The following is a 144,179-nucleotide window of genomic DNA, read 5'->3' as shown; positions in this document are numbered from 1 at the left end:
TTTTGTAAGTCATTCTGCCCATGTTCTCTTGTCAGGACTCAAATGAAATTTCTTCTTGCCTCCACTCAAATTTGTAGTGCGCTCCCAATGCATTTGTGATTGTTTTTTAAATAATCACAAATTTAAAAAGAGTCAGGTTTGTGCCAAAGGATTAGGTCTCCTTAAACCACTGCATCATGCCATATATTTCTGTTTATACCTAATTCTCATCCATGAGGGTTAGCACTTGTACAAAACGGCAGACCTACACATTACACTTTATGCCTTTTATTTGTCTTTTGGTTATCATGTACTCGGTAACTTTGTGTTTTATTCCTTATGTCTTTACATTTACACTTAAGAATGAATATTTGGCAATGCATTCTTTTCCTACTGACAGTTTGGTCTCTTTTACTCTTCTGTTCTGGGTTACACTTAATTTCACACATCAGTGCCCTAAAAGTATAAAACAGAGGACACGACTTAAAGCCAAATTTATTAAGCAGCCTGGTGATGTCTGAGTGTCAGTTTTGAATGAAGAAAAGGCAGGTTTAACTGGCAAGGAATGCTGGAGACAGAGAGACACACAGAGTATTACAATGGTATTAAATAATTATTATAATTGGTATTAAATTCCTAATCTGGTAGTCCTAGAACAGTTCATTATGTGGCTGCTCTCTCTCGCTCTCTCTCTCTCTCTCTCTCTCTTTTTTTTTTTTTTTTTTTTTAACAAACTGAGTATATTTCTCTCATTTATGTTTACTGCCAAATAATTAACAATGTCCACAGAATGGTGATTTAATTATAAACAGTGCCCTGGTGTCTGACTGTTACACAGTACAGTATATTGTATATGTTAATTTACTGGTCTTTTCAGTAACCTCAAATATCTATGTGAAATTGGGATATTATTAATTCTTTGAAATGAGTCTTTTTGTTCAGTTTTATAGCTACATTTCCAAACCGTGGTGCAAATCAATTATTATTTTTTTATATGATTCAGGAAAGAACATTGATTAATGCAGAATTGGTTTGGAATATTTTCAGCGTTATAATGAACTTAATGCACCTCCTAAACCACGGGTATAACAGAGCGTAAATAATGGGGTTTAGGGTGGAATTCAGACAAAACACAATCAAGACTTTTGGAAATATGTCTTCTGGTGTTTGAATAATATCACCTAAAAGACTATAAAGAAAATATGGAAGTAAACAAGCAAGAAAAACAGATATTAATATGCCGAGGACTTTGGCTGCTTTTCTCTCAGATTTCATGGAGACTGTTTGTGTTCGAGGTCGTGTGTGATTATTACGCTCTCTGATAGCAGTCGCATGTTTCTTAGCAATTAGAAAAACCAGAGTATAAAATATGATTATGACAGAAAATGGAAATATAAATGAATATACAAGATCTATTATAAACCAAAGTTTGTTTAACATGATAAAACACTGTCCTGGACAGATTAGATAACCCTTAAAGTTTCCATTGAAATACAAAAGAGCAAAGTTATAAGCCACAACAACACACTGATCAAAAACAATTACAACAGAAATAATCCTAACAGACACGCTGGTCATGTAGAGAAGTGGGTTTGAGAGAGCCAAATACCGGTCAATAGCGATTAAAACAATATTATATATAGAGGAGCTCATAAGAAAGCAGGCAGTTATCATAACAAACATGCACAAACCAGTCCCTAATAACCAGCATGACTTGATTATCCAGATGAACACCGAAGGCATGACAAAAGCTCCAATAAGGAAATCCGTCACAGCCAGAGAGAGCACGAGCATGTTGGTCGGTGTGTGAAGCTGCTTAAAATGAAAAACAGAGATGATGACGAGCAGATTTCCACACAATGTTAGCAGAACTACAGCAGCTGAACACACGTACAGTAAGATATAAACTGCAGGAAATACAGATCTCTCTGGACAGGAGAAATGCTCACAGCGTTCAGATAGGTTCATGAATGCATAAAAAATGTTGCCTTGAGAAATAGTACCGTTTGAATGAAATAAATTCTAATAATTCTAGCACAGGTCTGCTCCGATATTTTTATAGCAGAGAAATTGATCACACCCCCAAGTTTGACTGGAAGTTTGATAAATATTATGTCATAACTTGATCTGGAAAAGAAGGCTTATGTATATTCATTACTCACATGAATGTTACATACAACAAATAATTTAAACACACACACACACACACACACACACACACACACACACATATATTCAGACCCTTTTTACTTTTTTTTTATTTTTATATTTTTTTCTCATTAATCTATGCTTAGTATTTCATAATGACAAAATAAAAACAGAATTCTAAAAGGTCTGTGAATTTAAAAAAGGGAAAAACATAAAATGTAAATATTAGGGGCAGATGAGAAGAACCCTCAAAAAAAACCAAGACACCAGGAAGTAAAATAAAGATGCTAAAAATAGTCCAAATATACAAACATTCAACAAACAATGCACAGAAACAAACCAAGGAGCAGGCTGGGACAAGTTTAGGACGGGAGATGTCAAATCAAATCAAATCAATATTTTATTCATCACATACACATACATACAGGGTACGACATGCAGTGAAATGCTTTATACGAAGGTCCGGCAAGAGAGGAATAGGGTGGGGGGAAAGAAAAAAAAAAGCAGATAAATAAAGTATAAAAACTATATATATAAAATAAGATATAAAAGGATATATAAAGATATGTATGTAAACAAAGAGAAAAATTTATATACAAAGAAAATCCTTATGGCAGTAGACAGTGAAACAGTAAACAATGTGTACCAAAGTGTAAACAACAGACAATTTTAGTGGTGGGTTGTCCACAAAGTGTCCGTGTGCGGTATGGTGTGGTGTAAGGGTCCGTAAGTGTCAATGTGCGGTATAGAGTGTCCATAAAGTGTCCGTGTGCAGAATGGTGTGGTATAAAATAAATAAATATAAAGTGCACTTAGCTGTGCAAGTCCAGAGTTTAAAGTGTTGTGGTGCGAAAGGTGAGATCTGAACAGAGAAGAAGTGTGATGATGGAGAGAGTGGACCAGCTTTTAGATCCTGGGTGTTTCCTGGTTTAAACACCGGATGGCCTGCGGGAAGAAGCTCCTCCTCATTCTCTCTGTGTTCGCTTTCAGGGAGCGGAAGCGTTTCCCTGAACGCAACAAAGAGAACAGTCCATTGTTGGGATGGCTGAGGTCCTTCACAATCTTCCTGGCTCTGGTCCTGTACAGCGTGCTGTTGATGTCCTGCAGGTCAGGAAGCTCGGTGTGGATGGTACGTTCAGCTGAACGCACCACCCTCTGGAGGGCTCGTCTGTCCTGCATGGTGCTGTTCCCAAACCAGGAAGTGATGCTACCCGTCAGAACGCTCTCAATGGTGCAGGTGTAGAAAGTCTTAAACACCTGAGAGGACTTTCTATTGGAGTCCCGCAGATGTTTAGCGGTTGGTATGACCGCTCCCACTTTGTGATGAAGTCCACGATCAACCCCTTAGTTTTGCTGACGTTCAGGAGAAGGTTGTTCTCCTGGCACCATCTCTCCAGGTTTTTAACCTCCTGTAGGTAGGCCGTCTCGTCGTTGTTGTTGATCAGGCCCACCACAACAGTGTCGTCAGTAAACTTGATGATGGTGGTGGAGTTGGATGTGGCCACACAGTCATATGTGTACAGCGAGTACAGCAGGGGGCTCAGAACACAACCCTGGGGAGCTTCAGTGCTGAGGGTGAGGGTGGATGAGGTGTGTTTTCCCACCCGTACGGCTTGTGGTCTGTCTGTCAGGAAGTTAGAGATCCATTGACACAGCGGCTGGCTGAGTCCCAGGACTTCCAACTTAGAGGTGAGTGTGGAGGGAATTATGGTGTTAAATGTGGGTGTGGGTGGATCCAGAGGACTCTGAGGAACTTGAGGCAAACCGCTACCCGGTTGACCTTGGAAATAGAAAAGGGTTCCAAGAAGCACTAGGCTAATTCCCTGCAGATGGCCCTAAGTGGCAGGTCTTGGGTGAAAATCCATATCCTTTGACCTAAACAATAGTGGAGTGCAGGATGGCAACTGCAATTCACCTAGTGGTCATCACTGCAGGTGGATTTGAGGAGAGCAGATTGGGCCTTCTTTCAACTGTGTTGACAGTACTGGGCATGGGCCAATTGAATGGGTACCACTAAAAATGTGACAGTTGGTAGCTGTAGGTGGCCTGGAAGGGTGAGAGACCTGTGAGGTAATAAGTCATGGGCAAACTGCACCCACATCAGCTTAGAAGCCCAGGATGCGGCATGTTCAGCGCAGAGGATGCGAAATCCAGTTTTCCAGTCTTTGGTTGAACCTTTCCGTCTGACCATTGGTCTGAGGGTGAAAACCTAAGGACAGACTGATTGAGATCCCCAGAAGCTGACAGAACAGAACAGTAATTAGCTGTGAACTGAGGGCCCATGGTTTGACCATGTAGACAGAATTGAAGAGATCCTTAAGTTTGGAGAAAGCCTAATTGGCCTTAGAATCCCACAAGTAGTGGATGGAGCTCAAATGGTGGGGGGGTGGCACAACAGGCCATTTTTCACGTACCGATTAGTCTTATATTACATTGTTCCCACTTTTGCTTCCAAAACAGCCCTGACCCATGGAATCCACTTGACCGCTGAATGTGTGCTGGTATCTGGAATCTGTGGTATCTATGGTTTTTAAGATGTAAGCAGAAGATCCTATAAGTGTTGTAAGTGTGAGGTGGGACCTCCAGGAATCTAACATGTTTGTCCAGCACATCCCACAAATGCTCGAATTTGACTGAGATTTTTGTAGACCAACCCAACACCTCAAACTCGTTGTTGTGTTTCTCGAACCATTTCTAAACTATTTGTGCTTCGTGGACGGGTGCATTACCCTGCTAAAAGAGGTCAAGCCATCAGGGAATTTAATTTCCATGAAAGGGTGTACATAGTCTGCAACAATGAGTAGGTAGGTGAAACCATCACACCGCCTCAGTCAGCTTACCTTTTTCCTATAGGGCAGCCTGGTGCAATGTGTTCCCCAGGTAAGAGATGCACATGCACATGCCATCCATGTAAAAGTAAATGTGATTCTTCAGACCAGGCCATTTTTCCATCGTTGCATAGTCCAGTTCTGATGCTCACATGCCTATTTATAAAACTTTCGGTGTTGCACAGGGTTAGCATGAGCACCCTGACTGGTCTGTTAATACACAGCCCTATATGCAACATACTGTGATGCACTGACACCTGTGTATGACTGTGTATTCTGACACCTTTCTATCAGAACCACCATTGACTTCTTTAGCAATTTTAGCTACAGGAACTCGTCTGTTGGATCAGACCACACGGACCAGCTTTCACTCCCTACGTGCATTAATGTTATGCCGGTTCACCACTGTTCCTCCCTTGGACTACATTTAATATAGATACTGACCACTGCAGACTGGGAACATCCAGAGACATCCAGAGCTGCAGTTTTAGAATCTCTTTGACCCAGTCGTCTAGACATCACAATTTGTCAAACTCGCTTTCCTGCTTTTAACATCAACTTTAAGAACAAATTGTTTACTTGGGAATGTGCAGAACAATGACCATCGTCCCAGTAACAAAAAAGTTTACAGTCTTTTCACACAGTCGTCCCTCAGCACCTGATTGAGAAGCGTGGGTCTGTGGTGGGTCTCATCAGCAAGAACGATGTACTTCCTGAGAAGGCTGAGGAAAACCCATCTCCCTTCCCCCATCCTGACCATTTTCTACAGAGGGACCATCAAGAGCATCATAAGCAGCTGCATCACTGCCTGGTTTGGGAACTGCATCGCCTTGAATTGCAGGACCACAGAGGATAGTGAGGACAGCTGAGGAGATCATCTGAATCTCTCGCCCCTCTATCATAGACATTTACACCTCATGCTGCATCCGCAAAGCCAACAGCATTGTGGATGACCGATTGTGCATTGTGTTGTCTGTTTGCACTGTTTTTGTCTCGCACTATTTGCATTAGGTTGCACATAATGCATTCTATGTGGCAAGGACACATGTAGCTGTGTGATGCTTTTATGTGGAAAGAAGTTCTGGAGGAACGTTGTCTCATTTCACTGTGTACTGTGTCAGATATATACAGTATGGTAGAAATGACCATGAAAGCTTCTTGACTTGACTTGATAAATACTGTATGTCCACCCACTAACAGGTGCCCTTGATGAAGAGATATTCAGTGTTATTTACTTCACCTGTCAGAGAGAGAGAGAGAGAGAGAGAGAGAGAGAGAGAGAGAGAGAGAGTAGTATCTTCCCTTTCAAATGCTTAAATTAAATAAAATCTTTATCATCCTGTAGATGTGCAGATTTGCAATAATGAGTCTCTACATCCAGCATTATTCAATTTTAAATAATTTAAATATTTTATAGTTTTCAAAATTAAATGTATAATGTTTTATAAAGAGGTCTATAGCAGAGATACATGTTCAAAATCTAAGCATTTACAGTCAGCCTTAAACGTTCAAATAATCCTTTTTGTTTTTTTTTTTTGTTTTTTTTGCAATTTTGATATTTGGAAAATATTCGTATATTTGTACCATTTGTAATATTTACCAAAAATCGATTTCTGTATTACAATTCTCTTTTCAATCTTCTGTAACCAATCAAGATCCATAAGATACAGTGTATATTGTAAATATATGCTCAGATTTTGAACTATGATTTTTTTTTAAATAGGATTCAAGTTGGATGTGATTTTTTCATGCATATAAACAATGCTTTTGAATTATTTGTGTAAGTGTATACATTTGAATAGCTAAGCTTGGTAAGTTGGTAAATGATATTATTATGTTTTGTTCAATTTCATACAGAACCTTATTTCATATTTAATACAGCAGCAATATTTGGGCACATTATAAAAATAGGTTTATGAAATCACATTGATTAAAGCTGAATCTATGTGGAATATTTGAAGAGTTATAATTAATTTAATGCACCTCCTAAACCACGGATAAAACAGAGCGTAAATAACCGGATTAATGGTGGAATTCAGATAAAAAATGATGATGATTTTATGAATAGTTTCTGCCTGAACTTCAATAACGTCACCTAATAAACTGTAAATAAAATACGGAAGTAAACACACTATAAACACAGACACTAAAATGCCGAGGACTTTGGCTGCTTTTCTCTCAGATTTCATGGAGTGGGAGGTGATTTTCTGTGTTTGAGGTCGTGTGTGATTATTAAGCTCTCTGATAGCAGTGGCGTGTTTCTTAGCGATCAGAAAAACACGACTGTACAATATGATTATGACAGAAAGTGGAAATATAAATGATACAACAAAATCTATTACAGTCCAAACCTCATTCATAAAATAAACACACTCTCCAGGACACAACACAAAATCCATGACTTTTCCAGTAAAATAAAAGATTGTTATGGCATACGCCAGACACATACACCAGTTAGAATAAACCACGATGCTCATAGTCCTCCTAGAGATGGAGTTTGTGTAGAGAAATGGGTTTGAGAGAGCCAAATAGCGATCCACAGCTATAAGGGCAATATTATATAAGGACAGGGTTATAAGGACACCACCTACTAACAAAAAAAAGGTGCAGAATCCTCTTCCGAATATCCAACATGACTCGATCGTCCAGATTAACATAAATGGCATTATTAAAGCACCAACAAGGAAATCCGTCACGGCCAGAGAGAGCACGAGCATGTTGGTCGGTGTGTGAAGCTGCTTGAAGTGAAGAACAGAGATGATGACGAGCAGATTTCCACACACTGTTAGAAGAACCACAGCAGCTGAACACACGTACAGTAAGATATAAACTGCAGGAGATACAGATCTCTCTGGACAGGAGAAATGCTCACAGAGATCAGAGAGATTCAACTCCGTCACGTTCATGAATAAATGTAAAGGAACAATGAAATGTCTTATGGCTCATTGTGGTTTGGTGCTTTTATACTTTAGGAATTGTTCATGCCCCTTTGTTTTAATGATCACATGATACATATGACATCATGTCTCACACTAAAAACTGTTGCCTTGTGGATTAAAACATTAATAATTAAATAATAATAAACAAATAATAATAAACAATACAAATACTCCATTTCCATAAAACATTTAGGTTGTTTATAACGTGTCTTTCTATTACAGTTGTATGTATAATTTGAGTCATAAATATGTGTATATGTAATATATGTGGACTCTGTATTTACTAAAACAATAACTGGTGCATCAACACCACAATAGTCGCTACCCACTGCTCACCACAGCTGGAGTTTTTAGTGGTGAAATGCCAGCCGTATTAGCTTCTCTGGGAATTCACCGCTGCGTGAGCTTCCCAACACAATCAGTGAGCAACAAACGTCCCACCCGAACACATTTTACATTATTACCACGTAATAACGACGGGATTTCAACCACGTAAAACTAGGAACTATTGCACTGAAGTTTTACCTTCACATCAACCTTGCCACAAAAGAAGACCACATACTGGACTTGTTTTACACAAACACCAGGATTAACACAAAGCTATCCCTCGACCCCACCTAGGGCAATCAGTCCACCTCGTGTTGCTACTCCCAGAATACAGGCCACTGATGAGGTGCTCCAGGCCAGTAAAAAGAACCATTAAAGTATGGCCGTAAGAAGCCACTTCAATCATACAGAACTTTTTGAGTGCACGCACTATAACATGTTTAAGCAAGATGCCACCTATGGCACGTTTGTCTAGACAAATACACTGACTCTGTGACTGGGTACATAAAGAAATGCATTGAGGATGTTTACTGTATAAAAAAAGAAAAAAAAAACATGCATGCTAAACAGAAGCCATGGATGACTGGTGAGGTACTTCATAGTTCCCAAAATGGGTGAGGGGTTGCATCCCATTCTGGATCTATGTCAGCTGAAATGCTCACTAGTAAGGCTCAGGCTCAAGATGCTGACCCTCAAGCAGGTCAAGTCTCAAATCAGATCTAAGGACTGGTTTGTCACGATAGATCCACAAATCCATTTTTCCTTCGCACAGAAGTTCCTGAGGTTTGATTTCGTGGCCGAAGCTTACCATTATTGGGTCCTTCCGTGGGCCTTGCATTCTTACCCTGCACCTTCAAAAAGTGTATGACCATTCGACAGTTATGCAGGCACAACTGTCTCCTGCTCGGATCGAGCCCATCCTTATAGTCATCAATAGTGTGAGAGAAGGGCAGTCACTCACTGTGAAGCAGTTTCAAAGACTGCTGGGCCTGATGGCAGCCATGTCCAATGTGGTTCTGCTTGGCGTCCAGCACATTAGACCCCTCCAGTGGGGGGGCTCAGAGACAGCAGGTTCTCTCCCAGAAGGGCAACTCACTCCGCTCTATCAAGGTGATGCGGCAAGCCCTACGGTCCTTAGAAGTGTGGAGAGAACCTGGGATCCTGTCACAGGGCCCTGTTTTGGGAGATCCTTGAAATTGCGTAATGCTAACAATGGATGCCACGTAAAGTGGGGGGGTGGGGGGCATGAGTGGTCACTCCGGCCAAGGTCTGTGAAGCGGGCAATATCTTACCTGGCACATCAACTGACTGGAGATGCAAGCCCTGCTTCTGGCTCTGAAGCAATTTTTCCAGACTTGAGAGGCCACCATGGGTTGATCCATATGGGCAACACATCAGTGGTCTCCTACATCAATCCTCAGGGAGTCTGCAATCTCGCCTTCTATACAGGCTGGCACGTGAACATCTGCCTGTTGGCCCAAGGGAAGCTGCTCTCTATAAGGTCAGCATATATATTCCATGGTACATAAACCAGGGAGCATCATATACGGAGGAAGATTTACAGAGCACAAGTGGACTTGTTTGTGATTCAAGAGACATCGCACGGCCTGTTCTGGTTTTCTCTCACTCACCCAATCCGATTGGGTACAGTCTTGGCCAAGGTTGTGCCTGAATTATTCTCTTCTTGTCATGCTGCTCCCAGGGGTTCTGAAGAGAGTCAGTCATCCCTTTGGTGGCCCCTCGGTGGCCGAGCAGACCATAGTTTGCAGTCCTGGAAGCCCTCCTTGGGAGATTTCTTCCAGGAGGGATTTTCTCTCTAAGGCAGGTGGCACCTTGGTTCACCCATGCCCAGAGTTATGGAGGCCGTGTCTATGGCCTCTGAGAGGGGACAGCTCTTAGCCACTGGTCTCTCTGCCGAGGTAGCAGAAGCCATGCTCCAAACAAGGGCTCTCTCGACGAGGAGGTCATATGCTACAAAATGGTGCCTGTTCACTGGTGGTGCTATCTAAAATTATTTGTTTGTTTATAGGCGATTGTTTGATCCTCCTTCTCCTCCCTTCTGACAGGTGCTACCGAACTTTGTTCACCAAAATTGCCAGGCGCAGAAACAGTTTCTTTCCTCAGGCTCGTGAACAACTGACCTTAATTATAGACCCTGCTTCATATTTATAAGTACTGCATTATCAGAGCAGTCAGTCATCACTTCATCCCCATATGTTTCACACACTATTGATGCTTTATATTGTACAAACGTTCTAAAGTACCTCTTTATCAGACGTGATGCACAATACTGCTATTTGCACTACTATGCTGTCTCACACTTTGTACATTACTGATCTGTCTATACTCTGTATATTGTGTTCTATTTAATACTCATATTGTGGTCTAGTGGTTAGGATGCGGCGCTCTCCCCGCTGCGGCCCGGGTTTGATCCCCGGTCAGGGAACCAACCCCACCCATTAGGGTTGCACAAGCCTAAGTGCTGGTCCCAAGCTGGATAAACGGGGAGGGTTGCGTTAGGAAGGGCATCCAGTGTAAAAACGTGCCAAATCGAACAAGCGGATGGTCCGCTGTGGTGATACCTAATGGGAGAAGCCGAAAGAAAAAATGTCAGTATTGTCTCATATCATCTGTTTTGCTTTGCAAAGTCTAAGCTGAATGTATGTGTTACTTATGTCTGTATTTTTGAGAGTCACCAACAGCTGCAACCAAATTATACTTTATGCAATAAGCCTGATTTTGTTGATTTTGATCAGATCAATAAGAAGAGTGTGCTCAATTGTCTGATGATTGTATAACACGAATGTATAGGTGGGAAATCCAAAATATTTGCATGTCAAATTGAAGTGAATATATACCAAGAAAATATTTAATAATAAAAAAACTATATTAATGCAATAAATACTAACAAAATGTTTTTACTTACTATTAATAAAGACAAACTTAACATGCAATTAAATTTGTAAAAAATTTGTATTATACAATTTCTATCATTTAAACTGTTACAGATGCTTTTTTATATACATTATTATAGCAATCATCAGAAAGTGTTAAAATACGTTGATTAATGCAGAGTCTTTAAAAAATATTTGCAGAGTTATAATTAATTTAACGCACCTCCTAAACCACCGGTAAAACAGAGCGTAAATAAATGGATTAATAATGGAATTCAGACAAACTAAGATGTGTCTGTCTGCAGTTCAATAACGTCACCTAATGAACTGTAAATAAAATAAGGAAGTAAACACGCCAGAAACACAGACACTAAAATCCCGAGGACTTTGGCTGCTTTTCTCTCAGATTTCATGGAGTGGGAGGTGATTTTCTGTGTTTGAGGTCGTGTGTGATTATTAAGCTCTCTGATAGCAGTGGCGTGTTTCTTAGCGATCAGAAAAACCAGACTGTACAATATGATTATGACAGAAAGTGGAAATATAAATGTTATTACAAGATCAATTACAAACCCAACCTCATTCAGAATGAGAAAACACTCTCCAGGACACATTACAAAATCCATGAAGTTTCCATTGAAATAAAAGAATGCTATGACATACCCCAGACATATACACCAGTTACAATAAATCACCCCGTTCATGGTCTTCCTAGAGATTTTTTTAATGTAGAGAATTGGGTTTGAGAGCGCCAAATAGCGATCCACAGCAATCAAAGCAACATTATAGATGGACAGGCTGAAGAGGACACTACCAGTCCACAAAAAAAAAAGGTGCAGAATCCTCGTCCTAAAATCCAACATGACTCAATTATCCAGATGAACATAAACGGCAAGAATAAAGCACCGACGAGGAAATCCGACACGGCCAGTGAGAACACGAGGATGTTAGATGGTGTTTGAAGCTGCTTGAAGTGAAGAACAGAGATGATGATGAGCAGATTTCCACACACTGATAGAAGAACCACAGCAGCTCCACACACATACAGTAAGATATAAACTGCAGGAGATACAGATCTCTCTGGACAGGAGAAATGCTCACAGCGATCCGAGAGATTCAACTCCGTCACGTTCATGAACACAGCATTTCTGTACTGTATTTTCAAACTGCACAATCAAATGACTTGTGCCCCGAAGAGGTTATTTGCTTTTATAGTGTAGAAAATGTCCGTGCCCCTTTGTCTGAATGACAACATGATTCAATGGAGGTCATTTCTTATGGGAACAGCAAGCGAGGTCTGTACTTACTTTTATTCATCATGATTTCAATGCAAATTGTATACTTCGGCTTCAGGTGTAAATCTCAATCTACCATACTAACCTATAAAAAGTCCCCCAACTACAATAAAATCTAAATAAAATGAGGGTCCTAGCGTTTTTATAGCTGCTAAAAAAAAAAAATAAGGATGGTTTTGTAATAAGCAAGTCAACTGCTGTGGAGTCTCGAGTCCTCAGCAAGTAAAAAATTTGTCATTAAAGTTTTAAGTAAATCTGACAAATTGTAACGTCTAGACTACTGGGTCAGAGCATCTCTAAAACTGCAGCTCTTGTGGGCTGTTACTGGTCTGCAGTGGTCAGTATTAAAAGTGGTCCAAGAAAAGAACAGTGGTGAACCAGCAACAGGGTCATGGGAGGCCGAGACTCACTGATGCATGTGTGGTCCGATCCAACAGACGAGCTCCTGTAGCTCAATTCGCTGAAGAAGCTCATGCTGTTGATTGTCACACCTGTTGATTAGCATGTTTGTCATGACTGTTTGCATCCAAAAGGGGACCAACACAATATTAGGCAGGTGGTCATAATGTTATGCCTGATCAGTGGCCATTATTGAATGCCTGAATAGCTTAAAAATGAAATAAAGGTGTGAGAATTACTTAGTCAGACTCAAGGCCTCAACCCCATTGAGATGCTGTGGAGGGATCTTGAAAGAGCTGCGCATATGCGCATATGCATCTGCGTATGTTACACACACTATTGCTGCTTTATATTGTACAAAAGTTCTAAAGTAACCTCTTTATCAGACGTGATGCACAATACTGCTATTTGCACTACTATGCTGTCTCACACTTTATGTACATTACTGATCTGTCTATACTCTGTATATTGTGTTCTATTTCATACTCATATTGTCAGTATTGTCTCATATAATCTGTTTTGTCTTGTAAAGTCTAAGCTGAATGTGTGTTATTTATGTATGTATTTTTGAGAGTCACAAGCAGCTGCAACCAAATTCTTTTTTGGGCAATAAACCTGATTTTGATCAGATAAAAAAAGAAGAGTGTGCTCAATTGTCTGATGATTGTATACCACAAATGTAAAGGTTGCAATTCCAAAATATTTGCATGTAAAATTTAAGTGAATATATACCAAGAAAATATTTAATAAAAAAAAAAAAAAAAAAAATATATATATATATATATATATATATATATATATATATATATATATATATATATTAATGGAGTAAATACTAACAAAATGTTTTTACTTAATATGCAGTTAAATTAATATAATATTTGTACAATTTCTATCATTTAAATTGTTATGAAAGCTTTTTTTATATACATTATAATAGCAATCTTTACAAATCATTAAAATATGGTTATGAAAGAACATTGATTTTTGCAGAGTCTTTTTGAAATATTTGCAGAGTTATAATAAATTTAATGCACCTCCTAAACCACGGATAAAACAGAGCGTAAATAAATGGATTAATGGTGGAATTCAGACAAACTAAGATTGTGAGTTTCTGAACAGTTTCTGCCGGTAGTTTAACACCACTTTCAAAAAAACTGTAAATAAAATACGGAAGTAAACACGCCAGAAACACAGACACTAAAATCCCGAGGACTTTGGCTGCTTTTCTCTCAGATTTCATGGAGTGGGAGGTGATTTTCTGTGTTTGAGGTCGTGTGTGATTATTAAGCTCTCTGATAGCAGTGGCGTGTTTCTTAGCGATCAGAAAAACCCGACTGTACAATATGATTATGACAGAAAGTGGAAATATAAATGATACAACAAGATCGATTACAGACCAAAACTCATTCAGAATGAAAAAACACTCTCCAGGACACACTACAAAACCCATGAAGTTTCCATTAAAATAAAAATATGATATGACATACCCCAGACATATACACCAGTTAGCATAAATCACAATGCTTATAGTCCTCCTAGAGATTTTGTTAATGTGGAGAAATGGGTTTGAGAGCGCCAAATAGCGATCCACAGCGATCAGAGCGATATTATAGATGGACAGGCTGAAGAGGACACTACCAGTCCACAGAAAAAAGCTGCAGAATCCTCGTCCTAAAATCCAACATGACTCAATTATCCAGATGAACATAAACGGCAAGAATAAAGCACCGATAAAGAAATCCGTCACAGCCAGAGAGAGAACGAGCATGTTGGTCGGTGTGTGAAGCTGCTTGAAGTGAAGAACAGAGATGATGACGAGCAGATTTCCACACACTGTTAGAAGAACCACAGCAGCTGAACACACGTACAGTAAGATATAAACTGCAGGAGATACAGATCTCTCTGGACAGGAGAAATGCTCACAGAGATCAGAGAGATTCAACTCCGTCACGTTCATGAACACAGTATTCTGTACTGTATCAGTATCACTAAACAATTTACAAACAAATGACTTATGGTCTGAACAGTTTTGGTGCTTATATACTTCAGGAATCGTTCATGCCTCTTCATTTGAATGACAGCATGATGTATATGAGGTCATGTCTTATGGGAACAGCATAGTAACTTAGTAGTTACAGGCAATTCATTCCAATTTTAACCAAATAATATACATAGTGACTACAACTATGACAACATTTATACAATAAAACAAATAGTTACAAGTACACAAATGAACCACTTTATAGAAACTGTGTCTATTCCTCATGTAGTAAAATGAAGAAATAAAAACACAAGACTCTTATTGCAGTTAAAACTGAAAAATGCCAGATAAGCAAACACAAAATAGTTTGGTCTTCTAAACATTAGATCACTTGCACCCAAAGCCCTCATTGTAAATAAGATCACAGATAATAATCTGTCAGCACTCTGGATTTACACTGACATAAACACTGGATTTACCCAGATGATTATATGCGTCTAATCGAGTTGACATCGTCAGGATATGGTTTTAAGCATGAGCCCTGTCAGACTGGTCGTAGAGGAGGTGTAGCAACCATTTATAGTTCATTCATGTAAAAAAATTGAAAGTATTTGAAACACAATTGTGGAGGTTTGTCAGGCGTCATCCTGCCACGCCCCCTTTGCGGCTCTCTCTCAGCTGCTCCCGGTGCTAATCACCGACATCTGGTTGCTCCGCTCCAGACCTCCACCAAGGGGGTTCACTCAGTTTCTGACCTCCACCAAGGGTGTCGCTTGACCTCTGACCTCCGCAGAGAGCGTCGCTCCGTTCCAGACCTCCACCGGAGGCTTCACTCAGTCTCTGATCTCAGCCAAGGGTGTCACTTTGCCTCAGAACTCCACCGAGGGCGTCCCTCAGCCTCTGATCTCCGCTGAGGGCGTCGTTCGGCCTTTGCTCTCTGCCAAAAGCGTTGCTTGGCCTCTGCTCTCTGCCGAAAGCGTAGCTCAGTCTCTGATCTCCACAGAGGGTGTCGCTTTGCCCCAGACCTCCGCAAAGGGCGTCGCCCCACTCCAGACCTCCGCAGGGGGCGTCGCTCTGCTCCAGACCTCCGCAGAAGGCATTGCTCCGCTTCTGGCCTCCACGGTGGGCGTCGCTCTGCCACTGATCCTTTCTGTCCTTTCCCTGATCCTTGACGATGCGGTCCTGTCCAAGTCTTCCCTCTTCTGTGCTTCCTCCTTCGACCCTAGATGGATGGCAATACCCTCCTCGGAGTGCCCTGGCCCACCTGGAGAGGGTGGGTTTGGGGGTGCCAGGAGCCGCCCCAGAAGGGGTAGATACTGTCAGTGATCCTCCTGCCACGCCTCCTCTGCGGCTCTCTCTCAGCTGCTCCTGGTGCTAATCGCCAACACCTGTTTTACAATACCTGGCCCCTTTATAAGTTCCCGTTCTGACTTCACTCACTAATTCCTCTCTACTGCTTCTCTTTCTCTACTCATCTCGAGGCATCCTAAAGTTGCTCTAGCTTCAGTCACGTCCCACCTCATGAAGATTGTGGACCTTTAAAGAAGCAGATGCCCTCAAACATCCCAAACCATCTAGAGACATAAAAGCATCATTTGGATTCCACTTTGTGTGGAGTTTAGACATTGGACCTCTTTGTGTGTTTAAAGACTATGGCATGGAGAAGCTGGTGTTGGATCTATAATAATTTCAAATGTTGAGATGGTCAGTAGCTCCTGGTTCCATTATCTCAAATGACTGTAGAAGACTGTTGAAAGGAAATCACTCATACTCACACACTTCAGTGCTCATGTTAGTTCTCACTCTCCAGTGTTCTGTAGTGTTTAAAGACTATAATCACACTCTTGATGTCACCCAAATGAGGATGAGGTTCTGCTTTTGAGTCTGGTTCCTCTCAAGGTTTCTTCCTCATAACATCTAAGGGTGTTTTTCCTTTACCACAGTCTCCATGGCTGCTCATCAGGGATAAATACACATTGTTCACCTAAACTCTTGAATTCTGTAAAGCTGCTTTGAGACATTTGCATTTACATTTGCAGCATTTGGCAGACGCCCTTATCCAGAGCGACTTACAACTGAGGGTTTTTTTTTAGGGCTTTTTATAGGGCTTTTTGGTCAAGGGCCCAGCAGTGGCAGCTTGGTGGTGGTGGGATTTGAACCTGTAATCTTCTGATCCAAAGCCCAATGCCTTAACCCCTGAGCTACCACCTCCCTGAGACAGTGTCCGATGTGAACTTGACTTGACATTGTTGAAAAAGTCAATGCTGTTGATGGTCGATGGGTCGCGACTGTTTTAGCAAAAGAAGGCTGACACAATATTAAGCAGGTGGTCATAATGTTATGCCTGATCAGAGGCCATGAAGTAATGCCTGGTCAGTGAATAGTTTAAATATAAATAAAGGTGTGGGAATGACTCAGTCAGACTTAAAGCCTTAACCCTATTGAGATGCTGTGGAGGGATATTGAAGGAGCTGCGCATGCTCTCAAATGCAATTGTGCAAAAATAATATTGGGCCAAAATTCCTCTAAGACTAATAAATTCCTACATTTGCTTCGAATTATCGTTCCTTTAGGTGATTCTACATATCATTAAATTATTTAGGGGAAACAGTGACTACATATTAAAATCGTGAATTTTAGTTTTGTTGTTGCCACCCATTTTTTGTTATCTGAAAATATGTGTTTGTTTATAGGCAATTGTTTATTATGCCTTGACACTTCCTCCTCCTCCCTTCTGGCAGGATTTTGTTCACCAATACTGCCAGGCACAGGACCAGTTTATTTCCTTAGGCTCATTAACAACTGAACTTAATTATATGCCCTGTTTTATATTTATTAGTACTGCATTATCAGAACAGTCAGTCATCACTTCATCCCCATATGTTACACACACTATTGCTGCTTTATTTTATGTAATACTCATATTGTCAGTATTGTCTCATATTATCTGTTTTGTCTTGTATAGTCTAAGCTGAATGTATAGTTTTATTTATGTCTGCACTTTTGAGAGTCACCAACAGCTGCAAACAAATTCCTTGTGTGTGTCAACAAATTTGGCCAATAAACCTGATTTTGAACAAATAAAAAATGTCTTGATACATTGATTGTATATCACGAATGTAAAGTTTGCAAATAAAAAATATTTGAATGCTAAAATTGAAGTGAATATATGCCAAGAAAATATTTAATAAAAAGAAATTTGGAATAAATACAAAAAAATTCCAGAAAGTGGAAATATAAACGATAAAACAAGATCAATTACAGACCAAACCTCATTCACAACAAAAATGCACTCTCCAGGACACATTACAAAACCCATGAAATTTCCACTCAAATAAAACATTGTTATAACAAACACCAGACACAAACAACAGTTAGAATAAACCACATTGCTTATGGTCCTTCTAGAGATAATGTTTGTGTAGAGAAATAGATGTGAGAGCGCCAAATAGCGATCCACAGCGATCAGAGCGATATTATAGATGGACAAGATCATGAGGAGACCACCAAATAATGTAAAAACAGTGCAGAAAACTCTCCCAAAAATCCAACACAACTCGATCGTCCAGATAAACATAAACGGCATGAGAAAAGCACCGATGAGGAAATCCGTCACAGCCAGTGAGAACACGAGCATGTTGGTCGGCGTGTGAAGCTGCTTGAAGTGAAGAACAGAGATGATGACGAGCAGATTTCCACACACTGTTAGAAGAACCAAAGCAGCTGAACACACATACAGTAAGATATAAACTGCAGGAGATAAAGATCTCTCTGGACAGGAGAAATGCTCACAGAGATCCGAGAGATTCAACTCCGTCACATTCATGAACACAGCATTCTGTAAAAACAGAAAAAAATGACTTATGGTCCAAACAGTTCTGGTGCTTTTATAGGTTATGAATATGACCATGCCCCTTTGTTTGAATGACGGCATGATACATACTGTATGAGGTCATGTCTTGTAGGACCAACACAATCCTAGTTGTTTTTGCCAACTCATCAATTTACTAGCATATGAGTGAGTTCAGTGCCAGCATCCAGTGTCATTGGATCAGGTAGTTCAGCTGGCCATAAACCATCTGGCAGCATATCAGATGTTCATATGAAAGCTTGGATGGGCCTTGCATTAGTATTAAGTGATGTGGGATGTGTGTTGCGATGGCTGGGGAGGTGTTGCTGGGGATGATCTGATTTCAGCTCCATGTCAGGCAGACATGGATTTTTCTCCAGTGCAGACACGAAATGAAACCCTCGGACAAGCCTTCAACTATATACGAGTAATCAGTGGTTAATAAAACCAATCGGTAATTTCACATGGTGTGCTTAACATCATCCATGAAACCTGGGAGTTGTGACATTCTAATAGTAAACACAAATTTTTATTTCAATATGGACTTAAGAAAACAGTCCTGGCTATAAAATAGTGTCAAGGGCCCTTTGAGATCACAAAGTGGGTTGGGAAAGTCGAAAATGAGTTGCATGGATAGAAATACGGCACTCTAAATAGACCTTAACTCAAACTTCTGTAACCATGGAGTCATACAGTGTTTGTGTCACCTGCAATGATGGTTTGAACACCATCTAACATATACATACATTCTAAAAATATTTTGGCTGAAAATACAGTGTGCACTGAACATACTATATATTAAATAACACAAATATTATATTAAAAGAAAACCACACAATTTTCCTTCCATATATTTCAGTATAATTGATAGACTTTGTTACAAAACAGCATTTCATATCCAGTACAAAAGAAATATGTTGGTATTCATCAAACAAATATCTTCATGAAAGAACATTAATTAATGCAGAATCTGCATTAATTAATCCGATTCAACTCCGTCACGTTCATGAACACAGCATTCTGTACTGTATTTTCCTTTTTGCTAGGAAATGTCACCCACTCATCGCTTTGTGGAGCATGTTGTGTCAGAGAGAATAATGGCCCCTTATTTTTTCCTGATGAAAAATATCACTTTAACCTCTGGACATGTAAAGAGTATCACTTCCATCTGCTCATTGCTTCATTACAGCGTTTTCATGGGAAGAAGGCGATCTGGGGTGCCTTTTTCATCAACAAGGAAAGACTTGATTTCTCTTGTGGTCATTACCTGTGGATTTTAGAACAATGCGGAACGTAAATTCTATTTGCACCGCGCTGGTGGTTTCACTTTTTAAAATAATCAACCTGGAAAACGTCAACTACAGGTATGATTCAGTCTCCACTTTACATCATGAATTCCCTGCTGTTTTTAGAATTGACAAACTTGACAAGTATAGGTGTGTACACATATGTATATTTTGCATGGGATCACCAACTGAAGTTATTGCTTTAAAATTTTGTGTTTTGATGATTTTATGCCTTTTCAAGCACAATCTGAATATTGCATTGTGAATTACTCCACTTTTTTAAACTCATCTGCTAGAAGTGTAAGTAAGACGGTGAGACGACGGAGTTTTATAATTCTTATGTTACTTATATCTGGAAATGTTTCTCCAAACCCTGGTCAATTTAATGATTGTGATCCTACTTTTAAAGTTCCGGCTGATTTTAGATCTAGATCAGGCCTGGGTTTTATTCATATGAATGTGAGAAGTCTGCTCCCCAAGTTGGATATGGTGCGTATTTGGGCAATGAATACAAGCCCTAATGTATTGGTAATATCTGAAACCTGGCTCAATAGGACGGTTTCAGATAAAATCATAGGTAAAGATGGTTATACTGTTTATAGGGCTGATAGACCAAAGAGGGGAGGGGGGGGTGGCAGTTTATGTTAAGGATAGATTTGAAGTCTCACTGTTACACTCTGAGTCAGTAGTAAACAAATACGAATTTTTTGCTTTAAATCTTATTGTTTCTAAAACCTTGCATCTTACTATAGTTGGATGTTATAGACCTCCATTAGCTAGTAATGATGCTATTTCCTCCTTAATGCATACATTGGCCTCTTTGAATTATAAGGAGTTAGTACTTATGGGTGATTTTAATGTGAACTGGTTACAGCCAGCATCTGATAGTTTCAAAACAATCTGTGATACTTTGAATCTCTTTCAGTTAGTAGGGACCAGACCAAATGTGAAGGATCCTAAAAAGTCCACAATAATTGATCTAATTTTTAGCAACACTCCCCATAAGTACTCTTCAGCCTCAGTATTTGCTAATGATGTTAGTAACCATTGCGTCATATACCGAAGTATAAGCCTCGTATTATTACAAGGCGATGTTTGCGGCATTTTACTGAGCAAGGTTTTCTCTTTGATATCGCACTGTATGACTGGGACAGGATTTTCCTTATTCCCGATGTTGAGTCTGCTTGGAATTTTTTTTATGAAGGTTTAATATCATCTATCAATAAGCACGCCCCGTTTAAAAAATTCAGAGTTAAAGGTAGAAATAACCCTTGGTTTTCTGAAACTCTATCTGCTCTTATTCGTGAGCGTGATGTTGCGTGGGCAATAGCTAGACAATCCAACTCATGCTCAGATTGGATCTGTTTCAAGCAGCTTTGAAATCGATGTACAGCTGCTATTAGAAAGGCTAAGGCTGATTATTTTATTGCAAATACTGCTAACTCAAATAATCCGAAGAAATTTTGGGAGAATATAAAACAGGTAAGAGGAAGTAAGATTAGCTCTAGTTTTCCTTCATGTATAAATATGGATTCCTCTAGTATTTCAGATAAAGAGCAGATGCTCAATTGTTTTAACAATCATTTTGTTGCATCTGGCACTTTGTTTGACACTCAAAATAATACATGTCTGGACTGTAACTCAGACTTTATGAATGCAGAAAGTCATTTAAAAAAGGAGGGGTTCAGGTTTAAACAAATCAAGAACTCAGATGTTTATAAAGCACTCAGATCACTAGACACAAAAAGTCACCAGGCCCTGATCATGAGGATTTCATTTTATTTGTAAAATTAATAGCCAGTGGAAAAAGTTTATTTTGGTATTTAAATCAGAAGGCTGCAATTAGAAAAGAGGCATACAATTTTTATTTAAATTTTATTTATTTAATAAATGAATGCCATTGATGTGTTTTTTCATTTGAAATTCGATTTTGCATGTCTCCACTATTAAATTATATATTGTATGGTAATAAGCGATGCTTGTTCCATATTCAATGTTAAAGCAAAACTTGTTTGGGTCCATATTAAAAGGTTAATTTGTTTAATGTTGGCCTGCGACTTTGTTCAGGTTTTACATTTTGGCTCACTGGGTATTTGAGTTTGAGTTTACTGAGTAAACTTTTCAATAAATACTGAGTTTGGCCTGCGATTTCGTCCCAGTTTTTAATTTTGGCCCACTGTGAATTTGATTTTGACACCCCTGACATACATTATATAAGGTAACTTGTACCGTATGTAAATCCATATAACATGGCATTACCTTTATACGTTTTAAGTTTTTTTTAGCATTTAAATCTTTAATTTCTACTTCTGTAAAAAAAAAAAGGAAATGCCTACCATCAATATAATACATATTTGTATTCCATTTTATACAACAGCAAATGTTTAAACAAATATAGTACAGTCCTAAATTATTCTAGTTTCAGAAACTTCAAGAAATTGTGGTTACATCTTTAGTGAACAAAATTTAAAGCAAATTGATTATTGCAGAATCTGTTTGGAATATTTGCAGAGTTATAATTAATTTAATGCACCTCCTAAACCATGGATAAAACAGAGCGTAAATAACCGGATTAATGGTGGAATTCAGACAAAACCCAAGCAAGAATTTTTGAAAGGTTTCTGTCTGCAGTTCAATAACGTCACCTAATAAACTGTAAATAAAATATGGAAGTAAACACGCCAGAAACACAGACACTAAAATCCCGAGGACTTTGGCTGCTTTTCTCTCAGATTTCATGGAGTGGGAGGTGATTTTCTGTGTTTGAGGTCGTGTGTGATTATTAAGCTCTCTGATAGCAGTGGCGTGTTTCTTAGCAATCAGAAAAACCCGACTGTACAATATGATTATGACAGAAAGTGGGAAGATAAATGTTATAATAAGATCAATTAGAGATGAAATATCTTTCAAGGAAAAAAAACACTCTCCAGGACATATGACATAATTCATGAAGGTTCCATTGAAATAACAGAATGCTGTGTTATACACCAGACACACACACCAGTTAGAAAAAACTACAGTGTACATAGTCCTATTACAAATGATATTTGTGTAGAAATAGGGGTGTGAGAGAGCAAAATAGCGATCCACTGCGATCAGAGCGACATTATAGACGGATAAGCTTGTGAGAAAACCACCAATCAACAAAAAACTTGTGTAGAAAATTCTCCCAAAAATCCAGCATGACTCAATAATCCAGATTAACATTGACGGCATCACTAAAATGCCAACGAGGAAATCCGTCACGGCCAGTGAGAGCACGAGCATGTTGGTTGGTGTGTGAAGCTGCTTGAAGTGAAGAACAGAAATGATGACGAGCAGATTTCCACACACTGTTAGAAGAACCACAGCAGCTGAACACACGTACAGTAAGATATAAACTGCAGGAGATACAGATCTCTCTGGACAGGAGAAATGCTCACAGAGATCCGAGAGATTCAACTCCGTCACGTTCATGAATTAAAACGTATTTAATATTTACACAGTTTAAAAAAATAACTGATATACTGTAAAAGGTCACAATGAATAACTTAAGCATCAAGCAGCTCGATTGCTTTTATAGTATAGTAGGTGGTCACACCCCCTGATTTTGAGGGACAGCACAATACAGGTGATGTCATACCTTGTTTCACAAAAAAGATATAGTAGGTTTAGAGAATTTTATTTGGATATTTATTCACATTTGTGTATACATTTTGCTCAGGTTTTGTGTCTTCTGAGGCAGAGGGCAAATTGAGATCCTGAGGTTTACCGGTCGAGCTTGTGGAAGTCATTCTCGTGTTTTTTCTTCCAGGCTCAGAAGTTCACTCCTTGATTCCTTTTGACCTGAATGTGAATTTCTCTCTTGCTGTTCTGATTATCGAGAATTAAAGAGCTGATTGTTCATGCATGGCGTGAAAAAGCTTTCTTCTATCTAAACCATGCAGTGACTTTTAGCTCAGTAGGTAAAGTGTATATTTCAGATGGCCAGGAGAGGGCAGTGCTGTCTGAAACAAGAGGAGCAGAAGCACAGCACTGTGACTATCCACAGACAATGTTATCACACATCTCCTTCACAACTTAGAGCACATACTGTATCTTAGGAGCCACTGTACACTTCATCTTATGTGTGCACAGATCACATCAGGGCTTGAGCTAGATTTGAAAACCAAAAAAAAATAAATATTGTTAAAAAAAACATCCTTACAATCTTTAATGCATGCAAATATACACTTAAATTTTTTTTTCCCGATAAATGGCGATGTATCTTTATTGCATGTGGACATTAGCTCACCTGTGGATTAGAGTTTTGTGTTTGCACGGTCTTATGATGAGACCTAGAGCAGTGGTCCCCAACCCCTGGGCCATGGACCGGAACCGGTCCGTGGGTCATTTGGTTATACATAACTTACATTAATTCCGTTTTATTTATTATCTGATTCTGAACGATGTTTTATTTTGGAAAATTCCTGGATTTTCTTCTTCACATCTGTCTATGACTCACTCTTGATGCAGGTCATGATGCCTCTGTCTCACCTCCATCCGCTACCTTCTTAAAGGGTCTCCAGCCGCTAACACATAATACATTACCGCTAAATTTAAACCCCCAAATGAGCAAAATGAACAAACAACAACAAAGTGGATTTACGTTTTTTATTATCATATTAAGAAAATACCAGTTTTTATGGTCATATCATTTTATTTTGTTGTATTTATCCTCCACACATTAAAGGCCGGTCCGTAAAAAAATATTGTCCGACATTAAACCGGTCCGTGGCGCAAAAAAGGTTGGGGACCTTTGACTTAAGGTTGACTTAAAGAACATAACAAAAACTGAATGGCTTTCTCCAGAGGTTCTTGACCTATAACAGGCGAATAATGATCTTGAATGCATGTATACTAAATGAAACCAAGTAAAATCATCCCAATTGTGATTCTGTAAGTAATATTCTGTATATCAAAAAATATTGCCACATGTCCAGCTCTATTCCTGCACCCTCAGTTTATCAGTGTGCGGGACTTGTTTAACTGCCAGTTCTACAGATGGGGTTGCAATTATTATGTTTCCCTGTTCATTAATCTTAGTTATAATACAAGGGATTTCAAATAATGATTCAAAAACGCTTCAGTATTCTTAGATATCTGTGGAACAGTGTAGACTCAAAAATGATGTTGGTCATTCATTTCTCTTAAAAGTTCTTCAAATTTGTTTATTAGTTCACCTTGAATTTGAGATTTCCTCATTAATATGATGTGTATTTTGATTATATTGTTTAATATACAATAATAAATGAAATATTCCTCTTTTTTGATATATTACTGTATATTTTGGGTCATATCGATGGCTCGACTTGTTACAGAAGCTGAAAACGTATTATGAAGGAGAAAATGCGATTAAGTAAGAACGTTGATTAATGCAGAGTCTCTTTGTAATATCTGCAGAGTTATAATTAATTTAATGCACCTCCTAAACCACGGATAAAACAGAGCGTAAATAAATGGATTAATGGAGGAGTTTAGATAAATCACAAGGATCACTTTACGAACAGTGTCTGCCTGCAGGTCAATAACACCGCCTAATAAACTGTAAATAAAATACGGAAGTAAACACGCCAGAAACACAGACACTAAAATGCCGAGGACTTTGGCTGCTTTTCTCTCAGATTTCATGGAGTGGGAGGTGATTTTCTGTGTTTGAGGTCGTGTGTGATTATTAAGCTCTCTGATAGCAGTGGCGTGTTTCTTAGCGATCAGAAAAACCCGACTGTACAATATGATTATGACAGAAAGTGGAAATATAAATGTTATTATGAGATCAATTAAAGTCCAAACCTCGTCCACCATATAAATGCACTCTCCAGGACACAGTACGGAACTTAACAAGGTTCTGTTAAAAGAATAAAATGTTGTGATATACGTCAGGCTCACACAGCAGTTAGAAGACACTACAATGATCATAGTCCTTGTGGAGATTGTGTTTGTGTAGAAAAAGGGGTGTGAGAGCGCCAAATAGCGATCCACAGCGATCAGAGAAACGTTATAGATGGAAAAGATCATGATGAAACTAGTAATGAATAAAAAGGTGATGCAGAAAAATTCCCCAAAAATCCAGCATGACTCGATCGTCCAGATAAACATTGGAGGCATCAATAAAGCACCGACGAGGAAATCCGACACGGCCAGTGAGAGCACGAGCATGTTGGTCAGTGTGTGAAGCTGCTTGAAGTGAAGAACAGAGATGATGACGAGCAGATTTCCACACACTGTTAGAAGAACCACAGCAGCTGAACACACGTACAGTAAGATATAAACTGCAGGAGATACAGATCTCTCTGGACAGGAGAAATGCTCACAGGGATCAGAGAGATTCAACTCCGTCACGTTCATGAATAAAACATTTAATTGATGTTAAACGATTAAAAAACACACCTTATATTGTTAACCCTAAACTGTAAAAGGTCACCATTAAATGACCAATGTTTCGAAGAGCTCTGGTGCTTTTATAATGTAAAAAATTGTTCACACCCCTTGATTTTGAGTGACAGTATAATACATATGATGTCATACATTGTTTTGAAAAAAGAATGTCATCCACTGTTTGACTGTAAATACATTTTGTCTTAGGGTTTGCTATTGCTAGTGCCTGTCTAACATCTGACTACATGTGCCTAAAAGTAAATTCCTGTCACATCAAATCAAGTCACAACACATCAACAAACCAACAAAAACTGACACAAAAGGGGAACTTAATTAAATTCAGTGCTAATGAGATTAACAAAGAAGAGAAAAAAAGGTTAAGAAACTTGACAAGAGCCCCCTCAAATCCTGACACAGCCTGGATGTTATCAGCTCCTTACATTCTGCATCCTGTCCTGACATTTTTTGTCTTATGAAAATGACATAGGTGTGTTTCAGGGCAGCCAGCCCCTGCTACCTAGGCATTGCAACGCCCTGACCAATGCCCCACAGCATCTTCGGCCCAAGACAGCATGCTTGATCATGGCTACCAGCCTGTACTTCTCTTCCACCACCTGGCAGTGTGACAACTTCTTCCAGGTTTCTCCTTTTGAATTGAGTCATTTAGAGTTCTTCTCTCCGATTAAGCCTTGTGACCTCAGGCCTGTATAAGGTGAATGGAGACAGCCCTGGCTCTGTTGCAACTTTAACCACGTGCTAAAATACTTAATAACTGGCTAGTTGTAGAGCACCAAGACATTATTGTCACCCAACTGAACCCTGTGGACTCATGCTCAACCCACAAAGAAGTGCCGAGGCGAAAGCCAGTGATTACAGGGATAGAATGGGATTTGTGAGCAATGCAAGATTTTTCAGGCTTCTAGGTCTGATATGGATGACACACAAGTCAACATCTCTGGGGTGCTCAATGTAGAAATAGACTTATTTTTTGAGACAGGGGCTGAGGCCCAATGAGTGGAGACTGCACCCAAAGTCAGGTCAGGAACACCTGTTTGAAAACTTTGGGTATGGCCGCTGAACAGGCCAAAGTCTAGATCCTGGTCTTCCAATATAGGTTTTGAACACCCTTCTTAACACTAGGCCTCCTTATCTTGGTGCTCACAGTGGTGGCTAAATCCAGTCTACTGATTAGATGGCAGGCCCTATATTGCTTAAGGTTGCATCAAAATTTCCATTGAATATGCACCTCCTACCTTCTTTTTTATGGGCAGGTCCAGGTATCTAATGGCTGGTGCCTTTCTGTCCAGCAAGAGTTCCATCCTGGGACTTGTTTATAGTTTTAGTTAACAGGCTCCCTATTTGAACAGCGAAACATAGGTATAATTTACTAATACCTTTTTATTGTCTCATAAATGTGTCTACAACAGGTATTCCACTTATAATGCATTAAAAAGGTGAACTACATTGAAATTATATCATCATATGTATAAGAAATGACAAGTAAAAAATGTCTTTATTGTGAACCAAGTTGCATTTGATACTCAGATGTGAATTTGTTACTGGCATAAGATGTATTAGAATGTGATTTATTATTTACTTACCAATTTAACCATCCCTCATCAGCATAATGCATATTAGATTGTATCTTCTTCTTCTTTTGGCTGCTCCTATTATGCGTCTCCACAGCGGATCATTCTGTACATCTGCCTCTTTTAAACTACCTGCATGTCTTCCCTCACCACATCCATAAACCTCCTCCTTGGTCTTCCTCTTTTCCTCCTTCCTGGTGGCTCCATCCTCAGCATTCTCCTACTGATATACCCCATGTCCCTCCTCTGCACATGTCCAAACCATCTAAATCGGGCCTCTCTCACTTTGTCCCTAAAATGTCCTACATGCACTGTCCATCATTTCTAATCCTGTCCATCGTCGTCACTCCCAATGAACATCTTAATATCCTCAGCTCTGCTACCTCCAGCTCCACCTCCTGTCTTTTAGTTAATGCCACTGTCTCTAAACTATACAACATTGCAGGTCCACAGAGACTCCTGTCTGACCTCGTCCGTCAACCTGTCCATCACAACTGCAAACAGGAAAGGGCTCAGAGACGATTCCTAATGCAGTCCAACCTCCACCTTAAACCAGGCTGTCGTTCCTACTGCACACTTCACTGCTGCCACACTGTCCTCATACATGTCCTGCACCACCCTCACATACTTCTCTGACACACCAGACTTCCTCATACAATACCATTATATTAGATTGTATAATATATAATAATCTATGACATATTACTTATCTGATATTACAGTATAGTATGGGTCATATTGTTGGTTTGACTTGTACAGAGGTTTAAGTTATAATATAATTGTAATACAGTGGAACCTCGATACTCGTGAACTTGACACTCCTGAACTTAATAGTTTGCAACTTTTCATTTAAAACCAGACAAAGAGTAACTCGTAAAAAATCTGATAGTGGCGAGAAGCCGCGAATGGCTCGAAAGTTCAGAGTAACATTTCAAAACAGTTTGTACTAATAAATTACATAAAAATGTTTGCAAAACTATTTCACTATTGGATTATTTTTTTAAAGTAGTAAATAAAACATTTAAGACAAGTAATTAACAATTTTTGTTGAGTTTACAGTACAGTACTCAAATTCCCTTTGAAAAATTAACCATCAAAAGGACGTTTTTTTGTTACTTGCAAGGGGGTCATCAAACATAACCTCCGCGAGTATTGATATTTTTAAATATCGGAGAAAAGAGTAAAAAAATGCTATTTATGAAATAACATTGATTAATGCAGAGTCCGTTTGGAATATTTGCAGAGTTATAATTATTTTACAGCACCTCCTAAACCACGGGTAAAACAGAGCGTAAATAAATGGATTAATGGTGGAATTAAGAAAGAACACAATCATTACTTCATGAACAGTTTCCTCCTGTATTTCAGTAACACCACCTATTAAACTGTAAATGTAACAAGGAAGTAAACACACTATAAACACAGACACTAAAATGCAGAGGACTTTGGCTGCTTTTCTCTCAGATTTCATGGAGTGGGAGGTGATTTTCTGTGTTTGAGGTCGTGTGTGATTATTAAGCTCTCTGATAGCAGTGGCGTGTTTCTTAGCGATCAGAAAAACCCGACTGTACAATATGATTATGACAGAAAGTGGAAATATAAATGATACAACAAGATCAATTACAGACCAAACCTCATTCATAAAGGAAATACATCAAACTCATGCACCAGTTAAAAGACACTACAATGATCATAGTCCTTGTGGAGATGGTGTTTGTGTAGAGAAAGGGGTGCGAGAGCGCCAAAAAGCGATCCACAGAGTTCAGAGTGATATTATAGATAGAACGGTTCATTAAGAAACCAGTAATTAAAAAAAGCTGATGCAGAAAACTTGGTCAAAAATCCAGCAGGACTCAATAATCCAGATTAACATTGGAAGCATCACTAAAGTGCCGATTAAGAAATCCGACACGGCCAGTGAGAACACGAGGATGTTGGTTGGTGTGTGAAGCTGCTTGAAGCGAAGAACAGAGATGATGACGAGCAGATTTCCACACACTGTTAGAAGAACCACAGCAGCTGAACACACGTACAGTAAGATATAAACTGCAGGAGATCCAGATCTCTCTGGACAGGAGAAATGCTCACAGCGATCAGAGAGATTAAACTCCATCACATTCATGAACACAGCAATTTAATTGATGTTGAAATACTTTAAAGAAACACTTTATATTGTTAACCGTTAACTGTAAAAGGTCACCAATAAATGACCAAAGAATCAAACAGCTCGGTGCTTTTATAGTATAAATTAAACACACCCCTTAATTTGAGTGACAGAATAATACTTATGTCATCTACTTTGAAAAAAAAAGAATAAGACACACACCATATCGTTGTAAATCTACAAATCTCAAGGTTTGTTCTTCTTAATAACTGTCTACCATCTGTCAAATTCATTTTTTAACTGCATCATACACAAAACACAGAATCAAGAAACATTTTCTTCCATTTCTATATGAAAGGCATCTCTACAGATGTAGAATAAAAGAAGATTTAAAGGAAGATTCAATAGAAAAGATTCCTTTGAACTTATTAATTTATTGGCCCACAGAAAATTCTCTCAGGGTCCAAAAGAAAAAAATCACAGATATGGCTAAACCAGAGGTCCTGCATGGATTTTTTATGTACAAGCCCAAATAAAGTCTTGTTCTAATGCGTATATCGTGGGTATAGTGGCACCCAGGTTTCCAATAGTTAAAATGTATGCATTTACATTTTCAGTTTTTGGCAAACAACTTTATCCAGAGCATATTTGTTTATAATTTATGCACCTGAGCAGTTATGGGGCTAAGGGCCTTGCTCAGCAGCCCACAAATGGCAGTTTGGAACCTTTGGATCCAAAGTTTAATATCTTAACCAGTAAGATACTGCCACCCCCATACCTATTTCATTCATGAATCTTCCCAGCAAACATGCCCCTTTGCTACAAATGTGGGGCCACTTCTCACAGCCTGTGGGTTGTGGACTTCGCTACCAAAGTGAAATATGGGACAAGTGAGGGCCCCACACTATATCCTTTTTAGCATAATATGGTCCATTTATGTCTTTTGATATATTGTGGTCAGGCCCTTCCGGGTCGCAAGCGCTTTGCAAGCCCTTCATCTATGTCGGTGGCCTTGCCATGTCTTGGTGCTTACTCTTTCAGTTTATTGTAATTTTCCGTTCCACCAGCCATTTACGAACGCCGCAAGCACACGTTTACTGCTGAATAATCTGCTCTGTTACCCCCATGTTCCCGACAGTAATCTCACCTGTTTCCCGCATGGTTTGCTGGTGGCCTACTCTGCCAGTTTCCACTCCCAATTTTCTGCCCAGCCCCACGTTCCTCTGCCAGAATTGAGACCCAGGACTTCTTTTGTAACTCCTGCCTCACTGTGTTTACTGGTATATGGTGTGGAACTGTTTTTCGAACTCTGTGTATGTTATTTCCTGCATTGCTCTGTACTCTGTGCTTGGATTACTGGACTGAGTTTCGAACTGTGTTTTGCTCTGCCCTCTGTGATTTGGTCTGACAGTGTTTGGAACCAAGATTGTTTTTTTATTGTGCTTTTGCCTGCCCCATATTGCTTTGGTGCTGTGCCTGACTGTTGGTACTGTTTTGGATATGATTCTGTCTGCCACTTATTATTTCAGTTTGTTGGTGTTTAGACACTGTACTGTTTAGTGGTTTTTCAACCTGCCTTTCCTGTTGCCGGTGTTTCTAAGTTTTCAGACAGTCTGTGTTGTTTTTTTTTTTTTTGCTAGTTTTCTTCTTTATTATATTTCAGTGTTCGTCCTGACTTCGCGTCCTAGTGCTCGGCTCTGAAACTCATCCCTATAATTGATTGCTGGGTTAGTAAGGAGCTATCTATTTGTTTTATCTAATCATTTAATCAGCAAGTACCCTTGTAGCCACTCTGTAGTAATAATTTATAATTATGTGAAATTCATACATCATACAAAAACAACTGCACAATGTTTTCCTAATGGTCAAAAACCACACCCACACATCAAATTTATTAAACCTCAGGTGCCATTTGGAAGACCACACATGGTCCTAAAGACAAAGTCAAAGATTTTTTTGACTGTGAGATTTTTGAGATACAAGTACTACATGATCATTTGTTCATACTGTACACATTTAAGATATAATGTGAAATGTTTACATTCTATAAACCTGAATATATTTTCTATATACTATAATATATTTATTGCATATGATTAAAATAAAAGATTTAAACAGTAAACTTTCAATGAATATAATGATGTACATTTTTTTAACATCAAATAAAATACCCCTTTGGACTCAATGGTGAGAATGTGACTGACATTACTTATGATGTGAATCTGTATAAATATATTATTTAATTATATAGAATGTATCTTATACTGTAAAATATAAAATAAGAATAAACTCTTTCCCCTAAATGATAGGTTTCAATACAATGTGTTTCATTGATGGTTTGATAATAAATATCTAAATTCAGAAATATCAGGTGAAAAAGAGAAAAACATCTATTTATGAAATCACACTGATTAATGAAGAGTCTGTTTGGAATATTTGCAGAGTTATTATTATTTTAAAGCACCTTCTAAACCAGGGGTAAAACAGAGCGTAAATAAATGGATTAATGGTGGAATTAAGACACAACACAATATATAAATTATTACGAGTTTCCTCCTGTATTTCAATAACACCGCCTAAGAAATTGTAAATGTAACATGGAAGTAAACACGCCAGAAACACAGACACTAAAATGCCGAGGACTTTGGCTGCTTTTCTCTCAGATTTCATGGAGTGGGAGGTGATTTTCTGTGTTTGAGGTCGTGTGTGATTATTAAGCTCTCTGATAGCAGTGGCGTGTTTCTTAGCGATCAGAAAAACCAGACTGTACAATATGATTATGACAGAAAGTGGAAATATAAATGATGCAACAAGATCAATTATAAAACAAACCTCATTTATAAGGGAAATACACTCTCCAGGACACGTTACAGAATCATTGAATTGTCCAATAAAGTAAAAGAACATTGTGCTATACATCAGACTCATGCACCAGTTAAAAGACACTACAATGATCATAGTCCTTGTGGAGATTGTGTTTGTGTAGAGAAAGGGGTGCAAGAGCGCCAAATAGCGATCCACAGAGATCAAAGTGATATTATAGACGGAACAGTTCGTGATGAATCCACTAATTAAAAAATAGCTGTTGCAGAAAACTTGGTCAAAAATCCAGCAGGACTCAATAATCCAGATTAACATTGGAAGCATCACTAAAGCACCGATAAAGAAATCCGACAAGGCCAGTGAGAACACGAGCATGTTAGATGGCGTGTGAAGCTGCTTGAAGTGAAGAACAGAGATGATGACGAGCAGATTTCCACACACTGTTAGAAGAACCACAGCAGCTGAACACACGTACAGTAAGATATAAACTGCAGGAGATCCAGATCTCTCTGGACAGGAGAAATGCTCACAGAGATCCGAGAGATTCAACTCCATCACATTCATGAACACAGCAATTTAATTGATGTTGAAAAATACTTTAAAGAAACACTTTATATTGTTAACCGTTAACTGTAAAAGGTCACCAATAAATGACCAAAGAATCAAACAGCTCGGTGCTTTTATAGTATAAATTGAACACACCCCTTATTTCGAGTGACAGAATAATACTTATGTCATCTACTTTGAAAGAAAAAGAATAAGACACACACCATATCGTTGTAAATCTACAAATCTCAAGGTTTGTTCTTCTTAATAACTGTCTACCATCTGTCAAATTCACTTTTTAACTGCATCATACACAAAACACCGAATCAAGAAACATTTTCTTCCATTTCTATATGAAAGGCATCTCTACAGATGTAGAATAAAAGAAGATTTAAAGGAAGATTTAATAGAAAAGATTCCTTTGAACTTGTTATTAATTTATTGGCCCACAGAAAATTCTCTCAGGGTCCAAAAGGAAAAAAATCACAGATATGGCTAAACCAGAGGTCCTGCATGGATTTTTTATGGACAAGCCCAAATAAAGTCTTGTTCTAATGCTTATATCTTGGGTATAGTGGCACCCAGGTTTCCAATAGTTAAAATGTATGCATTTACATTTTTAGTTTTTGGCAAACAACCTAATCCAGAGCTTATTTGTATATAATGTATGCATCTGAGCAGGTACGGGGCTAAGGGCTTTGCTCAGCATTCCACAAGTGGCAGCTTGGTTTGGCTGGGATTTGAGCTCATGACCTTTGAAACCAAAGTTTAATATCTTAACCACTAAGCTATTCCCTCCCCATGCCTATTTTATTCATGAATCTTCCCAGCAAACATGCCCTTTTGCTACATATGTGGGGCCACTTCTCACAGCCCGTGGGTTGTGGGCTTTGTTACCAAAGTGAAATCTGGGACAAGTGAGGGCCCCACACTATATCCTTTTTAGCATGGTATGGTTCTTTATGTCTTTTGATATCTCGTGGTCAGGCCCTTCCGGGTCGCAAGCGCTTTGCCAGGTTGGCGGTTTTCTGGCACTCACTCTTTCAGATCATTGCCATGATACTGCCCACCAGGTATTCAAGGATGCCGCTCGCATGTGCTTATAGCCAGATGATCTGCTCTGTTACCCCAAGTTCCTGACAGTAATCTCACCTGTTTTCCGCATGGTTTGCTGGTGGCCTACTCTGCCAGTTCCCACTCCCAGTTTTCTGCCCAGCCCCACGTTCCTCTGCCAGAATTCCGACTGAGGACTTTTTTGTAACTCCTGCCTCACTGTGGTTACTGGTATATGTTGTGGAACTGTTTTTCATGTTATTTCCTGCATTGCTCTGTACTCTGTGTTTGGATTACTGGACTGAGTTTCGGACCGTGTTTTGCTCTGCCCTCTGTGATTTGGTCTGACAGTGTTTGGAACCAAGACTGGTTTTTTTTTTGGATTGTGCTTTTGCCTGCCCCATATTGCTTTGTTGCTGTGCCTGACTTTTGGTACTGTTTTGGATATGATTCTGTCTGCCACTTATTATTTCAGTTTGTTAGTGTTTAGACATTGGCCTGTTTGGTGGTTTTTTAACCTGCCTTTCCTTTCCTGTCGGTGCTTTTAAGTTTTCAGACAGACTGTGTTTTTTTCTGCCCGTTTTCATTTTATTATATTTCAGTCTGCGTCTTTTTTTTTCGTTGGGAGTGACGAGGATGGACAGGATTCCAAATGAGTTTATTAGAGGGACAGCCCATGTAGGATGTTTTGGTGACAAGGTGAGGGAGGCGAGATTGAGATGGTTTGGACATGTGCAGAGGAGGGACATGAGTTATATTGGTAGAAGAATGCTGAGGATGGAGCCACCAGGAAGGAGGAAAAGAGGAAGGCCAAGGAGGAGGTTCATAGATGTGGTGAGGAAAGACATGCAGGTAGTGGGTGTAAAAGAGGCAGATGTAGAGGACAGGGTGGTATGGAGACGGATGATCCGCTGTGGAGACCCCTAATGGGAGCAGCTGAAAGAAGAAGAAGAAGAAGTCTGCGTCCTGACTTCGGGTCCTAGTGCTCGGCTCTGAAACTCCTCCCTATAATTGATTGCTGGTTTAGTAAGGAGCTATCTTTTTGTTTTATCTAATCATTTAATCAGCAAGTACCCTTGTAGCGACTCTGTAGTCATAATTTATAATTATGTGAAATTCATACATCATACAAACTGTCACGACAGTGACCACGCAAGGGAAACGGGAGTAACTCAATCACTGTTTATTCACGTGCGGAAACAAAACAGGAGTTCAGAAGTCTTACAAACCGTTATGCGGGGTAAATCCTGAAAGCGGGTATATTCTACAAAGCGGGTAGAATTCACAAAGCGGGTATATATATTTCACAGAGCAGGTAATCCGTAATGCGAGTGCAATCCGTAAAGTGATTATAATCCGTACGATCCGAAAAGGGAGTTGGAACCAGAAGGAGTTCTGGCAGTCAGGAGTCCAGTAGATCACTGGAGTAACCATGTAGATCCGACGGCGAGTGAGGTGGAAACAGTAACTTATAAAGGGGCATGGAAATGAGGAACAGGTGCCAGTGATTAGCGCCAGGAGAGGCTGAGAGAGAGGCTCGGAGGGAGGTGTGGCAGGAGGATCCCGGAGACAAACACAACTGCACAATGTTTTCCTAATGGTCAAAAACCAAACCCACACATCAAATTTATTAAACCTCAGGTGCCATTTGGAAGACCACACATGGTCCTAAAGAGAAAATCAAAGATCTTTTTGACTGTGAGATTTTTGAGATACAAGTACTACATGATCATTTGTTCATACTGTACACATTTAAGATATAATATGAAATGTTTACTTTATATTAACTTGAATATATTTTCTATATACTATAATATATTTAATGCATACGATTAAAAAAGAAAGATTTAAACAGTCAACTTTCAATGAATATTATGATGTACATTTTTTACATCAAATAAAAAACCCCTTTGAACTCAATGGTGAGAATGTGACTGTCATTACTTATGATGTGAATCTGTATAAATATATTATTTAATTCTCAATCTTTAGCTATAGCATGTATCTTATACTGTAAAATATAAAATAAGAATAAACTCTTTCCCCTAAATGATAGGTTTCAATACAATGTGTTTCATTGATGGCTTGATAATAAATATCTAAATTCAGAAATATCAGGTGAAAAAGAGAAAAACATCTATTTATGAAATCACACTGATTAATGAAGAGTCTGTTTGGAATATTTGCAGAGTTATTATTATTTTAAAGCACCTTCTAAACCAGGGGTAAAACAGAGCGTAAATAAATGGATTAATGGTGGAATTAAGACACAACACAATATATAAATTATTACCAGTTTCCTCCTGTATTTCAATAACACCGCCTAATAAACTGTAAATGTAACATGGAATTAAACACGCCAGAAACACAGACACTAAAATGCCGAGGACTTTGGCTGCTTTTCTCTCAGATTTCATGGAGGTGATTTTCTGTGTTTGAGGTCGTGTGTGATTATTAAGCTCTCTGATAGCAGTGGCGTGTTTCTTAGCGATCAGAAAAACCAGACTGTACAATATGATTATGACAGAAAGAGGAAATATAAATGATGCAACAAGATCAATTATAAAACAAACCTCATTTATAAGGGAAATACACTCTCCAGGACACGTTACAGAATCACTGAATTGTCCATTAAAGTAAAAGAACATTGTGCTATAAATCAGACTCATGCACCAGTTAAAAGACACTACAATGATCATAGTCCTTGTGGAGATGGTGTTTGTGTAGAGAAAGGGGTGCAAGAGCGCCAAATAGCGATCCACAGAGATCAAAGTGATATTATAGACGGAACAGTTCGTGATGAAACTACTAATTAAAAAATAGCTGATGCAGAAAACTTGTTTAAAAATCCAGCAGGACTCAATAATCCAGATTAACATTGGAAGCATCACTAAAGCACCGATGAGGAAATCCGACACGGCCAGTGAGAACACGAGGATGTTGGTCGGTGTGTGAAGCTGCTTGAAGTGAAGAACAGAGATGATGACGAGCAGATTTCCACACACTGTTAGAAGAACCACAGCAGCTGAACACACGTACAGTAAGATATAAACTGCAGGAGATCCAGATCTCTCTGGACAGGAGAAATGCTCACAGAGATCCGAGAGATTCAACTCCATCACATTCATGAACACAGCAATTTAATTGATGTTGAAATACTTTAAAGAAACACTTTATATTGTTAACCGTTAACTGTAAAAGGTCACCAATAAATGACCAAAGAATCAAACAGCTCGGTGCTTTTATAGTATAAATTAAACACACCCCTTAATTTGAGTGACAGAATAATACTTATGTCATCTACTTTGAAAGAAAAGAATAAGACACACACCATATCGTTGTAAATCTACAAATCTCAAGGTTTGTTCTTCTTAATAACTGTCTACCATCTGTCAAATTCACTTTTTAACTGCATCATACACAAAACACAGAATCAAGTAACATTTTCTTCCATTTCTATATGAAAGGCATCTCTACAGATGTAGAATAAAAGAAGATTTAAAGGAAGATTTAATAGAAAAGATTCCATTAAACTTGTTATTAATTTATTGGCCCACAGAAAATTCTCTCAGGGTCCAAAAGGAAAAAAATCACAGATATGGCTAAACCAGAGGTCCTGCATGGATTTTCAATGGACAAGCCCAAATGAAGTCTTGTTCTAATGCTTATATCTTGGGTATAGTGGCACCCAGGTTTCCAATAGTTAAAATGTATGCATTTACATTTTCAGTTTTTGGCAAACAACCTAATCCAGAGCTTATTTGTATATAATGTTTGCATCTGAGCAGGAACGGGGCTAAGGGCTTTGCTCAGCATCCCACAAGTGGCAGCTTGGTTTGGCTGGGATTTGAGCTCATGACCTTTGAAACCAAAGTTTAATATCTTAACCACTAAGCTATTCCCTCCCCATGCCTATTTTATTCATGAATCTTCCCAGCAAACATGCCCTTTTGCTACATATGTGGGGCCACTTCTCACAGCCCGTGGGTTGTGGGCTTTGTTACCAAAGTGAAATCTGGGACAAGTGAGGGCCACACACTATATCCTTTTTAGCATGGTATGGTTCTTTATGTCTTTTGATATCTCGTGGTCAGGCCCTTCCGGGTCGCAAGCGCTTTGCCAGGTTGGCGGTTTTCTGGCACTCACTCTTTCAGATTATTGCCATGATTCGGCCCACCAGGTATTCAAGAATGCCACTCGCATGTGCTTATAGCCAGATGATCTGCTCTGTTACCCCAAGTTCCTGACAGTTTTCTCACCTGTTTCCCGCATGGTTTGCTGGTGGCCTACTCTGCCAGTTCCCACTCCCAGTTTTCTGCCCAGCCCCACGTTCCTCTGCCAGAATTCCGACTGAGGACTTTTTTGTAACTCCTGCCTCACTGTGGTTACTGGTATATGTTGTGGAACTGTTTTTCATGTTATTTCCTGCATTGCTCTGTACTCTGTGTTTGGATTACTGGACTGAGTTTCGGACCGTGTTTTGCTCTGCCCTCTGTGATTTGGTCTGACAGTGTTTGGAACCAAGACTGTTTTTTTTTTTTGGATTGTGCTTTTGCCTGCCCCATATTGCTTTGTTGCTGTGCCTGACTTTTGGTACTGTTTTGGATATGATTCTGTCTGCCACTTATTATTTCAGTTTGTTAGTGTTTAGACATTGGCCTGTTTGGTGGTTTTTTAACCTGCCTTTCCTTTCCTGTCGGTGCTTTTACGTTTTCAGACAGACTGTGTTTTTTACTGCCGGTTTTCACTTTATTATATTTCAGTCTGCGTCTTTGTTTTCGTTGGGAGTGACGAGGATGGACAGGATTCCAAATGAGTTTATTAGAGGGACAGCCCACGTAGGATGTTTTGGTGACAAGGTGAGGGAGGTGAGATTGAGATGGTTTGGACATGTGCAGAGGAGGGACATGAGTTATATTGGTAGAAGAATGCTGAGGATGGAGCCACCAGGTAGGAGGAAAAGAGGAAGGCCAAGGAGGAGGTTCATAGATGTGGTGAGGAAAGACATGCATGTAGTTGGTGTAAAAGAGGCAGATGTAGAGGACAGGGTGGTATCGAGAAGGATGATCCGCTGTGGAGACCCCTAATGGGAGCAGCTGAAAGAAGAAGAAGAAGAAGAAGTCTGCGTCCTGACTTCGGGTCCTAGTGCTCGGCTCTGAATCTCATCCCAATAATTGATTTGCTGGTTTAGTAAGGAGCTATCTATTTGTTTTATCAAATCATTTAATCAGCAAGTACCCTTGTAGCGACTCTGTAGTCATAATTTATAATTATGTGAAATTCATACATCATACAAACTGTCACAACAGTGACCACGCAAGGGAAACGGGAGTAACTCAATCACTGTTTATTCACGTGCGGAAACAAAACAGGAGTTCAGAAGTCTTACAAACCGTTATGCGGGGTAAATCCAGAAAGCGTGTATATTCTACAAAGCGGGTAGAATTCACAAAGCGGGTATATATTTCACAGAGCAGGTAATCCGTAATGCGAGTGCAATCCGTAAAGTGATTATAATCCGTACGATCGGAAAAGGGAGCAGGAACCAGAAGGGAATGCTGGCAGTCAGGAGTCCGGTAGATCACTGGAGTAACCATGTAGATCCGACGGCGAGTGAGGTGGAAACAGTAACTTATAAAGGGGCATGGAAATGAGGAACAGGTGCCAGTGATTAGCGCCAGGAGAGGCTGAGAGAGAGGCTCGGAGGGAGGTGTGGCAGGAGGATCCCGGAGACAAACACAACTGCACAATGTTTTCCTAATGGTCAAAAACCAAACCCACACATCAAATTTATTAAACCTCAGGTGCCATTTGGAAGACCACACATGGTCCTAAAGAGAAAATCAAAGATCTTTTTGACTGTGAGATTTTTGAGATACAAGTACTACATGATCATTTGTTCATACTGTACACATTTAAGATATAATATGAAATGTTTACTTTATATTAACTTGAATATATTTTCTATATACTATAATATATTTAATGCATACGATTAAAAAAGAAAGATTTAAACAGTCAACTTTCAATGAATATTATGATGTACATTTTTTACATCAAATAAAAAACCCCTTTGAACTCAATGGTGAGAATGTGACTGTCATTACTTATGATGTGAATCTGTATAAATATATTATTTAATTCTCAATCTTTAGCTATAGCATGTATCTTATACTGTAAAATATAAAATAAGAATAAACTCTTTCCCCTAAATGATAGGTTTCAATACAATGTGTTTCATTGATGGCTTGATAATAAATATTTAAATTCAGAAATATCAGGTGAAAAAGAGAAAAACATCTATTTATGAAATCACACTGATTAATGAAGAGTCTGTTTGGAATATTTGCAGAGTTATTATTATTTTAAAGCACCTTCTAAACCAGGGGTAAAACAGAGCGTAAATAAATGGATTAATGGTGGAATTAAGACACAACACAATATATAAATTATTACCAGTTTCCACCTGTATTTCAATAACACCGCCTAATAAATTGTAAATGTAACCTGGAAGTAAACATGCCAGAAACACGGCCACTAAAATGCCGAGGACTTTGGCTGCTTTTCTCTCAGATTTCATGGAGGTGATTTTCTGTGTTTGAGGTTGTGTGTGATTATTAAGCTCTCTGATAGCAGTGGCGTGTTTCTTAGCGATCAGAAAAACCAGACTGTACAATATGATTATGACAGAAAGTGGAAATATAAATGATGCAACAAGATCAATTATAAAACTAACCTCATTTATAAGGGAAATACACTCTCCAGGACACGTTACAGAATCATTGAATTGTCCATTAAAGTAAAAGAACATTGTGCTATAAATCAGACTCATGCACCAGTTAAAAGACACTACAATGATCATAGTCCTTGTGGAGATGGTGTTTGTGTAGAGAAAGGGGTGCAAGAGCGCCAAATAGCGATCCACAGAGATCAGAGTGATATTATAGACGGAACAGTTCGTGATGAATCCACTAATTAAAAAATAGCTGATGCAGAAAACTTGTTTAAAAATCCAGCAGGACTCAATAATCCAGATTAACATTGGAAGCATCACTAAAGCACCGATGAGGAAATCCGACACGGCCAGAGAGAGCACGAGCATGTTGGTCGGTGTGTGAAGCTGCTTGAAGTGAAGAACAGAGATGATGACGAGCAGATTTCCACACACTGTTAGAAGAACCACAGCAGCTGAACACACGTACAGTAAGATATAAACTGCAGGAGATACAGATCTCTCTGGACAGGAGAAATGCTCACAGTGATCCGAGAGATTCAACTCCATCACGTTCATGAACACAGCAATTTAATTGATGTTGAAATACTTTAAAGAAACATTTCATATTGTTAACCGTTAACTGTAAAAGGTCACCAATAAATGACCAAAGAATCAAACAGCTCGGTGCTTTTATAGTATAAATTGAACACACCCCTTAATTTGAGTGACAGATTAATACTTATGTCATCTACTTTGAAAAAAAAAGAAAAAGACACACACCATATCGTTGTAAATCTACAAATCTCAAGGTTTGTTCTTCTTAATAACTGTCTACCATCTGTCAAATTCATTTTTTAACTGCATCATACACAAAACACAGAATCAAGTAACATTTTCTTCCATTTCCATATGAAAGACATCTCTACAGATGTAGAATAAAAGAAGATTTGAAGGAAGACTTAATAGAAAAGATTCCACTAACTTGTTATTAATTTATTGGCCCACAGAAAATTGTCTTAGGATCCAAAAGGAAAAAATCACAGATATGGCTAAACCAGAGGTCCTGCATGGATATTCTATGTTAATTATATATATATAGGAAAAATGGGAAGAATTGTATATACAGGGTATGCTTATGTACAGTAAACAGTAATCACATAAGGTGGTTGCTGTGATTGTCCTTAAAGTGAACGTGTGCGGTATGGTGTGGTATAAAGTGCACTGTGCCATGTCAAGTCAAGTTTATTTCTATAGCGCTTTTCACAACAGACATTGTCTCAAAGCAGCTTTACAGAAATCAACAGTGAAGGTGAATGGTGTGCATTTATCCCTGATGAGCAGCCGTGGCGACGAAAAACTCCCTTTTTGAAAACTTAACATTTCTGATCATCACAGATCCAGCATCAGCTTCTCCATGCCAGAGCCTTTAAACACTCCAGGAGGTCCAATGTCAAAACTCCACACGTGTAGTGGGATCCAATTGCCACTGGTACGTCTCTAGATGGTTCGGGATGTTTGCGAGTTTGGCATCTACTTCTTTAAAGTCCATAATCTTCTTGAGGTGGGACGTGACTGGAGCTGGCCAAACCTCAAAAAGCCTCGGGATGGGGAGAGAAAGAGAAGCAGTGGAGAGGAATTAGCGTAGCTGCTGTTCCTAATATTAACAGCACAAGTTGATAATGTGCATGTGATCAGATTTTCTGGAGCACAAGGTTATGATGTGATGTGTGTTATGTGTAGGCTTTGCTAAAAAGATATGTTTTTAATCTGCACTTAAACTGGGAGAGTATATCTGAACCCCGAACACTGTCAGGAAGACTGTTCCAGAGTTTAGGAGCTAAATGTGAGAATGATCTACCACCTTTAGTGGACTTTGCTATTCTAGGAACTACTAGAAGTCCAGAGTTTTGAGATCTCAGGGAGCGTGACGGATTGTAGCTTGTTAAAAGACTGGAGAGATACATGGAGATAAACCATTTAGTGCTTTATAAGTGAGTAGCAGTAGTTTGTAGTCTATTCCAAACTTAACAGGAAGCCAGTGTAGGGACGATAAGATTGGGGTTATATGATCATATTTTCTTGACCTAGTAAGAACTCTTGCTGCGGCATTCTGAACTAACTGAAGCTTGTTTATTAATGATGCAGGACATCCACCTAGTAATGCATTACAGTAGTCTATTCTGGAGGTCATGAACGCATGGACGAGCTTCTTTGCATCGGATATGGATAACATGTTTCTTAGCTTAGAAATATTTCTAAGGTGAAAGAAGCTGTTTTTGTAATCTGGTTGATATGATTTTTAAAAGATAAGTTGCTGTCTAAAATAACTCCCAGGTCTTTTACCGTTGAACTAGTGGTTACAGAACATCTGTCTAAATGCAGGTTGAGATGCTGGAGCTTCTGTGTACTGATTTTTGGGCTAATGAGCAAAATCTCTGTCTTATCAGAATTTAATAGCAGAAAGTTATGGGTCATCCGATCTCTTATTTCTTTAACACACTCAGTTATGCGAGCTAATAGACCTGTATCGCCTGGTTTAGAGGAGATATATAGCGCGGTATCATCACCATAACAATGGAAGCTAATTCCATGCCTTCTAATAATATTTCCTAACGGAAGCATGTATACTGTTAAAAGCAGGGGTCCTAGAACTGACCCTTGTGGCACACCATAATTTACTAGCATTAGCCTGGATAGCTCTCCAGTTAAATCTACGAAATGGTAACGATCAGACAGGTAGGATTTAAACCAGCTTAATGCCTGTCCCTGAATGCCGCTGTAATTCTGTAGGCGATCGAGGAGGAGATCATGATCTATAGTGTCGAACGCAGCACTAAGATCTAGTAAAACTAATAGGGATCCCACAAGTGGCAGCTTGAAATACTTTAAAGAAACACTTTATATTGTTAACCGTTAACTGTAAAAGGTCACCAATAAATGACCAAAGAATCAAACAGCTCGGTGCTTTTATAGTATAAATTGAACACACCCCTTATTTTGAGTGACAGCATAATACTTATGTCATCTACTTTGAAAAAAAAAAGAATAAGACACACACCATATCGTTGTAAATCTACAAATCATAAGGTTTGTTCTTCTTAATAACTGTCTACCATCTGTCAAATTCATTTTTTAAATGCATCATACACAAAACACAGAATAAAGAAACATTTTCTTCCATTTCTATATAAAAGGCATCTCTACAGATGTAGAATAAAAGAAGATTTAAAGGAAGACTTAATAGAAAAGATTCCATTAACTTGTTATTAATTGATTGGCCCACAGAAAATTCTCTCAGGGTCCAGAAGAAAAAAAAAACTGATATGGCTAAACCAGAGGTCCTGCATGGATATTCAATGGACAAGCCTTGTTCTAATGCTTATATCTTGGGTATAGTGGCACTCAGGTTTCCAATAGTTAAAATGTATGCATTTACATGTTCAGTTTTTGGCAAACAACCTTGTCCAGAGCTTATTTGTATATAATTTATGCACCCGAGCAGGTATGGGGCTAAGGGCTTTGCTCAGCAGCCCACAAGTGTGTGACAGAGTGAACTGTCCCTATGGTCAGCATGACAATACACACTATACTTTCACTTCTCCTCTGTTTCTTGCTGGGCACACAGTTGCTTTGTGTCCTGGCTGTTGACAATAGTAGCACGTGAGTTTCTGTTCTCTGGTGTCTCTGTCCCCCTTGCTGGCTTGAATGTGGCGGCGAGATTCTCCAGCGCTCCATCCACTGGTAGAACTCTTCTGGTAAACTTTCACCAGTTGGAACCGATGACTCTCCTGGTGAGCGTTCCGATACTGCTGGGCAAGTTTGGCAGCAGCTAGCCCAGTTCTTGGCTCCCGTTCCTTTACCCATATCCTGATTTCGTATGGCAGGACACGGAGAAACTGCTCCAGGATGACCATCTCACCAATCTCCTCCTTGGTGTGGTTCCGGTCGCACCCAACGGCGGTACAAATGCCTCAGCAACTGGGGTCGTAGTCACACGAAACCGTTGACGATAGGTTTCTGGAGAAACGTTAAACTTCTCCAAAAGCGCCTTCTTGAGCTCACTGTAGACCACTGCTTGGTCTTCATCCATCGCCAGGTAGGCCTCCAGTGCCTGCCCGCTCAACAGTGGAACCAGCTGGTAGCTCCAATCGTCCTCCGGCCACTTCCAGGTTCTGGCGAGCCACTCGAACCAATGCAGATAGTTTTTAATGTCTTCCCCTTGCTGGAAGCTTGGCAACTTGGGCTCGGTTCTGAGCATTGGCTGACTGGTGGGCGTCGGTGTGCTCTGGACCCTCAGTGCAGTAGCACTTCCACGGGGAGCTGGTGTAGGAAGCTCCAGTTGTGGGCTTCCTGCTGGAGTGTGCGAAACCCTTGGGGACAGGCTAATTCTCCGGGGTGCTGGTGTGGGCAGCTTTATTCATGAGCTCTCCAGGCCCAGCGATGAAGAAGCTGGTTGGATGGCTTGCTGCATGGTCTCCTGCAGAGCCTGCAGCGCTTGGAGGTAGCGTTGCTCTTGCTGCTCCTGTGCTTGCATGAACTGCCGGAACACCTCTGCCATCCCTCCTTCGAATGGTTTAATGGGCAGCCCTGCTCCAGTCCTGGATGCCGTGCCCTTGGGTCGTACAGGAGGCAACCAATCCTCCTCTCTTTCTTCCTCAGTTGAATCCACCGTTCCCCAGGCTCCATCTTCATCAGTGGCTGCCTGGGTCTGGGACCGAAGCACCATCCTGGCCTTGCGTCCTCTTGGCACTGTCCTGGGAGTAGCCATCGCACTTCTGACACCAAATGTCTGAACCTGCGGTTCCTCTCGTACTGGGCAGGATTACTATTGCAACAACACATCATCAGTAGGGTAAAACTAACCACTCGTCCGGCCGCACCCCAGCCCGTTCGCGAACGGCTCTGCTCACCAGGGAGGGTTGAATCCCCCGCCCGGCTACGCCAGAACAACCGAAGATCCGCAGCGCTGCGGTATCGTTACGTTTAGGCGGGATTCTGACTTAGAGGCGTTCAGTCATAATCCCACAGATGGTAGCTTCGCACCAGTGGCTCCTCAGCCAAGCACACGCACCCAATGTCTGAACCTGTGGTTCCTCTCGTACTGAGCAGGATTACTATTGTCAACAGCCAGGACACAAAGCAACCGTGTGCCCAGCAAGAAAGGCCAAGCTGACGGGGTTTTGTTATGTCCCAAGGAAGGAGGACAGAACAGTGAACTGTATGGAGAACCCCCAACTCATTCCAGTGACCGTTAATGGGAAGGAGTTGAAGGCTTTGTTGGACACTGGGAGTTCAATGTCACTGGTGAAAAGATGTCAAGTGACCACTGTGTCTTTCACAAATCACACAAAGTTACAATGTGTGCATGGAGAGGTGAAACAGTACCCACAAACCGAGGTGAATGTGTCCATAAACGGGCAGACCTACCTACTCACTGTGGCTGTTGTGGAAACCCTACCGGCAGATGTTATTTTGGGACAGGATGTACCGGTATTACCCGAACTGGTACAAGCAAACTTGGAGGAAGAACGAGCGAGATCCAACATCCAGCTAGCTTGTCCAGTCGTCACTTGGGCCCAAGCTAAGATGGGACAGCAGCCGTTGCCTGACATGGACAGTAGCTTGTTGCAGGGCGGGACCAAGGGGCCCAGAAAATCACATCGCCAACGTCGGCTGGAGAAAGGACTTGGTACCCCGGTGCCGGAGAGTAAAACCGAAGGACTGGAGGTCAATGGATGGACTGTACCGGTAAACATCGCGGAGCTGCAGCGCGCAGATGAGTCGTCCATCCATCCATCCATCTTCTCCCGCTTATCCGATGCCGGGTCGCGGGGGCAGCAGTCTAAGCAAAGATGCCCAGACTTCCCTCTCCCTAGACACTTCTTCCAGCTCTTCCGGGCGGACACCAAGGCCTTCCCAGGCCGCCGGGAGACATAGTCTTTACAGCGTGTCCTAGGTCTTCCCCGGGGTCTCCTCCCAGTGGGACGCGCCCGGAACACCTTCCCAGGAAGGCGTTCAGGAGGCATCCGGAACAGATGCCCGAGCCACCTCAGCTGACCCCTCTCGATGTGGAGGAGCAGCGGATCTACTCTGAGCTCCTCCCCAGTGACTAAGCTTCTCACCCTATCTCTAAGGGATCGCCCAGCCACCCTGCGGAGGAAGCACATTTCGGCCGCCTGTATCCGGGATCTTGTCCTTTCGGTCATGACCCAGAGCTCATGACCATAGGTGAGAGTAGGAACGTAGATTGACCGGTAATTCGAAAGTTTCGCCTTGCGGCTCAGCTCCTTCTTCACCACGACAGACCGGTACATCGACCGCATTACTGCAGAAGCTGCACCGATCCGTCTGTCAATCTCCCGTTCCACCCTTCCCTCACTCGTGAACAAAACCCCAAGATACTTAAACTCCTCCACTTGCGGCAGGAACTCCCCACCAACCTGAAGTGGGCAAGCCACCCTTTTCCGACTGAGGACCATGGCCTCGGATTTGGAGGTGCTGATTCTCATCCCAGCCGTTTCACACTCGGCTGCAAACCGTCCCAGTGCATGCTGAAGGTCCTGGTCTGATGAAGCCAACACAACAACATCATCTGCAAAGAGCAAAGACGAAATCGTGTCGTCACCAAACCGGACACCCTCCGACCCCTGGCTGCGCCTAGAAATTCTGTCCATAAAAATTATGAACAGAACCGGTGACAAAGGGCAGCCCTGCCGGAGTCCAACATGCACCGGGAACAAGTCTGACTTACTGCCGGCAATGCGAACCAAGCTCCTGCTTCGGTCATACAGGGACCGGACAGCCCTTAGTAAAGGGCCCCCAACCCCATACTCCCGGAGCACCCTCCACAGGCCGCCGCGAGGGACACAGTCGAATGCCTTTTCCAAATCCACAAAGCACATGTGGACTGGTTGGGCAAACTCCCATGAACCCTCCAGCACCCTGTAGAGGGTATAGAGCTGGTCCAGTGTTCCACGGCCTGGACGAAAACCACATTGTTCCTCCTGAATCCGAGGTTCTACTATCGGCCGTATTCTCCTCTCCAGTACCCTGGCATAGACTTTCCCAGGTAGGCTGAGAAGTGTGATCCCCCTATAGTTGGAACACACCCTCCGGTCCCCCTTCTTAAAAAGAGGGACCACCACCCCGGTCTGCCATTCCAGAGGCACTGTCCCCGACCGCCACGCGATGCTGCAGAGGCGTGTCAGCCAAGACAGCCCCACAACATCCAGAGACTTGAGGTACTCAGGGCGGATCTCATCCACCCCCGGTGCCCTGCCACCGAGGAGTTTCTTTACTACCTCGGTGACTTCAGCTTGGGTGATGGACGAGTCCGCCTCTGAGCCCTCAGCCTCTGCTTCCTCAATGGAAGACGTGACGGCGGGATTGAGGAGATCCTCGAAGTATTCCTTCCACCGTCCAACGACATCCCCAGTTGAGGTCAACAGCTCCCCACCTCTACTGTAAACAGCATTGGTGGGGCACTGCTTTCCCCTCCTGAGGCGCCGGACGGTTTGCCAGAATCTCTCCGAGGCCAGCCGATAGTCCTTCTCCATGGCCTCACCGAACTCCTCCCAGGCCCGAGTTTTTGCCTCGATAACCACCCGGGCTGCAGTTCGCTTGGCCTGCCGGTACCCGTCAGCTGCCTCAGGAGTCCCACAAGCGAACCAGGCCAGGTAGGACTCCTTCTTCAGCTTGACGGCATCCCTTACTTCCGGTTTCCACCACCGGGTTCGGGGATTGCCGCCTCGACAGGCACCGGAGACCTTACTGCCACAGCTCCGACAATGGAGGTGGAGAACATGGTCCACTCGGACTCAATATCTCCGGCCTCCCTCGGGATCTGGTCAAAGCTCCGCCGGAGGTGGGAGTTTAAGATCTCTCTGACAGGAGGCTCGGCCAAACGTTCCCAGCAGACCCTCACAGTACGCTTGGGTCTGCCGAGTCTGTCCAGCTTCCTCCCCTGCCATTGGATCCAACTCACCACCAGGTGGTGATCAGTTGACAGCTCCGCCCCTTTCTTTACCCGAGTGTCCAAGACATACGGCCGCAGGTCAGATGAAACGACCACAAAGTCGATCATCGACCTACGGCCTAGGGTGTCCTGGTGCCACGTGTACTGATGGACACCCTTATGCTTGAACATGGTGTTCGTTATGGACAAACTGTAACTAGCACAGAAGTCCAATAACTGAACACCGCTCGGGTTCAGATCAGGGGGGCCGTTCCTCCCAATCACGCCCCTCCAGGTGTCACTGTCGCTGCCCACGTGCGCATTGAAGTCTCCTAGTAGAACGACGGAGTCCCCAGTCGGAGCACTGTCCAGCACCCCTCCCAGAGACCCCAAGAAGGCCGGGTACTCTATACTGCCGTTTGGCCCGTAGGCACACACGACAGTGAGAGACCTATCCCCGACCCGTAGGCGCAGGGAAACGACCCTCTCGTTCACCGGGGTAAACTCCAACACATGGCGGCTGAGCTGGGGGGCTATAAGCAAACCCACACCAGCCTGACGCCTTTCACCATGGGCAGCTCCAGAGTTGTAAAGAGTCCATCCTCTCTCGAGGAGTGTGGTTCCAGAGCCCAGGCCGTGCGTAGAGGTGATCCCGACTATCTCTAGTCGGAACCTCTCAACCTCACGCACAATCTCAGGCTCCTTCCCCGCCAGCGAGGTGACATTCCACGTCCCTAGAGCTAGCTTCCGTGTCCAGGGATCGGGTTGTCGAGGCCTCCACCTTCGACTGCTGCCCGATCCTCTTAGCACCGGCCCCTTACGGTCCCTCCTGCAGGTGGTGAGCCCACTGGAAGGCGGCCCCACGTCGCTTCTTTGGGCTGAGCCTGACCGGACCCTGTGGGGGAAGGCCCGGCCACCAGGCGCTCGCATACGAGCCCCAACCCCGGGCCTGGCTCCAGGGTGGGGCCCCGGCTGCGCCATACCGGGCGACGTCACGGTCCCTGATGTAGTATCTCTCATAAGGGGTTTTGAACCGCTCTTAGTCTGACCCGTCGCCCAGGACCTGTTTGCCTTGGGAGACCCTACCAGGGGCATATAGCCCCGGACAACATAGCTCCTAGGGTCATTCGAGTACTCAAACCCCTCCACCACGTTAAGGTGGCAGTTCAAGGAGAAGCAGATGAGTCGTTAAAACCTTTATTTGAGAAAGCGTTGCAAGGCAAGCAAGCGGACGTGTGTGGGGAGCTGTACGTCATAAACAACGATATACTTTATATGCAAGCATCGGATGTAACCAGGTTGGTGGTGCCGAAATGTTGTCGCCCTGTGGTGCTGCATCTAGCACATACAGTTCCCTGGGCGGGACATCTGGCTCTGCAGAAGACCTACGCACGTATCAGCTCACGATTCGTCTGGCCGGCGTTGTACACGGATGTACAAAAGTACTGCACCACATGCCCCACCTGTCAGCAGACTAGTGCTGTGCGACGACAAGACAGGGCCCCTCTACAACCATTGCCCGTAATCTCCGTCCCATTCCAACGCATCGCTATGGACATAGTAGGGCCACTGGAGAAGAGCAGTACAGGATATCAGTATATCCTTGTCATCAGTGACTACGCCACTAGGTACCCAGAGGCATTTCCTCTCCGCTCCATCACCACCCCTAAGATCATAAATGCTCTAATTCAGCTGTTTTCTCGGGTGGGAATCCCAGAAGAGATCCTCACGGACCAAGGGACTAACTTCACCTCAAAGCTGATGAAACAGTTACACCGACAGCTGGGGATCACCGCTATCAAGACCAGTCCATACCACACTCAGACAGATGGACTGGTGGAGCGCTTCAATAAAACGCTCAAAAGCATGCTGCAGAAGTTTGTGTCAGACACTGGAAGGGACTGGGACAAATGGCTACCTTTCGTGCTATTTGCCTACCGGGAGGTGCCACAAGCATCGGCTGGCTTCTCACCCTTCGAGCTCCTGTATGGTTGGCAGGTCCAAGGACCTCTGGATCTCCTCCGGAGAAACTGGGAGGACCCTTGTTCAGAAAATAAGGCTGAAAAGGGCATAGTCCAGTACATTCTAGAGATGAGGGATTGTCTGGAAAACTACAGGAAGCTGGCAGCGGAGAACCTCCAAAAGGTTTAAAAGTACCAGAAGACGTGGTATGACCAGCAAGCCCGTTCCAGAGAGCTACGACCAGGACAGAAAGTACTGTTGTTGCTGCCAACGTCCACGAGTAAGCTCCTTATGAAGTGGCAGGGGCCCTACAGTGTGGTACGGAGGATGGGGCAGACATCGTACGAGATCTATCATCCTGACAAAGGCAAGGCAAAGCAAACTTACCATATTAACCTGCTGAAGGAGTGGAAAGAGCCTCCCAGCGAAAAGGCAGACCCGGTACTGCTCATTCAGAAGGTGGAGGAAGATCAGGAGGAGGATCATCCGGAACCAAAGGCTAGCGGGCAGACACAGCCAGCAGAGGTAGACCTCGGACACCTGGAGGCACCCAAACAGGCTGAGCTGCAAACGCTCTTTGGACGATACCCGGCGTTGTTTCGTCAGAGGCCTGGACGGACCAACCTGGTACACCACAAGAGCCGCCTGACAAATACAACCCCATCTCGACAGAGGCCGTATCGGGTACCTGAGAGGCTGGTGGCACCACTGAAGGCGGAAGTTAGGACTATGCTGGAGATGGGAGTAATCGAGCCGTCAAGCAGTAAATGGAGTAGTCCGGTGGTCATCGTACCGAAGAAGGACAACACTCTCCGCATCTGCATTGACTTCCGTCGATTAAACTCCCAGTCCCAGTTCGACGCGTACCCGATGCTACGCATTGATGATTTGCTGGAAAAGATCGGGGGAGCCAAGTACGTGACCACCTTGGACCTGTGTAAGGGATATTGGCAGGTGCCTCTGGAAAAGACGTCCCGACCTTACACAGCGTTCAGGACCCCACTTGGACTGTTCGAATTCACGGTTCTTCCCTTCGGCCTACACAGGGCACCAGCAACGTTCCAAAAGTTGATGGACCAAGTGCTGCAAGGCGGGGAAGAATGGCGGCCGCATATCTGGACGATGTGGTTGTCCATAGCGAGACCTGGGCTGATCACCTGAACCACCTCGAGCAGACTCTGAGGAGGATCCAGAAGGCAGGCCTGACACTGAACGTGGCTAAATGTGTGTGGGCCAAGGCTGAGGCAGACTACCTGGGTTACCGATTGGGTGACGGAGAGCTGAGGCCGCAAGTGGACAAGGTGGAAGCCATTCGCAACAGCCCGAGGCCTACAACTAAGAAGGAGGTCAGGTCCTTCTTAGGACTGGTGGGATGGTACCGGCGGTTCATCCTAAATTTCTCCACCACTGTAGGACCGCTAACCGACCTGCTGGGAAAGGCGGTGAAGAACCTTATAAGGTGGACTAATGACTGCGAGACAGCCTTCGTCACCCTGAAGGAAAGAATGTGTGCAGAGCCTGTCCTACGCAGTCCAGACTTCACACAGCGGTTCACCGTCCAGGTTGATGCATCTACGGTGGGCATTGGAGCAGTCTTGACCCAGGGTGAGGAAGGCAACCAGAGACCAGTCGCCTTTCTGAGTCGGTAACTGCTGCCACGTGAAACCCGATACTCCACTATTGAAAAGGAATGCCTGGCAATCAAGTGGGCCCTGGAGAGTCTGAAGTACTATCTGCTTGGAAGAGAATTCACCCTGGAAACAGACCACAGAGCATTAACCTGGATCCACACCATGAAGGACCACAATGCTCGGGTGACCAGGTGGTACCTTTCCTTGCAGCCATACAACTTCAGAATCGTCCAGGGAAACAGAACCTGAATGCTGACTACCTGTCTCGCCACCCGGCAAGCTCGCGGCTTGCAGAGGGGGAAGGTGATGTGACAGAGTGAACTGTCCCTATGGTCAGCATGACAATACACACTATACTTTCACTTCTCCTCTGTTTCTTGCTACAGCGCTGTGGGTGCACACACACGCTGGTAGCACGCCGCTCACACACACACACACACACACACACACACACACACACACACACACACACACACACACACACACTCACTTCATTCTTTCATCTTTCATCCCGGACAATAAGCGCACACACACACACACACACACACACACACACACACACAAACGGAAGGACTTCCTAAAACTTTGTGTACTCACCTGTTTGTTGCGTCGGTCTTCCGGGTTGGGCTTGGATGGCAGCCAACCGGAGCGCTGAATAGCGGCTGGCTTTAAAGCGCCAGCGCTACGTCGCGCATGCGCGGCAAAACCGGAAGTCGGCAAATTTATGTTGATGGGACATTTTTTTTTGTGGGTGATTATTATTATTATTGACATTGTTGTAATTTTCGTTATCATTATTATTGTTATTATTAGTGTTGTTATTGTTATGTTTATTATTTATTATGATATTTATATTGTTATTAAGACCCTTTGGGTGAAATTGGGTGAAACCAAACCCCTTTGGGTGAAATGGAGTCCAAGGGGAGGGGCTAACACTTTATAAACCAGTCTCCCAAGTCAATTGAGGGGAGTTGTAGGAGTGGTGCATTGTGGAGAGAACAAGGTCTGAGAAGCACTGTAGTGAATGCACATGAGCAGGTGCACCTATTTTGTATATAGATTTCTTTACTTTCATCATAAGTGTCTATGTTTTGTTATTTTGCCACTTTTTCTTTCATGGGGTATTGTATATAATTTGGACTTTGCACTTGAGCACGCTGTAAATAAACACCACTTTACACGGAACATCACAGCGAGTATTGCCATCATTTGGGTAGAAGGCGAACCCGTAAGGACGCTCTAGCACAAAGTGGCAGCTTGGTTTGGCTGGGATTTGAGCTCATGATCTTTGGATCCAAAGTTTAATATCTTAACCACTAAGATTCCACATCCCCATGCCTATTTTATTCATGAATTTTCCCAGCAAACATGCCCCTTTGCTACAAATGTGGGGCCACTTCTCATAGACTGTGGGTTGTGGGCTTCGCTACCAAAAAGAAATGTGGGACTAGTGAGGGCGCCACACTATAACCTTTTTAGCATGGTATGGTCCATTTATGTCTTTTGATATCTCGTGGTCAAGCACCCTTCAAGGTTGCAAGGCGCCATTTCCAGGTTGGCAGTTTTCTTGGAATTCACTCTTTCAGATGATTGCCATGATTCTGCCCACCAGGTATTCAAGAATGCTGCTCGCATGTCCTTATAGCCAGATGATCTGCTCTGTTACCCCAAGTTCCTGACAGTAATCCCACTAGTTTACTCGCCGAGGGGGCTGCCCAGCCTCATAGCGCTCCCAAGTCCCACTCACAATGGCGCTCCACTCCCAAGCTCTGCTGTTGATGTTGTTCTTTGCCGAGCTTTTCTGCCATCGCGCCACCCCTGAGCTTCTCTGCTGTCAATCTGCCCCCAAGCTTCGCAGCTGTAGCTCTGCTAATGATGTCGTTCTACCTCAGACTTTCACAAAGGGCATCGCTCCAACTCATAACTCTGCAGAGGTAAACAGGGCCGTCCAGAAATGGCCTTGTGTGGGGGGGTTGGGATGGGTGATATATGGTCATCCAGGTTGCAAGCCATTCATCTATGTCGGTGGCCATCTTGGTGCTTACTCTTCCAGTTTATTGCAATTTCCCGTGCCACCGGCCATTTAGGAATGCCGCAAGAACACGCTCACTGCTGAAAAATCTGCTCTGTTACCCCCATGTTCCTGACAGTAGTCTCACCTGTTTCCTGCATGGAAACAGGTGAGACTGTTACTCTGCCAGTTCCCACTCCCAATTTTCTGCCCAGCCCCACGTTCCTCTGCCAGAATTGCGACCCAGGACTTTTTTTTGTAACTCCTGCCTCACTGTGGTTACTGGTATATGTTGTGGAACTGTTTTTTGAACTCTGTGTATTTTATTTCCTGCATTGCTCTGTACTCTGTGTTTGGATTACTGGACTGAGTTTCGGACCGTGTTTTGCTCTGCCCTCTTTGATTTGGTCTGACAGTGTTTTGGAACCAAGACTGTTTTTTTTTTTGGATTGTGCTTTTGCCTGCCCCATATTGCTTTGTTGCTGTGCCTGACTTTTGGTACTGTTTTGGATATGATTCTGTCTGCCACTTATTATTTCAGTTTGTTAGTGTTTAGACATTGGCCTGTTTAGTGGTTTTTCAACCTGCCTTTCCTTTCCTGTCGGTGCTTTTAAGTTTTCAGACAGACTGTGTTTTTTACTGCCCGTTTTCATTTTATTATATTTCAGTCTGCGTCTTTGTTTTCGTTGGGAGTGACGAGGATGGACAGGATTCGAAATGAGTTTATTAGAGGGACAGCCCACGTAGGATGTTTTAGTGACAAGGTGAGGGAGGTGAGATTGAGATGGTTTGGACATGTGCAGAGGAGGGACATGAGTTATATTGGTAGAAGAATGCTGAGGATGGAGCCACCAGGTAGGAGGAAAAGAGGAAGGCCAAGGAGGAGCTTCATAGATGTGGTGAGGAAAGACATGCAGGTAGTTGGTGTAAAAGAGGCAGATGTAGAGGACAGGGTGGTATGGAGACGGATGTGCTGTGAAGACCCCTAATGGGAGCAGCTGAAAGAAGAAGAAGAAGAAGAAGAAGAAGAGGAAGAAGAAGAAGTCTGCGTCCTGACTTTGGGTCCTAGTGCTCGGCTCTGAAACTCATCCCTATAATTGATTGCTGGGTTAGTAAGGAGTTATCTATCTGTTTTATCTAATCATTTAATCAGCAAGTACCCTTGTAGCCACTCTGCAGTCATAATTTATAATTATGTGAAATTCATACATCATACAAACTCAACTGCACAATGTTTTCCTAATGGTCAAAAACCACACCCACACATCAAATTTATTAAACCTCAGGTGCCATTTGGAAGACCACACATGGTCCTAAAGAGAAAATCAAAGATCTTTTTGACTGTGAGATTCTTGAGATACAAGTACTACATGCTCATTTGTTCATACTGTACACATTTAAAATATAATGTGAAATGTTTACATTCTATTAACTTGAATATATTTTCTATATACTATAATATATTTATTGCATATGAATAAAATGAAAGATTTAAACAGTAAACTTTCAATGAAAATAATGATGTAAATTTTTTTTACATCAAATAAAATACCCCTTTGGACTAATTGGTGAGAATGTGACTGACATTACTTATGATGTGAATCTGTTTAAATATATTATTTAATTATATAAAATGTATCTTATACTGTAAAATATAAAATAAGAATAAACTCTTTCCCCTAAATGATAGGTTTCAATACAATGTGTTTTATTGATGGCTTGATAATAAATATTTAAATTCAGAAATATCAGGTGAAAAAGAGAAAAACATCTATTTATGAAATCACACTGATTAATGAAGAGTCTGTTTGGAATATTTGCAGAGTTATTATTATTTTAAAGCACCTTCTAAACCAGGGGTAAAACAGAGCGTAAATAAATGCATTAATGGTGGAATTAAGACACAACACAATATATAAATTATTACGAGTTTCCTCCTGTATTTCAATAACACCGCCTAATAAATTGTAAATGTAATTTGGAATTAAACACGCCAGAAACACGGCCACAAAAATGCCGAGGACTTTGGCTGCTTTTCTCTCAGATTTCATGGAGTGGGAGGTGATTTTCTGTTTGAGGTCGTGTGTGATTATTAAGCTCTCTGATAGCAGTGGCGTGTTTCTTAGCGATCAGAAAAACCAGACTGTACAATATGATTATGACAGAAAGTGGAAATATAAATGAATATACAAGATCAATTACAGACCAAACCTCATTTAGAAGGGAAATACACTCTCCAGGACACATTACAGAATCAATGAATTGTCCATTAAATTAAAAGAACATTGTGCTATACATCAGACTCATGCAGCAGTTAAAAGACACTACAATGATCATAGTCCTTGTGGAGATGCTAATACTTATGTCATCTACTTTGAAAGAAAAGAATAAGACACACCATATTGTTGTAAATCTACAAATCTTAAGGTTTGTTTTTCTTAATGACTGTTTACTATCTGTCAAATTCATTTTTTAACTACATCATTCATAAAAACCCTATTCACTGTGCACTATTCAAATGTAATCAGTCTATAGGGAGGAATGAATTACTCCAACATGGAAACAGGAGGAGTAGAATCTATTTGTGGTTTAAATAGACAAACAAACCAAAAGCAGAATCATGAAAACAGTCCAGTATACAATCGGTACAGACAAATCCGCTAAACGTGACAAGCAGGAAACAGTCCAAAGAAAAAAATAATTAAGGTCGGTAAATGGTAGAACAATAAAATTGCACAGAGAAACAATGGTTTGGTAGGTATACAATGGAGAAATGACAACGCTTTGCACAAATGTTAACGTGAGGCTGGCTTACAAATAATATAAACAGGAAGTGTCCTACAATTCGGGCAAAGGTTTCCTCCGGTGGAGTGAAAAAGGAATTGCAGCTGGAACCGTTACAGAATCATCCACCCTCTAAGAACACTTCCAGGTGTTTCTCTCCTATGGGGCTATTGCCAGGACCCGAGTCAAATAGAGTGGTTTTTGTGAAATTCTCAATACCCCCACAACTGGAATCTAGGATTGTGGGTACAATATATGCTGCTGAACCATCAATGTTTAATTGTTCTGTACAAACAAACAGTAGGGCATGACTGGGTTCAAAGAGGGAGATATGGAATAAGGAAGAGATGCGATAGTGGGAGGATATTCAGTGGTAAGTGACTGGAACTTTGAATGGCCCAATGAATTGGGGGTCGAATTTCTTACTGGGTTGCTTGAGTTTGAGGTTCTTTGTGGAGAGCCATAACATCTAACATGGTTAGTAGGAATGGTTGGGGTATGTCCCTTCTTTGATGGAACCAGTCATTTAAATGGTATATATACACACTGAAACGGGGTGAGATTGGTGGAGTTGTGCATTAATACAATTGGGGTGTATTTGGCACATATGATGAATTCATTCCAGCATTACTGTCGTCTGTTGCAGTGGGTTTGTAGGAAGTGCCATAGCTTGTGATCGACTCATTTAGATTTCCAGTTTGCTTGGGAGTGTTAGGTGTTATGTGGACGTTAGGCAGTAGATTGCAGAAGTCTTGCCACACATGAGGTGAACTGGGTCCCTCAATCCACACACATATCCGGTAGGCCATAGTACTTGAAGACATGGTCCATTAATACACATTAACAATACACTACCACACACCAACACTTAACAATAACCAACACTAATCAACAATACATTAATTCACATACATACATATAAAAAGGTACACAAGCTCTGCACTTAAACACAACTACACAAGACTATAATTCTTTTGCACTAACACAAACCAACACTACATTAAGGAAAGTCTCAAAGTGACTAAAGCAGCTCCAGGATCTTGCTGACCAAGAATGAGATGTCAGTCAGTTTATGTCTGGACTACACTAATCCAAAACCAACAACACACTTTCACATTGTGAAATTGAATTTGGTTTCCTTGCAACAAACGATGACATCATTCATAAAAAACTGCCAATCAAAATTAGGGGTGAGGTCAAATGAAAAAGTATAAAAAGCTACAGTATATAAGAGCTTCCTCGCACTCATCATGTGCTGGATTATGAATTTAGATGATTTATATTTTTCAAAGACAACAGCCAGTTTTACTGTTTGATTATTTCTTAAAGAATATTTAAATTTGCCGTCTTCATGAACGTGACGGAGTTGAATCTCTCGGATCGCTGTGAGCATTTCTCCTGTCCAGAGAGATCTGTATCTCCTGCAGTTTATATCTTACTGTACGTGTGTTCAGCTGCTGTGGTTCTTCTAACCGTGTGTGGAAATCTGCTCGTCATCATCTCTGTTCTTCACTTCAAGCAGCTTCACACTCCAGCTAACATGCTCGTGCTCTCACTGGCCGTGTCGGATTTCCTCGTCGGTGCTTTATTGATGCCATCTCTGTTTATCTGGATAATGGAGTCGTGCTGGATTTTTGGAAAAGGTTTTTGCATCAGTTATTCTTTCATTTCCAGTTTCCTCCCAATCGTAGCCATGTACAATATCGCTCTGATCGCTGTGGATCGGTATTTCGCTCTCTCTAACCCATTTTTCTACACAAGCAAAATCTCTACAAGGATAATGTGCATTGTGGTTTATTCCAACTGGTGTGTGTGTCTGGCATATAGGATGACATTTTATTATTTCAATATGAGCTCCATGAATTTTCTGTTGTGTCCTGGAGAGTGTTTTCTCATTATGAATGAGGTTTGGACTGTACTAGATTTTGTTGTATCATTTATATTTCCACTTTCTGTCATAATCATATTGTACAGTCGGGTTTTTCTGATCGCTAAGAAACACGCCACTGCTATCAGAGAGCTTAATAATCACACACGACCTCAAACACAGAAAATCACCTCCCACTCCATGAAATCTGAGAGAAAAGCAGCCAAAGTCCTCGGGATTTTAGTGTCTGTGTTTCTGGTGTTTTTACTTCCATATTTTATTTACAGTTTATTAGGTGACGTTATTGAACTACAGGCAGAAACTGTTCATAAATTCATTATTGTTGGATGCCTCAATGCCACCATTAATCCTTTTATTTACGCTCTGTTTTACCCGTGGTTTAGGAGGTGCATTAAATTAATTATAACTCTGCAAATATTCCAGACAGATTCTGCATTAATCAATATCCTTTCATGAAAAGCATTTTTTTACTCCTTCTGATATTGAGCCTGAATATTGCATATCACATTGTTGAACTAAAAAAAAAAAACCCTGTGACAATAATCATTTTTTATAAAAAATACTACTATTAACAATAACAATACTTTCCATCATACCATAAAATTAGATTTAATTATATTTTAATTTGCATTAGTAATAAATATATTTGTTGGTAATGAATATTCCTCTGTAAAATACACAATTTTGTAAAGAAAATTCACATATCATATTTGCAAATCCAAAACATTTGTTTGCCTGCAGTAACGATATAGAATGATAAACTGGAAACTGGGTAAAAACAAGCATTGCCTCAACATCAGTAGAATGGCAATGCAAAACAAATTCAGCACACTGATAAACTGATGGTAATGGAAAGACTAGTCATTTGGAAATATTTTTGAGACATATTCTATGCAAAAAAAAAAAAGAAAATGAATTAAGTCTTAAACACTAAACACCTATGGTAAGGTTGACTTAATTGAAAATGTAAAAGAAAAGCCAGATGATGGTTTGCAGAAAAGAAAAGCCTGCACACGAATTTCAGCATTTAAAGTTTCATTTAAATATATGAAACTAAACCTACTAAGTGGCCCCATGTGGTACATACAGTATGTGTATGAGGTTATAGGAAATAAAGGGTAAATGGGTGTATTTTAGTGGCCATTGGTCAAACCTAAGTACTTGTCTAAACGCCATTTAGGACTTACTGGAGGATGACTCCAGGTAACTTAGGTAACACTTGTTTCCTGAGGGAACGAGACGATGCATCAAAACCGAATCACGTGTGTAATCCATCCAATGGAAAGCACGGTGTCACACACGGGGTGACGTCATGACCAGGAAGCTGTAAAAAGTGCGTAGAGTGAGGCGCTGCAGGGATGCCAGCAGTGGGGCATGTAGACACAGCATTCAGGGAACCAGGGTTACATACGGAACCTGGAGACATTTCCTTTCAAGAATTCAAGCTGCATCAACAATGCTTTGGGAACGAGAATTTAATACCGCCAGACTGACCAGTCCCTGCCTCAATTTCTCACTAAACCCCTAAATGCTAATAATCCTGATGAAATGGCTAACAACATACACTATACTCAGTAGCACATTAGACACCCCATCCGGTTAAAAAAGGTAAGAGAAAAAACACCTGCACCATGGTATAATAGTCATACTCATGCCCTCAAGAAAAACACCCCATAATTTGGAAAGAAAATGGAGGAAAACTAAATTGAATGTATCTAGAATTGCGTATAAAGACAGTATTCTTAGCTACAGACAGGCGCTGAATGCTGCTAGAGCTGAGCACCTGAGCAAACTAATAGAAAACAACAAAAAACAGGCAGTTCTGAGTCATTGCGTCCAGGCCAAAAGGGTCTGGAGGTGTAAGGGAGAACCAGAGGGGACAGTGCGACATCTCTTGAGTCGTGAACAGGTCCACTTTAGCCCTGCCAAATTTCTCCCAGATCTGCTCCACCACATGGGGAACCACCACAGGGCTCCATTCCCCTGGTCTCAGTCCCTGTCCCAAAAGGGTGTCTGCTGCTTCAATAAGACGGCCCAGGATATACGCTGCCCTCAAGGAGAGCAGCTTCCCCTGGACCCACAGGAGGAGCTGGCGTGCACACACGGTAACCTCTGAGGTCTGATAGGAAATGCTTTAATGCTAGAAGCACGTCAGCATCTCTAGGCAATTGATGTGCCACAGCAGATGGAGCCCTCCCTAAAGACCTTGGGTGAAGAGGCCACTAATGACCGCTCCCAAACCCATGAGAGATGCATCCGTCGTAAGCCATTACTGGGAACTCCAAACACAGGGCCCTGAGATAGGACCCTGGGAACACTTCAGACATCTAAGGCACATAGGGCTTGCCTCGTGACCTTGATTGTATGGAGCAGATTGCCCCTCTGAAAGAACCCTCGGGTAATGAGCCATCACTTAAGGGGTCTCATGTGCAGGTGGCCAAGTGGAACCACATTGGACACTGCTGCCATAAGCCCCAGCAGTTTCAGGAATTGCTTGACAGTGAGTGACTGCACTTCTCTGATCCTTCTGATGGCAGTAAGGATGGATGCAACGCGGGCGAGATAGGTGCGCACGCATAAGGGTCGAATCCCATACTTCTCCCTAATGGAGAAAGCACACTGTCTTTGGTGCTCAGTCAAAACCCCAGCTCCTACATAAAAGCGAGAAGGACCTCTCGATGCCGAACCACTAACTGCTCTGATTGAGCTAATATAAACCAATTATCGAAATAGTTTCAGATGCGAATACCCTGAAGTCTCAGAGGGGCCTGAGCCACATCCACACACTTCGGCCCTGAAAGCAAACCTCAGAAACTTCCTGTGAGAAGGGAGGATGGATACATAAAAGTATGCATACTTTAGATCTATCTGGGAAAACCAGTACTTGGATCTGATCTGAGACACGACCTGCTTGAGGGTCAGCATTTTGAACCTAAGTCTCCTTAATGCATGGTTCAGCTGACGTAGATCTAGAATAGGACACAACCCTTCATCCTTTTTAAGAACTATGAAATACCGTCTGTAGAAACCAGACTCTCTGTCTGATGGAGGGACCACCTCGATGGCCTCATTCCTTAGGAGAGCCTCTACCTCTTGTTCCATGACCAGAGCCTGCTCAAGTCCCACCAGGGTGGGACACACCCTGTTTAAACCGGGGCGGACGAGACCCAAACTGAATCTTGTTGCCTCTGTCTACAGTACATAGGACCCACTTAGACACATCTTGCAGAGCTTTCCAGGCTGCCAGGTAGTCTCCTAATGGTATCAGTCTCACAAGACTGACCTCTGGTTCACCTAGAGTGGGGGCTACATCCCGGTGCAGCTCTAGGAGCCTCAAAGGAGGCGGGGAATTCTCCAGGTCTACTACGATGCCGGGAGCAAATCGGGGAGAGTGCTCACTGGAGCTGGCCGTGCCCTGAAGCATTGAACTTAACACTGAAGCACTGAACTGACTTAGCATGCTCCACTCCTACGCAAGCCACACAAGGACCAAAAGGTGTTCTTGTATTTCTTGCTTGCCTTCATGATATATATATTTAGACATTTTTAGACAAATTTAAGACATTCTGCCCTATCTACATGATCTTCTCCAATTACGTTTCACTATATATTTTATTATTTAAACAAAATAACACATTTGACTCTCTACAGCATTTTCTGTTCCATGTAGAAAGTTTTGTTTTTACCTGGGTGTAACCCCACAGGTTTTCTACAAACTTAACTGTCCCTGCCAGTGAAATGGACTCTTGCTGACCAAGGATGAGATGTCAGTCGGTTTATGTCTGGACTACACCAATCCAAAACCAACAACACACTTTCACATTGTGAAATTGAATTTGGTTTCGCTACAACAAACGATGACATCATCCATAAAAAAATACCAATCAAAATTAGGGGTGAGGTCAAATGATAAAGTATAAAAAGCTACAGTATATAAGAGCTTCCTCGCACTCATCATGTGCTGGATTATGAGTTTAGATGATTTATATTTTTCAAAGACAACAGCCAATATACTGTTTTACTGTTTGATTATTTCTTGAAGAATATTTAAATTGCTGTGTTCATGAACGTGACGGATTTGAATCTTTCGGATCGCTGTGAGCATTTCTCCTGTCCAGAGAGATCTGTATCTCCTGCAGTTCATATCTTACTGTACGTGTTTTCAGCTGCTGTGGTTCTTCTAACAGTGTGTGGAAATCTGCTCGTCATCATCTCTGTTCTTCACTTCAAGCAGCTTCACACTCCGGCCAACATGCTCGTGCTCTCACTGGCCGTGTCGGATTTCTTTGTGGGCGTTATACTGATGCCGTCTCTATTAATCTGGACAGTGAAGTCGTGCTGGATTTTTGGAAAAGGTTTTTGCATCAGTTTTTCTTTCATTTCCAGTTTCCTCTCAATCTTAGCCATGTACAATGTCGCTCTGATCGCTGTGGATCGGTATTTCGCTCTCTCTAAACCATTTTTCTACACAAGCAAAATCTCTACAGGGATAATGTGCATTGTGGTTTATTTGAACTGGTGTGTGTGTCTGGCATATAGGATGACATTTCTTTATTTTAATATGAGCTCCATGAATTTTCTAATGTGTCCTGGAGAGTGTTTTCTCATTATAAATGAGGTTTCGACTGTAATAGATTTTGTTGTATCATTTATATTTCCACTTTCTGTCAATCATATTGTACAGTCTGGTTTTTCTGATCGCTAAGAAACACGCCACTGCTATCAGAGAGCTTAATAATCACACACGACCTCAAACACAGAAAATCACCTCCCACTCCATGAAATCTGAGAGAAAAGCAGCCAAAGTTCTCGGGATTTTAGTGTCCGTGTTTCTGGCGTGTTTACTTCCGTATTTTATTTACAGTTTATTAGGTGGTGTTATTGAACTACAGGCAGAAACTGTTCATAAATTAATTATTGTTGGATGCCTCAATGCCACCATTAATCCTTTTATTTACGCTCTGTTTTATCCGTGGTTTTATCCGAGGTGGATTAAATTTATTATAACTCTGCAGATATTCCAAACAGATTCTGCATTAATCAATGTTCTTTCATGAAAAGCTTTTTTTACTCCTTCTGATATTGAGCCTGAATATTGTTGAACTAAAAAAGCCTGTGACAATAATAATTTATTATAAAAATACTACTACTAACAATATTTATACTTTCCATCATACCATAAAATTTGATTTAATTATAATTTGATTTGCATTAGTAATAAATATATTTATTGGTAATGAATATTGCTTTGTAAAATACACAATTTTGTAAAGCAAATTCACATATCCATTTGCCTGCAGTAACGATATAGAATGATAATTTGGTAACAGGGTAGAAACAAGCAATGCCTAACATGGGTAGAATGCCAATGCAAAACAAATCCAGCACACTGATAAACTGATGGTAATGGAAAGATTAGAAATGTGGCAATATTTTTAAGGCATTAAAAAACCCAGTTAGGTTAACTTAAGTGAAAATGTTAAAGAAAAGCTAGATGATGGTTTGCAGAGAAGAAAAGCCTGCACACGAATTTTGGCATTTAAAGTTTGATTTAAATATATGAAACTAAGATACTTTAATAAGTTTGTGTCAGAGACCCACCAGTCACGCCTCCCTCCAACGCTCAACACTCTCGCTCAGCCTCTCCCTCCTACTAATCACCCACACCTGTCCTCCATTTACCCGACCCCTCCTGTTTCCCCTTTACTCACGGTCCGATATACAGGTTACGATCATCCGGACTACCTACTGCTCTTGTCCCTTTAGATTCCATGCTCCTAGCTACACTTCAGGTCAAGCACCCAGTTACGTTTGCTATTTGCTACAGTTTCATTTCCTGCTCTTGTGTGTTATCATGTTTAGACCAATAAACGACAATCTGTTTTACTCCTGGTTTCTGAGGCCTGGTCTATCCATGACAATTTGTCAAGCAGCAACGGCTACGCAGTCCCAGTTAAATAAAAATGGCTGAAGCAGGGTGGAGGATGTTCTTTGACTACAGGCACAAGCTACCAAGTGGATGGCCCCATGTGGTACATACAGTACGTGTATGATGCAATAAGAAGAAGGGGGTAGATGAGTGTATTTTAGTGCCCATTGTTCAAACTTTAGGACTTGTCTAAATGCAATTTAGGACTTACTGAAGAACGTCTCCAGGTTACAGGTTACTACACTGCTTTACATGTATAGGACATAAAGAACTGTATGATCTGATCACCAAAACCAAATCAACATGTCTGTTAGATCCCATTCCAACTAAGCTACTGAAAGAAGTGTTACATACAGCTGGTGAGCCTCTTCTGAATATTATTAACTCCTTAATATCTTTGTCACGTCCCTAAACCCCTCATCATATCTCATCATATCTCATCAAAAACAGACGATACACTCAATTGACTATAACTTTCTATTATTAAATTCTGATAAGACAGAGATTTTGCTCATTGGCCCCAAACCAGTACAAAGAAGCTCCAGCATTTTAACCTGCATTTAGACGGATGTTCTCTAACTACTAGTTTAATAGTAAAAGCCCTGGGAGTTATTTTAGACAGCAACTTGTCTTTTGAATATCATATCAACCATGTTACCAAAACAGCCTTCTTCTACTAGAAATATTGCTAAGCTAAGAAACGTTGTCAATATTTGATGCAGAGAAGCTCATCCATTTATTCATGACCTCCAGACTGGACTTTTGTAATGCATTACTAGCTGCCACACTCCGGGTAGATTGCACTCGGACCAGAGGACTCGGTGACCAGAGGACTGCCACAACAGATGGGGCCCTCCCTATAGACCTTGGGCGGAGCGGCCAGTCATGACCACTCCCCAAACCGTGAGGGATGCATCTGTCATAAGCGATAAGGGCCCTAAGAAGCCTGACGCACTGGTTGTGATGTCACCCAGCCGGTGACACATCGCTTTTAATTGGACGGATTACACACGTTATTCAGAACGTGGATTTAAAATGTAAACAGACCACTTTTCTTGCAATGCATTTAAAGGCAAAATTGGTCAAATGGGGCAACAGTAAAATAGATAATTACTTTTTGCCTCAATTATCCACTAATTTCTGGTTCAAATTGTCTGTGGTTTCAGCCTGTGGATTGTGCCAGCATGGCCTGAAGAGTCAGTGCCTCAGCTGTTAATGACCGCTCCACATTAAACAAATACAGAGGGTGTGGATTCTCCTCAGGAATTTATTCTTATAGGAGTTGCATGACAAGTTCCTGACAGAAAAAACAACTAATTCGGCATAAAACTAATGCTGTGCTTTACCACACATACTTTTCAATTAGCGTGGTTAAAATGAACTGTGATCCAAATTTAAGACATTCTGCCCTGTCTACACGATCTTCTCAAATTATGTTTCAATATATGTTATTATTTAAATGAAATAACACATTTGACTCTCTACAGCATTTTTCTGTTCCATGTAGAACGTTCTGTTTTTACCTGGGTGTCACCCCACAGGTTTTCTAAAAACTTAACAGTCCCTTTCAGTCGCATGGACTCTTGCTGACCAAGGATGAGATGTCAGTCGGTTTATGTCTGAACTAAGCCAATCTCAAACCAACAACACACTTTCACGCTGTGAAATTGAATTTGGTTTCCTTGCAACAAACGATGACATCATCAAAAACTGCCAATCAAAATTAGGGGTGAGGTCAAAAGATAAAGTATAAAAAGCTACAGTATATCAGAGCTTCCTTGCACTCATCATGTGCTGGATTATGAGCTCAGATGATTTATATTTTTCAAAGACAGCTAATATACTGTTTTACTGTTTTATTATTTCTTGAAGAATATTTAAAATTGCCGTCTTCATGAACGTGACGGAGTTGAATCTCTCTGATCTCTGTGAGCATTTCTCCTGTCCAGAGAGATCTGTATCTCCTGCAGTTTATATCTTACTGTACGTGTGTTCAGCTGCTGTGGTTCTTCTAACAGTGTGTGGAAATCTGCTCGTCATCATCTCTGTTCTTCACTTCAAGCAGCTTCACACGCCGACCAACATGCTCGTGCTCTCTCTGGCCGTGTCGGATTTCCTCATCGGCGCTTTACTCATGCCTTCACTGTTAATCTGGACAATCGAGTCATGCTGGATGTTTGGGAGAAGTTTCTGCATTACTTTTTGGTTCATTTGCAGTTTCCTTACAGGTGTAGCCACATATAATATCACTCTGATAGCTGTGGATCGCTATTTTGCTCTTTCACACCCATTTTTCTACACAAACAATATCTCTACGAGCATGATGTGCACTGTAATTTCTTCTAACTGGTGTGTGTGTCTGGCATACAGCATGACATTCTATTATTTCAATATAAGCTTCATGAATTTTCTGCTGTGTCCTGGAGAGTGTTTTCTCATTCTAAATGAGGTTTGGTCTGTAATTGATCTTGTATATTCATTTATATTTCCACTTTCTGTCATAATCATATTGTACAGTCGGGTTTTTCTGATCGCTAAGAAACACGCCACTGCTATCAGAGAGCTTAATAATCACACACGACCTCAAACACAGAAAATCACCTCCCACTCCATGAAATCTGAGAGAAAAGCAGCCAAAGTCCTCGGCATTTTAGTGTCTGTGTTTCTGGCGTGTTTACTTCCGTATTATATTTACAGTTTATTAGGTGGTGTTATTGAACTACAGGCAGAAACTATTCATAAATTCATTATTGTTGGATGCCTCAATGGCACCATTAATCCATTTATTTACGCTCTGTTTTATCCGTGGTTTAGGAGGTGCATTAAATTAATTATAAATCTGCAAATATTCCAGACAGATTCTGCATTAATCAATATCCTTTCATGAAAAGCATTTTTTTACTCCTTCTGATATTGAGCCTGAATATTGCATATCACATTGTAAACAAAAAAACCTGTGAAAATAATAATTTATAATAAAAATACTCGCCTTTCCATTATACCATAAAATTCGATTTAATTATATTTTGATTTGCATTTGTAATGAATATATTTATTGGTAATGAATATTGATCTGTAAAATACACAATTTTGTAATGCAAATCCACAAATTCACTCAAAATTCACAGAAAGTTTGCCTGCAGTAACGATGTAGAATGATAAATTGGAAACAGGGTAGAAACAAGCATTGCCTCAACACTGGTAAATGGCAATAATAATAATAATAATAATAATAATAATAATAATAATAATAATAATATGTTTAATTTATATACCGCCTTTCCCAAGCTCAAGGACGCTTTACAAGGTACAATATTTCAAGACAGATGAAATATAGTGAACATACATATACATATACATATTCGGACATTTGCCCAGAACGAAGGATCACATGCAGCTGCATGAGGTAATAACAGAAGACAACACAAACACAAAACATACAGTACAAGATATAGAACTCTACATAGTACATGGTACATACACCACATTTTAGAAAAATTAAGAACTCCTAACACATATGCATTGACTGATAGTGTAGGTTGAAAAGGTGGGTAAGCCTTGATTTAAATTCAGACAAAGTGGTGATGGTTCCAAGTGCAATGGGTAAGGAGTTCCATAGTGCTGGAGCAATGACAGAAAAGTATCTGCCACCCGCAGAGGATAGACGGTATCTATACATAGAAGTTCAGAATTTGAAGACCGGAGTGATCGTAAATGAACATAGGATGAGAGAAGATCGGAAAGATGGGGGGGGGGGGGGGGGGAATGAGAGATGAGACTGGCAGCCAGTGAAGATCAAATAATATAGGGGTAATGTGGGCAGATTTTTTTATTGGAGGTTAACATTCTGGCAGCCGAGTTTTGTATGTACTGTAAACGTGAGATTGAGTGAGATGATAGACCAAAGAAGAGTGAATTGCAGTAGTCGAGACGGGATGAGATGCAAAACAAATCCAGCACACTGATAAACTGATGGTAATGGAAAGATTAGAAATGTGGCAATATTTTTAAGGCATTAAAAAACCCAGTTAGGTTAACTTAAGTGAAAATATTAAAGAAAAGCTGAATGATGTTTTGCAGAGAAGAAAAGCCTGCACACAAATTTCAGCATTTATAGTTTGATTTTAATACTCCAAATTAAGATACTTTAATAACTTGTTTGTCAAGCAGCAACCACTACATAGTCCCAGTTAATAAAAGTGGCTAAAGCAGGGTGGAGGATGTACTTCGACTATAGGTACAAGCTACCAAGTGGATGAGTCCAAGGGGTAGATGGGTGTATTTTAGTGGCTATTGGTCAAACTTTGGTACTTGTCTAAAAACTAATGTTGCGTGCTATCATAAATGCTTTTCAATTAGCATGGTCAAAATTGAGTGTGATCCAAATTTGAGAAATTCTGCCCTGTCTACATGACCTTCTTCACATATGTTTCAAACAAAATAACACTTTTGAATTTCTACAGCATTTTGTTGTTTCAGGTAGCCAGTGCTGTTTGTGCCTGGGTGTCACCCCACAGGTTTTTAGGTTCTACAAACTTAACAATCCCTTCCAGTGGCATAAACTCAACATTTTTCTATTTAGTCCTGAGGGTCAATCTGAGATTATTCAAGTGACAGTAAAGAGAATGCTAGTTACAAATGAAACTGTGGGTCCATTAATACTGTGTAAACACAGCATAAACACTCAGAAGCAGTAGCACCCAAGCAGGAATGTGGCTAAAGGTTTACATTACTACAGTTTTGATTACATCGATAAAATGTAAACCTTTTTTAATATGAAATTGGTAACTCTGTAAATCTGCATTGGTACAATATTTATTATAAGACATTGCATCAACAATGCTTTGAGAGCATTGAGAGCCTCTGCATGAACACACTTTGCACCTTATGTGTAATCAGTTTAACGGAAAAGCACAACGTCACTGGCGGGCTGACGGCACGACCTGGAAGCTATTAAAGTGAAGCAAGCACTCGCAGGAATGCACGGAGTGTGGCACCAAGACACAGTTTCTCATTCTCTTTGAGAACCAGGGTTACATACGTAACCTAGAGACGTTCCACCTCATGAACTCAAGCTGCATCAACAATGCTCTGGGAAGAGTGTCCAATACCACCAGACTGACCAATCCCTTGCTAGTGTGGATGGGCACAGCTAGGTTAAAAAAAACAGAGGGGCCAGGAGTGGCACTAATGTCAAGCTATAGAGCCTAAAAAAGGTCAGTGGGGTAGACCAGCCCGCAGGGTTGCAAATTTTCTGGGGAGACACTTCAGAGGAGCCTTAGAGGCTGTCACGCTCCGGGTTGAGTGAGCTCTGACCCCGAAAAGAGCGAGGAGACTAGAGTACTCATAAGGGTAGGATATAGCATCCACTATCCACCTGCTCAGGGTCTGCTTATGCGCAGGAAGACCCTTCTTATATGGACCCTTCTTATATGGACAGATAAACAGCTGGGGAGGCTTGGACAGAGCCTCCAGAACCACACTCAGGTCCTACAAAGGCACTATGGGTCACAGCTGAGGCCTCAATGTGTCACTAGCGGGTTCTTCCCTAGCGACTGCTAAATAAGCAGAGTATGATAAGCCGCAATAGTGAACACACAAACTTTTAGGGTGGAAGAAGACAACCCTGGTGAACTGTTCCTGAAGAAATTCCAGCACCTGGCCAACCAGGCAGTTAACTGGATCTAACTTGTGATCTTTGCACCATATCATGAACAGGTGCCACTTTTTCAGCATACAACCTCCTCATTGCCTGCACCATAGCGTCCTGGGTGAGTGAGGGAAAACCAGAGGGGAGAGTGCTTGAGTCACAAAGAGGTCCACTTGTGTGTGGTAAAACTTTCTCCATATCTGCTCTACGTGGAAGTATGTGTCCTTCAGATCTATTGTGACAAACCAGTCATTGGGACTGATTTGAGACAGAATTTGTTTCAGCATGAGCATTTTGAACCTGAGCCTCATTAGTAAGTGGTTCAGCTGACGCAGATCCAAAATGGGACTCCGTCCCCCCATCCTTCTTGGGAACTGTAAAGTACCCACTGTAGAACCCGGAGTCTCTTTCGGGAAAGAGACCACCCTGATAGCCTGCTTCCTCAAGTTTCTACTTTTTGTTCCATAACTAGAGACTGCTCGGGCCCCACCGGAATGGGGTACACACCATTGAATCGAGGTGGACGAGACCTGAACTGAATCATGTATCCTCTTTCTACATTGTGCAGGACCCATGGAGACACATTTGGCAGGAGTTTCCAGGCTGACAGATAGTCTCTTTATTGAATTATCTGCTCAAGACCATCCTCTGGTGTGCCTAGAGCATCTTAAGCGATTCCCTGAAGCTGTTCTATGGGCCTCTGGGGAGGCAGAGAGCCCCCAAATCCGCTACGTTTCAGGGCAGAAGATAAGGGAGGCACTTGCTAGAGAATGCTGTGCCCTGAAACACTGGAGGTGGCAGGGTTAACAGGAAAATCTCCCAAGGGCACTGAGGAGAGGTGGGTGTCATGTGGTGAGGTGTACCGACCGCAGCCCCCCCCCCCCCCCCAAGCAGAACCGTTTTTTCAAAGCCCTATATTCAAAGGACGCTGTTCCTGTTTTTCATCTGGCCAAGCAATATTAAGCTTGGAAACAGTATGAGTAACTACCTCCAAGAGCTTCTTGATCTGGAATGGCTGTAGAGGCATGTCCACAGGTTAATCAATTATTGCATGAAGACTGGGCTTCTGAACCCTGGGAGAAGGTGCTGGTTCTGGCAGGTCAGGAAGGAGAAAAAGAAGAGCCCGTCTCTATTCCGTCTGCCATGTCCATTGGCGAACCCCATGACCCCAAACGCCGCTTCGCCTGGACGGAAGCAGGGCCAGAACCTCAAGGCATGCTAGCTAAAGCACCTCCTCGAAGATACAGACACACAGAGTGCTTCATGAACAAACTGAAGCTAGCGCCTTCTCCGTGGCATGTGTTTTTTAAAACTTCCTGGTCGTGACGTCACCCTGCCGGGGGCCGATTACTTTCCCAAAGAGTTGTTGACGCAGCTCGAGTTCCTGAATCGGAAACACCACTGCTACACCAGAACTACATTTACACACATCACCATTAACACGCCTTAGCCTCTGCAATGTAATGTGTACAGTTCAATTTTATTTAACAAACCATTAATGTTTACTGATTCATGTCTCTTGTGTATCCAGTTTCTTGATCTTGTTTTGTTTCTCGGTTTGCATTACCCTTGTATTGTATATGAATTGCCCAATTTTAGCCTGTTTTATGTTTGTTTTAGTCTGCTCACTGTTCGGGTTGTTTGTGCAAGCCGGCGGCGTGTGCTTCCACGGGTCATTACATGCTCTTCAGGGGTCAGTGCCATCTTTCACTTCCAGAGTGGCGGCCATTTCAGCTAGAAATTTGCATGGACCAAGTGATTTTTACAACAATACTTTAAATGTATAATAATTTATAACATTTTAACACTATTTGGATTTAAAATTGTAAATCTGATTTGGTACAATGTTCATTGTTAAAACATAAATATCAATAAGTATTGAATTGAATATAATTCAGTACAATTGTTGCCAGATTGGTATAAAGCATGGCAAAACACATACACACTGTTTCATTTCTTTCTTATGTGTAACAAGTGCTAAAAAAAAACCCACTTGAAAAAAAGTCAATCAAACTTAGGGGGTGTGGTCAAATTCTAAGCTATATAAACAACAGAGCTGGCTTGCACTCATGTATTTGATTTAGACTTGGGAGGCAACTTTTAAAGGCAACAGCCAATACACTGCTTTACTTTTTAATATCCTTATTTTGCTGTATTCATGAACGTGACGGAGTTGAATCTCTCGGATCGCTGTGAGCATTTCTCCTGTCCAGAGAGATCTGTATCTCCTGCAGTTTATATCTTACTGTACGTGTGTGGAGCTGCTCTGGTTCTTCTAACAGTGTGTGGAAATCTGCTCGTCATCATTTCTGTTCTTCACTTCAAACAGCTTCACACGCCGACCAACATGCTCGTGTTCTCACTGGCCGTGACGGATTTCCTCGTCGGTGCTATATTGATGCCGTCTCTATTAATCTGGACAATGGAGTCATGCTGGATTTTTGGAAAAGGTTTTTGCATCAGTTTTTCTTTAATTTCCAGTTTCCTCCCAGTCTTAGCCATGTACAATATCGCTCTGATCGCTGTGGATCGGTATTTCGCTCTCTCTAACCCATTTTTCTACTCAAGCAAAATCTCTACAAGGATAATGTGCATTGTGGTTTATTCAAACTGGTGTGTGTGTCTGGCATATAGGATGACATTTTATTATTTCAATATGAGCTCCATGAATTTTCTGTTGTGTCCTGGAGAGTGTTTTCTCATTCTAAATGAGGTTTGGACTGTAATTGATTTTGTTGTATCATTTATATTTCCATTTTCTGTCATAATCATATTGTACAGTCTGGTTTTTCTGATCGCTAAGAAACACGCCACTGCTATCAGAGAGCTTAATAATCACACACGACCTCAAACACAGAAAATCACCTCCCACTCCATGAAATCTGAGAGAAAAGCAGCCAAAGTCCTCGGAATTATAGTGGCCGTGTTTCTGATTTTTTCACTTCCATATTTAATCTATAGTTTATTAGGTGGTGTTATTGAACTACAGGCAGAAACTGTTCATGAACTTATTATTGTTGGATGCCTCAATGCCACCATTAATCCATTTATTTATGCTCTGTTTTATCCGTGGTTTAGGAGGTGCATTAAATTAGTTATATCTCTTCAAATATTCCAGACAGATTCTGCATTAATTAATGTTCTTTCATGAGATGGATTTTTCCCTCTGATTTTGTGCCTAGAGCTAAACAGGAAAAAAAAAAAAAACACTTCTTTTAAATCTGTTTTTTTTTAAACATTTTATGTAAATATTTCAGAAAGTATATGATAACATTGTGGGTGGTTTTAAAAGAAAATGAGATAGGAAGTCTAAAAAGGGCAACCCTATTCACCCCTGTTTCCTGTGAATACTCACCATCTCAACATCCCAGAAAACATGGTCATTTTTTTTTTACTTTTGTTTTTCCATAAACACAAAAAAGTGGTTTGACCTGGCAAATTCAGAAAAACAAAAAGGTTCAAGGCAATTCCTGGGTCTGGCTGGCTATTATTAGAAGTTCCTGTCTATTTTATAGGACTTCACTAAACATACTGCACCAAATCATGTCCAGGAGAACAATGCAATGTAAATTAGATTTCTACTGACTTTTCTTTTAGTACACCAGAACTACATCAATACAAATAACACAATCATTTCGAAAGTGACTCGAGAAGCTTCATGGATTTTGGTGGCCAAGGCTGATGGTGTGAGCTAATCAAACACTTGAAAAATAAAAAGCTTCGAGCAACAGTAGTTTAAATTTGTTTATTTTTATTTATAAAGTCAAACATGCACCCACTGAAAAGTACTCACAAAAAAATAGTTTTGTTTTTTTTATTCTGCCCGCCCTGCAGTCCTCGGCATTTTAGTGTCTGTGTTTCTGGCGTGTTTACTTCCGTATTATATTTACAGTTTATTAGGTGGTGTTATTGAACTACAGGCAGAAACTATTCATAAATTCATTATTGTTGGATGCCTCAATGGCACCATTAATCCATTTATTTACGCTCTGTTTTATCCGTGGTTTAGGAGGTGCATTAAATTAATTATAAATCTGCAAATATTCCAGACAGATTCTGCATTAATCAATATCCTTTCATGAAAAGCATTTTTTTACTCCTTCTGATATTGAGCCTGAATATTGCATATCACATTGTAAACAAAAAAACCTGTGAAAATAATAATTTATAATAAAAATACTCGCCTTTCCATTATACCATAAAATTCGATTTAATTATATTTTGATTTGCATTTGTAATGAATATATTTATTGGTAATGAATATTGATCTGTAAAATACACAATTTTGTAATGCAAATCCACAAATTCACTCAAAATTCACAGAAAGTTTGCCTGCAGTAACGATGTAGAATGATAAATTGGAAACAGGGTAGAAACAAGCATTGCCTCAACACTGGTAAATGGCAATAATAATAATAATAATAATAATAATAATAATAATAATAATAATAATAATATGTTTAATTTATATACCGCCTTTCCCAAGCTCAAGGACGCTTTACAAGGTACAATATTTCAAGACAGATGAAATATAGTGAACATACATATACATATACATATTCGGACATTTGCCCAGAACGAAGGATCACATGCAGCTGCATGAGGTAATAACAGAAGACAACACAAACACAAAACATACAGTACAAGATATAGAACTCTACATAGTACATGGTACATACACCACATTTTAGAAAAATTAAGAACTCCTAACACATATGCATTGACTGATAGTGTAGGTTGAAAAGGTGGGTAAGCCTTGATTTAAATTCAGACAAAGTGGTGATGGTTCCAAGTGCAATGGGTAAGGAGTTCCATAGTGCTGGAGCAATGACAGAAAAGTATCTGCCACCCGCAGAGGATAGACGGTATCTATACATAGAAGTTCAGAATTTGAAGACCGGAGTGATCGTAAATGAACATAGGATGAGAGAAGATCGGAAAGATGGGGGGGGGGGGGGGGGAATGAGAGATGAGACTGGCAGCCAGTGAAGATCAAATAATATAGGGGTAATGTGGGCAGATTTTTTTATTGGAGGTTAACATTCTGGCAGCCGAGTTTTGTATGTACTGTAAACGTGAGATTGAGTGAGATGATAGACCAAAGAAGAGTGAATTGCAGTAGTCGAGACGGGATGAGATGCAAAACAAATCCAGCACACTGATAAACTGATGGTAATGGAAAGATTAGAAATGTGGCAATATTTTTAAGGCATTAAAAAACCCAGTTAGGTTAACTTAAGTGAAAATATTAAAGAAAAGCTGAATGATGTTTTGCAGAGAAGAAAAGCCTGCACACAAATTTCAGCATTTATAGTTTGATTTTAATACTCCAAATTAAGATACTTTAATAACTTGTTTGTCAAGCAGCAACCACTACATAGTCCCAGTTAATAAAAGTGGCTAAAGCAGGGTGGAGGATGTACTTCGACTATAGGTACAAGCTACCAAGTGGATGAGTCCAAGGGGTAGATGGGTGTATTTTAGTGGCTATTGGTCAAACTTTGGTACTTGTCTAAAAACTAATGTTGCGTGCTATCATAAATGCTTTTCAATTAGCATGGTCAAAATTGAGTGTGATCCAAATTTGAGAAATTCTGCCCTGTCTACATGACCTTCTTCACATATGTTTCAAACAAAATAACACTTTTGAATTTCTACAGCATTTTGTTGTTTCAGGTAGCCAGTGCTGTTTGTGCCTGGGTGTCACCCCACAGGTTTTTAGGTTCTACAAACTTAACAATCCCTTCCAGTGGCATAAACTCAACATTTTTCTATTTAGTCCTGAGGGTCAATCTGAGATTATTCAAGTGACAGTAAAGAGAATGCTAGTTACAAATGAAACTGTGGGTCCATTAATACTGTGTAAACACAGCATAAACACTCAGAAGCAGTAGCACCCAAGCAGGAATGTGGCTAAAGGTTTACATTACTACAGTTTTGATTACATCGATAAAATGTAAACCTTTTTTAATATGAAATTGGTAACTCTGTAAATCTGCATTGGTACAATATTTATTATAAGACATTGCATCAACAATGCTTTGAGAGCATTGAGAGCCTCTGCATGAACACACTTTGCACCTTATGTGTAATCAGTTTAACGGAAAAGCACAACGTCACTGGCGGGCTGACGGCACGACCTGGAAGCTATTAAAGTGAAGCAAGCACTCGCAGGAATGCACGGAGTGTGGCACCAAGACACAGTTTCTCATTCTCTTTGAGAACCAGGGTTACATACGTAACCTAGAGACGTTCCACCTCATGAACTCAAGCTGCATCAACAATGCTCTGGGAAGAGTGTCCAATACCACCAGACTGACCAATCCCTTGCTAGTGTGGATGGGCACAGCTAGGTTAAAAAAAACAGAGGGGCCAGGAGTGGCACTAATGTCAAGCTATAGAGCCTAAAAAAGGTCAGTGGGGTAGACCAGCCCGCAGGGTTGCAAATTTTCTGGGGAGACACTTCAGAGGAGCCTTAGAGGCTGTCACGCTCCGGGTTGAGTGAGCTCTGACCCCGAAAAGAGCGAGGAGACTAGAGTACTCATAAGGGTAGGATATAGCATCCACTATCCACCTGCTCAGGGTCTGCTTATGCGCAGGAAGACCCTTCTTATATGGACCCTTCTTATATGGACAGATAAACAGCTGGGGAGGCTTGGACAGAGCCTCCAGAACCACACTCAGGTCCTACAAAGGCACTATGGGTCACAGCTGAGGCCTCAATGTGTCACTAGCGGGTTCTTCCCTAGCGACTGCTAAATAAGCAGAGTATGATAAGCCGCAATAGTGAACACACAAACTTTTAGGGTGGAAGAAGACAACCCTGGTGAACTGTTCCTGAAGAAATTCCAGCACCTGGCCAACCAGGCAGTTAACTGGATCTAACTTGTGATCTTTGCACCATATCATGAACAGGTGCCACTTTTTCAGCATACAACCTCCTCATTGCCTGCACCATAGCGTCCTGGGTGAGTGAGGGAAAACCAGAGGGGAGAGTGCTTGAGTCACAAAGAGGTCCACTTGTGTGTGGTAAAACTTTCTCCATATCTGCTCTACGTGGAAGTATGTGTCCTTCAGATCTATTGTGACAAACCAGTCATTGGGACTGATTTGAGACAGAATTTGTTTCAGCATGAGCATTTTGAACCTGAGCCTCATTAGTAAGTGGTTCAGCTGACGCAGATCCAAAATGGGACTCCGTCCCCCCATCCTTCTTGGGAACTGTAAAGTACCCACTGTAGAACCCGGAGTCTCTTTCGGGAAAGAGACCACCCTGATAGCCTGCTTCCTCAAGTTTCTACTTTTTGTTCCATAACTAGAGACTGCTCGGGCCCCACCGGAATGGGGTACACACCATTGAATCGAGGTGGACGAGACCTGAACTGAATCATGTATCCTCTTTCTACATTGTGCAGGACCCATGGAGACACATTTGGCAGGAGTTTCCAGGCTGACAGATAGTCTCTTTATTGAATTATCTGCTCAAGACCATCCTCTGGTGTGCCTAGAGCATCTTAAGCGATTCCCTGAAGCTGTTCTATGGGCCTCTGGGGAGGCAGAGAGCCCCCAAATCCGCTACGTTTCAGGGCAGAAGATAAGGGAGGCACTTGCTAGAGAATGCTGTGCCCTGAAACACTGGAGGTGGCAGGGTTAACAGGAAAATCTCCCAAGGGCACTGAGGAGAGGTGGGTGTCATGTGGTGAGGTGTACCGACCGCAGCCCCCCCCCCAAGCAGAACCGTTTTTTCAAAGCCCTATATTCAAAGGACGCTGTTCCTGTTTTTCATCTGGCCAAGCAATATTAAGCTTGGAAACAGTATGAGTAACTACCTCCAAGAGCTTCTTGATCTGGAATGGCTGTAGAGGCATGTCCACAGGTTAATCAATTATTGCATGAAGACTGGGCTTCTGAACCCTGGGAGAAGGTGCTGGTTCTGGCAGGTCAGGAAGGAGAAAAAGAAGAGCCCGTCTCTATTCCGTCTGCCATGTCCATTGGCGAACCCCATGACCCCAAACGCCGCTTCGCCTGGACGGAAGCAGGGCCAGAACCTCAAGGCATGCTAGCTAAAGCACCTCCTCGAAGATACAGACACACAGAGTGCTTCATGAACAAACTGAAGCTAGCGCCTTCTCCGTGGCATGTGTTTTTTAAAACTTCCTGGTCGTGACGTCACCCTGCCGGGGGCCGATTACTTTCCCAAAGAGTTGTTGACGCAGCTCGAGTTCCTGAATCGGAAACACCACTGCTACACCAGAACTACATTTACACACATCACCATTAACACGCCTTAGCCTCTGCAATGTAATGTGTACAGTTCAATTTTATTTAACAAACCATTAATGTTTACTGATTCATGTCTCTTGTGTATCCAGTTTCTTGATCTTGTTTTGTTTCTCGGTTTGCATTACCCTTGTATTGTATATGAATTGCCCAATTTTAGCCTGTTTTATGTTTGTTTTAGTCTGCTCACTGTTCGGGTTGTTTGTGCAAGCCGGCGGCGTGTGCTTCCACGGGTCATTACATGCTCTTCAGGGGTCAGTGCCATCTTTCACTTCCAGAGTGGCGGCCATTTCAGCTAGAAATTTGCATGGACCAAGTGATTTTTACAACAATACTTTAAATGTATAATAATTTATAACATTTTAACACTATTTGGATTTAAAATTGTAAATCTGATTTGGTACAATGTTCATTGTTAAAACATAAATATCAATAAGTATTGAATTGAATATAATTCAGTACAATTGTTGCCAGATTGGTATAAAGCATGGCAAAACACATACACACTGTTTCATTTCTTTCTTATGTGTAACAAGTGCTAAAAAAAAACCCACTTGAAAAAAAGTCAATCAAACTTAGGGGGTGTGGTCAAATTCTAAGCTATATAAACAACAGAGCTGGCTTGCACTCATGTATTTGATTTAGACTTGGGAGGCAACTTTTAAAGGCAACAGCCAATACACTGCTTTACTTTTTAATATCCTTATTTTGCTGTATTCATGAACGTGACGGAGTTGAATCTCTCGGATCGCTGTGAGCATTTCTCCTGTCCAGAGAGATCTGTATCTCCTGCAGTTTATATCTTACTGTACGTGTGTGGAGCTGCTCTGGTTCTTCTAACAGTGTGTGGAAATCTGCTCGTCATCATTTCTGTTCTTCACTTCAAACAGCTTCACACGCCGACCAACATGCTCGTGTTCTCACTGGCCGTGACGGATTTCCTCGTCGGTGCTATATTGATGCCGTCTCTATTAATCTGGACAATGGAGTCATGCTGGATTTTTGGAAAAGGTTTTTGCATCAGTTTTTCTTTAATTTCCAGTTTCCTCCCAGTCTTAGCCATGTACAATATCGCTCTGATCGCTGTGGATCGGTATTTCGCTCTCTCTAACCCATTTTTCTACTCAAGCAAAATCTCTACAAGGATAATGTGCATTGTGGTTTATTCAAACTGGTGTGTGTGTCTGGCATATAGGATGACATTTTATTATTTCAATATGAGCTCCATGAATTTTCTGTTGTGTCCTGGAGAGTGTTTTCTCATTCTAAATGAGGTTTGGACTGTAATTGATTTTGTTGTATCATTTATATTTCCATTTTCTGTCATAATCATATTGTACAGTCTGGTTTTTCTGATCGCTAAGAAACACGCCACTGCTATCAGAGAGCTTAATAATCACACACGACCTCAAACACAGAAAATCACCTCCCACTCCATGAAATCTGAGAGAAAAGCAGCCAAAGTCCTCGGAATTATAGTGGCCGTGTTTCTGATTTTTTCACTTCCATATTTAATCTATAGTTTATTAGGTGGTGTTATTGAACTACAGGCAGAAACTGTTCATGAACTTATTATTGTTGGATGCCTCAATGCCACCATTAATCCATTTATTTATGCTCTGTTTTATCCGTGGTTTAGGAGGTGCATTAAATTAGTTATATCTCTTCAAATATTCCAGACAGATTCTGCATTAATTAATGTTCTTTCATGAGATGGATTTTTCCCTCTGATTTTGTGCCTAGAGCTAAACAGGAAAAAAAAAAAAAACACTTCTTTTAAATCTGTTTTTTTTTAAACATTTTATGTAAATATTTCAGAAAGTATATGATAACATTGTGGGTGGTTTTAAAAGAAAATGAGATAGGAAGTCTAAAAAGGGCAACCCTATTCACCCCTGTTTCCTGTGAATACTCACCATCTCAACATCCCAGAAAACATGGTCATTTTTTTTTTACTTTTGTTTTTCCATAAACACAAAAAAGTGGTTTGACCTGGCAAATTCAGAAAAACAAAAAGGTTCAAGGCAATTCCTGGGTCTGGCTGGCTATTATTAGAAGTTCCTGTCTATTTTATAGGACTTCACTAAACATACTGCACCAAATCATGTCCAGGAGAACAATGCAATGTAAATTAGATTTCTACTGACTTTTCTTTTAGTACACCAGAACTACATCAATACAAATAACACAATCATTTCGAAAGTGACTCGAGAAGCTTCATGGATTTTGGTGGCCAAGGCTGATGGTGTGAGCTAATCAAACACTTGAAAAATAAAAAGCTTCGAGCAACAGTAGTTTAAATTTGTTTATTTTTATTTATAAAGTCAAACATGCACCCACTGAAAAGTACTCACAAAAAAATAGTTTTGTTTTTTTTATTCTGCCCGCCCTGCATTGCCCTCTTTGCAAGTATTGGATTAATGGACTGTTTATCTTGGACCCTGACTTTCTCTGCCAAGCACTGCTCAGTCCTCCGGTGTGTGAACTACAGTATGTTTGGTCTGTTGGGAACTGCTTTGCTGCACTTATTGAAGACTGTTTACCCCATACCCTTTTCTGTGACCTGCTTTTGAGTTCTTCCAGTCAGTATCCTGACAGAATAATCTGGCCCTGCCTTTTTGACACACAAACCAGGAACATAGTCCAGAGTCCAAACAGGTAGCAGGGAAAACAGGGCAAATGGGGATCAAAAAGGAAGCTGGGCAGGCGGAATAACGAGAAAAATCCCAGGGAAGTGAGGAGCCGGTGAGATAAACTGGCAGCAAGTATGTGTTCTCATGCATGTTAAAAACCCGTTATCGCGCAAAAAGAGAAAAGATGGCTGCCGAACAGGACGTGTGTGCCACAAAAACAAAAGTGTGTTCCGTTTTGCTCTTTGAGATCAGCAGTGGCTGGTGCCTGCTTCTGGGGTCATCACATGCTTAAGGTCAGCAGTGGTTGGTGTCTGCTTCGGGGGCATCACATGCTCTTTAAGGTCAGCAGTGGTCGGTGCCCGCTTTCGGGGTCAACGCATGCTCTTAAAGGTCAGCAGTGGTCGGTGCGTGCTCCCGGGATCATCACATGTTCGTTGAGTTAAGCAACGGCTGGTGCCCGCTTCCGGGTTCATCCCATGCTCTTTGAGGTCAGCAGTGGCTGGTGCCTGCTTCTTGGGTCAACACATGCTTTTTGATGTCAGCAGTGGTCAGTGCCTGCTTCCGGGGTCATCACATGCTCTTTGAGGTCAGCAGTGGCTGGTACCTGCTTCCAGGGTCATCACATGCTCTTTAAGGTCAGCAGTGGCTGGTCCCCGCTTCCAGGATCATCACGTTTTTTGAGGTCAGCAGCGGCTGGTGCCCACTTCCGGGGTCATCACATGCTCTTTGAGGTCAGCAGTGGCTGGTGCCTGCTTCCGGGGTCATCACATGCTCCTTGAGGTCAGCAGTGGCCGGTGCCTGCTCCCGGGGTCATCACATGCTCTTTGAGGTCAGCAGTGGCTGGTGCCTGCTTCCGGGGTCATCACATGCTCCTTGAGTTCAGCAGTGGCCGGTGCCTGCTTCCGGGGTCATCACATGCTCTTTAAGGTCAGCAGTGGCTGGTACCCGCTTCCGGGGTCAACACATGATCTTTGAGGTCAGCAGTGGCTGGTACCTGCTTCCGGGGTCATCACATGCTCTTTGAGGTCAGCAGTGGCCGGTGCCCGCTTAAGGCGTCATCACATGCTCTTTGAGGTCAGCAGTAGTCGGTGCCTGCTTCCAGGGTCATCACATGCTCTTTAAGGTCAATGCTCTTTAAGGTCAGCAGTGGCTGGTGCCTGCTTCCAGGGTCATCACATGCTCTTTGAGGTCAGCACATCTTGCACTCTGCGCTTCCAGCTAGTTTTCAGCCATTTCAGCTAGAAATGTCCATAAACAAAGGGCTTTTTACAACAATTATGATGTCAAACATAAAATTTGAACAAAATTTTAATATAAAATTGTAAATCTGCTTTGTTACAATGTTCATTGTTAAAAGCAACAGTTGCTTTAAATATAATAAAATTCAATATAATTATAATATAATATATAATACATTTTATAATTATTTTCCAGATTGGTATAAAACATGGCAAAACACACACACTGCTTCATTAATAAATTTGAAACATTTTTTATCAGACTTTTGTTATATTTTGTTTCTTACACGTAACAAATGCTAAAAAAACAGGTGGAGAAATGTAAAAGTGTCAATCAGACTTGGGGGCGTGGTCAAATTCTAAGCAATATAAACATCAGAGCTGGCTTGCACTCATGTATTTGATTAAAACTTGGGACTTAATACTTTTCAAAAGAAACAGCCTTTAATATACTGCTTTATTTCTGAATATCCTTAATGTCCTTATATTGCTGTCTTCATGAACGTGACAAAGTTAAATCTCTCGGATCGCTGTGAGCATTTCTCCTGTCCAGAGAGATCTGTATCTCCTGCAGTTTATATCTTACTGTACGTGTGTTCAGCTGCTGTGGTTCTTCTAACAGTGTGTGGAAATCTGCTCGTCATCATCTCTGTTCTTCACTTCAAGCAGCTTCACACTCCAGCCAACATGCTCGTGCTCTCTCTGGCCGTGTCGGATTTCCTCGTCGGTGCTTTACTGATACCGTATCTGTTTATCTGGATAATGGAGTCATGCTGGATTTTTGGAAAAGGTTTTTGCATCTGCTTTTTTTTCACTTCCAGTTTCCTCCCAATCGTAGCCATGTACAATATCGCTTTAATCGCTGTGGATCGGTATTTCGCTCTCTCTAACCCATTTTTCTACACAAGAAAAATCTCTACAAGGATAATGTGCATTGTGGTTTATTCGAACTGGTGTGTGTGTCTGGCATATAGGATGACATTTTATTATTTCAATATGAGCTCCATGAATTTTCTAATGTGTCCTGGAGAGTGTTTTCTCATTATAAATAAGGTTTGGACTGTACTAGATTTTGTTGTATCATTAATATTTCCACTTTCTGTCATAATCATATTGTACAGTCGGGTTTTTCTGATCGCTAAGAAACACGCCACTGCTATCAGAGAGCTTAATAATCACACACGACCTCAAACACAGAAAATCACCTCCCACTCCATGAAATCTGAGAGAAAAGCAGCCAAAGTCCTCGGTATTATAGTGTCCGTGTTTATGGTGTTTTCAATTCCATTTTTTATTTACACTTTATTAGGTGATGTTGTTAAACTACAGGCAGAAACTGCTCATCAACTTTCTATTATTGGAGGCCTCAATGCCACCATTAATCCGTTTATTTACGCTCTGTTTTATCCGTGGTTTAGGAGGTGCATTAAATTAGTTATAACTCTGCAAATATTCCAGACAGATTCTGCATTGATCAATGTTCTTTCATGAAAAAGTGAATAATGCTATTATATTATGTAACATTATGCAATTAAAACAACTGCAACAATTTAGATTTGCATCAATAATATGACATACTGTATATTATAATGTTATTATTTGTTGGAAATGGGTCATTACATTTGTTACAAATGCTAAAATGAAAATTAAATCCACATAAACTTAATACAATAGGATACAAACTGTTTAGTAAACAGGTGAAAAAAGGTATTATAAACTATATGGAACTATAAATTATATTTTGACATTGTGGGTGGTTTCGGAAGGGAAGGAGCAGGGAAGTCTAAAAAGGGCAACCCTTCTCACCCCTGTTCTCTGTAAAGGCTATATTTCACCATCCCAGAAAACAAGTCAAGTTGCAATGGATATTTTCTGGTGTGTACTTTCACCTATCCAGTAACATTAACCTCATAAAGCACCTTGTTGATATTCCTCCAGGTGTGATGTTGCATTATTGCCCATACTGGTTACCTAATCACAAAAAAGTCGCCCAAGACCAAGAAAGCTTGAGGCAATTCCTGGAGCTGGCTGGCTATTATCAGAGGTTTCTGTCTATTTTATATGGCGTCACCAGCCTGTTGACTGACCTCACTAAACATACCATACCAAATCATGTCCAGTAGAACAGTGGCAGTGTGATTTCTACTTGCGTTCCTGTTTCTTTACTTTTACAGACTGACACATCAGACAGTGGTGTCAGTCTATAATTACAGTCTAAAATTACACTCTTGATATCACCTAAATGAGGATGAGTTTCCTCTTTTGAGGGTTTCTTTCTCATAACATCTAAGGGAGTTTTTCCTTGCCACATTCGCCCCATGCTTCATCATCAGGGATAAATACACATAATTTACCTTAGTTCTTAAATTCTGTAAAGCTGCTTTGAGACAATGTCCATTGTGAAAAGCGCTATAGAAATAAACTTGACTTGACAGAGGCTCAGGTTCCATTTTGTCCCTGGTGGTGGAGTAAAAGTTGTGCCCTGGTCATCAAGTGGCCCATCTTTATAAAACTGTAAAGCGTTTTGCTGGAGTGCTTTTCTGATCCCACTCCAGCAGCTCAAATGCATGAAAGATACTAATGCATAAATCACTTGTTGGTATCTGGCAATTAAACCACTCAAATACTTTACAATCTCATATGATAAAATAAATACCATCAAATACAGTCCCCATTAACAGAACAATGAGCTGCATTAAATCATGCAAAGCCAAACCTCATGAAACTAACCATCACTACACCAGAACTACATTAATACAAATGTCACAATAATTTCCAAAGTGACAAATGCAGCTCGGAAATGAAAGTGGCCTACATAATTTCCCTGCTATGGGCTACCACTATGTGGGAATGTCAATTGGCCATCTGCTTCTCCTACAGCACCTTCTTTGAAGAGTGGGTCACAAATGGTGCTATGGTTATGTTGAAGCCCGTCTTACAGGTGTCCGTGTGTGCCATCGCCAGACACGTCAGAAATACAGAATAACCCCAACAACATCATTAATGATTATCTGTGGAACACAACCTTGGCTTGGTTCGAGGAGGGGGCATTGAAAATGGTGCATGAGGAAGTGTAAGCATCAGAATGAAGACAGAATGAAGAGAAGGAAAAACACCCTGGATGTTGTTTGTACAAACATCCCTGGCACATACTGGGCGAAGCCCCACCCCACCTTGGCTACTCAGACCACATCTATTATGCTAATCTCAGCATACAGACCTCTCAACAGGCGTTCAAGACCAGTTCTAATGCAGGTGAGAACCTGGTCAACAGGAGCCATCTCTGCTCTTTAGGACTGCTTTAAATACACTGATTAGGACATGTTTAGGAAAGCTGCAACCAACAGCAACATCATCAGTCCACATCATCAGTGACCACCTACATCAGCAAGAGCATTGATGATGTCACCATCTTTAAGTACATCATCTTATGCCCCAACCAGAAACCGTGGATGACTGGAGAGGTCCGTGCACTCCTGAAGACCCGAGACTCAGGGCAGGCGACAAGGTGGCGCTAAGAACAGTGATGGCCAAACCGTCCCAGAGGCAAAGCGTGCACATGCCCTGAGTATCCACAAACACTTCATGGACAGCGGCGACACACGGCGCATGTGGCAGGAGATCCAAGCCTTCACTAACTACAGGACATCATCACCTGCCCGTGACAGTAATGGCTCCCTTCCAGATGAGCCAAACAGCGTCTACGCCCGATTGGAAGCGCAGAATGATGTGGCAGTGCGGAAGACCACCCCTCCTTTCAATGACCAGGTGTTTTGTTTATCCATTGATGATGTAAGTAAAGGTCTAAGCAGAGTCAACCCACAGAAAGCTGCAGGAGCAGACAACATTCCTGGCAGAGTGCTTAGGGGATGTGGAGAGCAACTGGCTGATGTTCACACCGACATCTTCAACATCCCTCTCTGTGCTGCAATGTTGTCCCAACATGCCTAAAAAGCCCTCTGTACTCTGCCACAAAGACTACCATCCCATCATTATGAAGCGCTTAAAGAGGCACATAAAGAACCTGCTGCCTTAAACACTGGATCCACTACATGCTGCGAAAACCGCTCCACTGACAATGCTATCTCCACCACACTCTAACTGACCCTGAAAAACAAGGATTCATACGTACAAATGATGTTCATGGACTTCAGCTACAGTATCATTTCTCAGCACATGACTGGAACAGCTGAGCCTAAGCCTGAACATTTCCCTCTGTAACTGGATCCAAAACTTTTTGACTGTAAGACCTCAGGCAGTCTGAGCACTGAGGCCCCTCAGGGCTGTAAATTCAGCCCCTTGCTGTTCACCATGCTGACCCTTGACTGTACCAATGAACAGCTCGAACCACATCATTAAGTTTGCTAATGACACGACCGTGGTGGCTCTTTATGAATTCATCTTGTTTGCTGTTGCATGATGGCCCTTGGGAAATGTTGTTTTGTTTCACTGTGTACTGCACCGTGTATGATTTTAATGACAATAAAGCCAACTTGAGTTGATTATGGCCGTTTTTCTTTTGCTTGAAATTAAATGTAATTATTTGAATAGAGTTTTTCCATTGGGCATTGCCCCCAAAGTTGTGCTAAAAGTGTGCTGGACTAAATATACAATTTGGATTTTATTTGTGTCGATGTAATTAAGTGAAAGAGGCTCTTAATAAAAAGTACTCACAGGAATTGTAAAGCACATACGTACATAAACAGTTTTGTTTCAACAACGTATGACATCATACAGTATGTGTAAAACTGTCAATCAGACTGGGGGGAGGTCAAAGTTGTAAGCTATAAAAACACCAGGGCGGGTTTGTGCTCGTATATTAGATAAAGATTTTTAACTCCTCATATTATTTAAGGGCAGAGATAAATGGCACTGTGTTATTTTTAAATATCTTGTAAACTTTTAACATTTGCTGTGTTCATGAACATGACGGAGTTGAATCTCTCGGATCGCTGTGAGCATTTCTCCTGTCCAGAGAGATCTGTATCTCCTGCAGTTTATATCTTACTGTACGTGTGTTCAGCTGCTGTGGTTCTTCTAACAGTGTGTGGAAATCTGCTCGTCATCATCTCTGTTCTTCACTTCAAGCAGCTTCACACGCCGACCAACATGCTCGTGCTCTCTATTTCAGTATAAGCTTCATCAATTTATTACTGTGTCCTGGAGAGTGTATTTACTTCATAAATGAGGTTTGGTCTGTAATTGATCTTATAATAACATTTATATTTCCACTTTCTGTCATAATCATATTGTACAGTCGGGTTTTTCTGATCGCTAAGAAACACGCCACTGCTATCAGAGAGCTTAATAATCACACACGACCTCAAACACAGAAAATCACCTCCCACTCCATGAAATCTGAGAGAAAAGCAGCCAAAGTCCTCGGCATTTTAGTGTCTGTGTTTCTGGCGTGTTTACTTCCATATTTTATTTACAGTTTTTTAGGTGACGTTATTGTAATACATGCAGAAATCCTTTATGAACTTATTGTTTTTGCATACCTCAATTCCACTATTAATCCGGTTATTTACGCTCTGTTTTATCCGTGGTTTAGGAGGTGCATTAAATTAATTATAACTCTGCAAATATTCCAAAAGGATTCTGCATTCATCAATGTGCTTTCATGACATTTCAGACATCATTCTGATGTTGTGCCCAAATATGGCTTTTACAATATGTGTAGCTTAAACAGCTTTAATAAATCAGATTTGCATATATATATATTCTAATGTATTATAATAATAAAACACATTTAATGGTAATTAATATTTGTTCTGTAAAATAAAGTGTTGTACATTAATTTAATTATATTAATTTAATTAATAATTTGGCATTTTGAAGAGCAGATTCCAGTGCTCTACATGTCAATAGCAGTATTTTCAAATCAATGCCATTTCTTTGGGAGCTAATGTAAAGTGGAAAAGTTCGGGTGATGTAATAGTATCTTCTAGTCTGATTCTACTGAGAGCTCTTGCAGCTGGAGCTTGTTTATGCACTTAATAGTACATTTTAATACATATTTCAATAATCCAACTTAAAGGTAACTATTTTTTGCATAATTTAATGACATCTACACCAAAATCAAATAACACAAGGAGACACAGCCCTGATCAGAGGCCAGCAGCAGGTCATTTACCACTTTAACCATCAATACCTATTTGCTTGTAACAATTTCCACTCACAGAATTTCTGAACAGTTCAGGTTTAAGGGTCACTTCCTGTTTTTAAAGCTCCTAAGCCAAACATATGCTCCATAAAAAAATGTCTTCTACTAAAATTTTTTTAGTGCAACTAAATCAGCTTTACTGAATCATCATTAATATAATATAATATATAATCATAATGTATTTCATTATCTACTATCAATATTTTAATGAAATATTTTTAAAGGCAATGAATATTTTTTGTTAAATGATGTCCTGGAACGCACATGTCATTTTTTGCAAATCTACAATTCTACAGTGTTGTACAGATACCCAGATATAATCATGCATTTTAAAGGCCAGATAAGGATGAATGACTCACTCCATTTGCCAGCATTAATAAATGTGTTTGACGGTAACAAGGAACAGGATGGAGGATGTATTCTGACCATAGACACAAGCTGTCAAGTAAATATCTCCATATAGTGCATATGTGGTACATTTCTGTACAATGTAAAAAATAAACTATTACCTATTTACCTAGTTATTACCTAACTATAACCAATGAGTCATGGATCCTGTTTTGTTGTCAGATCTCAGGAACTTTTACTAGCAGAAACACAAACATAAAATAATATGATTACATTGGATTATAAATGACCTCAAACTTTCACTCCCACAGTCAATTATTTAAGAGAAAAAACATGTAGAACCTTCAATGCAATTAGGCCACAAATTCATACTTAAATATAATTTCAAGTATCCAGTAATGATGTGTGGAGCTGACTAACCAATCAAAAGGTCCAATCCAATGTTAAACTTTACACACAAAAATACACAAACACAACAAATAATGGGTGCAGAGCCAAATTTTACTTGACCTTGGTTTATTCAAACCTCTGAGTCTGTGACAAACCAGTTTTGTATTTGGTTTTGAAAGTGCATTGAATAGTGTACACTAAATAAATGAGTGCCTGGATCTCAACAAAAATGTGCCTGTCTCCAAAGTATTTTTACAAACTCCCATGTTAAGGCTCTACAGTAATGAGTGAGTGAAGAATGACTGTAAAACAACCAAAAGGTTTTCTGCTCATCAAATCCATTTCCCTCCCTAACAAACTTAATAACAAACGTTTCTTGATCTGAGCAGAAAACACTTTGAAACCCTTATGCAGGTTAAAGAGTGGCAGCCCAGAAACTAAGAGACTCTGGTTGCCAGTGGCTGATGGAGAAGGAGTGGGATGTAGAAGAGATCATCAAACTGTTGGAGTATTTTGTCTTGAATGACTGAGTTGGTCAAGTGGTTGGCAGGCCTCTTATTTCCTTGAGTAAGCACAGGTAGGATAGGTGGTCAAAAAGTCCTGAATATCCTTCCTGGTGGAGGGCCACTGGGGAAACTGAAAGCAGTAAACAAGTGCTTTAGATTTAGGAATGCGCCCTCAGTCCAGGAGTAGCTCCAGCAGGTGGAGGTGAGCCCATGGGAGGGAGGCTGGCAACAGGCACTATAACCTCTGATGATGGCCAATAAAAGTTGGCAAAGCCCAGGAACCTCTTAAGCTGTTTGCTGTTGTCTGGGCTAGGTGGTCGGCCATCTCGGCTTTCGGACAGGTTTGATGTAAGAGATTTGGAATGTTGGGTGGATGCAGAGAACTCTCAGGAGTTCTCGATGTGTGGTGGCAACACTGAAATAACATGAATGCCAATGGGACAAAGGCTTCCTGCTTCCTGTTCAAATGTGTTCATACAGTGGTGGCTGGTACCCATAGGAAAGTTTCATGGTAGTGGATGGCAGAGAGTTAGGGTTAGGGTTTCTTTGGCTGATGGCAGCTTGAGTAATGGACAAAGTGGGCCATTCCAGAAAACTGGTTAATCACAAAGAGGATGACAGTGTGAACGAGGGTGGGAGGCCTGTTCCAAATCCATGGCAACTGGGTACAATTGTTTTCCAGTTTGTGGAATCCTTACATGCATTATTAATTAAGCAATGACAAACGATTCTTTAACAACACTGTATGAGATCCAATGTCTAAAACTCCCAATGAAACTGGGGGGGGGGGGGGGGGGGGTTTGGTCAAATTCTAATATATAAAAACATCAGAGTTGGCTTGTACTCTCATTCCTGGATTTGTATTCATATTTTTCAAAGGCATCACCAATTATACTAATTTTACTATCTTGGAGACTTTTTTTTTTATATATACAGTATTCATGAATGTGACGGAGTTGAATCTTTCGGATCTCTGTGAGCATTTCTCCTGTCCAGAGAGATCTGTATCTCCTGCAGTTTATATCTTACTGTACGTGTGTTCAGCTGCTGTGGTTCTTCTAACAGTGTGTGGAAATCTGCTCATCATCATCTCTGTTCTTTACTTCAAGCAGCTTCACACACCGACCAACATGCTCGTGCTCTCACTGGCCGTGTCGGATTTCCTCGTTGGTGTTATGCTGATACCGTCAATGTTAATCTGGACATTTGAGTCATGCTGGATTTTTGGGACCGGTGCCTGCATCAGTTTTTGGTTTATTTGCATTTTCCTTACAGTCATGTCCATCTATAATGTAACTCTGATCTCTGTGGATCGCTATGTTGCTCTTTCACACCCTTTTTTTTACACAAACACAATCTCTACAAGGATAATGTGCACTGTGGTTTACTGTAACTGGTGTGTGTGTCTGGCATACAGCATGACATTCTATTGTTTCAATCTAAGCTTTTTAACCTTTTTAACATGTCCTGGAGAGTGTTATTTCTTTCTGAATGAGGTTTGGTCTGTAATTGATCTTGTATATTCATTTATATTTCCACTTTCTGTCATAATCATATTGTACAGTCGGGTTTTTCTGATCGCTAAGAAACACGCCACTGCTATCAGAGAGCTTAATAATCACACACGACCTCAAACACAGAAAATCACCTCCCACTCCATGAAATCTGAGAGAAAAGCAGCCAAAGTCCTCGGGATTTTAGTGTCTGTGTTTCTGGCGTGTTTACTTCCGTATTTTATTTACACTTTATTAGGAAGTGTTATTAAACTACAGACAGAAACATTTCAAATAGTCATTATTGTTAGTTTTCTTAATTCTACTATTAATCCATTTATTTACGCTCTGTTTTACCCGTGGTTTAGAAGGTGCATTAAATCAATTGTAACTTTGCAAATACTTCAAGCAAACTCTGCATTAATCAGTGTTCTCACATGAATGGGCTTTTTTCATTTCCCATTTAGAAGTTATAACTATTGCTATTATATTATATACTATTATGAAATATACACCCTATTATATACAGTATAAATATATCACATTATATAATATCAATATTGGTTTTTTTTCATATTATTTGTATAGTCATTTTAATTCTTCCTCATACTCAGAATAAGAATGAAATTAATTATTTAGCACTACATTCACAATAGTTTACATCAACAAGTCTGTGCTTTTAATCTTAAAACATTTATTTAAAAAGAATTTGCCTTTTTAAACTTTAATTCATTATTTCCATGTAATTTTTGCTGTGGACACATTATGGAAGGTGGTAGCTCACTGGTTAAGGCATTTGACTGTGGATCAGAAGGTCACAAGTTCAAATCCCAACACCACCAAACTGCTACTTGAGCAAAGCCCTTGTATGCCTTCACACCATCAAGGCCCTTAACACACACCCCCCCCCCCCCCCCCCCCCTGCTCAATTGTAGGTCACTCTGGATAAGGGCGTCTTCCAAATGCCGTAAATGTAAATGACAAATGTACTTAAAGAATATCGTATGTTATTGTGCTAATGGAAGATGGGTGTATTACATTGTTCAAGGGTAACGCAAAACATTCTGGCTTTGTTAAATGTCTAGGTATCTTTCATGGTCTAGGGTTTAAGGTTAAGGTTAGGACCTGGGCCTGTTGCAGCAGTACTTTCAGACTTGGGCAATGACATTCAACTTGAAAATGATCTGAATATTATCAGATCTCTGGGTCATTCACTAGCACAAATTAGAACAGGCTAAATCAAATATAAAAATTATTTCCATGTTTAGACAAAGAGGCAAACCAGCAGGTAAAGTTTAAACTTGAAAAAGCAAATACTGCAAGTCCAGACTGAACATGTTTGTGTTTAGTGTTTTGATTTTGATTGAATAAAAAAGAAAAAGTGCAATTAAAATTGTCTAGTAAATGAGAGACCAGAGCGCAGTTAAAGTTCTGCCTGTGTCTAGAGTCTTCCTCCACACCCTCACTGCCAGGGTTCTTGCCAAATCATTAGACTAAAGAAAGACACCAAGGTCACCACTAAAGAAGCCCCACCACTTATTTAGATCATCAAACTCCTTGTGCTTCTTCACCATAAAAAAGAAAAACATCTAGCACTGCTCTCCCTATGGAGCCAATCCACTGGATGCTCATGGACAATCTGAAATCCTTTCTGGAGCTCTTTGTGTGTGTGGCAGCTGTTTGGTCATGGTTGGAGGAGGATGGGCTTTGTGATTTCTTGCCATCCAGCAGCTGCCAGGACCACCACTGGTTCCTTCTGGTTGCTGCTTTCTGATGGAAGCAAAAACAGTAATCTGGAAACCATGAATTGCTACAGACCTTTTAATATCAAGAAAGACCTTAACAAGCATCAGTATGTATATACAGGAGAACACATCAGGCCTTGATGGACTCATGAGATGAAAAGAACACTGTCTATAGAATCATTAAATTCACGGCAAATAACATTCAGTTCATGGCATCTGGAACTACATACTTGGTAAAGGTACTGTAAGGTGTGTGACAATAGGATAAAGTGGAGGTCAGGGGGTTAACCCTCAGTTCACCCATCCACCCTTGATTGGAGTTTCATGCCTTAGTGGGGGAAATATTTGTAGATTGGTTCTGCAGTAGTAAGGAATGAAACAGTATGAAATGTGTGTTGCATTGGCTAAAGAAGGACGGATGATAACTTTACATCAGAAATATACAGGCAGTGACCCCTTTCATCCTAAGCACGGATTCATCTTGAGATTTCCTCTTGAAAGAGGTCAAAAACAAGACCCTCAGACATGCCTTTGACCAAGTGAAAGTAATTGATGGTTAACAATTTAAAAAACATTGAGTGATGCCGGATACTCGAACTAAGAAAGAGGACCAAGGTCTAGCAAACGACCCAACGGAAGGTCATACAAATGCGATAGACTTCAAATTTACCATATTGATCTCCTAAAACCATGGAAAGAATAGTTCATGTGACTCTGGCAATGGTGGATACAAGGATCGGAAGGAAAAGATCTAAGACCAGAGGTAAGGCCAAGAGGTGTGCCCTGATTTACCCCAATCCCCAGTGAAGACCAGCTCTTTCCTCCCCAGAAAGCACAAGTATGAAGTTTGCAATAGGAAATTTTCAGATGTGATTTGACCTCAAAAACAAGTGGACAAGCCTCATAGAAATAAAATGTTTGGCCTGGTCAGAGACAAAAGAACGAAAATTTAATGAGGCGGTTTGAAGGCCTGGCTGACTGTTTACGGAATGACATGTCAGACACAAGTCTGGGGGGCCAGGGGAATTTATACCAGGTAGTGGATCGTGAGGAGCTCGCCTTTGCTCTTCAGCAGCCTGAGGCTTTCTGTCGGAGAAACCAAGTGCAGCATAACTTCTGAAGTTCTGGCAAAAGCTGTGCAGTCCTCAACATATCATTCTCCCTTTTACTCTAAATGTATTAATATTTTTCATTTAATAGCATTAGTAAGAACTTAAAGAAGTAATAAAAAAAACAGATAGACAATACAGAAAAAAAAATTCCCACAACCGATGAGATCATACGAATAAGACTGTTAAACAAACTTGGGGGGGCGAGGTCTGATAGAACGCTATAAAACCTCACAGATGGCTTGTGCTATCACCTATTAGTACTGTTTTTCAAAGGCAACACCAATTCTATTGTGTTATTCTTTTAATTTCTTGTAGACATACAGTATTTTAAATGTTTTATTCATGAACGTGACGGAGTTAAATCTCTCGGATCGCTGTGAGCATTTCTCCTGTCCAGAGAGATCTGTATCTCCTGCAGTTTATATCTTACTGTACGTGTGTTCAGCTGCTGTGGTTCTTCTAACAGTGTGTGGAAATCTGCTCGTCATCATCTCTGTTCTTCACTTCAAGCAGCTTCACACGCCGACCAACATCCTCGGGCTCTCTCTGGCCGTGTCGGATTTCCTCGTCGGTGCTTTTGTGTTGATTCCAATAACAGTCTGGTGGATCGAGTCATGCTGGATTTTTGGGACTGGTGCCTGCATTCGTTTTTGGTTAATTTGCAGTTTTCTCACAGTCTTATCCATCTATAATGTCGCTCTGATCGCTGTGAATCGCTATTTGGGTCTTTCACACCCTTTTTTTTTACATAAACACAATCTCTACAAGGATAATGTGCACTGTGGTTTCTTCTAACTGGTGTGTGTCTGGCATACAGGATGAGATTCTACTATTTCAATATAAGTTTAATAATTTTTTCTACTGTGTCCTGGAGAGTGTTTTATTTCTCTAAATAAGGTTTGGTCTGTAATTGATCTTGTATATTCGTTTATATTTCCACTTTCTGCCATAATCATATTGTACAGTCTGGTTTTTATGATCGCTAAGAAACACGCCACTGCTATCAGAGAGCTTAATAATCACACACGACCTCAAACACAGAAAATCACCTCCCACTCCATGAAATCTGAGAGAAAAGCAGCCAAAGTCCTCGGGATTTTAGTGTCTGTGTTTCTGGCGTGTTTACTTCCGTATTTTATTTACAGTTTATTAGGAAGTGTTATTAAACTACAGGCAGAAATTATTCATATAGTTATTATTGTAACTTTTCTAAATTCTACCATTAATCCATTTATTTACGCTCTGTTTAGGAGGTGCATTAAATTAATTATAACTGGGCAAATATTCCAAACAGATTCTGCATTAATCAACATTCTCTCATAAAAAGGATTTTTTTTAAAAATGTGCCCAAATATTACTACTGGTATTGTGCCCAATTATTATGTTTATGATAATAAATATCACTTAACAAATAAGTCCCATGTCATCAGTATGGCTAAAGCAGAGTAATGAATGTATTTCTTATGAGGAACTTTCATTTTCATAGAAAATGATCTGACAGGCAAAGCATGCAGGAAATTATTTCCAACTAAGCCCCAATTATCTACTTATATTTCAGCTATCCAGTTGTAAAGTGTGGAGTGCAGCCAAGGATATCATTCACATAAATACAAACAAGTGCTATGGCCTGGCCAAGATCTAAAACCAAAAACGGGGTGACATAGTTACTGAGGCTGATTGGCTGACGGACCTCACCAAAAATGCACCAACAAATAAGTGGATGAAGCCATGCAAACAAACATTCTGCAAGGTAAAATATGTTTTGAATTGACTAAATAATCAGTAACATTGGAAGTGCTTACTGTAAAATTACACTTTACAAGAAGTGTTCCCTACTGTTCCAGTGTTCCCTACTCTCACTACAAATCACAATATCATTTGCATACATTATAGTCCATTGGGGACTCCTGTCTGACCTCGTCTGTCAACCTGCCCATCACCACTGCAAACTGGAAAGGGTTTCGAGCCGATCCTTGATGCAGTCCAACCTCCACCTTGGACCAGTCCTTCGTTCCTACTGCACACTTCACTGCTATCACACTGTCCTCATACATGTCCTGCACCACCCTCACTAACTTCTCTAACACACCAGACTTCCTCATACAATACCACAACTCCTCCCTCCACCCTGTCGTGCATTTTCTCTAAATCCACAAACACACAATTTAACTCCTTCTGACCTTCTCTATACTTCTCCATCAACATTTTCAAAGCAAATAATGCGTCTGTGATGCTCTTCCTCGGCATGAAACCATACTGTTGCTTACAGATGGTCACCTCTTCTCTCAGCCCGGCTTCCACTACTCTTTCCCATAACTTCAATGTGTGACTGATCAACTTTATGGACGTTTGTACCATCTGTCTGGACTTGATAGGAGGCCATGAACCAGTATATTCAGGAGTCTCTCTTTGTAGGGATCATTTGCCCTTCCTCCTTCCCTGCTGGGCTGGGTTCTTCTTTGTGGAAAAAAAAGACAAGACCCTCCACCCATGTATAGATTACCGGGGAATTAACGCCATTACTGTCTAGAATTGCTATCCCCTACAACTCATGGTTTCTGTGTTTGAGCTCCTCCAGGGGGCCTCCATTTGCACAAAGTTGGACCTGAGCAATGCCTACCACCTTCTTCTAATTCAGTAGGGAGATGAGCGGAAGACTGTGTTTAACACCCTTTACAGACATGATGAGTACTTGGTAATGCTGTTCGGCCTGACCAACGTTCCAGCAGTGTTTCAGGCTCTGGTCAATGATGTTTGAAATATAAACTCATGATTTTATGCATTGGGCAACAGGTATCCTCAAATCTCATTCTGAATACTGGCATCCCACAAGGCTGTGTTCTAGGCCCACTACTCTACTCCCTGTTCACCCACAACTGTGCTCCTCTGCATAACTCCAACATCTGTATCAAGTATGCAGATGACACCACCATGGTCAGCCAATCAAACTTGGGGGTGAGGCCAAATTATAAGCTATAAATACGTTACAGCTGAGTCGAGAATTCATTGGATTAAGAATTAGGAATTCAAGGAACCACCATTTACACTGTGCTTTTTAAAATCATCTACTTTTTTCATTTGCTGTGTTCATGAACGTGACGGAGTTGAATCTCTCGGATCGCTGTGAGCATTTCTCCTGTCCAGAGAGATCTGTATCTCCTGCAGTTTATATCTTACTGTACGTGTGTTCAGCTGCTGTGGTTCTTCTAACAGTGTGTGGAAATCTGCTCGTCATCATCTCTGTTCTTCACTTCAAGCAGCTTCACACACCCACCAACATCCTTGTGCTCTCACTGGCTGTGACGGATTTCCTCGTCGGTGCTTTAGTGATGCCTCCGATGTTAATCTCGACATTCGAGCCGTGTTGGATTTTTGGGAGAAGTTTCTGCATTTGTTTTTGGATAATTGGCAGTTTAGTTTTGGTTTTATCCATCTATAATATCGCTCTGATCTCTGTGGATCGCTATGTCGCTCTCTCAAACCCATTTTTCTACACAAACACAATCTCTATAAAGATGATGTGCACTGTGGTTTATTCTAACTGGTGTGTGTGTCTGGCATACAGCATAACATTCTGCTACTTCAGTCTAAATTCCACGAATTTTCTAATGTGTCCTGGAGAGTGTTTTTTCTTTCTGAATGAGGTTTGGTATGTAATTGATCTTATATTAACATTTATATTTCCACTTTCTGTCATAATCATATTGTACAGTCGGGTTTTTCTGATCGCTAAGAAACACGCCACTGCTATCAGAGAGCTTAATAATCACACACGACCTCAAACACAGAAAATCACCTCCCACTCCATGAAATCTGAGAGAAAAGCAGCCAAAGTCCTCGGGATTTTAGTGTCTGTGTTTCTGGCGTGTTTACTTCCGTATTATATTTACAGTTTATTAGGTGACGTTATTAAAATACAAGGTGAAATTATTTGTACATTAATTTTACTGAATTTTGTAAATTCCACCATTAATCCATTTATTTACGCTCTGTTTTATCCGTGGTTTAGGAGGTGCATTAAATTAATTATAACTCTGCAAATATTCCAGAGAGACTCTGCATTAATCAATGTTCTTTCATAAAAATTCCTTATAAAAATAAGTCTCCTTATTTTTAATTAAGAACAAATCACACAAATAAAACATTGATATAATATAGATTAGGATGTATTACAATTTATAATAGCAATGTTTGTTTTGTTATTCGTATTTTGGAAGTAATTTGTCTTGTTACAGATACTAGAAATAAGAATTCAATTAAAACAAAATCTACATTGTAAATGTTGGTAAAAACTTGATTATTAATGAATAATAAAGGTCATAAATTATCTTTTGGTGTCTTAAAATGTTATTTATTTCTCAAAATATATTTTATCACAAAAGAAAACAGCAGAATGCTAATGAACAGTAAATGATAATAATATTTGATCTGGCAGATGAGCCGTGTTTTGAAGGAAAGTCACGTATCATTTTTGCAAATCCACACATCTACAGCGTTTTACAGAAACACAGGTATAATGTAATATTTTAAAGGGGAGATGAAGATCCAGAGTGAAAGACTGCATTAGCAGGATTAAAGATGAATTAGTGCTGCATCAGAGTCAGTATAATTAGTCGAAAAGTCAGGCATTGTGCAAAAACAGACAAAATACAACTATAAAAATCTACTAAAAAAAAGTAGATCATTCCATATGCTGCATGAGGACAAAGATGTCTTGTTTTGGAAGACACACTTGTCCTCAGCAGCAGAATGATCTTATTCCAGCTGAACACTTCAGATCTAAGGGTCTTGTTCAGGGCCCAACAGTGTCAGCTTGTGTTGTTGGGATTTGAACTCATGACTCACGTATAAGCAGAATTTAGAGGTTGCAGCAGAACCTGGACCAGTTGCAGCAGTAATGCAAGAACTGGACCCTGATATTTAACTAAAGAAAGAACAAAATTCTCATATTTCAAAACACAGGCAGATCTCAGGGACTGCAGGACCTTCATTAAGCAGAAACATACAGAATGTCGGTGAGTGTACAATGTGGTACAAATCAGGCCACGGTGGTCTGTGGGTGTAACCTGATCTTACCTGTAGGTGAAGGGAACAGAGGTGATGAGGAGGGGATGGGCAGAAGTGGCAAAGGTATACACACCCTTTACTTAAATAGAAGTGCAAATACTCATGTTTTAAAAGACTCCAGTAACAGATGAAGTACTGACTACACTTCAAGTTAAAGTAAAGAAATTTGGGCTCAGACATGCACTTCCGTAAAAAGTATCCTTTATTACTACCTGTTTTAGTGTCATGCTGGTAACTGGACCTCACATTATATCAATGTATTAATAAAAAAAAAAAGAAAAAAAAAGAATCCATGCTGAACAACCACCATGTAGAATACAAGCAGAGAAAATGATAAGAAGATAAAGAAATGAATGAATATAACACACAATGTAACTGAACATGACAATGGTCTGCTTGCAGAGAGAGCATTGCAAACTAGAGAAATATGCTGAGAAGGGTTGCCATGTGCTTCATATCTTGTCCAGTGTGAGGCAGCGTAACCGGAACAGAGAGTCCCTGAATGTGGTGCTTAAGTTCTAAGAGTGTAACAGTGACATCATCAGTACAACAGATGCCCATTACACTATTTTATAATAACAGGGTTCGGGGAAATGTTCACACCAGAAATCGTAATTATTTGTGTGTGTGTGTGTGTGTGTGTGTGTGTGTGTGTGTGTGTGTGTGTGTGTGTGTGTGTGTGTGTGTGTGTGATGATCTTCTTAGGTGTCCTCAAAATCCTCTGTAGGTCCAAAACGGTGCAGTTCCCAAACCAGGCAGTGAGGCAGCTGCTCAGGATGTTCTCAATGGTCCCTCTGTAGAACGTGGTCGGAGGGTGTTGAGATGGGTTTTTCTCAGCCTTTTTAGGAAGTAGAGATGCTGCTGGGCTTTCTTGGTGATGGAGCTGGTGTTGAGTGACCAGTTGAGGTTATCTGCCAGATAAACACCAAGGAATTTGGTGCTTTTGATGATCTCTACGGAGGATTCATCGATGATCAGTGGAGAATGGCCGCTCTGTGCTCTACTGAAGTCAACAACCAACTCTTTGGTTTTGTCAACGTTCAGAGACAGGATGTTTGCTCCACACCAGGCTGTTAAATGGTGCACCTCTTCTCTTTATGCTGACTTGTTGTTCTTGATAATGAGACCCACCACGATCATGTCATTGGCGAACTTGAGAATGTGGTTTGAGCTGTGCATTGCCACACATTCGTGAGCAGAGTCAGCAGAGTAAACAGCAGTGGGCTAAGCACACAACCCTGAGGGGCCCCAGTGCTCAGTGTGGTGGTGCTGGAGATGCTGTCCTTGATCCGGACTGACTGAGGTCTCCAGTCAGGAAGTTCAGGATCGAGTTGCAGAGGGAGCTGTTCAGGCCCAGTAGGCTCAACTTCTCAATCAGATCCTGAGGGATGATTGTGTTAAATGCTGAGCTAAATCTATGAACAGCATTCGTACATACGTGTCCTGGTTGTACAGATGGAGGGTCGTGGAGATGGCATCGTCCGTGGAACGGTTTGGAAGCTGGGTCTTGATGTGCCTCATGATGAGCCTCTCAAAGCACTTCATCACGATGGGTGTAAGCGCAATGGGAAGATAGTCATTGAGGCAGGAGACAGTAGACTTCTTCGGCACAAGGAGGATGGTTGTCGTCTTGAGGCATGTAGGAACAACGTTGCTGCTCAGGGAGATGTTGAAGATGTCGGTAAAGACATTCGCTAGCTGTTCTGCACGTTCCCTGAGCACTCTGCCAGGAATGTTGTCTGGTCCAGCAGACTTCCATGGGTTAACTCTGCATAGAGTTTCCTCACTTCAGCTGTGGGTAGACAGAGCACCTGGTCACTGGGAGGAGGGATGGTCGTGGATTCTCGATGTGTGTGCATGCTTCGCCTCTCTGATGGCACGGGACAGTTTGACCCTTGCTGTTCTTAAGGCCGTCTTGTCCGCTGCTCTGAAGGCAGAGTCTCATAGTTTCACGCACTTTTGCGGTCATCCACGGCTTCTGGTTGGAGCGTGTAGTGATGGTCTTGGAGATGGTCACGTCATTGTGTCAGCTAAAAACTCGATTTCTTTTTTTTTTCTGCAATCTCTCTGTAAACATCTGATGCCTTAAGAAAGAAGCGAAAGTACAGTAATGTCTGGTTAAATTTTTTCCAATGGTAAATGCTAAGTGAGGAGCCAAAAAAACAGATGTTTACACTTTGATCACTCCACCAAAAAAACTTGATGAATGTATTCTGACCATAGAAAATAGCTGCCAAGTGAATATATATAGTTTATCTGATACCAGACATGTCTATGGTATGAGAAGAGAAGGGAAGATAGGTGTATTTTAGTGGTCATGGGTAAAACATATCTTGCGTTTATTCAATTTCCAGGTATCATTCAGGGACTACAGCAGAACTCGAAAATGTTGGAGCAGAACTTTCAGACCTGGGCCCTGACACCGTCAGATTTCAAGGAAATGTCCTAGCACAGAATGTAAAATAAAAAATAAATAAAAATATGTATGTACTACAATTATGTTGGGACGTGACCTCATGAGGAACTTTCATTGTGATAGAAAACGATCTGACAGACAAAGCATGCAGGAAAATCTATTCAACTAAGCCCCAATTATCTACTTATATTTCCGCTCGTGAATTGTGGCTTGCAGTCACCTGATAAAATGTCCATGTGTCACGCGGCGTAGATGGAGGCGGAGGCAGAAATATAAGCCGGCGTTTTTATTTCACAACAAGGCAGAGCCAACATAAAGCACCCACAGAGCGGGATAATCCGGCAAACGGCAGTTCGTAATACAAATAATAAACACAAAATATCCACGGTGCGGGATGCGGTGCGGAGGCAGAGACGGAGAAGTGTCAAAAGTCCGAGGAGCGACGGGAAACGCACACGCCGCCGTGGAGAGAACGAGGAATCCGGAAGGAGAAGATGCGTAGCGGGGGAAGCATACGTGGAGCAGCGAGCCACCAGGAACCTGCACAGACCAAAACGAGACTACACACACGTACATACAATAACCGGCAGCCCGTGTAGGTGAGCGTGGGGTTTATATGGGTGGTGCAATGGAAAATGGAGATGAGCCTCAGCTGCTCCTTGTGAAGCCGGATTGCGAGCAGCTGCAGGCGGGCGGGGCACGCAATGGAGCAGGAGCGCGGTGCGTCAGGGAATCCCAGGGAAAGACAGCCTCCGAAGGGGGCGTGGCAGGGGGATTCCTGACACCATGTTTTTAGGTGTAAATATTTAAAAGAATATGTAAAATTCTGATGTATTAACGTAATAAATATTTGTTTCCATTTAATTTTTCCCTTTTTATATATATATAACATTTATTAAAAACACTAAGTGGCCAAACAACAAACAGTCCATGAGATCTTGTATAAAAGTGTCAATCAAACTTGGGGGTGAGGCCAAATTATGAGCTATAAATACGTTACAGCTGAGTCGAGATTAAGAATTAGGAATTCAAGGAACCACCATTTACACTATGCTTTTTAAAATCCTCTACTTTTTTCATTTGCCGTCTTCATGAACGTGACAGAGTTAAATCTCTCTGATCGCTGTGAGCATTTCTCCTGTCCAGAGAGATCTGTATCTCCTGCAGTTTATATCTTACTGTACGTGTGTTCAGCTGCTGTGGTTCTTCTAACAGTGTGTGGAAATCTGCTCGTCATCATCTCTGTTCTTCACTTCAAGCAGCTTCACACTCCGACCAACATGCTCGTGCTCTCTCTGGCCGTGACGGATTTCCTCGTCGGTGCTTTAGTGATGCCCCCGATGTTAATCTCGACATTCGAGCCGTGCTGGATTTTAGGGAGAAGTTTCTGCATTTGTTTTTGGATAATTGGCAGTTTCGTTTTGGTTTTATCCATCTATAATATCGCTCTGATCTCTGTGGATCGCTATGTCGCTCTCTCAAACCCATTTTTCTACACAAACACAATCTCTATGAGGATAATGTGCACTGTGGTTTCTTCTAACTGGTGTGTGTGTCTGGCATACAGCATGACATTCTACTACTTTAATCTAAATTCCATGAATGTTCTACTGTGTCCTGGAGAGTGTAATCTATTTCTGAACGATGTTTGGATTGTAATTGATCTTATAATAACATTTATATTTCCACTTTCTGTCATAATCATATTGTACAGTCTGGTTTTTATGATCGCTAAGAAACACGCCACTGCTATCAGAGAGCTTAATAATCACACACAACCTCAAACACAGAAAATCACCTCCCACTCCATGAAATCTGAGAGAAAAGCAGCCAAAGTCCTCGGGATTTTAGTGTCTGTGTTTCTGGCGTGTTTACTTCCGTATTTTATTTACAGTTTTATAGGTGACGTTATTGACCTAAAGTCAGTAATTATTTGTACATTAATTTTACTGAATTATCTGAATTCCACCATTAATCCATTTATTTACGCTCTGTTTTATCCGTGGTTTAGGAGGTGCATTAAATTAATTATAACTCTGCAGATATTCCAGAGAGACTCTGCATTAATCAATGTTCTTTCATAAAAATGGGGTCTCCTTATAACGAAGTGCCCAAATTTTGCTATTATATGAATTCTCACTTAAAGTACACTTATTGAACAAATCACAAAAAAAAACATTGATATAATATATATTATGATTACAATTTATAATAGCAATGTTTGTTTTGTTATTCTATATAGAGAAAGTAATTTGTCTTGTTACAGATAATAGAAATAAGAATTCAATCAAAACAAATCTACATTACAAATATTTGTATAAAATTAATTATAAATTAATAATATAGGTGATAAATTATCTTTTGATGTCTTAAAATGATATTTCTTTCTTTAAATATATTTTATTACAAAAGAAAACAGAAAAATGCTAATGAACAGTAAATGATAATAATATTTGATCTGGCAGATGAGCCGTGTTTTGAAGGAAAGTCACGTATCATTTTTGCAAATCCACACATCTACAGCGTTTTACAGAAACACAGGTATAATGTAATATTTTAAAGGGGAGATGAAGATCCAGAGTGAAAGACTGCATTAGCAGGATTAAAGATGAATCAGTGCTGCATCAGAGTCAGTATAATTAGTAGAAAAGTCAGGCACTGTGCAAAAACAGACAAAATACAACTATAAAAATCTACTAAAAAAAGTAGATCATTCCATATGCTGCATGGGGACAAAATAGGGCTGGGCGATAAATCGATTTTATCGATTAACTCGAATGTGTAGTTTACATCGATATGTTTTAATAAAAATCGGGTTTTTCTTTAATGTCCGCCGACGCGCCCTCTGGGCTTCGATAGTTTCGAACGAACTCAGCCCTCCCCACGCGCGTTTGCCATAGAGATACACAAACAACATGGCAGCGATCAAGCAAAGGTAGCCGTACCACCAATTTACTGCAGCACCTCAAACAGAGGCATGCTGTCGAGTGGAGAGATGTAGGACCCTACGAAATGAACAAGACAGCAGCAGCGTCTAATCGTACACTTACGGTACGGGTGGTGGGAGCGGTCAAAATACCTGTAAAGACGCTTCAGAATGGCATTTCCGTTAAGAAACAGAAAATTCAGAGCATTTGAATCATCATATTCAAAAACTCATAAAACATTTTTTTGAGGTTTACTTAATCTTTCAAATAATTCTTATTTAGAATCTCCCTGTCTATTATATTCTTATTTCAAGAGTTACTGTGGAGTTTTTAAGAAAAGTTAAGTCAAAATCACTCCAAGCATCACTGCATTTTTAACCATGTCTCACAATCAAACACTCATAAAAAAATGTCTTTATAGGTTTGCTCAATCTTTCAAATACTTCTTATTTACAGTGTCCCTGTCTATTACTCTGTTCAATTTTAGAGTTACTGTGGAGTTTTGGAGAAAAATAAAGGCAAAATCACTCCAAACCTTAGGTGCATTTTCAATCATGTTCCATATTTAAACACTCATAAAATATGTTCTATATTTAAACACTCATCTTTGTAGGTTTAATAATTTTATGTTATGTTACGTTCTATTTTCACAATGTACAATGGCAGGGAGCCATCTTGTATTTTTGGCTTGTTGTTTCTGATTGCACTTTAACCCAAAGTGGGTTATAATCCAAGAAGGGTAAATAAACTTTATTAAATAAAGTTAAAACTTTTTTTGAACATTTTCTTTGACATATGCAGATTGATTTTAAGCAGGGGGGAAAAATCGCGAAATCTGATTTTTTGTAGAAAAAATCTGGGATTTTTTAGACCATATCGCCCAGCCCTAGGACAAAGATGTATTGTTTTGGAAGACACACTTGTCCTGAGCAGTAGAATGATCCCATTCCAGCTGAACACTTCAGATCTAAGGGTCTTGCTCAGGGCCCAACAGTGTCAGTTTGTGTTGTTGGGCTTTTAACTCATGACTCACGTATAAGCAGAATTCAGATGTTGCAGAAGAACCTGGACCCTGATATTTAACTAAAGAAAGAACAAAATATTTCCAAACACAGGCAGATCTCAGGGACTGCAGGACCTTAATTAAGCAGGAACATACAGAATGTCAGTGAGTGTACAATGTGGTACAAATCAGGCCTAAGTCATTTCCCTCCTGTCAGGTCTAGCCCTAAGGTGGGACACCGCAGAGTGGGAAAGCCAATCGGCTAACTGCGCATCGTTCGCCGCATTTTCTGCCAAACTCCGGAAGGTTTTCGGCTCATCAATGCCACGCCGAGATGCTGCCCGCTCCCTGATCTCGGCCACACAGGGGCATCGCTCTGTGGCAGACTTTGCGGCTGACTTCTAGACCCAGGCCATTGACAGCCGATGGGATCACATGGCATTTTACGACACTTTCCTCAAGGGCCTCTCCTTTGCCGTTCACGACGAACTTGCTGCACGTGATCTACCCTATGATCTGGATTCTCTAATGTCCTTGGCTACACGCTTCGATTGGCGTGTAAGGAAGCACCACCAGGAACATCGTTACCCCACTCAGGCTCTTGATCCTTACAGTCCTTGCCCTACACACAGTTCCCCACCTCTTGCATCTGGTCCTGGCACCTGCTCTCTCTCTCTGCCACAGGCCCTGGAGATAGGACACCACCACCTGAACCCCACCGAGAAGGAGAGACTTCGGTCGCCTAGTCTAAGCCTCTACTGCAGAGGCAAAGGACACATGGCCCCTCTTCCCCCCGCTCCCTCCAGACCCACCATTTGGTCCACCTTCAGGCAGGCCCCGGAGGCACAGAATTGGCTGCCTCCGTCGTTTTGGGGCCGACGACGAGTTCATCAACCTCAAGCTTGCCAAGAAGCTACAAGTCCACATGGAACCCCTACCCAAAGCTCTGCTAATCAGAGCCCTGGACGGCAGCCTTTTAAACTGGGCCACTCACCTCACCAAGCCTTTACTCATATCAGTTGGGAAACGACATCAGGAGTGGCTTTCCTTTCTGGTCATCTCCTTAAGCTCCCATCATGCTCAGGTTTGCTTGGCTGCGGAAACACAACCCACATGTGGACTGGATTACAGGGCCGCCTGTATCAGTTATCAGCCCCAGAAAAAGAAGCCATGAACCAGTATATTCAGGAGTCCCTGGCAGCAGATACCATCTGACCATCCTCCTCCCCATCTGTGGCAGGGTTCTTTTTCGTAAAGAAGAAGGATGAATCCCTATGCCAATGTATCACCTACCAGGGTCTCAACGCCATCACTGTATGGAACCATTACCCCTTGCTGCTTATGACCTCGGCGTTCGAGCTCCTGCATAGTGCCGTGGTCTTTACTCAGCTGGATCTACACAACGAATACCACCTGGTGCGTATCAGGGAGAAGGATAAATGGAAGAATGCCTTTAATACCTCAGCTGGTCATAACGAGTACCTCATCATGCCGCTGGGCCTTACTAACGCCCGGCCGTCTTTCAGGCACTGGTCAATGAGGTCCTCCGAGACATGCTCAACAGCTTTATGTTTGTCTATCTAGATGATATCCTCGGCAGGTGCGTCAGGTCTTGAAAAGACTCCTTAAAATTGGGCTCTACATGAAACCTGAGAAATGTGAATTCCACACCTTACAAACCTCGTTCCTGGGTTGCCTGCTTTCAGCCGGTAACATCAAGATGGACCCTGCCAGTATCCAGGCCACCTGGGATTGGCCAGCCCCCACCTTCCGCCGCCAACTACAAAGGTTCCTGGGCTTCGCCAATTTTTTTGGCCGCCCAATCAAGGGCTATAGTTTAGTGGCGGCGCCCCTCCACCACCTGATGTCCTTCCTCCGCTCATTACTTTGGGGTCTCAAGGCTGAGGAGGTGTTTTTCGAGCTTAAGCAGCAATTCACTAAAGCACCCATCCTTTCCCAACCAAGCCAGGAATTCCGTAGTCGAGGTTGATGCCTCCAACATAGCGGTCTTTCAGGTCTGCCCCCAAGATAACCGCCTGCATCCTTGTGCCTTTTTTCCTGACACCTTAGCTCCTTGGAACGTAACTACCCGGTGGGCGAGAGGGAGCTCCTTGTTGTCAAGCTGGCCTTGGAGGAATGGTGCCACTGGATGGAGGAGTAGGAGGACCCTTTTCTGGTCTGGACGGATAACTGCAACCTTGAGTATCTCCAATCGGCTAAAGGACTCTAGTGACCTTTTTGTGGCCACCAGAGTAAATTGTAAAGTAAAACACTGATACCAGAAAAATCTACTTAAGTATTTGTACTTTGTTACTTCCCACCTCTGGTGATGGGTAGGTATGGCCTTAAGGAGAGGAATGTGGAAGGGCAGATGGTGGTAGATTTTGCTAAAAGGATGGAAATGGCATTGGTGAATACGTATTTTAAGAGGAAGGAGAAACATAGTTTGGAAGGCGAACTAGATTTTATGCAGGAGATGCAACCTGAAAGTGTAAAAATTTTTCAAAGATTATTCCCACTTTTATTATATGCATTTGCTGAATATTTGTTTTCAACAAATTTTTTTTTCTTAAATACAACACTGATTAAAAAGAAATGACATCTTTATCCGATGACATCAATTGTGTAAAACTGTCAATCAAACTTGGAGGCGAGGTCTAATTCTAAACTATAAATAAATCAGAGCTGGTAATCGAGAGATCACAAATCTTATTATTTTGGACTTTGTATTTTTCAAAGGCAAAACCATTTACACTGTGCTTTTTAATATCCTGTAGACTTTTATTTAAATGTTGTTTTCATGAACGTGACAAAGTTGAATCTCTCGGATCGCTGTGAGCATTTCTCCTGTCCAGAGAGATCTGTATCTCCTGCAGTTTATATCTTACTGTACGTGTGTTCAGCTGCTGTGGTTCTTCTAACAGTGTGTGGAAATCTGCTCGTCATCATCTCTGTTCTTCACTTCAAGCAGCTTCACACACCATCTAACATCCTCGTGTTCTCACTGGCCTTGTCGGATTTCTTCATCGGTGCTTTAGTGATGCCTCTGATGTTAAACTGGATAATCGAGTCATGCTGGATTTTAGGGAGAAGGTTTTGCATTAGTTTTTGGATAATTGGCAGTTTCGTTTTGGTCTTATCCATTTATGATATCGCTCTGATCTCTGTGGATCGCTATGTTGCTCTTTCAAACCCATTTTTCTACACAAACACAATCTCTACAAGGATAATGTGCACTGTGGTTTCTTCTAACTGGTGTGTGTGTCTGGCATACAGCATGACATTAAATTATTTCAGTCTAATCTCCATGAATTTTGTAATGTGTCCTGGAGAGTGTTTTTTCATTGTCAGTGAGGTTTGGACTGTAATTGATCTTGTATATTCATTTGTATTTCCACTTTCTGTCATAATCATATTGTACAGTCGGGTTTTTCTGATCGCTAAGAAACACGCCACTGCTATCAGAGAGCTTAATAATCACACACGACCTCAAACACAGAAAATCACCTCCCACTCCATGAAATCTGAGAGAAAAGCAGCTAAAGTCCTCGGCATTTTAGTGTCTGTGTTTATAGTGTGTTTACTTCCGTATTTTATTTACAGTTTATTAGGTGACGTTATTGAACTACAGTCAGAAACTATTTGTAAATTAATTCTCCTGAATTATATCAGTTCCACCATTAATCCGGTTATTTACGCTCTGTTTTATCCGTGGTTTAGGAGGTGCGTTAAATTAATTATAACTCTGCAGATATTCCAGAGAGACTCTGCATTAATCAATGTTCTTTCATGAAAATGGGGTCTCCTTATAACGAAGTGCCCAAATTTTGCCATTATATGAATTCTCACTTAAAGTACACTTATAGAACAAATCACAAAAAAAACATTGATATAATATATATTATGATTACAATTTATAATATCAATGTTTGTTTTGTTATTCTATATAGAGAAAGTAATTTGTCTTGTTACAGATAATAGAAATAAGAATTCAATCAAAACAAATCTACATTACAAATATTTGTATAAAATTGATTATAATTGAATAATAAAGGTGATAAATTATCTTCTGGTGTCTTTAAATGTTATTTCTTTCTTGAAATAAATAATATGAAGGATTAAAGATGAATTAGTGCTGCATCAGAGTCAGGATAATTAGTCGAAAAGTCAGGCACTGTGCAAAAACAGACAAAATACAACTATAAAAATCTACTACAAAAAGTAGATCATTCCATATGCTGCATGAGGACAAAGATGTCTTGTTTTGGAAGACACACTTGTCCTCAGCAGCAGAATGATCTCATTCCAGCTGAACACTTCAGATCTAAGGGTCTTGTTCAGGGCCCAACAGTGTCAGCTTGTGTTGTTGGGATTTGAACTCATGACTCACGTATAAGCAGAATTTAGAGGTTGCAGCAGAACCTGGACCTGTTGCAGCAGTAATGCAAGAAATGGACCCTGATATTTAACTAAAGAAAGAACAAAATTCTCATATTTCAAAACACAGGCAGTAATTTTCAGTAATTTTCATATTCTGTAACAGATATTAAAAAACTTAGTACCCCAAACGACATCTTTATCCAATGAGATCATTTGTGTAAAACTGTCAATCACACTTGGAGGCGGGGTCTAATTAAAAACTATAAATAAATCAGAGCTGGTAATCGAGCGATCACACATTGGATGAAGATCTTAATATTGTGGACTGGTTATATTTTTCAAACGGAAAAAAAATCACACTGTTTTTTTAATATCCTGTAGACTTTTATTCAATTGCTGTATTCATGAACGTGACGGAGTTGAATCTCTCGGATCTCTGTGAGCATTTCTCCTGTCCAGAGAGATCTGTATCTCCTGCAGTTTATATCTTACTGTACGTGTGTTCAGCTGCTGTGGTTCTTCTAACAGTGTGTGGAAATCTGCTCGTCATCATTTCTGTTCTTCACTTCAAGCAGCTTCACACACCGACCAACATGCTCGTGCTCTCACTGGCCGTGTCGGATTTCCTCATTGGTCTTTTTGTGATGCCGTCAATGTTAATCTGGATAATCGAGTCGTGCTGGATTTTAGGGAGAAGTTTCTGCATCAGTTTTTGGTTTATTAGCAGTTTTATTTTGGCCTCATCCATTTATAATATCGCTCTGATCTCTGTGGATCGCTATGTCGCTCTTTCAAACCCATTTATCTACACAAACAAAATCTCAACAAGGATAATGTGCACTGTGGTTTCTTCTAACTGGTGTGTGTGTCTGGCATACAGCATAACATTCTATTATTTCAATATAAGCTTCATGAATTTTTTAATGTGTCCTGGAGAGTGTTTTCTCATTTTGAATGAGTTTTGGTCTGTAATTGATCTTATAATAACATTTATATTTCCACTTTCTGTCATAATCATATTGTACAGTCGGGTTTTTCTGATCGCTAAGAAACACGCCACTGCTATCAGAGAGCTTAATAATCACACACGACCTCAAACACAGAAAATCACCTCCCACTCCATGAAATCTGAGAGAAAAGCAGCCAAAGTCCTCAGCATTTTAGTGTCTGTGTTTCTGGCGTGTTTACTTCCGTATTTTATTTACAGTTTATTAGGTGACGTTATTGAACTATAGGCAGAAACTATTTTTAAATTAATTATCCTGTTTTATTTAAATTCCACCATTAATCCGGTTATTTACGCTCTGTTTTATCCGTGGTTTAGGAGGTGCATTAAAATAATTATAACTCTGCAAATATTCCAGAGAGACTCTGCATTAATCAGTGTTCTTAGATAAATAAAGCTTTATACCTTTAACGATGTGCCCAAATTTTGACATTATATCAATTCTCACTTTAACTTTACTTACAAAACAAATACTAGAAACTAGAAATAATAAATAAAATATATATATATACAATATTAGAGTAAATATAAATATTAGTAAAAATGTATGATAAATAAAAAAAAAGTCATACATAATCTTTTAGTGTCTTAAAACGTTATTTCTTTCTTTACATATTTCTGACAAAATAAAACAGCAAAATGTTGGTGAACAGTAAATTGTGTTTTACAATTTTACAAAAAGTGTTTTACAGAAATGTAGGTATAAAGTCATATTAAAGTAATAACGTAATATGTTATAGATAAATACAACTTTATTGTCACACAGCAATGAAATGAAGATGGCATCTACCAAAAGTGCAAATAGTAGCAAATGTGCAAAAAGACCAGTGCAGATCAAAATATAGCATATGTTATATATATATAAATGTATATGTAAACATATGTACAGTGAATAAATATAAAGGCTATGGCAGTGCAGAGACGTGTGGACATTGTTGAGAAGTACAAGTAAATGGTTCAAAGACATAAAAAAATGTGCAGACACTGTTGTTAAGGAACAACAAGTAGAAGGTTATTGCATTAAAAAATGTGCAGCTGAATAAACAAGTTCACTATATATAATATATATACATGAATGTGAAATATTGGGCAGAATGTACAGTAAGTAAAGTAAGTAAATAAAATAGTGCAGATGTGTGTAAAGCACGATATGTGTAGAGAATGAGGGTATAAGAAATACAGTATGTAATATGTACATTGTATGTATAATTCTACAGAAGTTATATACAGTGTTTATACAGTGATCTAATGGTGTAGTGTAGAGTTCAGTAGTGTGAAAAAAGCCGTCCCTGAACCTGCTGGTTCTGGTGCGTATGTTCCTGTATCTCCTTCTTGATGAAAGAAGGTTAAACAGTTTGTGACTGGGATGTGAAGAGTCCTTGTGTCAGGCGCAAGTGAATGAGGCGGAAGCCGAATCACAGCGAACTGGAATTTTAATGAAACACAAAGAAGCCGAAGCCAGGCAAAAACACACAGAGCCCAAACACAAACAATAACGGACGCTGGAGTGGAGTGTGTGCCGTGCTTAAATGTGCTGTTAAGGGTAATGAGGGACAGGTGTGTGGAATTAGTTTGATGGCGAGAAGCTCTGGACGGGCGGGGCAAGCACGGGAGAAGAAGCACCTTGATGACGCTCTGCACAGACATCTGTTGTGGTAAAAGTGCTCAATGGCAGGTAGTTGGTGCCACTGATGCGTTAGGCAATTTTTACAACACTTTGCAGGGCTTTAAGTTCACAGACAGTGGAGCCTCCGTACCATACAGTGATGGAGTTGGTCAGGATGCTCTCGGTGATGTAGCGGTATACACTCGTTAAATTCCCTGGGGACAGATGAGCATTCTTGAGACTCCTCAAGAAGTAAAGGTGATGTTGTGCCTTCCAAACCAGAGTTGAAGTGTTCTGCTGCCAGGACAGATCCTCAGAGATGTGAACTCCCAAGAACTTAAAGTTGAAGACTCGCTTTACCTCAGTTCCATTGATGTAGACAATAAAATGTCTCCTGTTGTTAGATTTCCAAAAGTCCATGATGAGCTCTTTAGTCTTCATGGCATTGAAGGTCAGGTTGTTGGTGGCGCGCCACGCTGTCAGGCTTCGGATCTCTTACCTGTAGGCCAATTCATCGTTGTTGCTGATATGGCAGACGACAGTGGTGTCAACTGCATACTTGATGAAGATGTTGGATTTATACAGAGGATCACAGTCGTGGGTGAGTAACAGTGAATAGAGTAGTGGGCTCAGAACACAGCCCTGTGGGATGCCAGGGTTTAGAATGAGAATTGAGGATACCTGATTGCTCAACGAAACAGATTTAGGTCCATTGATGTGTAAATGTTCATGTCTGTGTGAGAGTCCAGTGTGGTCGGTGAGGCAAACATGTTCCAGTCAGTATCCTGAAACTGTTGCTGTAGAGAAAAAATTCTCCCTCTGGTCATACTCTTACCATACCGTTTCTGCTGTTAATGTTGTTGTTGAGTCATTTTTCCATAAAAATCATGACAATACATTCCTTAATCCACATGTGATGTGGTCCAGAGCAGCAACTCATCCATTTTATTAACGGGAGAACGTATATTAGCAAAGAAGATGCTTGGGAGAGATGGTTGATGTGGGTTGGGCCTTAGCCTAGCCCTAATGCCGCCTTGCTTCCCCCTTCTTTGCTTACGGTCTCGGCGCTGGGGTCTGGCTGCCGGCCGAGCTGGATCAGTGGTCAATGTTGGCCTTGCATTTTGCACGTACCGCTGTTGTATATTCGTCGTCTTGATGAGGTGTAGTTGTCGGCTGGAAGGACTCTTCTTTAGACACAGTATTTCGTGTAAATAATGATTTTTATTTAACACAGAAATATAGCATCTTTACAGGCCTTCCGGTCAAGCCTGGAGTCAGCACGCTCTGATTCAAAGTCTGACTCCAGATCCATGCTTACACACACATTAAATGCTTGCCCGTTTCCTGGGTCCACCTCTTAATGTAAATGAGATGCATATGAGCTTACTGTGCAGTAATGTTGAACGTAAAGAGAAGCCTGCCTTTGCCCTGACTGAAGTGTTCCAGATGTTTCCAGGGCTAACATTCCCAGATCATAAAACATAAAGCGCATCCCGTTTTCCTGTACCTCGAAGTATATGGTGAACGGGTCAGAGGTCGCCTCCCAAGAAGATATACATCCTAGACCAATCTTCCACCAGCCTTGAGATAACATTAAAGCCTACTCCTACACTTTTGCTTAAAGAGAACCATCTGTCTAGGTGGTTCAGTAATTAACTTTGGCCTTTCCAGGAATGTCACCTTTGCAGAATAATATGAATTTAGGCCTTTTGATATTACACATTTAAGATACTATACATTTAAGATACTACACCGCCATCTTGGTCTTGAATAAACACTGAGAACTGGGGCCCCCCAGGACTGTGTTCTCAGTCCCCTGTTGTTCACACCACTGACTCATCACTTTGTAGCAATGCGCAGCTCCAATCTCATCGACAAGTTTGCTGAAGATACGACCATGATGGGTTCTAATCAGCAGGAAAGACACTCAGCAGGTTAACAGACTGGTGCAAAGCAAACAACCTCTCTATGAATGTGGTTAAAAAATTGATGGTTGTTGACTTCAACCCACCCTTCAGGCTTGCACAAGTCAGTGCACTCAAGGAGGGTTTTGTTACTTTGCAAGGGAGAGGTTAAGGCTTTGGACTTTGGATCAGAAGGTCACATTTTCAAATCTGCCGCAAATCCAACCACCACCAAGCTGCCAATGCTTTAGCAAGACCGTTAATCCTTCCTGCTTAGTTGTAAGTTGCGTAAAAAGGTAGATATGTTGTGTGTTCAGGAGACCAAGTGGAAAGGGAGTAAGACCCGGAACATTGGAGTTGGGTTTAAACAGTTCTATCCAGATGGAAAGAGAAATGGTGTAGGGGTGATACTGAAGATAATGCCATTAGCGCTTATGCTCCAAAAGTGGATTGTGAGATGGAGGAGAAAGAAAGATTCTTTCATTTTTGCTAAATTGTAATTCTGTGTACACTGGATAAACACTAGAGTTCCCTGTCACGCAAAAAAAGCAGGAACCATGTGGGAGCTGAAAGTTTGCTTAAACCATTTATGAATTATTTCATCCTCATTATGTGTAAAATTAAATAAATAAATACAATTATTTTGAAGTGTGAGACTGTTTCTAAGAATAAAGCAACTTTGGTTATATGGATTTGATGAATATTTGTATTTATTTACATACTGTATCCTGTAACAGTGATAAAAAAATGCTGACATCATTTGTGTGGAACTGTCAATCAAACATGGAGGCGGGGTCTAATTATAAACTATAAATAAATCAGAGCTGGTAACCCAGCGATTATGCATTGCATGAAGATCTTAATATTTTGGACTTTTATTCACATGCTGTGTTCATGAACGTGACGGAGTTGAATCTCTCGGATCTCTGTGAGCATTTCTCCTGTCCAGAGAGATCTGTATCTCCTGCAGTTTATATCTTACTGTACGTGTGTTCAGCTGCTGTGGTTCTTCTAACAGTGTGTGGAAATCTGCTCGTCATCATCTCTGTTCTTCACTTCAAGCAGCTTCACACGCCGACCAACGTGCTTGTGTTCTCACTGGCCGTGACTGATTTCTTTGTTAGTGCTTTATTGATGCCTCCGTTGTTTATCTGGACAATCAAATCATGCTGGATTTTAGGGAGAAGTTTCTGCATTTGTTTTTGTTTAATTAGTACTTTTATGTTGGCCTCATCCATTTATAATATCGCTCTGATCTCTGTGGATCGCTATGTCGCTCTTTCAAACCCATTTTTCTACACAAACACAATCTCTACAAGGATAATGTGCACTGTGGTTTCTTCTAACTGGTGTGTGTGTCTGGCATACAGCATAACATTCTATTATTTCAATATAAGCTCCATGAATTATCTAATGTGTCCTGGAATGTGTTTTCTCATTATAAATGAGGTTTGGTCTGTAATAGAGCTTGTATATTTATTTATATTTCCATTTTCCACCATAATCATATTGTACAGTCGGGTTTTTCTGATCGCTAAGAAACACGCCACTGCTATCAGAGAGCTTAATAATCACACACGACCTCAAACACAGAAAATCACCTCCCACTCCATGAAATCTGAGAGAAAAGCAGCCAAAGTCCTCGGCATTTTAGTGTCTGTGTTTCTGGCGTGTTTACTTCCGTATTTTATTTACAGTTTTTTAGGTGACGTTATTGAACTACAGGCAGAATCTGTTCCTAAATTCATAATTGTTGTAGGCCTTAATTCCACAATTAATCCATTTATTTACGCTCTGTTTTATCCGTGGTTTAGGAGGTGCATTAAATTAATTATAACTCTGCAGATATTGCAGACAGATTCTGCATTAATCAATGTTCTTAGTTAAAAAAAACTTTATACCCCTTGATGATGTGAGAAAATGTTGTAGATATATATGAATGTATTACTATTAATATATTCGCAATATTTGTTTTGTTATTCTTTATCTAGAAAGTAATTTGACTTGTTACAGACACTAGAAATAAGAATTTAATCAAACTAAATAAAAACTCAATTGGTGGCTTAAAACGTTCTTTTTATTATATATTTAAAAAAAAAAACAGCTAAATGCTAATCAATAGTAAATGATATTAATTAACTAAAGAAAGAACAAAATTCTCATATTTTAAAACACAGGCAGATCTCAGGGACTGCAGGACCTTCATTAAGCAGGAACATACAGAATGTCAGTGAGTGTACAATGTGGTACAAATGGGTGTAACCTGATCTTACCTGTAGGTGAAGGGAACAGAGGTGATGAAGAGTTGATGGTAGGTACGGCCTTAAGGAGAGGAATGTGGAAGGGCAGAAAGACTCTGCATTAATCGATGTTCTTTCATGACACGGTTTTCACCTTTGGATAATGTGACCAAATCTGGCTTTTGTATCGTTTTAACTTAAACTTCTGTTAAAGATCACATATAAACCATAAATATAATATATAGTATGATGTATTACATTATATAATAGCAATGTTTGCTTTGTTATTGTTTATATAGAAAATAGTTTAATTTGTTACAGATACTAGAAATAAGAATAAAACCACATGAATAACATTATATGAGGGAATATAGATAATGACATAAATTAATATCAGTAGATTTAAACTGGTTTATGAAAACAAGAAAATTTTTTAAAATAAAGATACTTAATAAAGATATGAAATGTTATCTTCTTTCTTTCTTGAAATGTATGGTGACTGTAGATACCTTATAGGAAATGAGCTGAATGCTGAGAAATAGTAACTGCTAAATCTGTAAAACTTTTTTAATGTATCTTTGTAAATCCACACTTCTACAGTGTTGCACTGTGTGTGTGTGTGTGTGTGTGTCCATTAAGAGACAAGAATTACAAAATAAGAATGAACCTGGGGGGGGGGGGGGGATTTGCAGAGCCTCGTTTGTTTGGGAGCGGAGCATGCTAGGTCAGTTCTCGAGGGAGCCAACAGCGCATATTGCGCTCACATGTCAGTGCGAATGCTCGGATAGCACTCTTTGGGGAGGGTGCTCCTGCTCCTCTCAGTTCTGACCCTGCTTTTAATGAGTTTAAGTGGCATTTGAAGACCTGGGGTGGATAGACCTAGCAGAGGGTTTGGAGATGGTCTTGTCCCTTTCTCCTCTCTCACCTGCTGGGTCCAGCGTTCTCTTGCAAGGTTTGGATGCACACCTTTTGCCGGTTTCTTCCCTTTGCGTGCTGCTCTGCCCCTCCTCCTCTTGGGAGGACAAGGGGATGAATGTTGACAAGCCCTCAGATACAACACCTTAGCCAGTCTTTTTCGAGGCGCTGTTCGAGGTAGTGACCGGTGCCGTTGCCAACCTCGACATAGAGTGGCCGTCTGATCAGCAGAAAGCTCGCGAGCACTTCCTGCAACCGGTGTCACTGCCTCCACGCTGGAGTCTGCCTTTCTTCCCAGTTGACCCATAACCAAATTCATTCGTTATGGGACAATGAAACTGCCAGATGTGTCTCGATGTGTTCAGTGTACTATAGACAAAGGTTATATGATTTAATTTGGGTCTCATCCGCCCCGGTTCTGTTGGGGGCCAAGCAGGCTCTGGTCATGGAACAAGAAGTGGATACTTTCTTGAGGAAGAAGGTTATCGAGGTGGTCCCTCTGTCAGACAGAGAGTCCATGTTCTAAAGCTGGTACTTCAAGCACTATAGAAATAAATTTGACTTGACTTGACTTCATAGCTCCCAAAAAATTACGAGGAGTTGCATGCCATATTGGTCATATCTATCAGCTGAACCATTCACTTTTGAGACTCAGGTTCAAGATGCTGACCCTGAATCAGGTCGTGTCCTAATTCAGGTCAGACAACTGGTTTGTCATGGTAAGTCTTAAGTATACATACTTTCATATACCCATCCTTCCAGCTCACAGAAAGTTCCCGAGGTTTGCTTTTGGGGCCGAAGCTTACCAATACCGAGTCCTTCCATTTGGTCCTGCACTCTCACCCTGCACCTTTACAAAGTGTGTGGATGCGGCACTGCTTCCACTGAGACTTTGGGGCATCCGCATTCTGAATTATTTTCACAATTGTTTGATTTTGGATTAATCGTAGCAGCTGGTGGTCCGGCATCGAGATGTCATTCTTGCCCATATAAAGGAGCTGTGGTTAAGGCTGAACGCTAAAATGAGTATGCCTATTCCATCATAGAGAAACACCTGTTTAGGCTTAGTATGGGATTCGACTCTTATGCAGGCACAGATCTCGCCTACTCATGTCAAATCCATCCTCGCGGCTATCAAGAAAGTCAGGGAAGACCAGTCACTCACTGTAACGCATGTTCCAGAGACTGCTGGGACTGATGGCAGCAGTGTAGAAATTGGTTCCACTTGGACTCCTGCACATAACTCTGAAATGGTGGCTCAGGGCCTGAGGGTTCTCTCGGAGGGGAAATCCACTCTGTATGAACAAGGTTATGCTGTGAGCCCTACGTGCCTTAGATGTGTGGAGAGATCCCGGGTTCCTGTCCCAGGGCCCCATGATGAGAGTTCCTGTCCATTGCGTAACACTTACGATAGATGCGTCGTCAACACTTTGGTGGTTTCCTACATCAACCATGAGGGCAGGGTCTGCAATCTCTCCTCCTGTAGAAGCTGGTATGTCAGATCATCCTCCTGGCCAGGGAAAGCTGCTCTCCTCACGGAAAGCATATATCCCAGGCCACTTAAACAAGGAAGCACACACCACATGGATGTGGTGGCGCAAATCTGGGAAAGATTTTACAGAGCACAGGTGAACCTGTTTGCGACACAAGATACATTGCACTGTCCCCTCTGGTTTTTCCTAACATCCCCAGCCACTCTAGGGCTGGAATCCATGGTGCAGTACACCTTACCCCCTGTTGCGCTGCTTCCAGTAGTTCTGGAAAGAATTACTTACTGAAGGAATGGCAAGTGCCTTTCTCTATCCTAAATCAGGGTATGTTCCCCTCATTCCTGTTACGCTCCAGGCATCATTTCCTCCTCATTTTCAGGCCCCAGATCGGGAGAAGGTTAACCGACTGTGTCCAGTGCGAGCACTGAATATATACTGTATGTCCACAGAACGGAACTGTGAAGAAAGTCGGAGCAGCTGTTCACCTGCTATGGCCCTCCAAGGAGAGGTCTTCCTGCAAACAAGCAGATGCTCAGCAGAATCATTCTGAATGCTATTTCATCCTCTTATGAGTCCTCTGGTCTCCCTGCTCCCTCCGGGGTCTAAGGCGTTGTCCTCTGGAGTTTCCCTCCAAGACATCTGCATCGCTGCGGGCTGGTCCATCCCACTGACCTTTGTCAGGTTTTATAGCCTTGACCTTAGTGCCACCCCTGGCCCCTCTGTCATTCGACCTTGTTCCTAAAGCGTTCCGATGCATATTTATATTATATATATCTATATAATAAAAGTTTGTAGACTCACGAAATTATTGAGTGTGTTTGTGGAGATTAATTCTGCTACAAGTAACCTGTAACCCATGCTAATTTCAGTTTACAAACAACTCCACCAAAGTGGAGGAGAACAAATCATCAGTGGTCATCAAGTGCAGTGATGTCACTGTTCCCAAGAACATAATTTTATGCCCTAAAGAGAAACTGTGGATAAGTGAGAAGAGACTCTGGAAGGCTTTCAGGGCAGGCAACAAGGCAGCCCTAAGAACAGCGAGGGACAAACTGTGCCAGGCCATCAGATAGGCAAAGGGTGCACATGCCCAGAGTATCCACAAACACTTCATGAAGAAGAAGGAGAGAAGGAAGACATCTACTGAGACAGCATGGACAGAAGAAGTGTGGAAGAGTGTAGGTTTAGGTTGGTACTTTAAATGTTGGTACTATGAGTGGTACAGGGAGAGAGGGAGCTGATATGATGGAGAGGAGAAAGGTAGATATGTTGTGTGTTCAGGAGAACAAGTGGAAAGGGAGTAAGACCAGGAACATTGGAGGTGTTTAAACTGTTCTATCATGGTGTGGATGAAAAGAGAAATAATGTAGGAGTGATTTGAAGTTAATGCCATCAGTGCTTTTTCTCCACAAGTGGGTTGTGAGATGGAGGAGAAAGTAAGAAGCACAATTGCTTCTAAAACATTCAGTGTTCGGATTTAAATCCATCACATTCATCTGCACTACGCTGTGGTTCTGTGTACACTGGATTAACACCAGAGTTCCCACTCAGAAGCTGAAAACAAGTGAGAACTCAGCTGGAAGTTTGCTTTAAGCATTTATTAATTATCCTATCAATAATATGCAGATGTGTAAAATTCAATAAAACGTCTTTTTATTTTGAAGTGTGAGACTCTTTCTAAGAATATGCCAACTTTCGTTATATGTATTTGATACGCATTTGATACGTATGCATTTACATACAGTATCCTGTAACAAATATAAAAAAAAACTAAGTACCCCAAATGACATCTTTATCCGATGACATCATTTGTGTAAAACTGTCAATCAAACTTGGAGGCGGGGTCTAATTATAAACTATAAATAAATCAGAGCTGGTAATCGAGCGATCACACATTGGATGAAGATCTTAATATTTTGGATTCGTAATATTTTAATATTCGTAATTTTTATATCCTGTAGACTTTTATTTAAATGCTGTGTTCATGAATGTGACAGAGTTGAATCTCTCTGATCGCTGTGAGCATTTCTCCTGTCCAGAGAGATCTGTATCTCCTGCAGTTTATATCTTACTGTACGTGTGTTCAGCTGCTGTGGTTTTTCTAACAATTTGTGGAAATCTGCTCGTCATCATCTCTGTTCTTCACTTCAAGCAGCTTCACACACTGACCAACATGCTCGTGCTCTCACTGGCCGTGTCGGATTTCCTCATCAGTGTTTTAGTGATGCCGTCTGTGTTCATCTGGACGATCGAGTCATGCTGGATTTTAGGGAGAAGTTTCTGCATCAGTTTTTGGTTTATTAGCAGTTTGATTTTTTCCTCATCCATTTATAATATCACTCTGATCTCTGTGGATCGCTATGTCGCTCTTTCAAACCCATTTTTTTACACAAACACAATCTCTACAAGGATAATGTGCACTGTGGTTTCTTCTAACTGGTGTGTGTGTTATTGTATTAAATGTTACTAAAACATCTGTAACAGATTGCAGATAAACCATTTATATATATACAGTATATATTACCTACTTTGACTTGTTATAGATACTAGAAATAAAAATGAAATCAAACTCATAAATAAAAATACCTATTATTAATTATAACTTAATTGGTGGCTTAAAACGTTCTTTCTTATCATTAGTAGAAAAGTCAGGCACTGTGCAAAATTGAACTATAAAATTTCACAGAAATTTGCTAAGTAGATCATTCCATATGGTGCATCATAAGGCCAAAGATGTATTTTTTTGGAAGACACACTTGTCCTCAGTATCTTAGAATAAACTCATTCCAGCTGAACACAGAATGAATGACTCACTTAATTTCCCTGCTTTAATAATAGAACTGATGTATCAGAGATAGCAATGCTATACAAGTCCAGCACACTGACACACAAGTAAAATGCCGGGGCACACCAGACCCTAACATTCAACTTGAAACAAATTCAAATATTTAAGAAAATATTCCAATCTCAGGGATTACAGGCCTGCCATCAACTGAGCAGGAACCTACAGCCTGTGAATAATCACTGATTCAGGTTTGGCCTAAATCAGGCTGAAGTGGACTTTGGGTGTAACCTGGTTCAGTGCAGGCCATTAGAAAATGTGCAAAAAAAAAGATGTGTTGTGAATATTAATGACTACAACAGTGGGGACAGGGGTTAGTCCTCATCTCCTTCATTCAATAAATCTTGGGACAGATGAAACTGCCTTGGGTTTCATAAGTAAACATTTTTATGAATGGTTCCTACAGTACAGAAACACAGTGTGGAATGTGTGCAACATTGGCTGGAGAAGTGATGCTTGGGCAGTCAAACGTCAGTTCATTCACCTATAATGGGAATTCCCGTCCCATCTGATGAGAGACTGAGGCACCTCAGTTCATCCAATTCAACCAATTAAAAATAAGTGATGATCATCTAGTTCAGCCTACAAATGTGTTTTTCCTTTCATACATTTCAGTTAATAAAGACATGTTATATTGAGTGATGCAAGACACTTAAACTAATACACTGACATGAAAAAGTAACACACACTTCACAGACAAAAGTTTGTAGACTCCTGACATCACTACTGTCAGTCATGCCTCCCTCCAATGCTCACACGCTCACTCAGCCTCTCCCTCCTACTAATCATCTACACCTGTCCTCCATTTACCTGTCCCCTTTAAAAGGTCCCTATTCCCCTTCATAATCTGCACATATTGGCCGCATTCCACTTCCAGAGAGCATTATAATTATAATATGAATGACAATAAGCAGTAAGCATTTTGGGGGTTGTGACCTGCGCCGTAGCCAAGCTACATAACTGGGCTGGCTCATGAGCAGAAAGTCCCTCTGTCCAATAAGCTGGATGAGCGCTCTCTGACACCGGGTCGCAACCTCCATGTCGGGGTTTCCCATTCTTTCCAGACCTACAAACTGAGGGGTCATGGGCGAAGCCCCTTCAGCCCCTTTCGACGTTGTATTCACACATCATGGGGCGGAAAGTACACAGGTATGGAGCAATGCTGCAGGTTGAAGAGACGCTTGTGAGCTATCTCTCTCTCCCAGGATCACCTTCTGCCTCAAGACCTCAACATTACCCACAAAAACCCTGCGTAATACGTCGGCTCTAGTGGGTAAGGCTTATGCTTCAGGAGGTCAAGTCACTGCGTCCCTGCACAACATGGCGGTCCTGTAAGGTGTATCAGGCTGAACTGCTGCATTAACTGAATGTGGGAGTTGCCCCAGGAAGCCAGTTCACTAGCTCCGACAGGACAGCGGAGCCACTCAGAGCCACTAAAGAGACCGCTAGGGCGGACCATGGCTGCCCTCATCTTGGCAAAAGAGGCACCTCTGGTTTACTCTTTGGTAAATTTCAGATGGGGATAGGGCTGTGCTGCTGGATGCCCCACTCACACCTACAGGAGTAAGAAACAGGCGGCGGCGTTCCAGCAGTACAACCTCTTCAACATATTTGACCACCCCAGCTCATTCACACTTTAGTACACTGCACCCCCCAACCCCACTTCTGCTCTATCTCTACCCCTGGAAATAACTGTAGCAGAGGGGAGAGTGTCCCTCCACCCATGATCAGTGCAGACTAGTTGTGCAGAGAGCTGAGGAGGCTTCGCCCAGATGGAGTTTCTCCATGACTACTGAAGGCCTGCGCTTCAGAGCTGGGAGACCCTTTACAGCGCATCTATAACTTGAGCCTGGAACAGGAGAGGGTCCCGTGGCTGTGGAAAACATCCTGCATTATCCCAGTTCCAAAGAAGCCATGCCCTGGAGAGCTGAATAACTTCAGGCTAGTCGGCCTGACATCTCACATAATGAAGATCATGGAGCGGGTACTGCAACAGCACATGAGACCTCAGGTCCGCCATGCCCTCGACCCTCTTCAGTTTGCATACCAGGAGAAGGTGGGAGTGAAGGCTATTATGTATTTGTCACACCGATCCCTCTCTCACCTGGACAGTGACAGCGAGACTGTGAGGATTACATTTCTGCTCCTCAGAGACAAACTGACAAAGATGGGAGTGAGCTTACACCTGGTGGCATGGATCACAGATACCTGACAGAGAGACCTCAGTACGTGCAACTGGGGGACAGCATTTCTGACACAGTGGTCAGCACTATAGGAGTGTCGCAAGGGGCTGTCCTCTCTCCGGTCCTGTTTACCCTGTACACATTCGACTTTCAATACAAATCAGAGTCCTGCCAAGTACAAAAGTTCACGGAGGACACTGCTATCGTGGGCTGTATCAGGAAGGAACAGGAGGAGGAGTACAGGAAAGTGATCCAGGACCAGCAAGGTGTGAATTCAACCACCTGCACCTTAACACCACAAAGACCATGGAGATGGTGGTGGACTTCAGAAGACCCAGACCTCAACTGGAGCCTGTGACTATCAACGGTGACTGTGTGGAGATTGTAAAGACTTACAAATACGTGGGAGTGCAGCTGGATGATGAATGGAGTGGACTGCCAACACGGACACACTGTGCAGGAAAGGACAGAGCTGGCTGTACTTCCTCAGAAGGATGGTGTCCTTCAACATCTGCAAACTTCTTCTTCTTCTTCTTTCGGCTGCTCCCATTAGGGGTCGCCACAGCGGATCATCTGTCTCCATACCACCCTGTCCTCTATATCTGCCTCTTTTACACCAACTACCTGCATGTCATCCCTCACCACATCCATGAACCTCCTCCTTGGCCTTCCTCTTTTTCTCCTACCTGGTGGCTCCATCTTCAGCATTTTTCTACCAATATAATTCATGTCCCTTCTCTGCACATGTCCAAACCATCTCAATCTCGCCTCCCTCACCTTGTCACCAAAACATCCTACATGTGCTGTCCCTCTAATAAACTCATTTCTAATCTTGTCCATCCTCGTCACTCCCAACGAAAACCTCAACATCTTCAGCTCTGCTACCTCCAGCTCCACCTCCTGTCTTTTACTCAATGCCACTGTCTCTAATCCATACAACATCGCAGGTCTCACCACAGTCCTATAAACTTTCCCTTTCATTCTTGCAGATACTCTTTTATCACAAATCACTCCTGTCACTCTTCTCCACCCACTCCACCCTGCCTGGACTCTTTTCTTTACTTCCCTAACACACTCTCCATTACTTTGCACTGTTGACCCCAGGTACCTGAACTCCTCCACCTTCTCCACCTCCCTGCAACCGCATCACTCCACTGCCCTCCCTCTCATTCACACACATGTACTCTGTCTTACTCCTACTGACTTTCATTCCCCTTCTCTCAAGCGCATATCTCCACCTCTCCAGGCTCTTCTCAACCTGCTCTCTACTCTCACCACAAATCACAATATCATCTGCAAACATCATAGTCCAGGGAGACTCCTGTCTGACCTCGTCCGTCAACCTGTCCATTACCACTGCAAACAGGAAAGGGCTCAGGGCCGATCCTTGATGCAGTCCAACCTTCACCCTGAACCAGTCTGTCGTACCTACTGCACACTTTACTGCCGTCACACTGTCCTCATACATGTCCTGCACCACCCTCACATACTTCTCTGACACACCTGACTTCCTCATACAATACCACAACTCCTCTCTCGGCACCCTGTCGTACGCTTTCTCTAAATCCACAAATACACAATGCAGCTCCTTCTGTCCTTCTCTATACTTCTCCATCAACATCCTCAAAGCAAATAAGGCATCTGTGGTGCTCTTCCTCGGCATGAAACCATACTGTTGCTCACAGATGGTCACCTCTTCTCTCAGCCTGGCTTCCACTACTCTTTCCCATAACTTCATGGTGTGACTGATCAACTTAATTCCCCTGTAGTTACTGCAGGTCCGCACATCTCCCTTATGCTTAAAGATCGGTACCAGCACACTCCTTCTCCATTCCTCAGGCATCCTCTCCCCTTCCAGAATCCTGTTAAACAATCTGGTTAAAAACTCCACTGCCATCTCTCCTAAACATCTCCACGCTTCTACTGGTATGTCATCTGGTCCAACCGACTTTCCATTCTTCATCCTCTTAATCGCTGCTCTCACTTCCTCCTTACTAATCCTATCTACATCCTGCTTCACCAACTCCACATCCTCCAACCTTCTCTCTCTCTGATTTTCCTCATTCATCAGCTGCTCAAAATACTCCCTCCATCTTCTCAACACACTCTCCTCACTAGTCAACACATTTCCCTCTCCATCCTTTATTGCTCTAACTTGCAGTACATCCTTCCCAGCTCGGTCCCTCTGCTTGGCCAATCGGTATAAATCCTTTTCTCCTTCCTTAGTGTCCAACCTCTTATACAGTTCCTCATATGCCTTTTCCTTGGCTTTCGCCACATCCCTTTTAACCTGCTGCCGCATCTCCTTGTACTCCTGCCTACTTTTCTCATCACTCTGTCGATCCCACTTCTGTTTTGCCAACCTCTTTCCCCTAATGCTCTCCTGCACTTCCTCATTCCACCACCACGTCTCCTTGTCTTGCTTTCTATTTCCAGATGTCACACCAAGTACTTTTCTAGCTCCCTCATCACTCCTGCAGTAGTTGCCCAATCATCCGGCACCTCTTCACCACCACCGAGCCCCTGTCTGACCTCTTCCCTGAACCTCACACTACACTCTTCCTCCTTCAGTTTCCACCATCTTATTCTTCTTTCAAACCTTACTTTCCTCCTCTTCTTCTTCGCCTCCAAAACCATCCTACAGACCACCATCCGATGCTGTCTAGCTACACTATCCCCCGCCAACACCTTATAGTCTCCGATCTCCTTCAGGTTGCATCTCCTACACAGAAGATAATCCACCTGTGTGCACCTTCCTCCACTCTTATACGTCACCCTATGATCCTCCTTCTTCTTAAAATACGTGTTCACCACTGCCATTTCCATCCTTTTAGCAAAATCTACCACCATCTGCCCTTCCACATTCCTCTCCTTAAAACCATACCTACCCATCACCTCCTCATCACCTCTGTTCCCTTCACCTACATGCCCATTAAAGTCTGCCCCAATCACCAATCGTTTTTTCCTAGGCACACCATCTACCACTTCATCTAATTCACTCCAGAATCTTTCTTTCTCCTCCATCTCACAGCCAACTTCTGGAGCATAAACACTGATGACATTTATCATCATCCCTTCAACCTCCACCTTCACGATCATCACCCTATCAGAAACTCTCTTCACCTCCACTACGCTCTTACTGTACGCTTTCTTCAGAATCACCCCTACACCATTTCTCTTCCCATCCACACCATGATAAAACAGTTTAAACCCACCTCCAATGTTCCTGGCCTTACTCCCTTTCCACTTGGTCTCCTGAACACACAACACATCTACCTTTCTCCTCTCTATCATATCAGCTATCTCTCTCCCGTTACCCGTCATAGTACCAACATTTAAAGTACCAACCCGAACCTCTACTCTCCTACACTGCTCCTTTTCCTGCCGTCTCTGTAGACGCCTTCCTCCTCTCCTTCTCCTCCTTCGGCCAACAGTAGCCCAATTTCCACCGGTACCCTGTCGGCTAACGATACCTGTGGCGGTCGTTGTTAACCCGGGCCTCGACCGATCCGGTATGAAATTCTCATTTGTGATCCGCATATTTGATTTGGCACATGTTTTACGCTGGATGCCCTTCCTAACGCAACCCTCCCCATTTACCCGGGCTTGGGACCGGCACTAAGAGTACACTGGCTTGTGCCCCCCTAATGGCTGGGTTCCTTCAACATCTGCAAACAGCTGCTGCAAATGTTCTATTGGATTGTTGTGGTGAGTGCCCTTGGACGCCTCACATCTGGACAAGCTGCTGAGGGAGGCGGGCTCGGTAGTGGGCTCGGAGCTTGACCGCCTGACATCAGTTGCAGAGAGTCGAGCACTGAGCAGGCTCCTGTCAATCATTGACAATCCGCTGTATCCACTGCACAGCATCATCTCCATGCAGGAGGAGCAGGTTCAGTGAACGATTGCTATCACTGCCCTGCTCCACTGAAAGACTGAGGAAGTCGTTCCTCCCCCTTGCCGTGCGGCTCCTTAATTCTATCAAGGAGGGGTGGGTCAGTGCTGACTTTCCCCACTGTTCTGAACTGCACTACACACTGTACACGATGCACATTAACACTCCGGGTTGCACATAACTCTTCAAAACTCCATAAAACTCTTTGCACAGACACTTAACTTGAACAGACTCAACATACAGCCAGTTTTATTTGCACAGACTCTTTAACGTACGTTTACATTTTTAGTATTTTGTCGTATTTATTGCATGCCTTATTGCATATGTTTGTGTAATCAATTATATTAATTTATTAATTATACCATAATAGTATGATTATATAAATGTGTAAAATTAAATGCAACTTTTTTTATTTTGAAGTGTGAGACTCTTTCTAAGAATATAGCAACTTTAGTTATATTAATTTGATGAATATTTGTTTTCATTCAAATACAGTATCCTGTAACAGTAATTAAAATACTAAAAGCGCCAAAGAACATCTTTATCCGATGACATCATTTGTGTAAAACTGTCAATCAAACTTGGAGGCGGGGTCTAATTACAAACTATAAATAAATCAGAGCTGGTAATCGAGCGATCACACATTGGATGAAGATCTTAATATTTTGGATTTCTGTAGACTTTTATTCAAATGCTGTGTTCATGAACGTGACGGAGTTGAATCTCTCGGATCTCTGTGAGCATTTCTCCTGTCCAGAGAGATCTGTATCTCCTGCAGTTTATATCTTACTGTACATGTGTGGAGCTGCTGTGGTTCTTCTAACAGTGTGTGGAAATCTGCTCGTCATCATCTCTGTTCTTCACTTCAAGCAGCTTCACACACCGACCAACATGCTCGTGCTCTCACTGGCCGTGTCGGATTTCCTCGTCGCTGCTTTAGTGATGCTTTCAATGTTTATCTGGATTAGCAAGTCGTGTTGGATTTTAGGGAGAAGTTTCTGCATTTGTTTTTGGTTAATTGGCAGTTTAGTTTTGGTCTCATCCATTTCTAATATCACTCTGATCTCTGTGGATCGCTATGTCGCTCTTTCAAACCCATTTTTCTACACAAACACAATCTCTACAAGGATAATGTGCACTGTGGTTTCTTCTAACTGGTGTGTGTGTCTGGCATACAGCATAACATTCAACTACTTCAGTCTAAGCTCCATGAAATTTCTAATGTGTCCTGGAGAGTGTTTTCCTACTCTGAATGAGGTTTTCTCTGTAATTGATCTTGTAATAACATTTATATTTCCACTTTCTGTCATAATCATATTGTACAGTCGGGTTTTTCTGATCGCTAAGAAACACGCCACTGCTATCAGAGAGCTTAATAATCACACACGACCTCAAACACAGAAAATCACCTCCCACTCCATGAAATCTGAGAGAAAAGCAGCCAAAGTCCTCGGCATTTTAGTGTCTGTGTTTCTGGCATGTTTACTTCTGTATTTTATTTACAGTTTATTAGGTGACGTTATTGATTTAAAGTCAGAAACTATTTGTGAATTAATTTTCCTGATTTATTGTAATTCCACCATTAATCCGGTTATTTACGCTCTGTTTTATCCGTGGTTTAGGAGGTGCATTAAATTAATTATAACTCTGCAGATATTCCAGAGAGACTCTGCATTAATCAGTGTTCTTTCATGAGATGGTTTTCAACTTTTCATAATGTGACCAAATATTGCTATTGTATTTAATATCACTAAAATGTGTGTAAAACATATATTCACATACAGTTATGTTCAAAATAATAGCAGTACAATGTGACTAACCAGAATAATCCAGGTTTTTAGTATATTTTTTATTGCTACGTGACAAACAAGTTACCAGTAGGTGCAGTAGATTCTCAGAGAACAAACAAGACCCATCATTCATGATATGCACGCTCGTAAGGCTGTGCAATTGGGCAATTAGTTGAAAGGGGTGTGTTAAAAAAAATAGCAGTGTGGCATTCAATCACTGAGGTCATAAATTTTGTGAAAAAACAGGTGTGAATCAGGTGACCCCTATTTAAGGATGAAGCCAGCACTAACAGGCATTTGAAAAAAATGAAAAAATGGGTCGTTCAAGACATTGTTCAGAAGAACAGCGTACTTTGATTAAAAAGTTGATTGGAGAGGGGAAAACCTATAAAGAGGTGCAAAAAATTATAGGCTGTTCAGCTAAAATGATCTCCAATGTCTTAAAATGGAGAGCAAATCCAGAGCGACGTAAAAGAAAACGGAAGACAACCATCAAAATAGATCGAAGAATCACCAGAATGGCAAAGGCTCAGTCAATGATCAGCTCCAGGATGATCAAAGACAGTCTGGAGTTACCTGTAAGTACTGTGACAGTTAGAAGACGTCTGTGTGAAGCTAATCTATTTTCAAGAATCCCCCGCAAAGTCCCTCTGTTAAAAAAAAAGGCATGTGCAGAAGAGGTTACAATTTGCCAAAGAACACATCAACTGGCCTAAAGAGAAATGGAGGAACATTTTGTGGACTGATGAGAGTAAAACTGTTCTTTTTGGGTCCAAGGGCCACAGATAGTTTGTGAGACGACCCCCAAACTCTGAATTCAAGCCACACTACACAGTGAAGACAGTGAAGCATGGTGGTGCAAGCATCATGATATGGGCATGTTTCTCCTACTATGGTATTGGGCCTATTTATCGCATACCAGGGATCATGGATCAGTTTGCATATGTCAAAATACTTGAAGAGTTCATGTTGCCATATGCTGAAGAGGACATGCCCTTGAAATGGTTGTTTCAACAAGACAATGACCCCAAACACACTAGTAAACGAGCAAAGTTTCCAAACCAACAAAATTAATGTTATGGAGTGGCCAGCCCAATCCCCGGACCTTAATCCAATCGAGAACTTGTGGGGTGATATCAAAAATGCTGTTTCTGAAGCAAAACCAAGAAATGTAAATGAATTGTGGAATGTTGATAAAGAATGATGGAGTGGAATAAAAGCTGAGAGGTGCCACAAGTTGGTTGACTCCATGCCACACAGATGCGAAGCAGTTTTAAAAAACTGTGGTCATACAACTAAATATTAGTTTAGTGATTCACAGGATTGCTAAATCCTAGAAACAAAAATAGTTGTACAAAATAGTTTTGAGTTTGTACAGTCAACGGCATACACTGCTATTTTTTTGAACACACCCCTTTCAACTAATTGCCCAATTGCACAGCCTTACGAGCGTGCATATCATGAATGATGGGTCTTGTTTGTTTTCTGAGAATCTACTGCACCTACTGGTAACTTGTTTGTCACATAGCAATAAAAAATATATTAAAAACCTGCATTAATCTGGTTAGTCACATTGTACTGCTATTATTTTGAACATAACTGTATAAACCACGAATATAATATATATTATGATGCATTACATTATATAATGGTGATATTTGTTTTGTTTATTTATATAGAAAATAATTTGACTTGTTACAGATAATAGAGATTAGTTAAATCAAAAAAAATAAAAATTGATGAGAGAACATAAATAATTAAATTACAAATTAATATAAGTGAATTAAAACTGGTTAATGAAAACAAGAAATATGTGCTATATAAAATTAATTTTTTTAATGTTGATAAATAATAAAGAAAGATTTCAAATGACCTCTCGTTTCTTTCTTAAAATGTTTTTTAATTGTAGACATATAAGAAATAAGCTGAGTTAAGCAAAAGTACATCATTAATCTGTAAAATTCAGTGTTGCAGTGCAAAGTCATCTATTAATGCACACAAAAGTAATATTTAAAAAAACGATTTCATCAGAGGATTACAGGCCTCTCCTTCATTAAGCATTGATAGAAAGACTGCAGGTGTGTAATCAGTGGTGTACAAATCAGGCCATTGTGGACTTTGGGTGCAACCTGGTTCAGTGCAGGGCTTGAGGAGGTGCACAGTTAATGATGTGTTGTGTAATAACTTAATATATTATAGCATTACATTTATAGGGAAAAAACAGATAGTAGCAGCAGGAGATATTCCTCATCTCCTTCATGCAGTCTTTTGACAGAACCAATTGTTTGAGGTTTTATGAATGGGTCCAACAGTAGAGTAGCACAGTGTGGAATGTGTGCAGCCTTGGCTGGACAAGTGATGCCTGGGCAGTCAAATGTCTGTCCACCCATAATGGAAATTCCCTTCAGGGATTTTCCCTAAAGCAGGCATGCGACAGCACACCTTCAACCAACTGCAAAGAAGTGTCTAATTCAGCCTAAAAATGTGCTCTTTCTATTTATAGGTTTAAATTATACATATGAAAGTAATACTGTATACACACTATACGGACAAAACTTTGTGGGCATCTGACTTCACAGGATTTTAAATCATATGGAGATTTGTGGAGATTCGTCAGCCACAAGGGTGTTAGTAAAGTCAAGTACCGATGTAGGTGAAGTCATGAGGCCTGGGGTACAGCCAGGATTCATGTTCAGTCTAATTGATGTCAGAGCTTTACAGCAGAAACTCAAGATCTTCAACTCCAACCCATATAAAGCAAATCTCCTTGGAGCTGGCTTTGCGCAAACAAGCATTGTCATACGACAAAATCCAAAGACGTCCTATACAATTGTCTGCCTCCAGGTTGGTGTTAAAGTTCGGGAAACAACCAGACATGGCCGGAGAACTCGTGTCCAAGCGCAATTTTGGAAATATAGTGTATAAATGCAACCTATTAAGGGCCTCAAAACGAGCTCATAAACAGAAGCAGAATTTATAGAGAAAGAAACAGATCTACAGTTTTTGTTTCATTCTTATATATTTCCTGACCCGTAATATGTTTTTAAGACCATTAAAAGTTCCCATGGGCTAGACTTATTACTTTTCCTAGGCGTGTATATACACAAAATAACCGTGCTAATATCAATATTATATGGTGTAGCACAATAAAATAAAATATTTCAATATTTATCTTTCATTTCTAATATATGAAATATTTCGACGCATCTTTAAAGGGTTTTAAAGGCATGAAAGAATGACTGAATTAAATGTATTAAGAATGACTTCATTTAATGCAGCTTTTAAACCAGAGGTAAAAACAGAGCATATGTAAGCAAGATTAATGCTGAAATTAAGATATATCATGACCAACACTCTCTGAAATACTGTCAGCTCACGTTGTGCACACTTCCAGGTTTGGGAGTGTGTGTTTTGGTTGTGTTTGACCGGTGTTCTGACCTGCATGGACCAGTTTGGTAGTTTTTAGGATTATGGACTGTTTATCACGGATTGTGTTTTTGGCTCTGCCCTCTGTTACTCTATTTCCCAGTATTTGGAATTTTGGACTCAGCTTTTCCACTTTGGGTCTCATCAAAGATTTATACAAATAATCCAGTTTGCATCTTGCACTTGGGTCATACCAGTCTGCTTTCTGACAAATGCCCGAGTAAACAGTCATACAAACTACACAAAGCACCAAATTGATACTCCTCCAAGTACACTTGTGTGCAGCAGTGCATGCCATTTACATTTACATTTATATTAAACGCATGTAGCAGAAGCTCTTATCCAGAGCGACGTAAAAAAGTGCTTTGAGTGCTAATGAATAAATCTACACTGTACACAAGATTACACACTTCATATAAATATAACTCTTAAATTCTACAAACTTGGAAAGTGCTAATTTAATTATTTCAGGAAGATGAAGGTCTTCAGTCGTCGCTTAAAGATAATTTAGGGACTCTGCTGTACGGACATCTAGGGGGAAGTTCATTCCACCACCTCGGTGCCAGAACAGAGAAGAGCCTTGAAGTGTACTTACCGCTCATTCTGAGAGAAGGTGGTACCAGTGGAGCAGTGCTGGAGGATCTCAGACAGCGTGGTGCAGTGCGAGATGTGATGAGATCTCTGATCTGTAAAATTACACCCTGTCTTTTCCAGTGGCATGAGTGCCTTGGACATCTGTGAACATTCTTTCATTCAGTCCTGAGACACATTCCCGTATTACACTATGATAGAGGACGTTCAGGTTATAAGAAGTAAGTATATTAGTGTTCTACACTATGTGTCCTGGACAATCGTCAGAGTTCCACGATCACTCACTCAGTTAAACCAATCATTATTCGTTATTTTATCATTATGTTGAAGCATAAAATGTAACAAAACTTTGATTTATTTATTTATTTATTTTTTTTATTTGATGAACATTTGTTTTCATTTCATGTCTTTTCTTACATTTATTAAAAACACGGAGTTGCCAAACAACATCTTAGGGTTTTGCGATCACATGTATAAAAGTGCCAATCAAACTTGGGGGTGGGGTCAAATTCTAAACTATAAATACATTACAGCTGACTCTAAATTTCATGCATTGGATTAAGAATTAGGATTTCAAAGTCTTTTTAATATCCTGTAGACTTCGATTCAATTCATGAACGTGACGGAGTTGAATCTCTCGGATCTCTGTGAGCATTTCTCCTGTCCAGAGAGATCTGTATCTCCTGCAGTTTATATCTTACTGTACGTGTGTTCAGCTGCTGTGGTTCTTCTAACAGTGTGTGGAAATCTGCTCGTCATCATCTCTGTTCTTCACTTCAAGCAGCTTCACACACCGACCAACATGCTCGTGCTCTCTCTGGCCGTGTCGGATTTCCTCGTCGGTGCTTTAGTGATGCCGTCTGTGTTCATCTGGACGATCGAGTTGTGCTGGATTTTAGGGAGAAGTTTCTGCATTTGTTTTTGGTTAATTAGTAGTTTTATTTTGGTCTTATCCATTTATAATATCGCTCTGATCTCTGTGGATCGCTATGTCGCTCTTTTAAACCCATTTTTCTACACAAACACAATCTCTACAAGGATAATGTGCACTGTGGTTTCTACTAACTGGTGTGTGTGTCTGGCATACAGCATAACATTTTATTATTTCAATATGAGCTTCATGAATTTTCAGTTGTGTCCTGGAGAGTGTTTTCTCATTTTGAATGAGGTTTGGTCTGTAATAGAGCTTGTATATTTATTTATATTTCCACTTTCTGTCATAATCATATTGTACAGTCGGGTTTTTGTGATCGCTAAGAAACACGCCACTGCTATCAGAGAGCTTAATAATCACACACGACCTCAAACACAGAAAATCACCTCCCACTCCATGAAATCTGAGAGAAAAGCAGCCAAAGTCCTCGGCATTTTAGTGGCCGTGTTTCTGATGTGTTTACTTCCTTATTTTATTTACAGTTTATTAGGTGACGTTATTAAACTACAGTCAGAAACTATTTGTAAATTAATTTTCCTGATTTATTGTAATTCCACCATTAATCCGGTTATTTACGCTCTGTTTTATCCGTGGTTTAGGAGGTGCATTAAATTAATTATAACTCTGCAGATATTCCAGAGAGACTCTGCATTAATCAATGTTCTTTCATGAGATGTTTTTCACCTTTGGATAATGTGACCAAATCTTGCTCTTGTATTGTTTTAAATTAAAGATCACATATAAACCATAAATATAATATATAGTATGATGTATTACATTATATAATAGCAATGTTTGCTTTGTTATTATTTATATAGAAAATAGTTTAATTTGTAACAGATTCTAGAAATTAGAATAAAACCAAATAAACAACATTATATGAGGGAATATAGATAATGACATAAATTGATATCAGAAGATTAAAACTGTTTTATGCAAGAAAAATGTTTTTAAATGAGGATACTTAATAAAGATTTTACATTTCAAGGAAGAAAAAATATATTATTTATGTTAACTGTAGATACCTTATAAGAAATGAGCTGAATGCTGAGAAATAGTAACTGCTAAATCTGCAAAGCAAAGTGTTGTGATGCAAAGCCACATATTAATGTATCTGCAAATCCACACTTCTACAGTGTTGCACAGAAACACAGGTATAATGTAATATTGTAAAGAGGAGATGAAGATCCAGAAGGAATAACTCAATTAATTTCCCTGCTTTAATAATAAAACACACCGGACCCTAACATTCAACTTGAAACAAACTCTGATATTTCAGAAAATATTCCAATCTCAGGGATTACAGGCCTGCCCTCAACTGAGCAGGAACCTACAGCCTGTGAATAATCACTGATTCAGGTTTGGCCTAAATCAGGCTGAAGTTGACTTTGGGTGTAACCTGGTTTAGTGCAGGCCATTAGAAAATGTGCAAAAAAAAGATGTGTTGTGTATTATATATATATAAATTACTACAACAGTGGGGACAGGGGTTAATCCTTATCTCCTTCATCCAATAAATCTTGGGACACAACAACTGGCTGGGGTTTCAGTTGTAAGTAAACATATTTCTGAATGGTTCCTACAGTACAGAAGCACAGTGTGGAATGTGTGCAGCATTGGCTGGAGAAGTGATGCTTGGGCAGTCAACCATCAGTTCAATCGCCTACTGTTGTGCGGACCTCGTTACATTTTGGAGTGTGTTTGAGGAGATTTGTGGAGATTCATTTAGCTACAAGGGTGTTAGTAAAGTCAGGTACTGATGTAGGTGAGGTGAGGAGACCTGGGTTGCAGTCATTTTTCACATTCATCTCAATAAAGTTGAGTTCAAACCTAAATAGCAGGAGATCTTTCACTGTAACCCATGTAAAGCATCTCTTTATGGAGGTGCCTTTGTTGATTAGTTAATGCAGAATTACACAAACCTTCCTGGCGGATACTGCCTGAAGTCCCACCGAATCAAATTGAATCACATTTTAATTTGTCACATACACATACATACAGAGTACGACATGCAGTGAAACCAGTTCTAAAGCAGGTGAAAACTTGGCCAACAAAAGCCATAGTGGCTCTTTAGGACTTCTTTGAATATACCGTACTGACAGGGACATGTTTACTAAAAATGAAACCAATGCCTTCTAACCTGGAGGAAAATAAATCATAAGTGATCAGCAAGTGCAGTGATGTCACTGTCCCCATGAACATCATCTCAAGCTTCTGGCTGTCAGTTTACGTCCCTATTACTTGCTCAGAGAGTTTGGACACGCCATTTTTCTCATTGTTTACATCCCCCCATGCACCGATGTGGAGGTAACGTGTGACGTCATCTATTCCACTGTTGCAAGGTTACAAACACAACACCCCGAGGCGCTTGTGTTGGTCTCTGGGGACTTTAATCATGTTACTCTGGACACAACACTACCTGCTTTCTCCCAGTATGTAGACTATAACATCAGGGAAAAAGGACAATTGATCTACTGTATGGAAATGTAAAGGATGTATACAGCGCCACCCTGCTGCCTGCACTGAGGAAAGCAGACTATAATCTTATTCTGTTTTAGCCTAGCCACAAACCAAGAGTAAGAAGACTACCTACAACCACACGCTCATTCAGGAAGTGGTCTTTTGAGGCAGAGCAGACTCTGAGAGACTGTTTCAGTAATACAGACTGGAATGTACTGCAGGAGTTGCACAGTGGAAACATTGAGGAAGGTGTTGACTGCACTACTGACTACATCAACTTCTGTATGGATGTTGTTGTTCCAGTAAAAAAACTGTACACTGCTATGCTAACAGCAAGCCCTGGATCACAAGCGACATCAAGGGTCTTCTGAACCAGAAGAAGAGGGCCTTTAAGGATGGTGATCAGCAGAAGCTTAAGAGTGTGCAGAGGCAACTCAAAGTCCAGCTTAGGGAGGCGAAGGAGCAGTACAAGAGAAAGCTGGAGCAGATGTTGCTGAACAACAGGAGGTGTGGGACAGTATGAAGAAAATCATCAGATGCAGCTCGAAGCAGGGTAACACTACTTAAGGAGGTGTGGGAAAAGTAAACCAGCTGAACAACTTCTTCAGCAGATTTGACCACCCCAGCTCATTCACACTTCAGTACACTTCAGCCCCACCCCCTGGAACTAACTGTAGCAGAGGGGAGAGTGTCCCTCCATCCACGATCACGGCAGACTAGGTGTGCAGAGAGCTGAGGAGGCTTCGTCTTAGCAAAGCAGCTGGCACAGATAGAGTTTCTCCAAGACTACTGAAGGCCTGTGCTTCAGAGCTGGGAGACCCTTTACAGTGCATCTATAACCTGAGCCTGGAACAGGAGAGGGTCCTGTGGCTGTGGAAACCATCCTGCATTATCCCAGTTCCAAAGAAGCCATGCCCTGGAGAACTGAATGACTTCAGGCTAGTCGGCCTGACGTCTCACATAATGAAGACCATGAAGCGGGTGCTGCTACACCACATGAGACCTCAGGTTCACCATGACCCCAACTCTCTTCAGTTTGCATACCATAAGAAGGTGGTAGGGAAGGCTATTATCTACTTATCACACCGATCCAAGATAAACTGACAGAGATGGGAGTAGGCTCACACTTGGTTGCAGGAATCACAGATACCTGACAGGCAGACCTCAGTACGTGCAACTGGGGGACTGCAGGTCTTACACAGTAGTCAACAGTATGGGAGCGTCGCAAGGGACTGTGCTCTCTCTGGTCCTGTTTACCCTGTACACATCAGACTTTCAATACAACTCAGAGTCCTGCCAAGTACAAAAGTTTGCGGATGACACTGCTATCGTGGGCTGTATCAGGAGGGGACAGGAGGAGTACCGAAAACTCATCCAGGACTTCGTTGAAAGGTGTGAATTTAACCACCTGCACCGCAACACCACAAAGACCAGGGAGATTGTGGTGGACTTCAGGAGACCCAGGCCTCAACCAGAGCCTGTGACTAACAATGGTGACTGTGTGGAGATTGTAAAGACTTACAAATACCTGGGAGTGCAGCTGGATGATAGAATGGACTGGACTGCCAACACGAATGCTCTGTGCAGAAAAGGACAGAGCCGGCTGTACTTCCTCAGAAGGCTGGCATCCTTCAACATCTGCAAAAAGCTGCTGCAAATGTTTTATTAGACTGTTGTGGTGAGTGCCCTTGGACGCCCCACTTCTGGACAAGCTGCTGGGGGAGGCGGGCTCGGTAGTAGGCTCGGAGCTGGACAGCCTGACATCATTGGCAGCTAGACGAGCGCTGAGCAGGCTCCTGTCAATCATGGACAATCCGCTGCATCCACTGCACAGCATCATCTCCAGGCAGAGGAGCAGCTTCAGTGAACGGTTCCTGTCACTGCCCTGCTCCACTGAAAGACTGAGGAAGTCATTCCTCCCCCTTGCCGTGCGACTCCTTAATTCTATCAAGGAGAGGTGAGTCAGTGCTGACTTTCCTCACAGTTCTGAACTTCCTCAGATGTTCTGAACTGCACTACACACTATACACGTTGCATATTAACACTCCGGTTTGCACATAACGCTCCGAAACGCTTTAAGTTGCACAGGACTCGATTAACTGTCAGTTTTATTTGCACAGACTCTTTAATGCACCTTTACATTTTTAGTATTTAGTATTTTGTAGTATTTATTGCATGCCTTATGGCATATGGTTGTAGATACTGCTGGAAGCTGTAAATCTATCTATCTATCTATCTATCTATCTATCTATCTATCTATCTATCTATCTATCTATCTATCTTAATCTTAATTATATCATTATATGGATATGTAAAATTATATTAAACGTCATTTTTAATTTTAAAGTGTGAGACTGTTTCTAAGAATATAGCATTTTTGGTTATATCAATTTGATGAATATTTGTTTTCATTTAAATACAATATCCTGTAACAGTGATTAAAATATTAAATGCCCCATTCGTCTATTCTTTTATATATTTGCATTTATCTTACATTTTTTTCTTGCTGCTGTAACAAAGAAATTTCCCCACTGTGGGACGAATAAAGATATATCTGATCTTATCTTAAATGACATCTTTATCCGATGACATCATTTGTGTAAAACTGTCAATCAAACTGGGAGGCGGGGTCTAATTACAAACTATAAATAAATCAGAGCTGGTAATCGAGCGATCACACATTGAAAGAAGATCTTAATATTTTGGTCTTCTGTAGACTTTTATTTAAATGCCGTGTTCATGAACGTGACAGAGTTGAATCTCTCGGATCGCTGTGAGCATTTCTCCTGTCCAGAGAGATCTGTATCTCCTGCAGTTTATATCTTACTGTACATGTGTGGAGCTGCTGTGGTTCTTCTAACAGTGTGTGGAAATCTGCTCGTCATCATCTCTGTTCTTCACTTCAAGCAGCTTCACACACCGACCAACATGCTCATGCTCTCTCTGGCCGTGTCGGATTTCTTTGTCGGTGCTTCATTGATGCCTCCAATGTTTGTCTGGATAATCGAGTCATGCTGGATTTTAGGGAGAAGTTTCTGCATCAGTTTTTGGTTAATTGGCAGTTTAGTTTTGGTCTCATCCATTTCTAATATCGCTCTGATCTCTGTGGATCGCTATGTCGCTCTTTTAAACCCATTTTTCTACACAAACACAATCTCTACAAGGATAATGTGCACTTTGGTTTCTTCTAACTGGTGTGTGTGTCTGGCATACAGCATGACATTTTATTATTTCAGTCTAAATTCCACGAATTTTCTAGTGTGTCCTGGAGAGTGTTTTCCTACTCTGAATGAGGTTTGGTCTGTAATTGATCTTGTAATAACATTTATATTTCCACTTTCTGTCATAATCATATTGTACAGTCTGGTTTTTCTGATCGCTAAGAAACACGCCACTGCTATCAGAGAGCTTAATAATCACACACGACCTCAAACACAGAAAATCACCTCCCACTCCATGAAATCTGAGAGAAAAGCAGCCAAAGTTCTCGGTATTTTAGTGGCCGTGTTTCTGGCATTTTTACTTCCGTATTATATTTACACTTTATTAGGTGACGTTATTGATTTAAAGTCAGAAACTATTTGTAAATTAATTTTTCTGTTTTATTGTAATTCCACCATTAATCCGGTTATTTACTCTCTGTTTTATCCGTGGTTTAGGAGGTGCATTAAATTAATTATAACTCTGCAGATATTCCAGAGAGACTCTGCATTAATCAACGTTCTTTCATGAGATGTTTTTCACCTTTGGATAATGTGACCAAATCTTGCTCTTGTATTGTTTTAAATTAAAGATCACATATAAACCATAAATATAATATATAGTATGATGTATTACATTATATAATAGCAATGTTTGCTTTGTTATTATTTATATAGAAAATAGTTTAATTTGTAACAGATTCTAGAAATTAGAATAAAACCAAATAAACAACATTATATGAGGGAATATAGATAATGACATAAATTGATATCAGAAGATTAAAACTGTTTTATGCAAGAAAAATGTTTTTAAATGAGGATACTTAATAAAGATTTTACATTTCAAGGAAGAAAAAATATATTATTTATGTTAACTGTAGATACCTTATAAGAAATGAGCTGAATGCTGAGAAATAGTAACTGCTAAATCTGCAAAGCAAAGTGTTGTGATGCAAAGCCACATATTAATGTATCTGCAAATCCACACTTCTACAGTGTTGCACAGAAACACAGGTATAATGTAATATTGTAAAGAGGAGATGAAGATCCAGAAGGAATAACTCAATTAATTTCCCTGCTTTAATAATAAAACACACCGGACCCTAACATTCAACTTGAAACAAACTCTGATATTTCAGAAAATATTCCAATCTCAGGGATTACAGGCCTGCCCTCAACTGAGCAGGAACCTACAGCCTGTGAATAATCACTGATTCAGGTTTGGCCTAAATCAGGCTGAAGTTGACTTTGGGTGTAACCTGGTTCAGTGCAGGCCATTAGAAAATGTGCAAAAAAAAGATGTGTTGTGTATTATATATATATAAATTACTACAACAGTGGGGACAGGGGTTAATCCTTATCTCCTTCATCCAATAAATCTTGGGACACAACAAACTGGCTGGGGTTTCAGTTGTAAGTAAACATATTTCTGAATGGTTCCTACAGTACAGAAGCACAGTGTGGAATGAGTGCAGCATTGGCTGGAGAAGTAATGCTTGGGCAGTCAACCATCAGTTCAATCGCCTACTGTTGTGCGGACCTCGTTACATTTTGGAGTGTGTTTGAGGAGATTTGTGGAGATTCATTTAGCTACAAGGGTGTTAGTAAAGTCAGGTACTGATGTAGGTGAGGTGAGGAGACCTGGGTTGCAGTCATTTTTCACATTCATCTCAATAAAGTTGAGTTCAAACCTAAATAGCAGGAGATCTTTCACTGTAACCCATGTAAAGCATCTCTTTATGGAGGTGCCTTTGTTGATTAGTTAATGCAGAATTACACAAACCTTCCTGGCGGATACTGCCTGAAGTCCCACCGAATCAAATTGAATCACATTTTTATTTGTCACATACACATACATACAGAGTACGACATGCAGTGAAACCAGTTCTAAAGCAGGTGAAAACTTGGCCAACAGAAGCCATTATGGCTCTTTAGGACTTCTTTGAATATACCGTACTGACAGGGACATGTTTACTAAAAATGAAACCAATGCCTTCTAACCTGGAGGAGAACGAATAATAAGTGATCAGCAAGTGCAGTGATGTCACTGTCCCCATGAACATCATCTCATGCTTTAACCAGAAACTGTGGATAACTTTAGGGGGACTTCGGAAGGCTTTTTAGGCTGGCGACAAGCCGACGCTAAGAACAGCGAAGGGGAGACCAAGTGGAAAGGGAGTAAGACCAGGAACATTGGAGCTGTTTAAACTGTTCTATCATGGTGTGGATTGAAAAAGAAATGGTGTAGGGGTGAGTGTAGTAGAGGTAAAGAGAGTTTCTAATAGAGTGATGAACATTAAGCTGGAAGGTGACGGGATGATAAGTGTTCAAGTGGGTTATGAGATGGATGGGTGGTGCTATTCTGGGCATGTGAGCATTAAAATCTCCAACTGCCTCAGGGTCATCAAGCTTCTGGCTGTCAGTTTACGTCCCTATTACTTGCTCAGAGAGTTTGGACACGCCATTTTTCTCATTGTTTACATCCCTCCATGCACCGATGTGGAGGTAGCGTGTGACGTCATCTATTCCACTGTTGCAAGGTTACAAACACAACCCCCCGACGCGCTTGTGTTGGTCTCTGGGGACTTTAATCATGTTACTCTGGACACAACACTACCTGCTTTCTCCCAGTATGTAGACTATAACATCAGGGAAAAAGGACAATTGATCTACTGTATGGAAATGTAAAGAATGTATACAGCGCCACCCTGCTGCCTGCACTGAGGAAAGCAGACTATAATCCTATTCTGTTTTAGCCTAGCCACAAACCAAGAGTAAGAAGACTACCTACAACCACACGCTCATTCAGGAAGTGGTCTTTTGAGGCAGAGCAGACTCTGAGAGACTGTTTCAGTAATACAGACTGGAATGTACTGCAGGAGTTGCACAGTGGAAACATTGAGGAAGGTGTTGACTGCACTACTGACTACATCAACTTCTGTATGGATGTTGTTGTTCCAGTAAAAAAACTGTACACTGCTATGCTAACAGCAAGCCCTGGATCACAAGCGACATCAAGGGTCTTCTGAACCAGA

General features: G+C 41.0%; 3 protein-coding genes and 20 pseudogenes across 23 annotated transcripts; 15 read left to right on the top strand and 8 right to left on the bottom strand.

Moving 5' to 3' along the window:
• Nucleotides 1–978: 978 nt before the first annotated feature.
• LOC310722190 (trace amine-associated receptor 6-like) lies at nucleotides 979–7,861 on the bottom strand (the record flags this gene model as incomplete). Its single annotated transcript, XM_083534562.1, has 2 exons — nucleotides 979–1,048; nucleotides 6,939–7,861. 2 exons carry the CDS (start codon nucleotides 7,859–7,861, stop codon nucleotides 979–981), a joined length of 993 nt encoding a protein of 330 aa, XP_083390688.1.
• Nucleotides 7,862–11,271: 3,410 nt separating this feature from the next.
• On the bottom strand, nucleotides 11,272–12,247 carry LOC310722254 (trace amine-associated receptor 6 pseudogene; annotated as a pseudogene). The gene has a single exon. The product of its transcript is annotated as a trace amine-associated receptor 6 pseudogene (transcript).
• A 1,526-nt stretch (nucleotides 12,248–13,773) lies between these two features.
• LOC310722158 (trace amine-associated receptor 6 pseudogene) lies at nucleotides 13,774–14,766 on the bottom strand (annotated as a pseudogene). The gene has a single exon. The product of its transcript is annotated as a trace amine-associated receptor 6 pseudogene (transcript).
• A 7,626-nt stretch (nucleotides 14,767–22,392) lies between these two features.
• LOC310722180 (trace amine-associated receptor 13c pseudogene) lies at nucleotides 22,393–23,382 on the bottom strand (annotated as a pseudogene). The gene has a single exon. The product of its transcript is annotated as a trace amine-associated receptor 13c pseudogene (transcript).
• A 1,917-nt stretch (nucleotides 23,383–25,299) lies between these two features.
• LOC310722253 (trace amine-associated receptor 13c pseudogene) lies at nucleotides 25,300–26,292 on the bottom strand (annotated as a pseudogene). The gene has a single exon. The product of its transcript is annotated as a trace amine-associated receptor 13c pseudogene (transcript).
• A 6,117-nt stretch (nucleotides 26,293–32,409) lies between these two features.
• LOC310722310 (trace amine-associated receptor 6 pseudogene) lies at nucleotides 32,410–33,402 on the bottom strand (annotated as a pseudogene). Its single transcript has one exon. The product of its transcript is annotated as a trace amine-associated receptor 6 pseudogene (transcript).
• A 3,176-nt stretch (nucleotides 33,403–36,578) lies between these two features.
• On the bottom strand, nucleotides 36,579–37,565 carry LOC310722187 (trace amine-associated receptor 6 pseudogene; annotated as a pseudogene). Its single transcript has one exon. The product of its transcript is annotated as a trace amine-associated receptor 6 pseudogene (transcript).
• Nucleotides 37,566–40,741: 3,176 nt separating this feature from the next.
• On the bottom strand, nucleotides 40,742–41,728 carry LOC310722309 (trace amine-associated receptor 6 pseudogene; annotated as a pseudogene). The gene has a single exon. The product of its transcript is annotated as a trace amine-associated receptor 6 pseudogene (transcript).
• Nucleotides 41,729–58,845: 17,117 nt separating this feature from the next.
• On the top strand, nucleotides 58,846–59,838 carry LOC310722155 (trace amine-associated receptor 6 pseudogene; annotated as a pseudogene). The gene has a single exon. The product of its transcript is annotated as a trace amine-associated receptor 6 pseudogene (transcript).
• Nucleotides 59,839–63,445: 3,607 nt separating this feature from the next.
• On the top strand, nucleotides 63,446–64,439 carry LOC310722308 (trace amine-associated receptor 6 pseudogene; annotated as a pseudogene). The gene has a single exon. The product of its transcript is annotated as a trace amine-associated receptor 6 pseudogene (transcript).
• A 2,766-nt stretch (nucleotides 64,440–67,205) lies between these two features.
• Nucleotides 67,206–68,198, top strand: LOC310722156 (trace amine-associated receptor 13c pseudogene; annotated as a pseudogene). Its single transcript has one exon. The product of its transcript is annotated as a trace amine-associated receptor 13c pseudogene (transcript).
• A 4,921-nt stretch (nucleotides 68,199–73,119) lies between these two features.
• LOC310722307 (trace amine-associated receptor 6 pseudogene) lies at nucleotides 73,120–74,112 on the top strand (annotated as a pseudogene). Its single transcript has one exon. The product of its transcript is annotated as a trace amine-associated receptor 6 pseudogene (transcript).
• Nucleotides 74,113–79,960: 5,848 nt separating this feature from the next.
• LOC310722162 (trace amine-associated receptor 6 pseudogene) lies at nucleotides 79,961–80,953 on the top strand (annotated as a pseudogene). Its single transcript has one exon. The product of its transcript is annotated as a trace amine-associated receptor 6 pseudogene (transcript).
• A 2,519-nt stretch (nucleotides 80,954–83,472) lies between these two features.
• LOC310722161 (trace amine-associated receptor 1 pseudogene) lies at nucleotides 83,473–84,603 on the top strand (annotated as a pseudogene). Its single transcript has one exon. The product of its transcript is annotated as a trace amine-associated receptor 1 pseudogene (transcript).
• A 6,860-nt stretch (nucleotides 84,604–91,463) lies between these two features.
• Nucleotides 91,464–96,195, top strand: LOC310722192 (trace amine-associated receptor 13c-like; the record flags this gene model as incomplete). The annotated part of the gene is made up of 2 exons (XM_083534564.1): nucleotides 91,464–92,386; nucleotides 96,126–96,195. The coding sequence occupies 2 exons, from the start codon at nucleotides 91,464–91,466 to the stop codon at nucleotides 96,193–96,195; spliced, it is 993 nt and encodes a 330-aa protein (XP_083390690.1).
• LOC310722252 (trace amine-associated receptor 13c-like) lies at nucleotides 95,215–96,006 on the top strand (the record flags this gene model as incomplete). The annotated part of the gene is made up of 2 exons (XM_083534609.1): nucleotides 95,215–95,469; nucleotides 95,770–96,006. Coding segments are annotated over 2 exons (492 nt in total), but the record flags the coding sequence as incomplete, so codon positions are not given.
• A 1,766-nt stretch (nucleotides 96,196–97,961) lies between the features above and the next one.
• On the top strand, nucleotides 97,962–98,954 carry LOC310722154 (trace amine-associated receptor 13c pseudogene; annotated as a pseudogene). Its single transcript has one exon. The product of its transcript is annotated as a trace amine-associated receptor 13c pseudogene (transcript).
• A 4,492-nt stretch (nucleotides 98,955–103,446) lies between these two features.
• On the top strand, nucleotides 103,447–104,439 carry LOC310722174 (trace amine-associated receptor 13c pseudogene; annotated as a pseudogene). The gene has a single exon. The product of its transcript is annotated as a trace amine-associated receptor 13c pseudogene (transcript).
• A 4,646-nt stretch (nucleotides 104,440–109,085) lies between these two features.
• Nucleotides 109,086–110,078, top strand: LOC310722171 (trace amine-associated receptor 6 pseudogene; annotated as a pseudogene). The gene has a single exon. The product of its transcript is annotated as a trace amine-associated receptor 6 pseudogene (transcript).
• A 991-nt stretch (nucleotides 110,079–111,069) lies between these two features.
• On the top strand, nucleotides 111,070–112,062 carry LOC310722306 (trace amine-associated receptor 13c pseudogene; annotated as a pseudogene). Its single transcript has one exon. The product of its transcript is annotated as a trace amine-associated receptor 13c pseudogene (transcript).
• A 4,013-nt stretch (nucleotides 112,063–116,075) lies between these two features.
• Nucleotides 116,076–117,068, top strand: LOC310722177 (trace amine-associated receptor 6 pseudogene; annotated as a pseudogene). The gene has a single exon. The product of its transcript is annotated as a trace amine-associated receptor 6 pseudogene (transcript).
• Nucleotides 117,069–135,163: 18,095 nt separating this feature from the next.
• Nucleotides 135,164–136,156, top strand: LOC310722164 (trace amine-associated receptor 13c pseudogene; annotated as a pseudogene). The gene has a single exon. The product of its transcript is annotated as a trace amine-associated receptor 13c pseudogene (transcript).
• A 4,527-nt stretch (nucleotides 136,157–140,683) lies between these two features.
• Nucleotides 140,684–141,676, top strand: LOC310722168 (trace amine-associated receptor 6 pseudogene; annotated as a pseudogene). Its single transcript has one exon. The product of its transcript is annotated as a trace amine-associated receptor 6 pseudogene (transcript).
• The last annotated feature ends 2,503 nt before the right edge of the window (nucleotides 141,677–144,179 follow it).

Source organism: Silurus aristotelis (genome assembly GCF_946808225.1).
Source record: "Silurus aristotelis genome assembly, chromosome: 28".
Lineage (NCBI taxonomy): Eukaryota > Metazoa > Chordata > Actinopteri > Siluriformes > Siluridae > Silurus > Silurus aristotelis.
This window is presented reverse-complemented; position numbering and strand designations above follow the sequence as displayed.